Source organism: Lepidochelys kempii, chromosome 3 (assembly GCF_965140265.1).
Source record: "Lepidochelys kempii isolate rLepKem1 chromosome 3, rLepKem1.hap2, whole genome shotgun sequence".
In the NCBI taxonomy this organism is placed as follows: domain Eukaryota; kingdom Metazoa; phylum Chordata; order Testudines; family Cheloniidae; genus Lepidochelys; species Lepidochelys kempii.
This window is the reverse complement of record NC_133258.1, coordinates 30,875,198-31,019,376: the sequence shown is the minus strand read 5'-3', so window position 1 is coordinate 31,019,376 and position 144,179 is coordinate 30,875,198.

Here is a 144,179-nt window from a genome sequence, read left to right as displayed (position 1 = left end):
TCTTCATGTTACTTCAGGCAGTGGTGGCACTGAAAGATGTTACTTTGTTCGAGAATCTAGACTGGAAGAGGGAACAACTTACCTAGGCCTGTGGTCAAAGTCTACCTATCTGTGATATTTCGACTGATCAGCAAGTCAATTACTGGAGAGGTTAGTAAGCTATTGGACAAGAGGGGAGATGTGGGATGTTCGTCCTGCCCAGGAATCTCATGGACCATCTTTTGTTCCTCTGATACGAAAAGTTCTTAAGCAGTGTACAAAAGTTCTCAAGGAGTGTACAAAAATATGGGTGAACATAAACAGAATGCTGAACTAGGATGCAGAAGCTTGCTTACAACTGAGGTGTCTACAGAACACCTACCTCCCCTGTGCTGGGCAGTGAACCAGCAATACCAAGTACCACGAGACTTTTCAAAGTGCTCCGCAGTTAATGTGGCTCCAGGCCACAGGGTGGGATTTATAATCTAGACAGTGCTTTAATGCTAGTGGCAGCATGCAAAAAACAAAACAGCCCCCCCCCCCCCAAAATAAAAACCAAAATAATCTGCGGGCATTGCTTAGCTTATCTCAGCTTTGAACACAACAGCGTGTGCTAGAATAAGTCAGTAGTTGCAAGGTTACATTCCCCCCCACCACCCCCATGATTGGAATCCATCTCGGATTGTATGTGTCAGGGGAGGAGAGAAAGGGGGCTTGGGAAATGACATGGATTCTGCCCTCCACTGAAGCAAAAGCCACCCCACAGCATCTAATATCCTCCATAACAATAATTAGTGCTCAAACCAGCAAAACCTTCCCCTTAGGTTGTATTTTTCTCCCTAATAGCCACAAAAATGGCAATTGCTTCTTATCCAGCTGCAGCTGTTGCTCTGATGCTGCTTCCTCCCTAGTTCATTCCTGAGGCCCTTCCCTGATCAGGTCCATGTATTCCAGACCAGGGATGTCCTCCAATTCCTCTGTCCATGGCATCTGTTCCAGCTCCTCTGGTCTCTCTGCTGCTGGGATTACCTCTGACCCTGTTGGTCCCTTTGGCCCCATTCCAAAAATAATCCATTCAGCCTCAAAAGCCCGTCCAGCACAACAGCAGGTTCTGTGTTGGGGAGTGTTTGAGCACCCTATCAGGCTCCTCACAGCAGGGGCAAGTTGACGGAGCTTCCGGACTTTTCACTGGCGTCTTTTGCCTTGTGGTACATGATCTTCACATTTTTTATTTCTCTCCTGCATTGAATTACCATTTACCAATTATCTGCTAAACCCCCTCCTCTGCCAGATGTTCTCCTAGGGATTCTGATTTTGAGTACTTTTCCCCAAATCATGGACTTCACTGACCTTACACTAGAGGTCCACCAGAACACTGGTATGAACACCTGGCCAGCTAGGAGCATGCTGGAAAGAGGATCTCCCAGATGGTATCTCTGTTCAAATGTGGCTCGAGTGAGCGGTGCAGAAATGGAGCAGATGTAGAATGTGGGATTTAGATGCTGACCTGGTGTGTTTAAACTGGTAGGTGACTTCTGGTGCAGAAAAAGGGAGTTGGCAGAAAAGCAGGAAAAAGGCTTTGGAGAACTATCAGCACCCAAGTTCTAGGTCCACCCGTAGGTAGGTGCCCATTTTACATTAAAACAACTAATACCCACAGCCAGGCAAGCAAACGAGGTTCAAAGCACATATAAACCCTGGTAAAAGCCTGGGCTAACCTTGCAGTGAAGATATACCCTAAGAGGCAGACAGCAGTTACAAGAAGTAGCCCAAGATGTAGTGGAGGAGGGAAAAGTGAAGTGTGACTGGAATGTTTGAGGCTGGAATGGACACATTTCATTGTTTAAACGCATCAGTGCTGCCACCATGAGGTGGTGTTCTGACATACCTGTATAAAGAGGGGTGGATCTCTGCAATCAAGAGGTGAAGGTCACCCAGTTGCTGGGAGAGGCCTTGGTTGAGAGACAAAAGCTCTTTGTTTGGACAAAAGCTCTTTGTTTGGATTTTGGTTTACAATGGAAGGGGTGGAGTTATTAGTTTGTCAGGAGAGCTAAACTATCCTGCACAGTAAATGGGATTTTACAAGACTGTGATGCATTTTGTACAAAGTATGCTTTGTGAGGTATCATTTGAAAAGTCAGTATTCAGATTGACTTTTCAAATGATACCTCACAAGACATACTTTGTAAAAAAGTATCCTGTTGAAATATGTGTGGCTTTATGTGAAGCTGAGATTCTACTGTATTAATGTTATGAAATATGCTATAATTCTGGGTAACGCCCACAAACTAGTTTTTCAGTGTCAAAGTCACTGGCACCCCCAGACAGGTATGAAAGTCAAGAGGGCCATCACTTACTTAAGCAACCATTCTTCAGCAATGGGAAGGTGTAAACAAGAAATTTATATTTCATCACAAAGATGGTTCCAACCCTTCCGTCCACTAGAGACTACTTGTTGCCTGCACCCGAGTTGGGGGTAATCCTCAATGAAAGGAGGGTGGTATGAGAGAGACAGCGGCCTCCATTCCACCTCTCTTTCTTCCATCTCTCTGCTCATGACATCAACGATCCTCAAAGAACTGAACTAAGGGAAAGTAGACCCAAGCTGGAGGGAGACCCAGCCTGTGAAATTTACAACAGCATATGGTGAGACCAAACCTTTGCTTTAAATTCACTTCACTTGTTAAGTTAGGTATTAGCTTGCATATTACTCTTATTTTCTTTCGTAACCAATCCTGAGGTATGTATTATCACTTAAAATTTTTCTGTAGTTAATAAATTCCATGCATCTGAAGAAGTTGAGGTTTTTACCCACGAAAGTAAATAAATTGTGAAATTCAAATGAAGAACTGTAACAGAAAAGTGCTAATTTCAAAGCAAGTGGTCATTGCGTGTGATGATCAGAGATCAAAGACTAAGTGCATACCTTACTCTGCGTCAAAGGAAAAGCCTACCTGGGTAGTGACCCCCGTCAGCTTGTTTTCTGTGAGAAGAAGCTATAAGTATGGATTCAAGGAAAGAGCCTTCATCCCTGGATTGTTTGTATCTGGTACACTTCCCTGTAAGAGTCCAAGGTGGAAATCCCCAAAGACAATCTGTGTACCTTGAAAAGATTCTTGGGAAACTGGCAATTTATTACATCACTGCCACCATTTGGAATTTCAGACTATATGATGGACCTGTGCATATACTTTACCTGCTTTAACTTCTCAATAACATTTCTTTTTCTTAGCTAATAAATCTTTATTTAGTTTACTATAGAATTGGCTACCAGTGTTGTCTCTGGTGTAAGATCTAGAGTAACCAATTGATCTGGGGCTAAATGACTGGTCACTTGGGATTGGAAGTGTGATATGATCTTTGGTGCGAAGGATCATCTATCACTAAGTCCAGTTTGTCTCGGTGTCAAGATAGATTGGAGCATCTAAGGGGACTCTCTGTGACTCCATGGTATTAAGACTGGTATCATGATCCAGGAGTTCACATTTGGTACTGGTATGGTGAGAACACACCACCAGTTTGGGGTGTCTGCCCTGTTTTCTGACAGTCTGCCCTGAGGTAAGCACTCACAGTTGTGAGCCACTTCAGACAGCATGACACGCTTTTCCTTTGCCTTTACTAATAAAAGCACACGCTAAGATGACCATTATGCCCTGGTTTTACTCTGATAATTCTAATTTTCACATATCATTCCAGGAACTTCATTGGTGAATCATGAAATGTCCAAATTTTGCATTCATCATTCAAAACAGGTTGTATTTTTAAATAACTGCAAAATGCTTGTGCAACAAGAATTCCAAGGATCTTTACGAAGAACTCGCAGGACAATAGAACGAGTGTTCAGCGTGCTGAACAGGTTCAAGGCAGACTGAGCATAGATGCTCTTAAGGCTGTTCTTTTGCTCAAAGTGAATTATCTAATCTAGTTTAGTGATGCATGCTGTTTTATTAAGCCAACCACTAATTTGCACTTTCCTCTGAAGCATTTGATACTGACCACTGTTAGAACACAGGAATTGCTATACTGCATCTGACCAATGATCTTGTTCACTGTCCTCCTGTGTCTATTATGTGTCTACATAGTGCCTAGCATAATGGGCTCTTAGCTCAGATGGGATCTCTAGGCACTACTGTAATACAAATAGTTTATATTCTCTGCTTTCTAAACTCTAATGACTTGGAATTAGAGATCAAAAATGATGTTTTTATTTGGTTTAGCAATGAAAAATCAAGACTAAGGGATAAATGGAAAGGTATATTCAAAAGGAAATATTTTTGGGAAGTTCTGCAGCCTATGTTATACAGGAGATCAGACTACATGATTACAAAGCTCCCTTCTGGCCTTGTAATCTTTGAATGGGTGCACTAGGGTAAGTGAAACGCATATGCACTCTGTTCTGTGTATGCAATTCCTCGTACACACATTTTTTCCATAGCGTTCAAGGCCAGAAGGGACCATTAGATTATCTAGTCTGACCCAAATTGTAAATACAATTTAGACATAGATACTTTGAAATAAAAAAAATTGTGAATCATTTTGAAATTAACCTTTTTAATCTTATACCAAAACAGCTACAATTGCCTGTTACACTGTCTCAGTAATAGAAGAACACAGCTGTTCTGCAGCATCAGAAAGTATTCTCAGAGCAGCTGGGCTACTGATCAAGTGACCAAGAGGACACACTCCCGTAACCCCCAAAGGCAATATTGTCACTTTGTTGTTGGTTTTAAAATCTGAGCCTGTTTTAATGGTAAAATATTTGTAAACATTTTTAGACTTCTGTTTATCCAAACACTTTTCCTGGGCTAATGATGTCAATGCACCACTGAAAACATTCAAAGGCTGCCTCTGAATTGCTGCATTGAAATGCAAATACTTAAACATCTCAAACATGAAATGTGCCCCCCAAATCTAGTAGGCCTCAAATATCCATTGGAATAATAACAGCTGCCCTACCAAGACTGTACCCTAATAGAGAAGGGTTTTGTCCAACAGAGCATCAGAGTAGCATCTATTTCCAGCTCTGCTGCTTTTATATGACCTTGGCATTCATTAAACCTCTCTGTACCTCAGTTTTTCCCTTCATAATATGGGAATAATTATATTTATTTACTCTAGGGGATTGGCACAAGCCTAAAGCAAATGAAATTTATCAAGCACTTACTACAGATCCACAGTGGAAGGACATTATACACGAGCTACCAGGTGGATGCTGTTTTTGTACCATTACAATGCTCATATATTTTTTCTTTTGTGGTGCAATGGTTCAGCATGATATATCACAGTGGCATAAAAATGGCTTCAACAGAACTCTAGTACCACATAGTAGAGTTTTGCATCAAAGGGATCACAAGCTTCAATCCAAGACAAAAACATACTATTGATGCACCACGGTGGAAAGAAAATAAATCTTTTTGACTCACGGATAGTTTACAAGTAAGCATTTGTACCAGTATAATACAACCAACTGATGATTCATGCAAGTGTGTATGCACAATTCCAATGTATATTACTCAGAAAACTTTACTGTGGTATCATCTGTCATCTCTCTCGTAGGTTCCCCCGTGAGCATCTAAGTAAGCCCAGGTAGACGAGAGGAAGACAACCATCCCTGTCTCATGTGACACAAATCCAATACAAAACGCACACCAACCTGAGCCAAAAGTTGGGTGCATAAGTTAATGCTGCAAGTGTACTGACTTGTTCCGTGGGGTTTTTATGTTTTAATTACTTTTTGCCAACAAGCAAATACCATAGCAACTTTGTTATTGCACAACTCTCCACACTTTTTCAATTTATTTCAAAGCAGACTCAAACTGTAGCTTATTTAAACACTTACATATTTAAGCCAATAAAAATAGAAAGGAGGGGAACCAATGGACACAAAGAGGTACCAAAAGCCCCAGTGAATGAGAGGGGTCTCTTCTCTGTTACTCCTGACAAGTAAAATCCAAACCCAGTAACAACTGCAGCAAAATTTGCTCTTATTCAAGTATCTCAAAGAACTTAGCAAATATAAAGTAGGTTTTGCAACACCCATGTCAGGTAGGTGTTATCCCCTTTCCACAGCTGAATAAAAAAGAGTGAAGTCAAGCTATGTGCATTTCTCTGTATGGCACCTTGAAATTTCTAAGGACTTGTATTCACACAAAAATTGTAGCAATTTATTTATACTAGTATTTTTTGCAGAAAATTTTGATTTAAAAAAAAATTACCAAAAATTAAATTACTTTTTTTCATTTTTGATAAAGAAATCAAAGATCAAAAGGTGTTACTAAAAATGACTCCTCTAGTTTTAGGGTTTTAAAAAAATGAAAAAACTTCACTGAAAGTTTGACTGCCCACTCCCCATGATTTTCAGTAAAAAAGTCATTGGTATTTCTCAATAAACTGCACTGGAAATTTATTTTAAGAAATGCCTTTTCCTCATGGGCTTCAGATTGTGGCATCGTCTAAACTGGCAATTCAGTTTTGGTACTTAATCAACATTTTATATTGGAAAAAGGGCAAATGTACAACCTTTGAGAGGAAGGTTCATATTCATAGATTCCAAGGCCAGAAGGGACCATTATGATCATCTAGTCTGACCTCCTGTGTAGCACAGGCCATAGAACTTTCCCCAAAATAATTCCCAGAGCAGATCTTTTAGAAAAACATCCCATCTTGATTTAAAAATTGCTACCGGTGGAGAATCCACCATAGCCCTTGGTAAATTGTTCCAATGGTTAATCACTCTCACAGTTAAGGGTTTATGCCTTATTTCCATTTTCCATTTATCTAGCTTCACCTTCCAGCCATTGGATTGTGTTATACCTTTCTCTGTCAGATTAAAGAGCCCATTATTAAATATTTGTTCCCCAGGTAGATACTTTTATACTGTAATTAAGTCATCCTCTTAAGCTTCTCTTTGTTAACCTCAATAGATTGAGCTCTTTGAGTCTATCACTATAAGGCTTGTTTTCTAATCCTTTAGTAATTCTCATGGCTTTTCTCTGAATCCTCTCCAATTTATCAACAGCCTTCTTGATTTGTGGGCATATGCACAATGTGCCTCAGGTGGCACATGACCAGGATTCATTACCAAATTTGGTCCGCCGGTTGGATCATTAGTTTCCCTGGCCTGGGCACTGATGGGGAGTGTGTCGTGAATGCTGATCCGCGCCTCCAGCTGCACTAATGCAAATAGAGAGGTAAAATAACTTCTCTGCTCCTACTTGAGATTCTCCTGTTTATGCATCCCAGGATCACATTAGTTCTTTTTGCCACAGCATCACACTGGGAGCTCATGTTCAACTGATTATCCACAATGGCCCCCAAATCTTTTTCAGAATCACTGCTTGCCAAGAGACAGTCCCCCACCCAGTAAGTATGGCTTACATTCTTTGTTCCTGGATGTATATATTTACATTTAGCTGTATTAAAAACACATTGTTTGCTTGTGCCCAGTTTACCAAGCGATTCACTTTGCTCTGAATCAGTGATCTATCCTCCTAATTATTTACCATTCCCCTAATTTTTGTGTCATCTGCACACTTTATCAATGATGATTTTGTGTGTTCTTCCAGGTCATTGATAAAGATGTTAAATAGCATAGAGCCAACAACCGATCCATTCAGGACCCCACTGGAAACTACTTGATGATAATTTCACCATTTACAGTTACATTTTGAGACCTATCAGTTAATCAGATTTTAATCCATTTGATGTGTAAATTTTATATTGGTCTAGTTTTTTAAATCAAAATGTCATGCAGTATCAAGTCAAATGCCTTGTAAGTATATACATCAACATTATCTTTTTCAACCAAACTTGTAATAGAGTAAAAAAAAATTTGGACAGGATCTATGTTCCATAAGATCATGTTGACTTGCATTAATTACATTACCCTCCTTTAATTCTTTATTAATTGAGTGCCATATCACCAGCCCAGGATTGATGTCAGACTGACAAGCTTATAATTACCCAGGTCATCTTATTTACCCTTTTTAAAAGTTGGCACAACAATGTTAGCTTTGTTCCAATCTTCTGGAACCTCCCCAGTGCTTCAAGACTTTTTGAAAATCAACATTAATGGTCCAGTGAGGTCCTCAGCCAGTTCTTTTAAAACTCTTGGATGCAAGTGATTAGGACCTGCTGATTTAAAAGTGTTTGACTTCAATAGCTTCTGTTTAACATCCTCCAGAGATACTAGTGGAATGAAAAGAGTGTTGTCATCCTTATGTCTTCCTGTGTATTTAGAAAGTGCTGCCAGGTTTTTGCTCTCGCTGTAATCTAATGCATAGTAATTATATGGCTGTCTCAAACTAATGTTTTAGTCAGTGTTATGGAAGTCTGGAAACCTCTGTTCTATTCCTAGCTTGCTCCCTAAATGAATTTGGAGAAGTCCATTAATTTCTTGAGCCCAGATCCCCATAGGTATTTAGGCATCTAATTCCCACTGAAATCAATGGGCGTTAGTTGCCTAAATACCTTTGAGGGTCTGGACCTCTATACCTCACTTTCCATATCTGTAAAATTACACTATTTACTTTATGGGCTGTTTTATTACATCCATGCTTTGATGTCCTCTGATGGAAAAAGTGACAGCAGTACAATGGATTGTTTTCAGCTCTAGAGTCTTTCTGGTGAAATAGTCCTATTAGCCAGACCTTAAAACTCTTCATATCAAACTGGTACCATACCACTAGGGAAATTAGAAATAGTGGATGGAAGATGCATGTGGTTTAACATTTGCAAGAAGAAGGGGGCTTCTTCTTACAAGAGGTGAGAGTTCTTATGTTGAATTACACAACAGAAAGGTGTGGCGAGACTATAGTGACAGCAGCTGCAGTTAAGCGTGTCCCACAACACTCCACTGGCTTCACAGAGTTCAATGGAATCCCATCAATGGAGTTACACCAGGGAGGAATTCAGCTTTTTCTTTCAGTAACTCAGTGTACACCCAACTATTCCTAATCCAAATTTGACATAGTCCATACTATACTTTCAGATCCCATTTAGTCCTTGCTAATCAATCTCTTGTAGTTCAGCATAATTATACAACTGCTCAGCGGATATTTTGGATTATATTTATTGTCCTTGCAAGATTGCTCAGAAGCTGGATATGAGTCAGCAGTGTGCCCTTGTTGCCAAGAAGGCCAATGGCATTTTGGGATGTATAAGTAGGGGCATAGCCAGCAGATCGAGGGACGTGATCGTTCCCCTCTATTCGACATTGGTGAGGCCTCATCTGGAGTACTGTGTCCAGTTTTGGGCCCCACACTACAAGAAGGATGTGGATAAATTGGAGAGAGTCCAGCGAAGGGCAACAAAAATGATTAGGGGTCCGGAACACATGACTTATGAGGAGAGGCTGAGGGAGCTGGGATTGTTTAGTCTGCAGAAGAGAAGAATGAGGGGGGATTTGATAGCTGCTTTCAACTACCTGAAAGGGGGTTCCAAAGAGGATGGCTCTAGACTGTTCTCAATGGTAGCAGATGACAGAACGAGGAGTAATGGTCTCAAGTTGCAGTGGGGGAGGTTTAGATTGGATATTAGGAAAAACTTTTTCACTATGAGGGTGGTGAAACACTGGAATGCGTTACCTAGGGAGGTGGTAGAATCTCTTTCCTTAGAGGTTTTTAAGGTCAGGCTTAACAAAGCCCTGGCTGGGATGATTTAACTGGGAATTGGTCCTGCTTCGAGCAGGGGGTTGGACTAGATGACCTTCTGGGGTCCCTTCCAACCCTGATATTCTATGATTCTAAAATGTTAGTCTTTTAGTTTTTCCAGTAACTGAATTCCTATTGAAGAAGCTCTTTTCTCTTTCATGTCAATAAGAGTGATTTCTGTTATGTCAGGCATATTATCCTGAACTATTAATTCCCATCATGTTACAAATAAAAACTTAAATTCTATCTGATGGTTAGATAGGAAAAAATAATCCTTTTAAAATCCACCCTGCTCCATTAGACCAATATAGCCAATTTCCCTCATAAAAGGGATGGCAATATTATACTCAGAGGAAAAAAATTACAGTAGCATCCAGGATTTTCACTTGAAGTGGAGATCTGGGTGACTGAAGGAAGAAATTGGATATGATCACTCATGTTTTCCATAAACTAAGAGCAGGATGTTTGCAGGATCAAGGGAAAGAAAAACAAAGCAAATAACAAACACATATAAGATCATCATGTAAGAGAAAGCAGAGCATGGCTCTCACTCTGAGATCCTCCTTCTCAAATCCTCTCACAGCCCTTGCCCTCTGGCAGGCATGCAGACTCCCTGAGCCAAATGTATCCCTGCTGTAACACCATTAAAGCCAAAGGAGTTACACCAGGGTTGAAGTTGGCCCCAAGAGTTTTAAGGAGTAATACACAGAATCATAGCTACATGGCCCTTGACAACTTGGTACAATTTATAAAATTACAAGACAACTGATGCCCCTCAATTTTCCCATTTAGTTGACTGAGTCAGACAGCGTGCATGAGAGGCACAAGCTGGCATTATCATTGTCTTCAAAATTATCTCTGAAGTTTAATGATGCAGAGAACTTGTTAGGGCTCCAGAGGTGGAGAAAACGGAGGTGGAGAACAACAACATGCCGCTGACATCCTACTGTGTTGTTGGGTTAGGGTCACTGGCCACATTCTCTTTTTGCTACCACAGTTGGCATACCTTACAGAGTGCCAGACATTTGCATTTCTGTGCTAGCTGGCAGCTATTTCTCAGAATGGCTCTTGGGATCCAAAACAGCCAAGAGGATGTTTCCAAGCCTAAACAGGACAATTCTTTGAGTCTATTTGCCTTTTCTGATTCAAGACTTGCAATCTTTTTCCTTGCTGTTACTGCATTTCCATAAAGCAGGAAAATGGCAGCTCAGAAGAGAAATGACAAATACAGTCCTGAAACTACTTTTTGTCTTTGCTCAGCTCTTGTTTGTCTCTTTGTTTTGGAGCTACTTATTTCTCACCACTCTCTTTCCTTTTGCAGCATATGAAGCAGCTATAAACTATAGCAGCCAGTGCAGAACTGACTCCAGGGCATACAGGTGCAAACTGGTCCTTTGCACCCCCACTCCTCAACAGTGCCCTGCCCTCCTTTGGGGCAGCTCAGCAGCTGGCCCTAAAGTTCACGGGAAGATCTTTATACAAGGAAGGCTTCCATACCCCCTCAGCAAAGGCTCAACTTCCTCTGACTCACCTCTGAATCAAGGTCTTCCCCATCCGGTGGAAAGATCCTTTGCTGGTGCCAACTGTCATAGCTGCATTGATGGAGCTATGGCAATACACCAGCAGAGGACCTGCCTCATTGTAAACACTTTAAATTACGAGGCATCTTTTTAAGATTGTAACGATTGCTAGGTCTACATAGCTTCAGGGGCATTTATCTTAACTTCTACCTTATCCTGGGCCTGCTCCCACTGAAGTCAATAATAATGCTAATGAGAATTATGGACACACACATCTTAATCTGCTACAGTTGCCATTCTAGCCTCACCCAGAGGAGCTCAGATTACTCAGACAGCAGCTTCTCCCATATTAGAATGTTAAACCATATTGATAGCTACCACAAACAACTGTTTACAGAAGGGAATAGGTTAGATGATACTACATCACATTAGAGTGCAAACAAAGCTGTTGAAAATCAAGTGAAAATTTTGTATTTCTAAAGTAGTAAGTGGGGGGAAAAAACATTTCTGGCTATTTATTGGCTAGAAATCTGTGTACATTGAACTCCACTGCAGATAATTTTAACAACATCTGATTTTTAATAAGGTATTTGGCAACTGGGGATAGCTGTGTAATGACTTCAGTGTGTGAACTGGAAAAGGAGGTAGCTTTGATTCTGCTAAGAGATTAACACTGAAAACAGGATCTGTCTGCCCTACTAAATAAAACCTGAATGCTGAGCAATCCCTGTGACCTTTTTGTGTACTCCATTACCTCGAGCCTTGTTGTCTTGATATTGGTTTTAACAATTATTTGGCTTATTTTACTTATGCTATTAGGAGATCCTTACAAGGGGCTTTTCTCATTTAGGAAAAGTTAGTCTGGTGGCCCAAACAGTTAAATGTATGGTTCAAAATATTTTATTAGTTAATAGTAATAAAAGAAAGGGTAATATCTGAAGAAAGAAACTGTTGTTCATGAAAGAACTATACTAATCTAGATATACTTTCTATTAGAAAGTGTGTGTTTCTATAAATAAAATTATTCTATACGTAAAATAACCTCTCTACTCCTACTTGAGAAATATTATGGATTTGGGGAGAATGGATCAACTAGGGCATTGGAAATAAAACAGTCTTTTATTTCTAGATTGCTAGTTTTTAATTCAGTGCATGTAGTAGGGCCTAAAAGGCACTATTCTCAGATGGTTTTGTGGTAGACTGTGATAAATAAAGGGGGAGGGGAATAGCACCCTTTTATGGACACCCAGCCAGCCAGTTAGCTGTAAAACCCCTGTTAGTAGCTGTTCTCTACTTGCTTTACCTGTAAAGGGTTAAAAAGTCCATAGGTAAAAGGAAGGGATCAAAAGAGCCAATGGGAAGCCTAGAACTTTTTAAAATTGGGAAAAAACTTCCCCTTTGTCTGTCTGTTGTGGTTCTCCGGAGAGTGGGAACAGAGCACTGATGCTGTAAAAAGCTTTGGGCCAGGTATGAAAATCATCAGATCACACCTAGAAACTACTCATTTGAAACCCCAGATATGTAAGTAGATCAGGGAATGTCTAGGAAGACGCGATTAGGTTTATCCCTTTTATTTCTTTATGGCTTGTGGACTCCTCTGTGCTAACCCAGGTGCTTTTGTTTTGCTTGTAACCCTTAAACTGGACCTCAAGAAGCTATCTTGATGCTTAACCCTTGTAATTGTTTTTTTTTTAAACCTAGAAAAAGCCCAAGTTCCAGGTGTCTGTCTGTCTCTTTCTTTCTCTCTCTCTCTCTCTCTCTCTCTCTCAGGATTAGACTTTTGTGTCCCTAAGAGGTTTGTGCATATGTTATTTGATTAGCTGGTGGCAACAGCTGATTTCCTTTGTTTTCTTTCTCCGCTTTTCCCTGGAGCTGGGGTGAAAGGGCTTGAGGATACCCCACAGGAAAGAATTCCCAAGTGCACCTTCCTGGGTTCTCAAAAGTGTTTTTTTGCACTTGGGTGGTGGCAGCATCTACCCATCCAAGGTCAGAGAAAAGCTGTAACCTTGAGAGTTTAATACAAGCTTGGACTGGCCAGTATTAATTTTTAGAATCCTTGTGGGCCCCCAGCTTCTACACTCGAAGTGCCAGAGTGAGGAATCAGCCTTGACATGGACTATGTGGCCCCAGTCCAATTCCCACTGGACAATTCCCAGTGTTTACATTGCAGAAACTGCTAACACAATGGACACAATTCTCACCAGAGAAGCCAAATATTAAATGCGCACTGGAAATTAAACTCATCTCTCCCTCACTGGGGTGGTGCCTACAGGTCAGGACTAAGCATATTGCTTGAGCAGGTTGGAGGCGGCCTGAACTGCTTGTGCTGGAAATGTTTTGTGGCTAAACAAGAGGACATAGCCAGCTCCTAAGCTGGCGTAAATCAGTATAGTGCCACTGATTTCAATAGAGGCATACTGAATTACACCAGCTGAGAATCTGGCTCTTTAACGCCAAGGCAGTCAACCTAGAAATCTTCAGCAAGTACTAAATTCCCACACATAAGATCTCTCTCTCACACACAGACAGAGACAGATTTGGATTCTCATGAAGACACAGATCAAATGCAGGGCGCACAGGTCAAATGCAGGGCCCACAGGGAAAAGTTACCTTTCAAGTTACATACAGTATATCTAATAGTCCAGGGCCAGCTCCTCAGCTGATGTAAATCAACATTGCTCTACTAAAATCAATGGCGCTACACCAATTTACACCAACTTAAGATCCGACCTATATTGTGAGTTCACATCCAATTGTTCAGACACACAGAGGATTCATTCAGATTCACATTATTTTATAAGACTGAAATTAAAGTACAACATGGAAATGATCAGAACATTTTCTATAAGGTGCCAATGAAGGTTAACCTAGGTTATTCCCCCCAGAATTAATTTGGAAGCTTTCTAACGTGATGGCGCTGTCAACAAGGCTACAGTAATAGCTCCGGAAAGCTTTAGATCCTGGCTTTGAGGAAGGCCACCAGCCATTCAGTGGGGAAGTTGTTTTGCAGATCAAACCCACTGTAAAATAACAGTGAACTGCTTTATGAGAAGGAGTTGCAGAGATGGCTGTGAGATGGAGAATTCATGTGAAGACCCTGCTGTGCCAGTCGTTCTAAAAGAAGTTGTTAATCCTACTGTGAAAAAAGCAATTCTAACCCAGGCTCAGGTTTCAGAGCATGTGAGAGTGTCTCACAAGTTCAGGGTATGATTTCCTCTAAAGCAGACAGAAGACATGGGATTTTCCAGACAGGTTCAGGCATTGTAACACTTTCCTCAGGAATGCCTTACAAGTTCTTACAAATAAACTTGAAAGTGGGCTAAGTCACATTCCCAGCCAAAATTAAAAAAAAAAAAAAAATCTGAGCTGAGTTGTTTGTAGGAGAGAGGAGTCTGCTAACACAAGTGAATCTGAATTAAATCTTTTTACATGTACTGACTAGTTGCACTCCCATGGGATTTTCCTGCTGGTTTTCTATTCTTTCCAAGACACCTTGCGATTAGCATCAAAGTCCCAGTGCACATGCATAGAATGGGATGTGTGCACTGGACATGAGGTAAGTGTGCGTTTCAGGTCAGAAATAAATCTCATGGATTACTCTGGCTTTATTTTTTTAAAGTGGGTTTTGCACGCTTGGTTTTGGCAATACCACTGCTGCCAAAGGGGACAGCAGTACCATATTGGACTGCTATCTCTTTCAGCACTAGCTCAATCCCGATCTAGCCTCTTGGCTGGCAATGGCAAAACTCCCATTGACTTCAATGGTGGAGGAGCAGGCCCTAAATAGGTATTGCAAGCAGGTAATGGAAGAACCACCATTCAAGTGGTCTTTCTGCTAGTTCATTATTTCCATGTACATTTACCTCTGAAATCAGGAAGGGCAGAAGAATATTAAGAAAATGTGTGTGTAGCATATATGTATGTATGCATACATGCGTGTTGGTTGACCAAACTTTTCTAACCCTTAAAGAAAGTTTGGATCTGTTTGATTGGTGCAGGTTCTGCTCAGTTTATTGCAATGACAGGTTGTACCCTTATATTAATCACTTTTACAAGACTATGATAAATTTGTACAAAGTATGCCTTGTGAGGTATCATCTGAAGAAACCTCATGATTTACTGAACATTATTGTCCTGGTAAAATGTGTGTAGCAACATTGTATGAAAAGTTAAGATTTTACTGCACAACATTGCCGAGACATGCTCCAAGTTTAGAAAAGCAGCCCAAACCAGTTCTGCAGAGACAAAAGTTTCGCCAGCACCTCAGCCAGGTGTCAACATAATCAAGTGGACTATTATCGGGTTGAGTGGCCATTCTTTGGCAGGAAGAAGGGTGTGAGTGAGAAATGTACATGTTGGCAGACAGACTTGCTGTCACTGAACCCCAACTGGAGATGATTCTCAGAGAGGAGAGAAAGATACAAAATGAGGAACAGTGGACACAAATCACCTCTGTCTCCTCAACTCTATGCATGGCATCCGTGACATTTGAAAGATAAAAGGAGCATCATTGAACTGTGGAAGGGGTCTTAGCTGAAAAGCTTTCAGTCAGTAAGATTGCTGTAAGTGTAACATCAACAGACCCTAGTCATCAGTGGGCAGGATTGAACCTGGGGCCTTTGGAGTTTACTGCATGAGCCTCTACTGCATGAGCTAAAAGTCAACCGGCTGTTAGCTAAGGCTGTAGAGCAGACTCACTTTATCTGTCTCTCTAAATGGTCTCAGTGACAGAACACCACACCCAGGAGGTGTGTGGGTTACATAAGCATATGGTGAGAGGAATCTTTGCTTTGAATTCACTTAGCTTGTTAAGTTAGATATTAGTTTGTGTTTTACCTTTAATTTTTTATAACCAATTTTGACTTTTGCCTCATTACTTCTAACCACTTTAAATCTTTCTGTAGTTAATAAACTTGTTTTATCTAAACTTGTGTGTTTGGACTGGAGTGTTTGGGAGACTCCATTTGAGATAACAGGGTTTGTGCATAGCATTTTCTATTGGTGAAATGATGAACTTTCTATGAGTAAGTATGTACTGCACAGAAGGAAAGGGTTGGGCAGTACCAAACACATTTCTGGGGGACAGGTCTGGCATTGGGAATTTTCCAGTGTCACTCTGTGATATAATTCAGGAGAGGCTGACTGGAAGCAGAGCTATAATTCAGCTGGGGAGTGATTTTGCATGCTGGAGGCTTGTGTAAACAGACCAGGAGTGGTTGTTCTCACAGCAAAGCAGTGTGAAAGGCACCCCAATTGGAGAGTTGAGGGGACATAGCTGTCCAACAGTTCAGATTGTACCCTGGGGAATGTCACAATTGCCTTATCCAATTTGGTTGCTCACCTCTATTAACAATATCTGTGGAATTGAAGATATAAGCATTATTTTCCACCCCTGCTCATGCTACCGGGCCAGGTGAAGCTGATACTCATTTTGGGCTAAATTCTTAAGGCTCTAATTCAACAAAGAAATACCAATGAAATTTCAGTGGAATTTAGGCCTGGTGTACACTTAAAAATTAAATCGACCTACTTACATCACTCAAGACTAAAAAATTTTGTGCCCCGAGTGCTGTGGTTAGGTTGACCTAATCCTGGCATAGACACAGCTAGGTTGATGGAAAAAATATTCTGTTGATTTAGCTACTGCTTCTTGGAGAGGTGGATTACCTGCATCAATGGAAAAACCCCTTCTGTCAGTGTAGGAAGCATCTACACTATGGCACTACAGTGGGGTAGCTGCAGCTATGACACTGTAGCACTTGCAGCATAGACCTAGCTTTAATTACACGCTTAACTTTAAGCACGGGCATAAGGGGTTTGCTGAACCAGGGTCTATGCTCCTCATTCAGTGTTTATTCAGAAGAACTAACACTGAAGTCACTGAGAAAAGACATCAGGATTTGACTCTGTATTTCTCTTCCTCTTAAGTTTGTTTTCTTTGAACAGGACAGTATATACATTTGTCAGAAAAGCCCTTGATTATTGGCTATGACTCATGAGTTCAGCTCCCCTAATTGAATACAGTGTAATTGTTAAAACGATCACTTCAAATTGCATGTTTTAGAAAGTTGTTCTTAGAAACATGTAATCGCAATATTGTGAAGCTATAGCATCAGTACAGGGTTTTGAGTACATGAAGGAGTTCACACTGGAAACTGAAGAGGTCTGTTATTATAGGTAGCTCCTACTGTGTAATCTGGATAGAGTGGGAGAAAAAGAAAACTTCTGCTTGATGTTTCTGAAGCACAGAAAGGATAATTGTTCACATGATCTATATTTATGAAATTAGAGGTGATTGAACTATTCATTACAAGATGCATTCTGCACAAATTTAGCCCCTCTTTGGCTAGTAAATAGTTTGTGAACCAATTCTGATTTTCCTCAAATATATTCATGATTCACATGTATCTGCCAAGCAGATTTTGAGTGAATGAATGAAAATTGTGATTCCACTGGTCCCACATTGTTCACTTCATCTATCTCCAGTGCATGGCTGGTCAACTAAGACAATAGACCTATGTAGATTTACATCAGCTGAGGATCTGGCCCATGGTATTTTTACTGCCAAAAACATTTTAAACAAGAGCATAAAATGATGAACCATATATAAGGATTTCTACTAAAATTAGTGAAAATGATTGCAAATCCAAAAGCTTCACTAATACCATGTAAGACTGAATATTCCTGTTATAATATGGCCCTTAAAAGCAAACTGCACTCAGCACCTTTACTCTCAGATCACAGCACTCAAAACCTTTACTCACAGATTATCCCCCACCCCAAACGATTCCATCAGCTTCATATGAAGCATGTAGTCTACTAAATACAGTGTGTTGGATTAGGGCTTTGTCTACACTAGCACTTTTGCTGCAAAACTTTTGCTAGTGGGGGTTTAACCCCCCTCCCATAAGTTTCACTGACAAAAGCATTGGGGCAGACAGCACCATGTTGGTGCCGACATAGAGCGGCTACACAGGAGAACTTACAGCAACACAGCTGCAGCGGTATAGCTGTGCCGTTGTAAGGTCTATAGTGTAGAAATAGCCTAGAACAAGGACAAGAATAAGAATTTACTTGCATGAGAGGGAACTAGAAATTCCCTCTCTGTGTCTTTCCAAGACAATTGCACTCAGCTTGAATATTCAAACTCTTATCACTTCATCCTGTGGCTCAACTGTTAGGTGTAAATATTTGTAATTCACGCTGTGCTGGTTAGCTACTCAAGTAATTCATGTCCACTAGTATCTGTTCCCTGAATTGTGTCTTATATAATTTAAAAATGTGGAAATTTTACAGCCAAATACACTCTTGGAAATTGATATTTACGTGTAACCTTTGCATTTCATAAGTTTTCACACTGATAAAGCTCAAGCACTCAAATATTCACAGGAAGCCAACAGGAAAGCGTCATGAACACACCAAATCAAAACTTAATTCTGAATTTGCAGAAATCATTCCACTGTTTGTTCAGCTCTAATGAACCCACAGCACATTAAATATACTAAGGGATAAATATCCTTTGCAGGCAATCTGAGTTTGATGCACTATTTAAGTAGCACCAAAACTATTATAAGAACAACCCTGAATCTGCCTTCTCTCAAATTATTACTTTGGGCTCATATTTAATACTATATGGATGTTATTACTGAAGAGCAGAAAAAAGTACCTAGTATTCGTGCCTGCAACCAAAAATCTCTCAGGCCATGGCAACTCTTCCAGAGGAAAGGCCAATTGGGCTGAAATGTCTGTTTCCTGTTTTCCTCTTTACAGTATAAACAAATTACTATAATTATGGAGAAAAGAGCCTGAACCAGAGCCTTGGATCTGAACATTGGGAAAATCTGGATTCAAACTTTGCAGATCAGGTCTATTTCTGATCATTTTTAAGTTCTGAAACTTTGATGACCGCTTGTTGGACTTCCTAGTTCGTTTGACTGGATACAGAACTATAACTACTCCTTTATCTTACTGTATTGTTCAGAACTAAGTGCAGGTCTTAGGCTGTGACTTCATGCTAATGTTCATTTTAAAATGGGAGATTAAAAAACTCAGTTTACGTAACATTTGTGCAGATCCCAAAATTATGCTGTATGTATTGTATAAATAACAAACACACCATTACCATGTCTGTGTAAGTGATGATATATCTCCAGTAAACACCAATTATGCCATCAGGGCGAGCTGGGAGGGGAATCACATAACTGCAGTCAAGTCTAATAGCTGTGTGTGTAATTAAAATCTTTCTGACTTTGGTTGCTAGCTTTCTCTTGTCTCCTCCTCTTAGCATACTTCTCTCTATAGCACTGGGTGCATATAATTAACTCTTAGAGCCCTCAGAAATAACTCAGATACTTGCCTTGAAAATGTCTTAAATATTCCTACTAGTTTTCTATTTGTTTTCTGACAGTCCGTTTGTTTTGTAAAAACTTGATAGAAAAGTAACAGACACTTAGCGGGTTGGCTTCTCTGCAACAAACAGGCTCTTCAGCATCTAGCTATCTGGAGCCTGGATAGGTGCTGTAGATATAGTGAATTCAAACTATTAGGGCATGGAGTAGCTCTTATTTTCTACCAAGAGAGGCTGCAACTGAGGGGGAACTGCAATGCCATTCAGTTTTGTACTATAGCTTTTAAGCCACAATTAATATGATATTCTGTTGGCCTTTTATGCTGAGTAAGAATTAGATTGTAATTATTAAAACACATGAATTAAGGATTAACATTGTTATAATTCTCCTGAGATCCTTGTGGACAAGAGCTGCATGGATATAGCCACCTTAATTCTTCACTCTTTTAATCTGGAGAGGGCCATTTTTGAAATTCAATATTATGGTCAGCGTGGCCCTTTTCCTGTTCTCATAAAAGTCTCATGTTTCTGCATTAATCAAGGTAACGAGCCAAGTGTATATTTGCACCTTCACACAGCCGTAGCTCACGAAAGCTTATGCTCAAATAAATTTGTTAGTCTCTAAGGTGCCACAAGTACTCCTTTTCTTTTTACAGTCAGGGTAGTACAGTTTGTAAAATATTTGCCCCCTGGACTTAATATACACAGAAACAGAAATGCTATATAGGGGGAAAAGGCTGCTGTGGGGCAGTGCAGAGGGAGGGAGAGGGAAAGGTGACTTGAGCCTTGTCTTCCTCAGAGAAAGTGCCATTTGTTCCCGGTACACTGCTTGCAATACTCCTCTCACAGAAATGCTTCAAGCAATTTCTGAGGATGCTAAATATTGCTTGGAGTATTCAAGGCTTATACTCATCAGGACTATATATCAGTCCCAATCATTTCAGCTGGGACTATTATAGTGCCAGTTTGGACGAATACTAATTGCACTAGTTCAACTGCTCCTCCCTCTGCTGTCCCACAGTGCATTGGTGGCCTTTTGAAATCTCCCAGAATGCACTGTGCTAGGATCTATTGGAGAAGTATTGTGATTGAGATGGTTGAAGACAGTGTTACTACATTGTGGGGAAAGCATGCAAGGGTTTTAACATGACCGAGCAGGGTTGGTGGGGCCACACTGAATAAAACTGTTAATTAGAATGAGCTCTTCTGCTGCTAGCAGTAGCCATCTTGCTAAGACAGAGAGGTTGAGGTGAGGCTGGGCAGCACAGAGTGCTTGGTTGGCTCTGTGGAGTTAGAAAGCACTATAGCTCACAGGGTGTAAAAGGAACTATTTTACTTTCAGGAAAGGGTTAATGTAACCAATCCCTTCTCTTGCAGTGGTTCCCAACCTATTTATCATGGTGAGCCGCATCCAATACTACCTCTATGCCCTGAGGATGTCACATAGGCTGCAGCTGATTGGGTTGCAAGTGGCCCACGGGACATGGGTGGAGAACCACTGTGAGTGTAACTTAACTGCCTTCTGCCAAAGAGCCAGTGACTAGACCCTTCTCCCTCCATAGCTTGTCCCACAGATTACTCCAAAGAGCATCTGCTGGGATCTTGATTGCACAAATTAAAGCTCTTTCAGGTGTGGCCAATCTCTAAAATCTGGCAGACTCTCTCCCTTCATTCCAGGAAGATATTTTAACCCCTTCCTGCCCAGTCTTAGGTGGGATATAGTCTTAGCCCATCACAAATGCTATTGTTTACAACAGTACAGGATTGGGGTGGAGCTTTTCCTGTCATTGCTAAGACTGGCTCCAGCCCTGGCCAAACTCACATAACTAGGGAAAAATCATGAGAGTTGGAATCACTGTGTTGAAGTGACACTTAAAAAAAACCACACACGCATAAGTTCTCTTTTTTTTTAAATAGAATAATTTCATGGATTTTAAATAAACCAGCTGTATTGGTATCTTCTAAAATATAATTACATTCCAGTTAACACAACATGCACAGTATCTGGAGGCTGCCTTTTTGACAGGAAGTATATAGCCAGAAGAGGAACTCACTTTGCACACAATACGAACAGCAGAGAAATATTGAGCCTGATTCTCCATTCGTTACTCTCCCCCTTGGATAGTCAGTTAAGCCAGTGCACAGTGGGTGTGAAATGTTACAAAATCAGAATGAGTGTTTTACCCCCTTCCACTTGGTGCTGCTGTAAATTGCCACACAAGGTACAGGGCAATGGAGAATCAGGCCCGGTATATTTCTAAGTGTCGCTTTGCTCTGATAGCAAACGGCCTGTTTTCACCAGTTTCTGGACACTCAGTGGATGCCAACCCTGCAATCTGAGGTGAGATTGCAGCTTGGCTAGACAGACTGGGGCTAACACAGCTACAAATCAGCGTAGAAGCAGCAGTACAGGCTTCAGCAAGGGCTGAACAAGCATAACAGGACCCTGGATATCTAATCTGTGTTGCTAACCCCCATGTCCCAGGGTCTGCTATGCTGGTGGAGATGTGTCTGCTTATGCCACAATCACACTGTGGCTGCAACTGCAAAGCTCCTTAGGCCCTATATACAGCTATTGCTGAGTTAGGGCAGCTACTGAGTGGCCAATCAGCATAGTTGCACTGGTGCTGATCCCAGGTTAGCTGTAAGCAGGGGTGAAAGTGGTAAGAAGCTGGTACTGGCCCGTATGCAGCTGTCAACGGGGGGCAGGGCGAAAGGGGCAGCTGCCTGGGGGCCAGCGATTTAAAAGGGCCCAGGGCTCCCAGCTACACTGCAGCTGATTTGGGGCTGTACAACGCACACTCACCACCAGTGCAGCCCTTTGTGTCAGGGGACAAGGGTGCAGGGGTTTTCATCCCTGGTGCCCCTGCAGGGTGTTCGTCTTTGCATCCCATTCAGCCCTCCATCTGAGAAGCAGCTAGTCCAAACCCTTTCTGGGTCCAGATGTAATCTCAAAGAATCAGTCTAACCTCTGGGCTCCGTGCTCAACCCTTTTCTGGGATTCCACTGCCTTTCCCAAGTGACCTGCCCAACCTAAGCCTTCTGGAGACCCCCAGCAGTTGGCTACTTCAGCCCTTCACAGGAACCAACCTTCCTGTCAGCTCACTCCCCATATCTTTTTCCCTAGATTGAACTCTCAGCCTGTTTATAAAGCAAGGTGACTTATCACGTGATCCTTCTTTATTCCCAGAGAAGTGATTAATTATCACCCAGGTGGACTGAATGTGCCTGATTGGCTTTTAACCCTTTCTCACCTGTGATGGGTGTTCACTCCATCACAGGGGCTATACCCTAGGCCTAAGGCAGTATGGTAAGTACCACAGATAGGCTTCATTGCATGGCCTGGACTGGAAGTCAGTGCAGCTATGTGGCTAAGTTAGGTGTTATTGGGTGGCAGACTCAGATAAACAAAGAGGCCTCCTGCTTTTCCTCTTCACTGCAGGCAGGAAATGATGCAGAATTGACTAAAGGGAAAGTTACTCTGGACTAAGTGACTGCTGATTCCTGTAGAAATATTGAAGGTATTGAAAGATGCATATTGCTCAAAACAAAATTTATCTGTAGGCTTGGTTTAAACTCACTAGCTTTTCACTTTAATTAGAATGAGGGTCAAATTTTCAATAGCCCCTCAGTGACTTAGGTGCCTAAGTTCCATTAACTTTTCCATTGACTAAGTAACTGAGGGGCTTTTGAAAATTTGACCCTTAGTCTTTTTGTTTTGCCCATTTGTTATCGATTTCTCTTTGTACAGAGAAATTTTGTATGATCTTATCTCAATAACAGAGTCCTAATTACAAAAACTTTTGCCTTTATACCCTCTTTATTGTTCCATAGAGATAATGCTTATCTACCTCACAAAGGTGCTGTGAGGATTAGTTAGATTGTCATTGTAAGACACTTTGAGGTTATAAAGCACTATGGCATCTGAGTGCTGAGAATTATTAGTTATACTAATAAAAATAGGATATTAACTTGTCTCTTGAATTAACCGAGGTAAACAGGACATGACTTCTTTAACTACTGTCTTATCTCACCATTTTGCAGGGAATGAAATTGCAATAGTAGTAAAAATCAGTCAGGAAACTTCATCACTCTTAAAGGACACTAGCAATTTCATAGTCAAGGTCATTTGCTGAAATGGACATCAAGGACCTTATTTTGTTGCCAGTTACACCTGTGTAAATCAGGGTGTAACTCCATTGAAGTCCATCGATTCACAGAGGTGTAAGAGCCAGGATCAGTGAGATCAGAATCAGGCCCTGTATCTCAAAGAACACATCCTCTATCCAAACCCACTGAAAACATGGATTAACCGCTCTTATCTAGTCACCTAATAAAAAAAATAATTAATAGAAGTGTAGGCCTGGAAGGGCCCTTCAGAAGTCAAGTCCAGCCCCATGCACTGAGGCAGGACCAGGTAAACCTAGGCCATCCCTACAGGTGTTTGTCCAACCTGTTCTTAAAAACCTCCAGTGAAGGGGATTCCACTACCTCCCTTGGAATCCCGGTTCCAGATCTTAACTACCCTTATAGTTAGAATGTTTTCCTCCTATCTAACCTAAATCACCCTTGCTGCAGATTAAGTCCTTTACTGTCCTACCTGCACTGGACATGGAGAACAATTGATCACCATCCTTTTTACAACAGCCCTTAACACATTTGAAGACTGTTGTCAGGTAACTTCTCATTCTTTTCTCAAGACTAAACATGACCAGGTTTTTTAAAAATCTTTCCTCTCAGCTCAGATTTTCTAAACCTTTTATTATTTTTGTTGCTTTCCTCTGGACTCTCTCCAATTTGTCCACATCTTTTCAAAAGTGTGGAGCCCAGACTTGGACCCGACACTCCAGCTGAGGCCTCACCTGTGCTGAAAAGTGCAGGACAATTACTTCCCGTGTCTTACATACAACACCCCTGTTAATACACCCCGGAATGATTTTAGCCTTTTTCACAGCTGCATCATGTTGTTGACTCATATTCAATTTGTGATCCACTATAACCCCCAGATCCTTCTTGGTAGTGCCAGCACTTCACCACTTATTGCCCCATTTTATAGTTGTACATTTGATTTTTCCTTCCTAAGTGAAGTACTTTGCACAAGACTGTATTGAATTTCATCTTGTTGATTTTAGACCAATTCCCCAATTTGTCAAGATAGTTTTGAATTCTAATCCTATCCCCCAAAGTGCTTGGAACCCTTCCCCCTGCCCCCATTTGATGTCACTGGCAAATTTTATAAGCACGCTCTCCACTCCATTATCCAAACCATTAATGAAAATATCGACTAGTACTGGACCAGGACTGACCACCTGTAGCACCACACTAGATATGCCCTTCTAGTTTGACAGCAGACCATTGATAATTACTCTTTGAGCGCAGTCTTTCAACCAGTTGTGCATCCACCTTATAATAAATTCATCTAGACCACTTTTCCCTAGTTTACTTATGAGAATGTTATGGGGGACTGCATCAAAACCCTTACTAAAAAAAACCAAAAAACAAAGGAAAAACCCCCCAAGAAATAGCATGTCTACTCCTTCCCTGTTCTCCCACCCACTAGACCTGAAACTCTTTTAATAAAAGGAAATTATGTTGGTTTGGCATGATTTGTCCTTGATAAATCCATGCTAGCTATTCTTTATAACCCTATTATCCTCCATTAACCTCTATGTGCTTACAAATGGATTGTTCAATAATTTTTTCCAATATTTTTCTAGGTATCAAAGTTGGGCTGAATGGTCTATAATTTCCCAGGTCCTCTGTTCTTCATTTTAAACATAGGTACAATGTTTTCCCTTCCCCAGTCCTCTGGGACCTCACCCATTCTCCATGAGTTCTTGAAAATAATTGCAAATGGTTCCAAGATTCCTTCAGCTAGTTCCTTAAGTACCCTCGGATGAATTTCATCAGGCCCTCTGACCTGAATACATTGAGCTTATCTAAACATTCTTTAACCTGTTCTTTCCCTATTTGGGCTTGTGTTCTTTTCTCCTTGTTGTTGATATTGACTGTGTTGAGTATCTGGTCACCATTAATCTCCAGTGAACACTGAAGCAAAATAGGCACTGAACACCTCAGCCTCTTGATGTCATCTGTGGTTAGCTCTCCTTCCACACTAAGTATGGGACCTACACTTGCCTTCATTTTTCCTCTTGCTCCTACTATATCTAAAGAACCGTTTTTATTGCCTTTTATGTCTCTTGTTAGGTGTAACTCATTTTGTGCCTTAGCCTTTCTGATTTTGTCCCTACATGCTTGTGCTATTCTTTTGTACTCCTCGTTAGCAATATGTCCATTTTTCCAGTTTTTGTTGGATTCCTTTTTGATTTTCGGACTATTAAAGAGCTCCTGATGAAACCATAGATACTGCTTACTAGATTTCCTGTCTTCGCTTCACATTGGGATAAGTTGCTGTTGTGCCTTTAATATTGTCTCCTTGAGAAACTGCCAGGTCTCCTGAACTCCCTTGTCCCTTAGATTTTCTTCCCAGGGAATCTTACCTACAAGTTGTCTGAGTTTCTTAAAGTCTTTTTTCTTTCAAGTCCGTTGTCCTTATTCTGCTGCTCTCATTCCCTCCTTTCTTTAGGATCATGAAATCATTATTTCACGATCACTTTCACTCAAGTTTCCTTCCACCTTCAGATGAACCACCAATTCCCTGTTGGTCAGAATCAAGTCTAAAATGTCTGTCCTCCTCATTACTTACGCCACTTTCTGAAACAAAAAAAGTTGTCCCCAATACATTCCAAGAACTTACTAGAAATTATGTGTTTTGCTATTACTTTTCTAACAGCTGTCTGGGTAGTTACTATCATACACATAGATGCAATTAAATAGTGCATTTAATATATGCATATTTAAATATCTCTTTTCTCTTCCTAATACAAAATGGTAAGGTAAATCATTCCCATATATTTTTTCCTTTGCCTTAGTGGCTGAAATGCATGGAAGAAGAGTGATGGGTTACTCTGTATGACTCATTCATACAGTGTGTCATTTTGCTGGGGACACTGGGCACTTCAGCATTCCATCCACTTCAGTCCCCAGGGAAGTGGCTGCAGGGAGTCTCAGAATGCAAGTATTAGAATCTTATTTTGCAGAGAACAAAAGCCCATTACATGCTCTTAGTTAAACAGTAAATCAGAGAATAAATTCTGTAAGATGTGTTTCTGTCTCTCTCCCAGTTCCTTCCCCTCTATGGGTCGTGTTCAGACAGTGCAGACACCAAGCTGTAAACAACATTTTTTCAGCAACAGCTGGCTCCATAAGTGGCTATTCTGGCTGCACTGTAGCAGGTTTTATTATGTAATTAGGCTGACCATAAGCTAAGTGCTCATCTGGACTTTCCAAAATTCCTCTGCAGAGGAATTTACACATTAACAAAAAATAAATTAAAAAAAATCAAGAAAACAATCCTTTTGTGAACTGGAGGTGAATCAGATAGGAATACCCCCACCCCCATGGTCCAAATGGCCCCATCATTTGGTTCACAAGTTATTTTTCTCAAGGTTTTATCCTTGGGGACAGATGACACTGAGCTCTACATCTCCTTTTCATCTGACAATTGTCTAGCTTCTCTGCATTCCCACTGATGCGGGTAGCGAGATGGAAGAGAGAAAGCTGGCTGAAGTTCTTCATGGACAATACAGAAGTGATGCTGGGTAGCAGGGCAATTTTCAGGAGGGATAGGCAAACGATGCTTGATGTCACCCTTCACCAACACGGTTCACAGACTAGGGGACGTACATGATTCACTGGAGCTTCTAGATTCCCAGACACTGAGAGTGACTCACAGTGGCCAGGATAACCAGAAGGCTGGAGCCTCTCCTGCAAGTCTTGCCATAGGGACCTGGGTCCTTGATCAGCTCTATACTTGAAAGTTTTATCAGTATAACTATTTGGTTAGGAGTGTGATTATTTTACCATTATAGGTACAACCTTGAGTGTGGACACAGTTTGACTGGTATAAAGGTGCAATGCATCCAGCGTAGCTCTCAACAACCTTCTGGAATGTTTGGCACTCCAACAGTGGAATAAATATGTACAGAACTATACTGGAAAATGCCCAGAGATACATGAAAACGTTTTTGCAAAGCTTGGCTTAATATAAAAGATAAACTCAACAGATCTAATTCATTTCTAAAATTAAAAACCACTCATTTATACTGAATATGCCCATTCACTGGACAGGTAGCACAAGTGTTTTTGTTTGTGAATCTGCACCTTTGTCATCTCAAGACTGGAGTTCTGCACTATGAGATGGAATAGAGCATATCAGTTTATCCTATAGAGGCCTGGTTTGGATCTTTCCTCATGTGAGACAGTAGAAGATGAGTTTGGCTGAGATGCCCAAGCTAACAGCTCTTTGGTTTAAAGATGGTAGCAAGGAAAGCCAGGGATGAAGGGCATTTTCAGTGCGGGGTGAGTTGTCAGTTTACCAGATGTTTCTTGCCCCACATCCTCAATTTAAGGTTGCCAAACTCTGAAATTGGTATACCCTCAAAGGACGCAACACTATGCTGCTGTCCTCCCCCAGGACTTCAGTCCAGTGGACCATCAGCAGAAGCCTGAGCCAACTTCCACTGAAATGAATGTGAGCCAATAGGAGTCGGATCATTGAATGTGACTTCACTGGGAATTGGGTCAGGCCACAGAAACATTTCAGCTGACTGCAACGTCTATGACCACCACTGGGCACATGGGGAGAGCTGGGACTCTAAAATGCATGCATTTTGAAATCTATACTTCTCCACAAACACCAAATTCAGCCCTGGTTTTCACCAGCTTTTTGGCATCAGTCAGGGAGCAGGACTGCTGGTGGCAGAGTATCTGCTGCGGGGGAGGTTGCAGGGGTGTCTGTATCCCCTCACTGCCAGGAAAAGGGGATGCAAGCAGCATCCTGGAAAGTGTTGGTGCTCGTTGGGAAGATGGATAGCCAGAGCTGCTAAGGAATGCAAGGATGCCATTAAATTCACATCCGCTTACTGACAGGCAAGTATTAGAATCTTATTTTGCAGAGAACATGTAACTTGCCTCTTCTTCAATATCATCTCTGAATCGGGCCTTCCAAGTTTAAGTTTGTGTAACTCACATGCCAAGGAGCCAGAAGGGAGGAGCATAGTGGGAAAAGCAATATCAAGAGGGTTTAAGAAGATGTAGATGAAAGCAGGACATTGCCTACTTTACATACACCTTCAAACTCCTCAACGTGTAAATTATTACCACTTACCATTGGTCTCCTCTGCAGCTGGGTGTGTGCTTCCCAGGGCGGGCAGACAAACGTATGCTAGCTCTGCTCAGGCTAGTGTGCTAAAACTAGCCGTGTGGCTGTTGCAGCCTGGGCTAGCTGGCTGAGTAAAAATCCACCCAGACCCCCGGACACGTACTCGGGCACTAGCTCAAGCAGAGCTAGTGTGTCTGTCTACCTGTGCTGGGAAGTACGCTCCCAGCTGCAGTGTAGACACACCCACTCTCTGGGCCTGAGTCTCCTCCCAGTTCCACTAGTGTAAATCTGATGTAACGCCACACAAGCATCTGAGAGCCAAATTTGGTCCTATTGCACCTACTGGCACCCACTTATGTAGCATCTCTGAATCTGGCCTGGTAAATGTACTTGCGAAATACTTGAAGCACAGCAGAACCATGAGAAGGGGGTCAAAGTGACCTTAGCAGAGATCTGTGGAGCAAAGTATTTTTGGAACGTAATAGTGTGCATGTGCTCATATGGGCAATAGGGAGCTGGAGAATGATACTGATAGCAGTGGTTGGCTATGGGACGGAGCAAGACAATCACTCGGTACTTCACTTTTAGCCTGAGAAATGTATCTGGCTAAAATCCAAGCTAACCAATGGGCCAAATTCAGAGGGAGACTACCGGAGTTTAGATTTGTAATACTAATTCTTCCTTCTGGGTCCCCTCAGAGTGCAACTTGCGGTTCTCAATCTGGTGAGAAGTGTGGACCATATTTAAAATACAGGAAGCATTTCATGGACCACCCGCTTTACAACCTTGTGGCAATGACAGTACTTCAGTTATCTCCATAGAAAAGACATATTAGGAAAGTGTATTTTAATGCAATTTAGCTGGAGGAAACAGAGAGAATGAGCTAATACCATGTGACCAGCCAGGTCTCAGCAGACCACCAGCAAGTTCTGCAGAACTGGCAATGATCCAGAGATCACAGTTCAAAAGCTTCTGCTGTAAGTTGTTCTAGTTTAGACTCACACTCATTTACTGATGTGCATCTCACATAGAGTCATTCAATTTGGCAGCTGAGTCAAAAGGAACCTAAACTGTAATTTGCATGCAAAGGGGCCAGAAAAGAGGATTAAGAGTAAAAGAAAATACTAAAAAGTTAGTAAAATGGTGTAGAAATAGAAAATGGTGTAGTAAAATTAAAGCAGATTATATTTATCCTCCATGTATTTTACCCACTGGGCCAGATTCATGTCTCATTTAGTCCAGGATTACAAACGAAAATTGATTAGGAGAACCTGATTTATCTTAGAACCTCCTGAGAGTTGCTTGTCCTGCTCTCCCCCTTCTATTCCCTGCCCCATGGGTAAGTGGCATGTCTGACCATCTGACACCCAGGGCCTGGTTCTCCATTGCCTTGAACGTTCTGTAGCCACTTTCTCCTGTGCAAAGTGGGTGTAAAACCCACTACCAAATCATAATGGTAGTATTCACATTGTTCCTGCACGGGTGCAAGTGACTACACCAGGAGCATCAAACCCCAATTATAGGGCTACCTAGAGCCAGACCCTCAGTTAGTGATTGATTTTAACAGAGCTTTACCGATGTGCACTTGCTGAGGGTCTAGTCCACCCTCATTTAGGGCACTGTGTAATTTGGCCCAGACTCTTCCATAGAAGTTGTACCAGTTCACTACAGGCTGCTCTCAACTGAATTTGACCCATAATGGGCATTACTCACCTCCCACAGTGATTTTATACTGGGATAACCCCATTGACTTCAATGGAGTTACTACTATGAGAGGAGAACCAGGACCCCTGGAGTAACACTGATGTAAAACCAATGTTAGTGAGATAAGAATCCAGCCAGGGGCTCTCACTGCTTCACAATCCCAGAGAGACTCATAGGGAAAAGTCAGTGTATAATTCCCGTACATGCCACAGATGGCTGCATGTGAACTAGGCCATATTATGACATTGAAGAAGCAAAATAAGGTCAGGCTGTATCAGCAGTATTCTGTGGAGTTCTTACTGTTATTTAATAGCATCATAACTAGGGCAACGATTTAATCTCCCTGAGCCCTTGAGTATGGTGCTTAGTTGTCTATGAATAAGGGAAACTAATTTTGAAGGGCGTGCCTGCTTAGAGAGAGAGAGAGAGAGAGAAAGATCTCATATCAGCTCTGACACTGCTGAGTGAGGATGGGCTATCACCAGCAGGAGAGTGAATTTGTGTGGGGGGGTGGAGGGTGAGAAAACCTGGATTTGTGCTGGAAATGGCCCACCTGATGATCACTTTAGATAAGCTATTACCAGCTGGACAATGGGGTGGGAGGAGGTATTTTTTCATATTCTCTGTGTATATATAAAGTCTGCTGCAGTTTCCACGGCATGCATCTGATGAAGTGAGCTGTAGCTCACGAAAGCTCATGCTCAAATAAATTGGTTAGTCTCTAAGGTGCCACAAGTACTCCTTTTCTTTTTAACTTAGAAGCAGCATGTTACGCTGCCATGCAGGAGCCTGCTGCACAGACAGCACGGTTGTCACTGATGGGCTCTAATGAGAGCTGAAGTCAGCATCCCTCACCTGGCCTCTGTAATATGGGAGCCTTTCAAAGCAAGACCACAGGAGGCCGGAGAACCCTCTTCTGACAGCTCCCCTGGAATTCAATCGAGAAGACAAGGGCAAGTTATTTTAATAGACTGAAGAAAACAAAATATCAACAGGCAAGACATGGTACTATAGCTTTGAAGGAGGCCTCCTTCTCCATTGATTTAATAATAGCTTAAGCAAAGCAGATTTCCTGAGTGCCCCATTGGCTCCATTACTGTCTTAAGGGTCAGCAATCTTCTTATTTTTAGACATCTTTATTAAGCCGTGGAAATATTTGCAAAGTACATATGCAAAAGACAGATTCCAGGGATCTTTCTATAACAGTGGGTTTCAATCTTTTGTCATCTGTGGACCCCTAAAAATTTTAAATCGAGGTGCAGACCCCTTTGGAAATCTTCTACAGTCTGTGGACCCCCAGAGCTCTGTGACCACAGGTTGAAAACTACTGTTCTTTAGCATCTAGTTCAGGGTTTGATACACTATCACCATAGTATTTAAAGCTCCTATCTTGCAAGCTTCTCCAGGCCAGTCAGCCCCTTGTAAGTCACTGGGGCTCTGTGAGGTGCAGCGTGCTGCCCCTATGGAGCAGCTTCCAGGACTGGGGCCCATGTAGTGATCAAATAACACTTCAGACAAGACCTCTGCAGCACCTGAGAGTCACTTGCCAGGATTATTGGGACATCTCTCACTTAATCATTGGCCTGCCACTGTGGGGTTGGGGGGCATATCAGGCACTGGTTCACCTCAGTCCCTCCTAGTATTTGCCTATGGCACGTAATAGTCTAGTCTTCTGTGGGCTGTAATACTTTGATCCAATTTCAGTTGTTGGGTTGTGTGTGTGGATGCTGGTGGTCTGTGATATACAGAGAGCCAGACTAGATGATCGGGCGGTCCCTTCATGCCTTGGATTCTATAAAAGGGATGTATCAAGCCCTTTCAAAGGAAAGGCATGAAAAAGGCACCATAGAGGCCTGTTAGGTCAAAGAGAGCAGATATTTCCAACCTAAAAAGGTATTTATCAAAGACAATGCAATTTGGCATATAAATTGAAAAACGCCAAGGAAATTATATTGTTAAAAAACGGTATGTGTGTGGGGGGTGGGGGGGCGGGTGTGTGGAGAGAGAAGAACCATAACATTTTAAGTGGGCAAATATTTCTACTTTATTAAAAATGCCTTTAAAATATAATAGAAATATTTGCTAAACTGAATTACATTATTTATTTAGTGTGCTGAGATAGTGAGCTGGTCAGTATAATAGTAAATATATTTTTACCTAGGCACCTATAAGGCAGTTTCAGGAGGACATAATTTTTCACAAGATTATTTTTTCCTAAAAAAATGCATGTGTCCACGTCTGCATGCACACCCCTATCCACACCCACCTACCTGCCTCCCTATGTTATGCTGAAAGTGCTAATGGCTGCCATGAGGGAGGTCTTGGGTTCAAAAGCAAGCCCAGACCTCATTAAGGCCAACGGTTGTCACACAGCTCTGGCAGAGCTCCCCCAGCTGGGCACTTGCTAGGCTGCTGTGTTTGAGTCCTAACACGCTAGCCCCATGTGCTCTCAGACGTCCCTTGGTCTGAGCAGGCTGCAGCACTCTCTCTCGCCTCGCTCTCTGGCACATTTCCTGGGCATGGGCTCGGTCTCTTGTCCCATTCCCATGAAGGGATCTCACAGCCCAGCTGCTTAGCTCTCCTGGACCAGTGCTGATCCTGCAGTAGCTTGAGCACACCCTTTCCCACAGCTCTAGCCATGTGGGCGCTCTGGATTTACTGTTTAGCTCTTCAGGCACATACAACAGTGGGAGTACATAACAGACACAGGCTTTGAAAGGATTCCAAAACCAGTCACTAGTTACTTTAGAAAGCTCAAGAAACAAACAGAGCTAAACAAAACACTCATCCACTCCTTAAAGGTGCAGTTCATGCTCAATGAAAGGTGCTAGATCAACAACCCTGGAGAATGACGTTTTCTGCTTATCCACGGCATCACAGCGGCAGCAATCTTCTCCACCATGCCCTGCCGGCATACCTCTAGCATCTAGCTTGCTAGGAAGGGATCAGCTAGAGTTATTTGTATGTGTGGCCATTTAAGGCTGAATCCAATACCCATTGAAACCAAGATGCCTACTCATTTCAATAGGCTTGGATCGGCGCCATAATTCTTGATGTCTCGATGAACTATCAACATCAGTGCCAACTGGTGCAACTGTTTTTTATGGCAGACAGTGCCCAAGGAACTAGACCAACATGAGCAATTCATTCTGAATAGTCTATTAAATAGCCATCAGATAGTAGTGACTTTAGTCAGCTACCCTTCCAGGCTGGATTTTCATCTGTGACCTGGAGGTCAGGGGCACTATCTCCTATGCCAGTCCCCTGAGCAATCCAATCCCATAAAACAAAAATCCTTTTTGCTTTCTCATGACCCCTGTCCCCTCCTCCCACCGGGGTTTTGCCCATAGAAATGCTTGGTGAAGAGAAGGCAGATTCATCCTCCACAACTTTTGATCGGATTGAAAAATAATCTCTCTTTAAACTTCATTTTCCTGTTATTACCTGGTTTCCATGGAAACCAGAATGACTTTCCCCTCTTTTCCCTGGGAGGAGATGACATTAACTGCTTACAGATGGTTGTACCAAAATTTAGCAAAACAGCTCCAAAGGCAACTGCCTTTTATCTGGAGAACCTGTAGCTAGTGCCGCTCTTCACTCGAGGTTTGTATTTGGAAAGAGAGCCCTCACTTAGGATCCCATCCTATGTGGTGCTGAGCAACTTGATGAGCTGCTTCAGTGGGAGAGGACAACACTCAGCACTTCACACGGCTGGGTGATTGGAAACCTAGTCACGTCTCAAAGCACACATAAAACCTCCATGGTTAACGAAAATGGAAATGATGCATGTGCTCACGTCACACAGTGGCTTAGTACATGTGATCATGTCCCCCTCTAGTGGCTGACAGATGAACAGCTTGCTACTCCAGAGCTAGTCCTTTAGCTTAAGGGATAAGAACTTGGGCTTTTGATGCTGAAGGCTGTGTGTTCAACACCAGCTGATGATTGCTGTGCTCAGATGTGTGTCATGCAGCTGAGAATGGGCCCTTACTGTGCCATCTACCCTTACAGATTAGGCCTTCTCCCCTACATTGCCAAAGCGGTGAACAAGCACCATTTCAGCAAAAGACCATGTGACAAAACCCCTGGGAACTGTTTGGAAAAGTAGGGATGTAAGAACCTAATTCAGTGGGTTAACTCTTAAGACTGTCCCCTCCATCCCCAAATATCCCACAAATCTGACACGTTTTTACAGCATGGCAAAGATGAAGCAGGTGAGCATACTTAGGATGTCTGCCTACCTGGGGACTAGAGTCCTTTCTCTTATCCACACTTCAGATCTCTATCACAGACTGCACATAAGGCTCAGCTGCAGTCAGTGGAAATTGCGTGCCCTGACTGAGTGCCCTGTGTAAGAGAGAGATCCCCCAATCTGCATAAATAAGAGCTGCCATGCAGCTCACACTTCAACGGTCTACACAGATTTTCTATAAATACTAACTGGGCGTGAGAAGTGAATAGCTACTTTTCAGGTTTGTTTATTTCCAGGCAGGTTTCACTTCACCTCTTTCTAAATAAAACGGAAAAGCCTAGGCCCAGAACTTTCCCCCTGTGTTCTGGGCACCCTCCCTCTCCTCCAGCCCAGCCTTCCTCAAAACTCAGCCCCAAACTATCCCCTAGGGCTCTCCCATGAGTCGGCTCCCTTTGTTTCCTGTGGTTCTGTCTCCTTCTCTCCCTATGGGCTGCTCTGCTGAATTGTCCACTTCCTTGTAAGTCGTCTCCTAGACTAGAGCATGTGTGAACCCCTTATGCTTAACGATCTGTCCCAACTTATATTTAACTCACTTTGGCAATCTTTCCCAGACCTGAAGAAGAGCCCTATGAAACTTGACTCTTGCACCAACAGAAGTTAACCCAATAAGAGAGATTACCTCACCCATCTTGTCACTTCTCATTATGTCAGCCATCTAATTAAGGGCAAGATGACGGTTCTCTATGATGGGGCAAGATGGGTGGATGGAAGGGGTTCAGGGAGGGTCTTCTGCTCTTTGTGCAAGTGTGCGGGGGTAGCCTAGAAGGCAGGTACTTGTGTGAACATGAGGGGGAAGGTTAGTATCACTAATAGTGCCAGACATGTGAAGGGGTGGGGTGGATGGGGACTGGCACTGAAAAGAAAGCACAATGCCCTTCCCAGTAGCAGCCACTCCTCAGTGGGATTCTGTCCATCTGTGTGCAGTGCAGAGAGAATGCCTCCAACCACTGACCCTGGGTCAGTGCCCCTCTGTACCTCCAAATGAAACAGTGCTGCTAAAAGCCATACTAGAAGGTTTAGATTGTAAGCCCTTTATGCAGGGATATTCTCTTCTGTCAAGTATTGTGTTCACAGTTGTACATCATTAACAACACTAATCTGTTCACTGCATGTGTAAAGTGCACTAGGAGGCTCTCATGAAGAAAACTAATAGATGGCAAACGCTAGCACTGATTTACATTACTGAGGCATCATCTTAGCAAATAATTCCCTCATACCAAAGGCATGTTCTTAAGAGGCCAGTCTGGACTAGGGGTGACATGTGCCACACAACACTGTCTGAACCCTTTGAAGTGCGGGGAGGGCGCCATGCTTGTATCTGGCATTGTGGTTGGGATTCCCCGTGCACCCACAGACAGATCTCCATTTCTTCCTGACTAGCTGAGCAGACAGGGATGAAAACAGAGGAAATGATTCATTGTGTCTAATGCTCTTTGTCTACAGGACTCTCTCTGATACAAGACATTCCAATATTGCAAGCCCAGCTGTAAGACTTTGCCACGCCTTTCGAGAACATTCATTCTTTCAGTCCAGAGGTCAGCTTGGCTACATCAGCTACGGAGGATGGGGGAAGGGAAGAAACCTGACTCACTGTTTCCCTTAGAAGCAGGTAATTTTTTGCAAGTGTTCTCATGCACAAAACTCCTTTCAGTATCAGCTGCAGGACATAGAGAGACACACCAGTGCAGAGAGACTCGACTCTTAGTATGTGTTTGGTGACAGCACAGAGTCCATGGAAACATGCCTGAGGATTTTCTCCTCTAGCTTTATGAGCTGCTGAGTTAGCACAGGACCAGAGTGAGAGTTGCCCTTCCAGGGGTGCTGGAACAATTTTTATTGTGGGGGTGCTGACAGCCATTGACCCAGACTGTAAAGCTTGTATATAATGGAAACCAGTTCAATACAGGGAGTGCTGCAGCACCCCTAGTTCCAGCACCTATGTGCCCTTCTGTAGTTTCTTCCTTTTATTGTCTTTATGACTATTCATGTGATAAAAAGATGAAATTAACAATACACATCAGGGACAAAGTAGAACGTCACTACCCTGGCACTGTTTAATTAGCCAGGCAGTGACAGGCTTAAATAGGTAAGCAGCAGAACATGGAATCCAGAAGATATTTTTAACTGCAGTTCCTCCTGTGTACAGCATTCTTCACTTCCTGACCTACACTGTTGTTTAGTGTGGACTGCTACACAGTGGCTATCAAACCCCCCCCCCCCCCCCCCGTGGCTGTGCTTGATTGGTGGGTGAAGCGGTGGGACAAAGTTTGTAGAGGGACTAGGGGGTCTTTTGAGATGAAAGGTGCTACATCTCTCCTTAAATAAAGGCAGGCTTGGCAACATCTACAGTCATTCGAGATAGCACTTGCCTTTTATGTATTATTTCTGCTAAAGTGCCCTGAAAATTGAGACCCAGCATGAAAGCGCTATTTAAGTAAAAGGCTTTATTACAGGCAAAGAAGGAGGACTCTGTATTCCAAGACTGATGCAGCTCCCTAGCACTATTCCTAAATTGTCACTCTCTTCATGGCCCTTAGCGACTCACTGCATAAATAACACCATTTCCATGGAGTGGGAGATGTGAAAGTCCTTCAGAAGAGAAGGGGAGCATGTCTGCCTCCAGAAGATTACCAGCTGAGGGGTATCACAGAATAACGATCATGATAACCAGGCACACAAATTCCCTTGGATTCCTTCGTGAATATAGTGGCTTTGTGATATTGAAACATAAATGGTTTGTTGCTGTAAGGCTAGGATAATGGTTTATGCCATAATAGCACATCAAAACAGCAACTGCTACACAGTCAAATATTTGCTGCTACTTTAGCAAGCATTAATTCTGTAGAAGAGAAATTATATGTTGACTCACATTAGCTGGCTGCAGAAAATTAAATTCAGGCAGTAGCCGCTAAACACAACAATGAAATAAAATGTCAGCCTTTGCAGACAGCCCCCTGTGGAATAGCTGATCAAACTAGTGTGAAAGGTCAGCTCAACATTTCCCTTCTCTCAGGTTTCTCATCATCACATCAGTAAATATCTTTCTGTTTAGATAGTGCCTTTCGTCCTGGAGGATCCCAATGCCCAATACATTCCCAGACCAGAATGCTGTTAAGGCTGTAAAAATGTATCCAGTTGCCTCTGCTAAGATATTTATTACACCTTTAAGCAGTTGACCCTACTGCCATAGCACACCCAGCCCCAGTTCATGGTGCTGGAGGGGGTCCTTTGCATCTCTGCATCTTTTACATCCTAGTCCTCCAGCCAGGTCACCTTTCAGTACAGTCCCTTCTGGGGTAAGATGAGAGTCCAAACAAAACCCTAAAGCCTTGGTGACCACATAGCAGGCCTTCAGACCAGACGTGGGCTCAAGAGTCCTTTCCCAAAGGCTTATCCTGCCCCTAATGAGAGGGGATATTGGGAAACCAGGCTCACCCACTCCTCTAGACTCCAGTCTAGACTTTTTGGAATAAGCAATTAGTGTCTGTTTCTTATGGTCCCTTGCTGGTTTGTTGGGCTGCTCCCTACCTTTGCCTAGGTGCAGGCATGTGTTGTAGAGCTGTGCGCTCCAGTCCTACGTTCATCTCTCCATGCCGCTTTTCCCAGGCTGTTGCTAAGGAGCTTTCTCCAGCTGTCTCAACAACTCAGGAAGCCACCTGAAACCCCTCTCCCTTGTACTCCCTACTCCCAGGGTATAAGCTCCCTACTGCAGCTCTACCCATAGCTCTCCCCCCTTGGCCCTACAGTCCTTCCTTTATCAGAACCACCCACTCCCCAATAGGGCTGACTCCTTAATGAGCTGTCTCTCCTCCAGGTGCCACAGAATAGGCTAATTGGGATCTCAGTTAAACTCCCGGTTAACTCTTTCTTTGCCAGGATGCGGCATAAACTCCATCACAACAATATTGTGGTGCAACACAAAATGAATGCCAGGAAATCCTAAGGGCCAAAGGTTGGTTTGTTTTGCAAACTGAGAGTCTGAAAATTCAGAGTTAAATTTCCACATCCATCTGTACCTTGGGCCTCTGACCCTGCCAGGCCTCATTATAGGCCTTGTCTTTGCTACAAAAAAAGTATGGTTTTAACAAGTTAACATTTGCAAGGTAAAATCCTAACGAAGACAAGGCAGTTTGTAGTTTTCACATGAGTTAGCAGATTGAGATAAAAATTATGGGGAAGGTTTATGAAAAATGGCATGAGATTCCAATATGCAGTGGTGTAGCCATGTTGGTCCCATGATATTAGACAGAAAAGGTGGGTAAGGTAATATCTTTTATCGGACCAACTTTGATTGGTGAGGGAGACACGCTTCTGAGCATACACAGAGCCCGGACCGGAAGACTAGCTCTGTGTAAGCTTGAAAGCTTGTCTCTCTTGCCAACGGCAGTTGGTCTAATAAAAGATATTACCTCACCCTCCTATTCTCATGGGATTCTAATGTCCACAGAGGTTAGGCCGTGGGCCCAAGTATTCTGTAATTCTGCAGCCATGAAATTTGCCACAGAATTGGGCTCCAAAATGTAACTTTTATTTTAAGATAGTATGTTTCCAGCCCTCATGGCTGTGAAGATACATTCGGTTCACATTTTTTGAGGTTAACTAAAGCAATGTGGTCTGAGGCTGCAGACAGCTTGCAAGAATAGCTCTAAGACAAGCAAACTGAGTTCCCCAGCTATAAAACAGGGATGGTAAAACCAGAGGTGGCTTTAGCCTGGGTTCAATTGCACCCACAGAAATAATGAAATCAAGGGTGCAGAAAACAGGCAAACATACACGTCTCCCACCCTGGTGCACAGGGGAGGTCCCAGAGGAGGGAAGGGGTTGGAGAGTGAGGCCTGTCCACACTTATCCTGGGCTGGGGCTCTGGCCCCACAGGGCTGGGCGTGCAGCACAGGAGATGGTGCTGTAGCGGGAGGGCTTGCTCTCCAGCCTCCCCACACTGGGCTGGAGATTGCTACTGCTGGTCGTCCTTGCCCCCTCAGCAGTTTAATACAGTGTACCCTTGACTGGGGAAGCTACCTCCACCCATGCACAGAATACCTCTGTCATCATTTCTCTGTCTTATTTATTTAGATTGTAAACTCTTTGGGTAGGGACTTTTCCCCACTATGTTTGTACAATGTCTAGCACAATGGGCCCTGATCTCACTTAGGGCTTTCAGGTGCTACTCCAAGGCAAATAATAATGTGAACTACCCCATTCATCTCAGTGGGATGATAGTTTTTTAAACCTAAAAAATGACATTTGTGCAGCAGAGACATCCATCTAATTTGTCTACCCCTTAACCCCAAACTCCCTTCCATCCCTCCCAGGTGCCAAAAGCTCCAATTGCCCCCTGTCCAGCTGCAAAACCTCTAGCTTTTCTCAGAAGAAGTGCTGTCAAGATGCAGTCAGTGCTAAAATCTGTGGCATATCAACAACTGAGAATGTGGGGGGCAGCATAAAATACAAGGAATTTAATATCAAAATAAATAAGTCAGGGGCGACTGTCCTGCCTGTATTATTCAGTTTCTTACTTCATTCATTAAAAACCTCCATTTCTTAAGTTTGAATGGAGTTCCATACATACTGCAGAATCTAGGGATCCTGTTTTAAAATTTGGGTCCAGTTTGCTACTGAGTAAATGGTGCCTTGGTTAGCAAGTTCATTTTGTGCAAACCAGCACCTTCAGTGACATGGTACCTCCTAGTACTAGGCTGTGGCATTGGTCCAGTTCTGACTCATAGGCAAGATGGCTGCCTAATGAATTATCCATGCCACTTCCTGGAGTGCCTGAGTTTTCCTTGGAGTTCTCATCCAAACATGGCTGCAGTCCAGTCCTGAGCTGGGGAAAAAAAATCACAGCCTAAGATGGCATGGCTGGATGTAACCTTGTTTTGCGTTTGTGTTGATTTTGCATATCAGTATCATTGCCAATGGGGTTTATAGGGGCACTTCCAATTTCAAAACCATTATTTTCAGGAGTTGGTGACTTGCAGGTAAAATGCACTTTCTAACAATATTTTGTATGTTTAAAATCTACAGAGGAAAGAGTGAATAATTAGGATCTGCAGTTTTTTTTCAGCATGGTGGTGATTTGTGCTGAGTTTTATTCTCAGAGAGAGCTCTGTTCTTTCAGGGCATGGAGGTGGGAAGGGCTGTGAATCAGAGTTTACCTTTCAGCTGTCAGGGTGTTGCCTGTACAACAGTCACCAGCTTATGTTTTTTAAAAAGGAAGCAAGATTTCATTGGACACAAAGATTGTTAGGCAAGAGGGTACTTTCCAGGTTTTCACCTATTTAAATAAGAAACTCACCTGGAAGAATAAACTAGATTTTAAATGGAAGTCTAAATTCATTGAGAGGGAGCTGGCTAGTCTCAGCTAGTATTGGATTTGTTTGATTGAAGTGGAGGGGAAGTGACTGGAACAACCCAGACAATGCCGTCATTCTTCCCAGCTTTGAGTTCTGAAAGGATAGGCACTTTCTGTAACATTGCATTGCAATCCTATGACATCAATTCCACATTACCTGCACTGCAACATATGGATGAAAGAAAAAAAAAACCCACTATGTAAACGCATGGAGGATGGATAGAATTTTACTTCTAATTTCCACTAGATGAGGCATGCCCATTGATTTCAAAAGGACTCTTTATGCCAGTAAATCCTGTTCATGAATTAAGAGATTGCTGGTTTGAGTCCCACATTCTTAACATTGCCCAGTTAAACCAGGCAGTTCTAGGTTTTGTCTCCCTCGTTTTCAGGTGGATTGTTTCCATTTTTAATTTGGCCATTTCCTTTCTTTCTCTCACTGAATTTTAAAAATAGGCTTCAAATGAATATTGGCAGGTTGGCTGCTGGTTTCATTAACATCAGTCTGGCCCCCAATCTACAGCCAGTATGGGACCCTATGAGGATAAAATGAGCAAGTCAGCCAGTCAATCAGATATATACAGATTGTAAAGTTTGATCTGCTATTGAATTCTTCCTAAGATGATTTCATTATTTCTTTAGGGGCTATATATAAAATCTTTTCTTTTTTAATGTATCAAATTTGTTTCCATAAACTCATTTTTTTCACTGCACTGTGCAGCCATGACTATGCTATTTAGATTAGATAGGGCCCAATATGTGCCAGGTACTTTCCAAACTCAGCCGAAGAGCCCTGCTAGCTGCACATGGCATACATTCTAGCATTTTATTTCATTTGAAAGAGGCATCTGTGACTACAGCAATTCAGTATCACACAAAAATAAATCTGATGAGAAATGATGTGTTTAGAATTAGAGTAAAGGATCACCATTGGAACTTCACTAAAAGAAAATTCACAGATGCTAATAATATCAGGCACCCCACCATTAGAAGAGCAAGGTGGATAAGGCAATATCTTTTAGTGGGCCACCTTCTGTTGGTGAAAGAGACACACTTCCGAGCTACACCCAGGGACTTCAGTGATAATTAAGGCTGAAATTTTAAAAGCTGAAAAAGGGTCTTGGGTGCCCAATTCCAAGAATTGAGCATCCAAATACCCTAAGTGCTTTTGAAAATCCCAGTCTAAAGAGCTAATAGTTTCAGTTGAAAACATTCAAATATCTCCATCACTCACTGGTTCAGCATTTTCACGATATCAGCATCACATTCCCTGAGGGTCCAATCCATGGGAGCAAGGACTGCAGACTTGGACTGTATCACACTGAATTATTTCCCAATATATTTTTCAATAGTCCTCCTTCAATAAAGCATGCTGAATACTAGACCAACATTCTAGTTCAGTACACTGAATTTAATGCTGGAACAGAAATACCTGGCAGCTGGATTTGCTTGGTGTCCTATCAGTAACCACTCTGCACAGCTACAAGGGAGACCTGGGATCAGGTGCTGCTCCTGGTTTCCAGGCTATTAGAAGTTAACTGTGTTACATACTATGCTTAGTCTGTGGGCTTCAAGGCTTGATAGCACTCCCCAGTCAAATTTAAGGGTAATCTAGTCCTCCAGCCAGTGGGGTGAGAAGCAGATTTATATTGCTTTGAGCAGGGGGTTGGACTAGATGACCTCCTGAGGTCCCTTCCAACCCTGATATTCTATGATTGACAAACAAACAAACAAAAACCAACCAACCAAACAAACAAAGCTGATGGGGGCATGGCCTGGAGCCTTAAAGTTTAGGGCACCTTGGCTTCTCATATTATTTAACATAATAGTATCCCAGCAAGTATGGGCCATAAAACTGGGGCCCTTAATGTAGGAGGCCTATAAATCTTTGGGGTCAGAGGTATCTATTAAGTGGCAGTCTTCAGGGATTGGCAAGAGCTTGAGGAAACAAAATAAAACCTCTGTACATGAAGAACGATGTACCCACCTTAATGAACAACTTGGAATAAAGAGAAAGCTCAGATGCACCTGGTCACAGGTGCAGCCCTGTGTATAGCAGCAGCTGTGCACCATGGCACCATGAGCTGAAGAACATTTCCTGCCGCCAGGTCACATATTTGTTTTTAAAATCCAAGTCCAATCTTCCAGCCAGGAAAAACAGTGATCCAGAATGATGGTTTGAACTAGGGCAGGTGGGCCTGGGGTGAAGAGAAGTGGCTTTCAGCGCCCTGAGAGTGTGCTGGAATGTAATTTGGGGAAATCATACTCATATCAACCCAGAATGGTAACATTTCCAAGGGTGTTAGCATGCCCCATTGTCCATCATCACATGCATACCACTATCCCTCTACAGATCTGCCTGGGATTTGGCACGTACAGAGTCATGTCTGCAACAATTAAGCAGCATAGAGTTTCTCTTGCAAGTCTTGTTGTTTTGTCTGGAGTAAGGACTAGGCTTAGGGTTGCCAATTTTGGTTGACTGTATTCCTGGAGGTTTCATCACATGACAATCTTCAATTAAAGATTAATCTGTAATTCCTGGAGACTCCAGGACAATTCTGGAGGGTTGGCAACCCTAACTAGGTCATGCCCAGCCTCATGAGGGAGGGAGCACAAAGGGAGGGAAGAAGGGCTGGGTGCAGTTACAGTCTTGGTGCTCCCTGTGTATAAGGATTGCCCCAGGCTAGCACTGGTGGTGGCACTAGGGATGCTAAAGGAGGACAGGAGGGAGGGAAGCAGGGCCATCTATCCACCTGCACTAGCCAGAGATAAGCTAGCATGCAGAAGGAGGACACATGCTTAGGGCCAGCAACCCAGGCAACTGCCTGGAGTGCCAGGCTTGGGGGCGCTGGGCTCAAGGGACTAGTTGTGTTATTAGCGACAAAAGGGAAAATAGAATGTTTGAAGTAACATGTTTCAGGTATTCCATATGTGGATTCATTTTTCACTAACCTCCTACAACGTTCTGGACTTTGTAGAATCTCATGGAACCTTCTCGACTTTCTGAGAGCTACATTTTCCTCAACTCTCCTAGAATGTTGTCAGCCATGCCCTCACGGGGTGAGGGGAGAGTGGCACCAAAGACGCTCCTTGCCTGGGGCGCCATTTGGCCAGCTTGGTGCATGTTCTATCTTTTAGGAGTGTCAGATCTGCTTCCTAACCCCAGGAGAAATTCTGCGTGACTCAGCCAGAAATCCTCCCTGGACACCCCGTGCAGCCTCCCATCCTAATACAAGCTGTTGCTCCAAGCTTGCTAGATTCTTTACATTTGGATAGAGTGGCACAATCCCTATTGACTTTAATAACCTAACTATTAATAGGCAGACTTGAACAGATCGCTCTAGCTTAGCTGCCACTCAGGTCTATTCATATTTTGAGACTGTGGGCTACGTTCTTTTCTCAGTCATATCAGTGCACCCCCTCTGACTTTAATGGAACTGCATTAGTGTAACAGAGAATCTGATTCTTAAAACTCAAAAGGACCTAACAGCTCCTTCCGCACCCCTATCCCCAGATTTGTGTGCAGAGGGTCCCCTCCACATGTAAATTTCAACAATTGTTCCCCTGGCACTATCAGATGCCTGCCATTCATGGCATCACATTATATGCCTGGACTACAAGGATGTGTGCAATAAGGCAACCCCTGCCTGGCATGCCTCCCTCCAACAGCAGGCAACAGCGTGATAAGTATGTCTGCCTCAATTTCCCTTTAGGCCAGCCATAAAAAGAACACAGTCTTTCTTGCTGCCCAATACAAAGTCCCATCTTCAGACCTAATTTATTTGTGGCATCATGCAAAACATTATAGAATCACATTGCAATGAATAGTAACCATCACGCAAGAGTCTTTGATCAGCAATCTTCCTCCATGTTTCGTGGCTTTCACACATCCTTGAGAAGTACGCTACACTACCTCCCATTCAGTCAGCCACATCATCGAACCCTGCTGAATGCGGGCACCCTCTACCCTGGCACCAGTTTCAGCCAAACGTGCTTCGTCTTTCTCCACTCATCTGCTGCACATGTCCCACAAACACAAGTTTTCTTTGTAGTCTCTTGATGATAATGGGTACCACTTGGGTTTGAGCAATTACCTCCTCGTTAGTTATATGTGAGGTATAGCTAATGCGCAGCAGTCACCTGTAGCATTTCAATGTGATGGCAGAAAGCCTCTTCATGGCCTTTTCCCTTAGTGTCCATACCTCACATGCATTTAGGAAAATGCTAGAGACAAGAGACTGCAGCAAAGTTTATTTTGCACTTCATGGTAATACCTTTGCTTCTCTGAATATATATTTAATCACATACACTAGTCTGCAGAACCCACATGGTAAAACCATTTCCCCACTTTCCACAATAAAACATGCCCTTGGCAAGGGGAATGGCTATCAAAGCCAAGTCACCCACTCATCAGGTCACCAGATTTAAGTTCCCAATTCTTCTCTGCCCTTGTTTCAGGGTCTCACTCTCCCAGCCGTTCACCTTGGAGTGACCATTCTTCTACCCAAACATAGTCCAGCCATTCAGCCCTTTTCAGTCTTACAGCACTGGCTCTCCAGCTTAGGGAAATCAACAAGCTAGCCCATTTGCTGTTCTCTCCCCAATTCCTCTTTATTCACAGAGATGGCCTGCAGCACTTTCTCTCCCAAGCAGCTCTCACATAACCCTTTCCTTTCTCTTCTACTCTGTACTGTGAAAAATCTCTTGTCTGTACTCATCCTGATTCTCTTTATATGGCCCAGCTGCCTTCTTTTAAACCCAATTGGGAGGCAGCTGATCAGTCACAGGTGCACTGGACCCTGCTCCCTTTTAAAGGGGAGAGTCACCATGGAGTTTGATCCTGATAGATCTAATTCTGCTTTCAGTTGCACCAGTATAAACCCAATGACCTTGTAGTTACTCCAGATTTATACGTATAAAACTGAAGTCAGAATCTGACCCCTGGTCTTTGTATGCAAAGAACAAAAAGCAATGGAGTATAGTGCGTGACAATTTCTTAAGACATGGCTGGGTTCCCAGACCTGTGGGTATTCACATTGACATTGATGATCATGGGTCAGTTCTAATGAATGGACAGGGAAGTGAACAAGTAGCTGTTAAATGGTGCAACAGCAAAGCAGTAAAATAAAAGATTTGAATCTTTGCCAAAAGAGATGGATAATGGAGATGGATAATGTGGGGGAAAGATTTTACTGGAAGTTTCTGAAAAGGTATTACACAACACAGAGAGTTCAAATAATAAGTTATCTAAAAGTAACTGACAGTCCTTTAAAGATATTGCTACAGTGTGCAATAGGACTTACCATATGTGCACATCAACCCTCTGGGGACACATTCATAGGAGAAGACAGTCTGCACTAAGTTACTGCACTGACCCCTTTACTGTTGCTTTTGCAAATATAATTAATCAATGGATTCCCTTTTCAGCAGAAGTTCAGCATGGTGCAGCAAATAATGCATAGATGTTATGTCAGCAAATTCCCTATTAATCCTGGGCGCTATAGACTGTGCTTAAGTATCATTTGTTCTTGCAGTTAATTAGGTTATAATTAGAAACAGAAAATACTATCATTGGTTAAACAAGCCAGTTCTGTATGGTGGTTTGCAGTTCCCAGTAACTGATGCTGCAGCTAAATTCCCAGGATTATGTAATGACCTGTTCAGATCACAACAGTCCACAAGGGCAGTGTGTATACTAGAGAACTGTGTTATTGCACAATGCCGCAAATCAAGCTGCAACAGTTCAGAGCATTCACATCAGCCATCCTGTTTTGGGTGCTCATAGCGTACTGCATCTACACGAAGCCCACGGCATTCACATCCAGCACTCAATGCAAGCACTGTAGGATTTGTGAAGCATTACAATTGTCCCACAATGCTCACTACAGCTCCTGTGACTAAAGACCCGGTCCCACTCTCATGGGGAACTAAATCAGGCCTCAGGTACACAGTGACTTTGGTACATGGTGTACATTTGCACCTATTCACATTCTCTCCTTTTCACTTTCTTCTGTTGTCTGATTTGGGAGGTTCTGTCCAATACGAGGATCCACACAAGCAGGGGCTGAGGCTACAACCTGCTACACCCTCACACTTATATTGCGTTGGCATGGCAGTCAGCTGCTCCCTCTGCCATAGGCCAGTAGTTTGCTACATTGCGCACAGTCACCGGTGGGTGTCACCACTTGAGGAGATAAGGATTTTATTAACTTCTTCTCTCTGTTTTTAGCTTATGGTTCCCCCTCCCCTGTTATGTCATGGGGTTGTTTTTCAGAGGTGGGAGCTGAACAAATGTTTTCTCTCTCTCTCTCACTCTCACTTGTGCATCCTTCTATGAGCTTTACTAGGCACGGACTGAGCATGGGACCAGAGAGGAAACATCCCTGCAAGCCCCTCCAACCTGGATCAGTGCTCAGGGAGGATGTGGGAGGCAGGTGGGGAATGAGCCCTGTGGAGGAGACAGAGGTAAGTGGCTTTACTTGGGTAGAAGGGACGTGGGAGGGCGGGTAGCTTTGCTGTGTAGCTATTAACCAATGACCTTGTTCTCTATTTCAGAGCTTAGGAGTGTGGGAGATATTGCTGAGGCAATGCCTGGGCTTCTGGGGCACCTCCAGTAGAGTAAGTACAAGGGGTAAGAGCGGGTGTCCATGTTTGTATGTGCACACAGAGTAGGGTTGCCAAGTTTCTGATTGCAGAAAACTGAACACACTTGCCCCGCCCCCTGTCCTGCCCCTTCACCGAGGCCCCACCCCTGCCCTGAAGCCCTACGCCTGCTCACTCCATCCCCCCTCCCTCCATTGCTCATCTCTCCCACCCTCGCTCACTTGCTCATTTTCGCAGGGCTGGTGTGCAGGGGGAGGGGGGAGGGCTCCAGCTGGGGGTGCAGGCTCTGGGGTGGGGCCAGGGATGAGAGTTTTGGGATAGAGGATGGGGCTTTGGGCTGGGGCAGAGGGTTGGGGTGCGGGAGGGAGTGCAGGCTCTGGGAGGGGGCTTAGGCCTGGGGCAGAGGGTTGGGGTGCAGGCTCTGGGCGGTGCTTACCTCAGGTGGCTCCTGGAAGCAGCCGGTATGTCCCTGCAGCACCTAGGTGGAGCAGCAGCCAGGGGACTCTGCGCTGCATACTGCTCCTGCCTGCAGGCTCGGCCCCCACAGCTCCTGTTGACTGCGGTTCCTGGCCAATGGGAGCTGCGGAGCCGGCGCTCGGGGCGGGGGCAGCATGCAGAATCCCCGTGGCCGCCCCTGTGCCTAAGGGCTGCAGGGACATGCCAGCTGCTTTCAGGAGCCACGAAGAGCCGGGGCAGGCAGGAAGCCTGCCTTAACCCTGCTGCGCCACTGACCGGACTTTTAATGGCCCTGTTAGTGGTGCTGACCAGAGCTGCTGGGGTCCCTTTTTGACCAGGCATCCCAGTCAAAAACTGGATGCCTGGCAACCCTAACAAAGAGGTGATAGTAGGACCAGATCATCAACATAGAGCAGGCATTTTATCACTCACGCTCTCTCTATTTTCTTTCCATTGTTGGAATGAACCCAGTAACTAGGCCCCCTGAATCTTCTTCAGTCTCTGCTCTTCCTTATATTTGGCACTATGAGTTTCTTTATGCCTTTCTCTTCCCCTCCCTTGTCCCCCAGTGCATCATCCCCCTGGGCTTTGGGAGCAACTAGGTTTTATTTGGAAAACTGGGGGGCGGAGGAATCAAGAAAGCCCTCCTATCAGCAGAGAGAACCAGCTGTCAGTGGGGCCCCATTGTTTTGAAGGTGGGTTCAGCTTCCTCACAGCTCAGTAGATGTTTAGAAGAGTCCTTCTGTGTATTCAATGTAGGTTACTAACTGACCTAAATTGTATGAAATTGTCCTTAACCTTACACAGCATGGCCTAGATTTTCAGGCAACTGCAAATAATGGATTATAAATTCTGGATAATGCAGATAACATTATTATTTTCCCCCTCATAGGAAGGGTCTTATAGGGGGATCCTCTCCTTTTTTCCCACTTACATATCCCCTACCCTTAAATGCACTGCGCTGTGCCCAATATACTTCCAGACAAGGGAAGCATGACATTAACGTACTCCAGAGGCTAACGTTGTTTCTGAATCAGCTGGGGGACACTAAAGTGAATTGAACGATGCAAGGTTCTCCTTCCTTTCAGGGGGCTGAGTATTATAGAGGAATGACCCCACAACCTCAAGGTAGCTCCTTCCTGTGGTGTGTGGATGTCCCTGAATAAGGTGGGTCCCGAAAGGAGAGGAGATTGAGGATAGGGAAGGGTGAAAATATCCTCCATGGAAATGTAGGTCTCGGGCTGTCCCACAGTGCAAGGTGTACAGGTGGCTGGGACTGGTGGATCCGGTACTTCTCTGACTATGGTGGATGTCAGTTCTTTCCAGGGATGGGTCAGAACCAGCACAGAGTCTAGTCTGGAGCTCTTCAACTGTGCCAGTGGGTGCAGTGATCCCCTTTGGTTTGTGCGTTGGAGCCAAAGCTGCTCCTGACAGATTCATACTCCTTCATGCCATACTCTCATGGTGAAGAGATTTAAACTGGCCTAATTCCTTAGTATCCATGTGCAAGGACTCACCCGGCCTGGATGGAGTTGGGGCGGGTTCCTTTCCTCTGGGAGCAGATTTTGAAGAGGATGTGTCCTTGTGCTTCTGAGAGTGCCCCTTAGTTTCCTGAGAAGCCGTGGGAAGGGATTCTCTGGGCTCAGCAGTTGAGCTCCCGCTTGGAGGGGTGCTGTCCGTCAGCTCAGTCTGGTGTACAAGGGGGGATGGGCTCCCTGGTCTGGATCCAAGTGGGATCTTATGATCTGCTCCATGAGGTGTTTTCTTATTTGGAGCTCATGCCCTCCTGGGTTTGGGGAGGGAAGGAGTGACAGATTCTGCATTTAGTGGAGATGTGAGCCTCACCAAGGCAAAAAAGGCAGCGCTGGAGCTCATCGCTCACTGAGAAGGAGTGGGGACAGGAGATGCAATTCATGAACCCTGGGACTCTGGGCACAGACCTTGTCCATGAGGGGTCTGGACTCCAAGATAGGGAAAAAACTGAGCTAACTATACTAAGTATTAAGACTACCAATACTAACCTACTAAAAATACTAAAAACTATTTACAATATATCTACTTACAGGTTGAGGAAAACAAAGGTAGCTATGGACACAGAGGATTCAGACTCAGGCTATGCAGTGGTAAGAAGGAACTGGAGAGGCTCTGGTCTGCACTGCCCCTTATGCCCTCAGTTCAGAGCATGAGGAAAACAACTGCACCAGCATGGCCCAAAAGACCCTACTTGCTAAAATTCTCTGATCTGAGGCACATGGACTGTACGTGTACCTATATGTGGAATGCATACAGAGACCAGCATTCAGAGAAAAACAATTTCTTAGATGCACTAAATCCAGTGTAGTCCAAAAATACTGGTTAAAGTTAACAAAATCAAGAGTTCACAGGCTAAACCTCTTGTGTCCAATCCTGGATTTGAGAGCGACAAATTAGGCGAGGTAACATGGTTTATTGGACCATCTTCTGTTGATGGAAGGTACAAGGTTTTGAGCTTCACAGAGCTCTTCTTCAAGTCTGGGGAAGGAAGCCAGAGTGTCTGAGCTAACTCCACATTAGAACAGTTTATTAAAGCATAAGGGGTTAATGCATGCTATAGAAGACCACTTAAAATGAAGTGGGCAATTAAGGGTTAGCAGGTAAATTGCTGTAATGAGCCATAAAACCAGTGTCTCTGTTGAGTCTCTGGTTTTTAATGTCTAACAAAGTTATGAGTTTAAGTTCCCAGGCTATTGAAGATGTTGTGCAAGTTTCTTTTGAGAAAAGTGTTCATTCATGGGTGATAGGGTATTTTTGTCTTTTATCATTTTTTGGGTGAGTTTATTTAAGAGCATGGTGATTGTCTGATTTCACCCACATAACTGTAGCTGGGAAATTTCATGTCCTGGATGAGGTATACCATATGCTGTCATAGGCACTTGTAGGATCCATGAATCTGGAAAGATGTGATTGTGGGGGCTATTGATCATCGTAACAATGGAGAGATGTCTGTAGGTTTTGCATCTGTTGTTCTGGCAAGGTGTGGTGCCGCTTTGAATTGGTGTGTCCTCGTCTGTGGATGAGCTTGGAGAGGTTGGGGGGCTGTTTGAAGATCAGAAGAAAGGGTTCGGGAAAGATTTATTTCACATTGATGGGGAACACATCAAATATGGACTGTAATTGTTTGATGATTCTCCATATGACTTCAGTATAGCTGTGTGGTTAGTGGTTTGTTTTTTCTTCCTGTATCAAAGAAGGTTTTCCCAGGATATTTGGGTGGCCCTTTCTGTGATGTGATCTACTTCTCTTGTCCTTGTTTAGTGAAGGCTGTTTTAAGTTTGTTTATCTGTGTATCATGGATTTTCTCTTCTGAGCTAATTCTGTGGTGTTGGAGTTTAGGTCTTCTGTCCAGTGGATTTCATAAATCATGCAGCGTGCATGCAAATTTACAGCTAGGTGAAACAAAAATAAATGTCTCAATGTTAACAGAGAAAACTGCATTACCCATTGTGTCAACTATAAACACTGATCTCAAGTCTTCAGCCTTGAATCATATAAAAATCTACATATAAAATGTAAGAAGTTAGCTGACCTGAAGGCATAGTAGCTGGGCTCTGAATCATCTCTATCTGAGGTAAGGGAGTGCCTTACTAAAACAAACACTCCACAGTGTTGCCAAGTCTAGCAATATTATCATTAGCCTTGTGATATTTGATGTGTTTCTTAAAGTTTCAGTTTCATGTGAATTTGTGAGAGTCTTTCTTTCTTTCTTTTCTTTCTTTCTTTCTTTCTTTCTTTCTTTCTTTCTTTCTTTCTTTCTTTCTTTCTTTCTTTCTTTCTTTCTTTCTTTCTTTCTTTCTTAAAAAGCAAGTCTCTAGCCCTCATGTTTGTGGGGAAAAATATTGAAAACATGATTCTGAGTGAACCTTAACAGCTCAGAAACAAGAAGGAAAGAAAAAGAACCATAACTTTGTGATTTTTAAGTTAACCTCATGGTTTTTAAGCTAAACTCATGATTATCCAGGACTTCAGTCATGAATTTTGAATGCTTGGTGTTGATATGACTGACTCCAGCTGATCTGGGAGAAGGACTCATGAGTTATCAACAATGACTTGTCTACCATGCCTCATTTAGCAGGATAGTGATTACATCTGCTGAGGGGCATAATTCAGGGAGACATGGATGGGAGGGGAATTCTCATCCCTTCACAGGAATGTGTTCTGTAGGTTCCTTTCCAGGGATAAAGGAGAGACAGAACCGGGGGAGGGAATCAAATCAGTATCTTAGATGTCTGTATACTAATGCAAGAAGTACAGGGAATAAGCAGGAAGAACTCAAAATCATAGAATCATAGAATATCAGGGTTGGAAGGGACCTCATGAGGTCATCTAGTCCAACCCCCTGCTCAAAGGAGGACCAATCCCCAACTAAATCATCCCAGCCAGGGCTTTGTCAAGCCTGTCCTTAAAAACTTCTAAGGAAGGAGATTTCACCACTTCCCTCGGTAACGCATTCCAGTGTTTCACCACTCTCCTAGTGAAAAAGTTTTTCCTAATATCCAACCTAAACTTCCCCCACTGCAACTTGAGACCATTACTCCTTGTTCTGTCATCTGCTACCACTGAGAACAGTCTAGAGCCATCCTCTTTGGAACCCCCTTTCAGGTAGTTGAAAGCAGCTATCAAATCCCCCCTCATTCTTCTCTTCCGCAGACTAAACATCCCCAGTTCCCTCAGCCTCTCCTCATAAGTCATCCCCAGTCCCCTAATCATTTTTGTTGCCCTCCGCTGGACTCTTTCCAATTTTTCCACATCCTTCTCTTAGTGTGGGGCCCAAAACTGGACACAGTACTCCAGATGAGGCCTCGCCAATGTTGAATAGAGGGGAACAATCACGTCCCTCGATCTGCTGGCAATGCTCCTACATATACATCCCAAAATGCCATTGGCCTTCTTGGCAACAAGCGCACACTGTTGACTCATATCCAGCTTCTCGTCCACTGTAACCCCTAGTCCTTTTCTGCAGAACTGCTGCCTAGCCATTCGGCCCCTAGTCTGTAGCGGTGCGTGGGATTCTTCAGTCCTATGCACTTGTCCTTGTTGAACCTCATCAGATTTCTTTTGGCCCAATCCTCTAATTTGTCTAGGTCCCTCTGTATCCTATCCCTACCCTCCAGCGTATCTACCTCTCCTCCCAGTTTAGTGTCATCTGCAAACTTGCTGAGGGTGCAATCCACACCATCCTCCAGATCATTTATGAAGATATTGAACAAAACTGGCCTGAGGACCGACACTTGGGGCACTCCACTTGATACCGGCTGCCAACTAGACATGGAGCCATTGATCACTGCTCGTTGAGCCCGACAATCTAGCCAACTTTCTATCCACCTTATAGTCCCTTCATCCAGTCCATACTTCTTTAACTTGCTGGCAAGAATACTGTGGGAGACCATGTCAAAAGCTTTGCTAAAGTCAAGGAACAGCATGTCCACTGCTTTCCCTTCATCCACAGAGCCAGTTATCTCGTCATAGAAGGCAATTAGATTAGTCAGGCATGATTTGCCCTTGGTGAATCCATGCTGACAGTTCCTGATCACTTTCGTCTCCTCTAAGTGCTTCAGAATTGATTCCTTGAGGACCTGCTCTATGATTTTTCCAGGGACTGAGGTGAGGCTGACTGGCCTGTAGTTCCCAGGATCCTCCTTCTTCCCTTTTTTAAAGATGAGCACTACATTAGCCTTTTCCCAGTCATCCGGGACTTCCCCCGATCACCATGAGTTATCAAAGATAATGGCCAATGGCTCTGCAATACGTCCGCCAACTCCTTTAGCACTCTTGGATGCAGCGCATCCGGCCCCATGGACTTGTGCTCGTCCAGCTTTTCTAAATAGTCTTGAATCACTTCTTTCTCCACAGAGGGCTGGTCACCTCCTCCCCATGCTGTGCTGCCCAGTGCAGTAGTCTTGTTTGTGAAGACAGAGGCAAAAAAAGCATTGAGTACATTAGCTTTTTCCACATCCTCTGTCACTAGGTTGCCTCCCTCATTCAGTAAGAGGCCCACACTTCCCTTGACTTTCTTCTTGTTGCTAACATACCTGAAGAAACCCTTCTTGTTACTCTTAACATCTCTGGCTAACTGCAATTCCAGGTGTGATTTGCCTTTCCTGATTTCACTCCTGCATGCCCGAGCAATATTTTTATACTCATCCCTGGTCATTTGTCCAATCTTCCACTTCTTGTAAACTTGTTAGTAGATAAACACAACTATGACGTAGTTGGCATCACAGAGACCTGATGGGATAATACATGTGACTGGAATATTGGTATAGAAGGGTACAGCTTGCTCAGGAAGCACCGGCAGGGAAAAAAGGGAGGAGGTGTTGGCTTATATATTTAACATGTTTGGAAATAGGAGAAAGTCTCTGGGTAAGGATAAAAGGGGTAAAAAACAAGGGTGATGTCATGGTAGGGGGTCGACTACAGACCACCTAACGAGGAAGAAGAGGTGGATGAGGCTTTTTTTAAACAGCTAAGAAAATCGTCCAAAGCACAGGACTTGGTGGTGATGGGGGACTTCAACTACCCAGACATCTGCTGGGAAAATAACATAGCAGGGCACAGATTATCCAACAAGTTCTTGGAATGTATTGGAGACAATTTTTTATTTCAGAAGGTGGAGACAGCTACTAGGGGAGAGGCTGTTCTAGATTTGATTTTGACAAATAAGGAGGAACTGGTTGAGAATTTGAATGCAGAAGGCAGCTTGGGTGAAAGTGATCATGAAATGAAGAGTTCATGATTCTAAGGTATGGTAGGAGGGAGAACAGCAAAATAAAGACAATGGATTTCAAGAATGCAGACTTTAGCAAACTCAGGGAGTTGGTAGGTAAGATCCCATGGGAAGCAAGTCTGAGGGAAAAAACAATAGAAGACAGTTGGCAGTTTTTCAAAGAGACATGGTTAAGAGCACAAGAAGAAACTATCCTACTGTGTAGGAAAGATAGGAAGTATGGCAAAAGACCACCCTAGCTTAACCAGGAGATCTTCAATGATCTACAAATCAGAAAAGAGTGCTACAAAAAGTGGAAACTGGGTCAAATCACAAAGGATAAACATAAACAAATAACACAAGTACGTAGGGACAAAATTAGAAAGGCCAAGGCACAAAACAAGATTAAACTAGCCAGAGACATAAAGGGTAACAAGAAAACATTCTACAAATACATTAGAAGCAAGAGGAAGACTAAGGACAGGGTAGGCCCGTTACTCAATGAGGGGAAAAAATAATAACAGAAAATGTGGAAATGGCAGAGGTGCTTAATGACTTCTTTATTTCAGTTTTCACCAAGAAGGTTAGTGGTGATTGGACGTCTAACGTAGTGAATGCCTGTGAAAATGAGGTAGGAACAGAAGAGGCTAAAATAGGGAAAGAACAAGTTAAAAATTACTTGGACAAATTAGATGTCTTCAAGTCAGCAGGGCCTGATAAAATGCATCCTAGAATGCTCAAGGAGCTGACCGAGGAAATATCTTAGCCATTAGCAATTATCTTTGAGAAGTCATGGAAGACAGGAGAGATTCCAGAAGACTGGAAAAGGCAAATATAATGCCAATCTATAAAAAGAGAAATAAGGACAACCCAGGAAATTACAGACCAGTCAGCTTAACTTCTGTACTCAGAAAGATAATGGACCAAATAATTAAGCAATCAATTTGCAAACATCTAGAAGATAATAAGATGATATGTAACAGTCAGCATGGATTTGCCAAGAACAAATCATGTCAAACCAACCTGTTCGTTTTCTTTGACAGGGTAACGAGTCTTGTGGATAAGGGGGAAATGGTAGACATGGTATATCTTGACTTTCGTAAAGCTTTTGATACTGTCTCACATGACCTTCTAATAAACAAACTATGGAAATGCAGCTCTAAGGTGGATGCAAAACTGGTTGGAAAACTGTTCCCAGAGAGTAATTATCAGTGGTTCACAGTCATGCTGGAAGGGCATAACGAGTGGGGTCCTGCAGGGATCAATTCTGGGTCCGGTTCTGTTCAATATCTTCATCAATGAGCGTACACTTATAAAGTCTGTGGCCGATACCAAGCTGGGGAGGGTTGCAAGTGCTTTGGAGGATAGGATTAACATTCAAAATGATCTGGACAAATTGGAGAAATGGTCTGAAGTAAATAGGATGAAATTCAATAAGAATAAATGCAAAGTACTCCACTTAGGAAGGAGCAATCAGTTGCACACATACAAATTGGGAAATGACTGCCTAGGAAGGAGTATTGTAGAAAGGGTTCTGGGGTGTGTGTGGGGGGGGTGTCATAGTGGACCACAAGCTAAATATTGGTCAACAGGGTAACACTGTTGCAAAAAAAGCGAATATCATTCTGGAATGTATTAGCAGGAGTATTGTAAGTGAGACATGAGAAGTAATTCTTCTGCTCTACTCCGCTCTGATTAGGCCTCAACTGTAGTATTGTGTCCAGTTCTGGGTGCCACATTTCAGGAAGGATGTGGACAAATTGGAGAGAGTCCAGAGAAGAGCAACAAAAATTATTAAAGGTCTTAAAAACATGACCTATGAGGGAAGATTGAAAAAAGTGGGTTTGTTTAGTCTGGAAAGGAGAAGACTGAGAGGGGACATGATAACAGTTTTCAAGTATGTAAAAGGTTGTTACAAGGAGGAAGAAAATTTGTTTTTCTTAACCTCTGAGGATAGCACAAGAAGCAATGGGCTTAAATTGCAGCAAGGGAGGTTTAAGTTGGACATTAGGAAAAAAGTCCTAACTGTCAGGATGGTTAAACACTGGAATAAATTGCCTAGGGAGGTTGTGGAATCTCCATCAGTGGGAATTTTTAAGAGCAAGTTAGACAAACACCTGTCAGGAATGGTCTAGATAATTAGTCCTGCCACGAGTGCAGGGGACTGGACTAGATGACCTCTTGAGGTCCCTTCCAGCTTTATGATTCTGTGATTCCTCCTTAAATAATTAAAACTAAAGGGATTGGCCAGAGAAAAATAACAAATCTGGTAGGGACCATGAGTGAAATTTCATAAGTTCTACAGCCACACTGAATGGGGCCATCAAAGAGATAATAAAATGTTGCAGGAGTGTGGGAACACTATATATCTCTGATCCCTCTTCCCAGTTGTGGCACCTATGGGATTGTGATGTTCTGGTATGTCCATGTACTACTGCCCTTGACTAGTGAGGATGGCGACTTACAACACTGTAGTACCATAAATTTACATGGCATTTGTTAAGGGGCAACCAGAGGTCAGGCAAGACATGACAGGTGCTGTTCTTTCCTGGTGCCCTTGTTGTCAGCCACTCTTGTCTGGCAGTGGTCTGTCCCTTCCGTGACTTAGTCCTCAGGCCAGGTCATGTGTTTTATGTCTGCTCCTTTTGGAGTACAAGGAGTCCAGCAATGGGGTAGCCTTCCAGATTAGGCAAGGGTCTCCATGTCTTCCCTTGGTTGAGGTCTTGACCCTTCATCCCTCAGGACTTTTTATCCCCTAGACTTCCCTTCTCACGTCATCTTCTGCCTTTGGCACCCCCAAGGGATTGGTAGGGGATCCCAGGCTCACTGTCTCCACTATTTTCTATTGTAGGGCCCACTGTAAGCAGCTAAGTCCTACACTACTAAAGTGCTATATTGCTGCCTCTCTGGATTAATTCCTTTCAGTTCCCCTCTTTCCCTGGGGGTAAAGGTATTAAATAACTAGAAATCAAAGATAAAGTTTCTGACTAATCTAATAGCCTTCTATGACGAGATAACTGGCTCTGTGGGTGAAGGGAAAGCAGTAGACATGTTGTTCCTTGACTTTAGCAAAGATTTTGACACGGTCTCCCACAGTATTCTTGCCAGCAAGTTAAAGAAGTATGGGCTGGATGAAGGGACTATAAGGTGGATAGAAAGCTGGCTAGATTATCGGGCTCAACGGGTAGTGATCAATGGCTCCATGTCTAGTTGGCAGCTGGTATCAAGTGGAGTGCCCCAGGGGTCGGTCCTGGGGCCGGTTTTGTTCAATATCTTCATTAATGATCTGGAGGATGGTGTGGATTGCACCCTCAGCAAGTTTGCAGATGACACTAAACTGGGAGGAGTGGTAGATACGCTGGAGGGTAGGGATAGGATACAGAGGGACCTAGACAAATTAGAGGATTGGGCGAAAAGAAATCTGATGAGGTTCAACAAGGACAAGTGCAGAGTCCTGCACTTAGGATGGAAGAATCCAATGCACCGCTACAGATTAGGGACCAAATGGCTAGGCAGCAGTTCTGCAGAAAAGGACCTAGGGGCTACAGTGGACAAGAAGTTGGATATGAGTCAACAGTGTGCCCTTGTTGCCAAGAACATTTTGGGATGTATAAGTAGGGACATTGCCAGCAGATCGAGGGAAGTGATCATTCCCCTCTATTTGACGTTGGTGAGGCCTCATCTGGAGTACTGTGTCCAGTTTTGGGCCCCACACTACAAGAAGGATGTGGAAAAATTGGAAAGAGTTCAGCGGAGGGCAACAAAAATGATTAGGGGACTGGAACACATGACTTATGAGGAGAGGCTGAGAGAACTGGGGATGTTTAGCCTTCAGAAGAAAAGAATGACGGGGGATTTGATAGGTGCTTTCAACTACCCGAAAGGGGGTTCCAAGGAGGATGGATCTAGACTGTTCTCAGTGGTAGCAGATGACAGAACGAGGAGTAATGGTCTCAAGTTGCAGTGGGGGAGATTTAGGTTGGATATTAGGAAAAACTTTTTCAGTATGAGGGTGGTGAAACACTGGAATGCATTACCTAGGGAGGTGGTGGAATCTCCTTCCCTAGAAGTTTTTAAGGTCAGGCTTGACAAAGCCCTGGCTGGGATGATTTAGTTGGGGATCGGTCCTGCTTTGAGCAGGGGGTTGGACTAGATGACCTCCTGAGGTCCCTTCCAATCCTGATATTCTATGATTCTATGACCTTTTGAGAATCTCAAGTCTCTTCCCTCTGGGTTTGGCCACGTCGCTATAGTCAGGTCTCCAGCAGCAGGAGCGCCTTCCCAGGAGCTCAGAGCAGCTCTGCTGTCTGCTACCCTACTAAGCAGGCCTGCTCTCTTTTTGAGCTCCTCCTCCAAGCCATGCATGCTTTGCAGGTATGGTGGGGTGGGGCTTCCTGGGCCCAGAGCTGCTGCTTAGCCCTTTCCTTACTGGTATTGGGTTTGCATACCCCATCACAACATTTTATAAATGTGTAGTGAGACAGAGACACTTACAATCAAAGGTGGACAAGATCAGGACACACACCAGCTTCAGGAAGCCAGCTTCAGTAGAATTACACTAGGATGATTTGTATGGGTGGCCAGTGAACCGGCCATTGTGGGAGGCTAGCCATTGGCCCCTCCCCTTCAGCGTGAGGTCCCGTCCCTCCTGTTCTGCCCCCCCCTCCTCTGCCGCAGGAGCCCAGAGCACCTACACCTCAGCCCCTGGCTCCAGCCCCGGAGCGCTGGGCTGTGTGGTTGCAGCGCCCACAGCCAGCCTGGGCCACGGAAGAACAGGAACTGCAGGAGAGGGCATGGGGGTGGAGCCTGGGCAGGACCATGTGAAGCTGTTTGGGGAGGCACAGCCTCCCCCAGTCTATGATACCTGCCACCCATAATGATTTGGGACTATTTTGTTCTCTCTCTCTTGCTATAGGTCCTATTCTATTTATTTATGCTTAAAACTGAATTTGAGTCTCCTGTTCTTTAGGAAACTTAGTTTTTCAATTTTCTTTTAGTAGTTGATCATATTACTGCAGAATCTATCACAGGCCATGGGACATAATAAAATGGTAGTAGACTTGCTGCTTCTCCCTGGTAATATTTCAGGCTATTGAGTAATGCAGAACCCAAATGAACAATTAAATGTGCACAACGAATTTTAAGTGTCTTTTGTTCTCACTTTTTGCTTTTGGCCAGCCTAGTAGTAATTTTCCTCAGCTCCACACATCTGTTTTCTGACACTTCCCCTCTTCTGCAACCTACACAAACTAAAAACAACAAGGTATCCTTGTGGCACCTTAGAGACTAACACATTTATTTGGGCATAAGCTTTTGTGGGCTATAACCCACTTCATCAGATGCATGGAGTGGAAAATATGGTAGGCAGGTATAAACACACAGCACATGAAAAGATGGGAGTTGCCTTACTGAGTGGGTGGGTCAGTGCTAACGAGGCCAATTCAATTAGGATGGATGTGGCCCATTTCCAACACTTGACAAGAAGGGGTGAATATCAACAGAGGGAAAGTTACTTTTTGTAGTGCTAATGAGGCCAATTCAATCACGGTAAATGTGGCCAATTCTCAACAGTTGACAAGAAGGGGTGAGTATCAACAGAAGGGAAATTATTTTTTGTAGTGACCCAGCTTCTCCCAGCCTTTAGTCAGGCCTAATTTAATGGTGTCAAGTTTGCAAATTAATTCCAGTTTGCAGTTTCTCATTGAAGTTTGGTTTTGAAGTTCTTGTGTTGAAGAATGGCCACTTTAAAGTTATTGAGAGTCCAGGAGATTGAAGTACTCTCCTACTGGTTTTTGAATGTTACAGTTCTTGTTGTCTGATTTGTGTCCATTTATTCGTTTGCGTAGAGACTGTCTGGTTTGTCCAATTTACGTGGCAGAGGGTCATTGCTGGCACATGATGGTATATATCACATATATCACCATCATGTGCCAGCAATGCCCCTCTGCCATGTACATTGGACAAACTTCTAGGTGGGTGCCCAGCTCTGAAGGCAACGCTGCCTCCAGCAGCAGAGCAGAAGTAAGGGTGGCATGGTATGGTATTGCTACCCTTATTTTTGCACGGCTGCTGGTGACGGCACTGCCTTCAGAGCTGGGTGGCCGGAGAGCGGTGGCTGCTGGCTGGGAGCCCAGAGGTGCCGGGGCTATGGACTGACAAGCCTAGAAGTGCCGGGCTCAGCCCCGGCAAGCCCTGGCACAACTCAAGCACTGCTTACTGGATCTTAAGTTCTCGCAATAGCACTGGTTATGGCTATGACTGAGCTAAGACACCACCCATTTTTTGATTAGTGATGGAAATGGAACCGAAAAACAATGTGAGTGGGAGTAAGTGCCACAAAGTCAACAGTGAAAGCTGAGCTTTTACCCTAAACTCGACAGTCGATTTTCTTTTTTATTATGCCGTCACATTTAAACACAAAACCTTTGCGTTTAATATGACAAACTACTGTGTCTGTCTGTAAGGCTGTCAACATCAGATGCCACTTTAAATCAAAGCATAGTGACTTCACCACGGCCTATCCTCCTGGCAGTGTTGCAGGACATGGCAAAATTGAAAATCTGAAGTCTTCATATCACACTTCAAATGTCATTCTCACCACGTCAGTGACTGTATAGGAAAAAGCGACAGCGGCTTCTCTTTCCTGGGTGCCGAGCTTGTGAAGGAGTGCACGCTGGGAATGCTGGAGGAGCTTTTTGCCAGAGATAAAAACAAAGAGGACCTTGTGAACTCTGTGAAACAAGTTCCCCTGTCTGATTCCGTGGCAGTGCGAAGATTGGAGGTAATTTACGAGGATTGTTTGTCAGCATAGCTTTCCGATTTAAAAAATGCCAAATACATGTCTCTTGCAGAGGAAAAATCAAACAGTTTAAGAGACACTGCCTAGCTATTGCTGTCTGTCAGATTTTATGATGGTCAGTTTTTCAGCAAAGACTTTTTGTGCTTAATAGCATTAGAAACCTACACCACAGGAGAAATCATTTTTGAAAAAATAAAAGGCTTTTTTGAAAAAATGGTTTAGAGCTGCAGAAAGTAAATTTGTTTGTTCCAGATGGTGGTCCCTCCATGAAAGGGAAAGAGAAGGGTTCTGCTTCACGTTTGGCAGTGATGTACCCTTCATTAAATACACTTCACTGCATCATTCACCAGACTGTCCTGTGCGATAAGTTTTCTGGGGACAGGAAAAAAACAGTGGGTATAGTGATTTGTGAACTACATACGCTCAACTTCTAGCTTGCAACATTGTCTTTTTAAAGCTCTTTTATAAGACATGTCAGCCAAATATAGTGACCTGTTGCAGCACAATGATGTTTGCGGATTAAGTAGGGGTCACGAGTTAGAGAGGTTTAGTGTGCTTCAGAAAGAAATTATAATAGAATTTCTTTCAAACCACAAGACCAACAAGGCTTGCAAGTTCCTGGAATTTATGAAAGATGTCCCCTCTATGTCACAGGTAGCTTTTCTGTGTGATATTACTGATCACTTGAATTCCCTCCATTTGCAGCTCCAAGGCTGTGCAAGCAGTGTCGAGGATCTGTTTGCCTGTTTCGTGATTGTTTGGAAATTTGAATTGAAATTGAAACATTAATACACACTTTAAAAACATATACAGTGTATGATAAAATACGTGTATCTGAAAAAGTATAATAGATTTGAAAAGTATAAACATAGACTAGCTTCCTTATACAGCTGTTGTTTTTTATGACAATGTCAATGCATTCATTTTGGTGATGTTGGCCAACCTAATAATTTCAAATTATGATTTGTAAGCAAAGTCTAAATGAACTCTTCCTGACAACTAGTGATGGGGTAGGGTCTGGGGGGAAAGGTTTCAGGACCAGATTGTATTTACATTCACACCTAATCTACCTAGGTATCCAGCAAACACAGCTGTGTTGCCCAAGTGATAGATTTTGGCTGGGGTTGGGTTACAAATCACTTGAATGTGGGGCGGGAGGAGGGCGTATAATGAAATGTTGTTATTCTTATTGCAGGAGTAAAGGGTAGTAGAACTGTACTTAGCCTGTGCTGATTGAGGGCATCAAGAGAGGGTGGGGACAGGTGTTTTGCTTGATGGTCTGCCTGAGTCACAAGTACTATTTGACCTGCTCCTCTCCACTGTTCAAAGACAGAGCTGAATAGGCTCCATGGATAGTCTTTTGTTTTGTTAAGTGATCACTAAAGCTGAAATCAGGTCTAAGTGCTTAGACCTGCTGTGGGACAGTGTTTCTGTGGAAGAGATGGCCCAGTCTGCACTAGCAGCAAGGTTCCCACACTGAGAGCTCAGCTGAAATCACTGAGAGCTGGGTGGACCCTCAAGAGACCAACTCGCAGAGGTCACAGTGGCTGGTGGCAGCAGAAGGTGCCAGTGCAGGGCCATTGGCAACAGAGCCATGGAGTGAACAGTGGCACAACGAACAACGGTGGCCAGAGCGAACAGTGAGCAGCTAGAGGAATGAGCAAGGTGCCTTCTTGCCCCCCACCTGGGAGGTGAACTCATGTGAAAGCAGCTCTGAACTCTGAGTCTCCACTGACCAGGGACAGCACCAGTGAGTGTTAATGAGACTGTTAAGAATGCTGGAGACACAACACGGTTCATGCAAACAAACATGGCTGTGGCATCCTACTTTCTATTTAAGCAAGAGATACCACACACTACAAACTGGAGGCCAATGTTAAGTGCATTGTCACTTGTTCATCCTGAAGTTGAACGCTGGTTCTGAACAAGACCAGCAAATGCTCACTATCTTTCTGCAAGAAACTCAACTGACTGGCTAGAAACATGCAGTGCAACAGTGAAAGACTGAACAGTTGAAAAAGTGAAGAACTCTCTCACCACAAAACAAATTTGCATACATGGCTGATGAATGCACCGATGCAAATGGGCATCGAGTATTAAGTCATTGTGTACATTATCTTGATGTCAGTGGTAGGCCAGTAGATGCATTTCTAGATGTTCAAGTTATAGAAGACACATCGGCTGCATCTGTGACAACCCACATCTTAGAAGAGTTAAATGCTTGTCAGTTGGACCCCAAACAGATGGCTGTTGTGCATTTGATGGAGCTGCAAACTTCTCTAGAAGACATGGTGGAGTACAAGCTTTGCTCAGAAAAAAGTGTAACCCTAATCTCTCCTATACACACTGCAGAGGCCATCTACTCCAACTAGTGCTAGTACGAGCTGCAGACTCTTCAAAAGACATTAAAAAAGCTATACTTTAATGTCTTCATTATATTCTTTTTTCAGCAAGAGTCCAAAAAGACTGAATATCTTGGAAAATATAGAAGATACACTGGGACTGAAGTTCAAATTAGTCAACCTGGGAAAACCTTTTGGCTTTCTCATGAGCGATCTTTGGCTGTTGTCTTAAAATTACTCCAGCCATTATTACTGGCTTTGGAAAGTATCTACCAAGATGGGATGGATCTAAGTAGTGAGGCTGGTGGATTACTTTTGCTACTACGTTCAGAGAAGACTATTGCCATTCTCTCTCTCGTAAGTCTACTGTTGAAACCACATTAAACAATGCCATCCAGGCATCTGCTACAACAGTAGTAGATCTTTGTCCAGCAATAGAAGCTACATTTGGATCAATCAGAGAGCTGTCCATTGAAACAGTACTGGAAGAAGCAAAGACTTCAGTCCAGGAGTTGATTAATGAAGGCATTTATATTGAATCCTTAAGTGAAGTGGACAAGAAGTGTTTGTTAAGGCAACTGAAAAAGGACACAGACTTGATTCTTAAAAATCTACAACAGCAACTTCTAGATTCTGCTCGGCCTCTACGTAGCTTTTACAGATGCCTGTCCTATAAAACACCAACAGTTGAGTAGAGTGAGGCACTACCAGCAATGGGGCTGCCATGTGCTCAGGACAGAACAGAGAATTTGAACACAGAGTGGAATATCATACGACGAATGAATGAAGATTTGACTTCAACTTCTTTTTTATCATCGCTAGTGGCTCGACCCAATCTTTGTGCTATGTTTCCTGGGATGAAAAAAGTAGGAATTCATCTCTTGCTACTCCCAGTCACAACAGCTACAGTTGAGCGTTCTTTTGCCTCATTGAATAGAATTTTGTGTTCTGAAAGAAGTCGCCTTCTCCCGGATCATGTGAATGAACTAATGAGCGTATCAACTGAAGGAATGGAAGTACCGGACACATGAGAAGCCACCAAAGATGAACGCATTGCATTCAAGAAGTTCATTAACAGAGTTGTGCGAAATTATAACAAGAAACCAAGAAGGATGAAGATGTTGTGCTTCATAGAAGGCCTGAGTAGCCAACTTTTTTTGTGATGATTTTAAAACATGAGTTAAATCTAATTAAATGGTCATGAAACATTTTTCAGTTTTTACTATGGTGCCATAGAGCAACCTTCACTCTCACGATCTCATCCCTCATTGGCCCTGATCCCCGGCCCTGTAAATTCGAACACCCCCCCTTCATTTCAATTCCTGGGGAAAACACTTCTTCCACTGGCCGTAGAAGCGCTGTGTATGCTATGATGATTCCCTGACTTGACCTCTAAGCTGGGGCTTCCCGGAGGGCTGTGTAAGGCAGTTTATGGTCATCTTATGCAGTTCCTGAACTGGGGGAATTCTCCTCCGGCTAGCTAAGAGGCTTTTACTCTCCCTTTCTGCCACCACAGTGGCATTCAGGGGCCACAATAGGAGGGAGAATACCTCTATCTGATTTAAAAATGAGTACTGCACATTGACAGTGTCTTTTAAAAAATGAATTCAAATTCCTCTTTAATCTAATTGATCCAAAACCCATCAATGGAACTTTACTGATCTACACCTATACCTGAGTTTCCCCACTCCCACTTCTGAATCAGGTGGGATGGCCTAGGACTTCATTTCTCTCTTCCCATCCCTCTAATCTCATTCTTTAATTTCTTATTCTTTTTAGTTCTCTCCTCCATTCCAAAGACAGGCAGAGGAATGGATTTTATTTTTTCTATTAAATGCAGTGGCCAATAATTTAATGGGCTGGCTTTGGAAAGAAGTGGATCTTGCACTGTCTTGATGGCATTCAGGTTTGTGGCCATCTTCATCTCTTGTGGAAGGGAGATCCATAACTGAAGGCCAGCAGGCAAAAATGCCCTGTTACAGATCCTATGTTTGGAGGTGGGGAGCTGCATTTTGGTGGGGGAAGCTACATTTTGCACTAGTAGGAGGGATTTTTAAGTGTCTTTGAATTCATTACCAAGTACAGTAGGTTTCAGTAACTGAGCCTGCATGGATGACTGTGTCTGGGGCTGTCCCTGATAGGATGTGGCCTAATCTGGCCAGCTGTGTGTGGAAAGAGGAATGCTTTAGTTTCTGTGCTTTAAGACACAAGATCCACTGAGTTAAGAACAGCAGAGTCACAGAGGTAACTGAGTCCTGAGTATGACATGATTGGAGCCTCCTACTCATATTCACTGCAAACCAGGTGGAACTTTAACATGAAATACACTTAATCTTTTCTAAACTCAGTTACGTGTTGCTGCAGTCAAATATACGGAGAGAAAAAGGACATTGTAATACAATTTCCTTATTGCCCATGGAAACAACCTGTGTACACTATGAGCTTAACTGTCCTGGTGCAAAGTCCAGTGCTGGTGATGGATGCGCCAGATATTGATGCAGGTGAAGGGTGTGTCACTGTTTTGCATAGATTAGAACATTGCTATGTAATGAGCCCAGCAGGGTAGGACGTTTGTTTAAATGGAGAAGGTTGTTTTGATGTAGCCGCAGATCCTCTGCAAAATAGTTCTGTGAAGGCTATTTCAGTTCAGTAGCTCAACTAGCCTCTGCAGTTCCTTATGGGGCCCTCGTGTGAGGTTCCACAGAGAAGCAGGTCCTCTTGCCATGCCCTTCCTGTTGCCCTGCCTGAGCCTCCATGTGCCCTCTAGCAATGCAGAACCATGGTTACAGAGGCAGCGTCAGGATTTCCCCCAGTCCTGTCTCTCTGCTTTGCACAGCTTCCCTGCCCCCTCTCAGCCCACCCTTACTCAGCACCATCTTGGCTGCAGGCCAATGCAAATACTAAGTGACACTCAGACCCATTGAATGTTGTTCAGTGTTTGCATTGGCCTGCAGCCAAAACACAGTGAGGAAACACCTTCTGCAAGCAGCCTGATCTGAGCCTGTATAGGTGATGTCCACAAAGAGCAGGCAAGTTGTCAGCTCTGAGTCGCCTGACCACAAGATGGGTCATGAAGAACTTTCGCAGGCTGCCATTGCATAGCAGTTGAGCTTTGAGGCTGGGGTTCACCTGACATGCAACTCACTGGGTGCAAACCCCTGCAAGTCAGAACCACTAAAAACTGTCACCAACCCCCACACAGCTGGAAGATAACAAAGCTCCACACAATTCTTACCTCGCTGTAAATCTCTCCAGATCACTGACCAGGGTGAATGTGAGCTGCCTAAGATTGTAAAGGGACATGATCTAACTACAGATCTTACATCTGAAACTATTTCTTACCAGTGTTACAGATAATAACTTATAAATAAATAACTTAATAAATAAATCTATCAGCACCTCTCTCAGCTTGGGTAATGATCCCACTAGACTGGCTGCTTTGACTTTTACTGCAATACCCAACATTTGCTTCTATAATCCTTTCATAGAATAGCAGGGTGGGAAGGGACCTCAGGAGGTCATCTAATCCAACCCCCTACTCAAAGGGGGACCAATCCCCAATTTTTGCCCTAGATCCCTAAATGGCCCCCTCAAGGATTGAACTCACAACCCTGGTTTAGCAGGCTAATGCTCAAACCACTGAGTTATCCATCCCCCACACTGAACTGTCCCTCCCCCCGTAGCTCTTGAAGAGCTTTACAAGAATTATTACTCCCATTTTCTAATCGGTTTCAGTTTTTGGTTTTCAAACTCCTGTCTTGGTTCACAGTGGTTCCAGCCATGAAGGAAACTGATCAAATTATAAAAGTCATGAATTTTTTTTAAAAAACTTGTTTATTTGCTGTTTCATAGGGGTGGTTACAGGCAATATACAGATGTATGTTCAAAGAAAATACACAGGTAGGTATAAAGGTTTTCAGGGTGGCGCAGATAAGAACAAACATAACACTATTGCATAAGTATATGTACTGACTTTATTATACATAGATAAATCCACACGTAATTGTTATAGGTATACAGCAATAGGGCTATGGATATTTGGTTATACTTGAGTAAATATTCAGGTACTATTTATTCAGTATTTAACTAATCAGTATAGGGCCATGTAGTCTTAGCTTGAGTTGGTTTGTTCTTGCTTGTTACATTGGATTCAGTCCTTGTTGTCTTTTATGATACTGTGCTGGCTGCTACATACCAGCTTAGAAGGGTTGCCCTGAACTCTGGAATGCTCCCTGTAAGTGAGCAGGGTTAGGTTTCAGTTAAATCTTGTAGAATTCTGCCTTATAAACCTTTGGGCCGGGAATTTTGTATGTTTTCATACTGTGGACAACATCTTAATATAGGGAGTGTTGTGTAGTCCAGCTTCCTCCCACTTGCGGTAAGACAGAATTTTCTCAGGACTGGCCCCAGCCTGCAGAACAAACTCCCATAAAAATGAAGTACACTCACAAACCCCACCACCTTCGGCTCCCACTGCAAGAAGTACTTTTTTTTTTTTTTTGCTTTGCCTTCTCTACCATAAACACATAGCAACTTGATAATTTGTATTTTAAAAACCTACCAAAAGACTACACCCAACTTCCCCCTGAGAAGATGAGATAGAAAATGCACCACACTTGACAGATGTTAGTGATGTTGCTTAATGTACTACTGGCAGGTGCCCAAACACTACAGTGATTAAGGTGGTATAAGAAGCAATGCAGCATAGAATAGTAAGTGTTTGTCTTTTTTGGGGAAAAAAGTTAATCATATTGGGTAGAATTTTCAAAAGTGCCTAAGTCCCATTTTCAAAACTGTCTTGGGTATTTAGGCTCCTAAATCTCATTGAAAGTCAGTTGGTTGCATAAGCAGTCCCATTGACTTCAGTGTGACTACTTGTGCAAATGACTACTCACCATCAAAAAGAAGGGGTTCACAACCAGGCCCTGTGGGATCTCCATATGGATGACTCCAGGCATAGATCAGTTTGAGAACCTTTGATCTCAGGGATTTAGTGAGCTCTTCCTGTTCCTCTTTTTCTGGTCCTTCCAGGAGAGCAGCTGATCAAATCAGTGAATTTGGCTTCTATCAGGAAATTCTATACTTTGGTGGTGAGATCAGGGTAATGCTCTTGCTCACAGCAAAGGTTTTCGCAAAAAGAACAGGAGTACTTGTGGCACCTTAGAGACTAACAAATTTATTTGAGCATAAGCTTTCGTGAGCTACAGCTCACTTCATCGGATGCATCGGAGCTGTAGCTCACGAAAGCTTATGCTCAAATAAATTTGTTAGTCTCTAAGGTGCCACAAGTACTCCTTTTCTTTTTGCGAATACAGACTAATACGGCTGCTACTCTGAAACCTAGCAAAGGTTTTGGCAGTCGGATAGCTAGCTAGGATCATTTATTTTGCTTTGTTGACAATTTCATTGTACCCTGCGTAGAAAATCTGGAGGAATGCTCTGGAGCACTCTGCTGCTTCCTCATTTGGTATGCGAACAATCTGCTTGTTCTAGTCCCATTGTCAGAATAGTTTGTATGACCAATACTATTATGAATAGTTCCTAAATTAAGTATTACATGTACTAAGATGAAGAGTGAATCATATTACTGTGAACAGTTCATAACACTGTGCACAGTAGTTAATTATAATGATCCCACCCCAGTTTAAGGGCTTGGCATATTTCATAACAATGTAAAATATAATTAACATTTAGTAATCTAAAATAACAGTAGAAAATGAAAAAAAGCAAAATGGTCCATACCAAAGTTGGGCAATAGGTTATTCTATTCAATTCAATTCTGCTATGTTCTAGAGGGTTAGGTCTTTGGGGGTTATATTTCTAAGGGAGGGTCATTGTGGGCGTCAGGGGTTTAAGTGTTTTATTCTCTTGCTTTTACTCCTAAGGGCTACTTCTAGGATCTCCCACGGGAATGCCAGTGATAGCTTTCCATTGCTCTTAGTTTGGAGAATTTCTTGTCTCCATCTCTATGGAATGAGCATTTCTTAAATTTCTTACTGATGCTGAGTTGTACTGCCCATATAACAAGAAGGCTCACTGAGTTGAATGAGACTGTTCGAGTGGTAAAGTTCTACTGAGCAAGGTAAGGGTAGCAAAATCTGGTCCTCGGAATATGTGTCCTAAGATCTAAGCTAGGTTTTTCTTTTCAAACTTTTAATGTAAATGAATGAACAAACAAACAAAGTAATCCCTCAAACTGTTACCCTCCTGAGTCCAGTTTGGCCAGCTAGAGAATCCAGGCCCAGGTCTCTTGCCTCCTCCTCCTATCTCCTCTTGACTGCACCATGCTATTTCCTTGTTATTCATGCATTAAAAAAAGGAATCTAGTTACTGTTCTCATTTTTGTTCTGAATTCTGGGGGGAGAGTGTTGTTCTTTGAGTCACTTGCCACCTTTCCAAGGCTGCTGCTATATTTGATGCAAGTTCTTTTCAATGAGGAACACTTAAAAAACTCAATTTCAGTGCTGACGGTGCAAGTTTCTTCTGGGGCTGTCTGAACAGGCAGCATGCTAAGTGAAGCACCACTGACTTTTTCCCAAGGTAAAATCACTTATTTGCTGGGGTAACAAAGCACAGCACCTGGGTCTGGCAACTGACTTCGTTTTCTGCCTGCATTTACCCTTGCAAACTTCTGTCTGTTTCACCATTACCCTGTTCAGCTCGACCCATGCTGAGGGCCTCACTGGCGACCAGCTGAGAATCAGAGGAGGCACCATAGCAGTACCGTCTATCAGGTAACATAGCTCAAGGTTTGTTTGGTAGAGTTCACCTGGAGATGTCTGCACTTGTAGCTGGAGTTGATCTAACTCTTGGCTGCTTTCCCACCCACAGAGGTTTGTAGCAGATTCTCATTTGGGGTGAGGTATGTTTGCACATGGCAAAAAGGAGCATAACTAATATAAAGTATAATTAAATAGTGGGTAATTGCCATTTTCATTTCCTGCACCCTGCCACAGGCGGTAGTTACATCTTAGTCCATATCAAAATGCTCTTCAGTAGTTTAGCAACAAGGGAACAAAGCTTGTCTGCTACCATATTTATCAAGTCACAGATCAGCAAGATAGCCAGGTATTTGACATTTTAGGACATATTCTGGAAGGATCTCTCCTTGAAAGTGTTCAAGAACAAAAATTTAACAGGAGCTATATGTCATCTTTGTCCCAATTCACTTTGGGCCAGATTGTGAACCCCTTACTCCTCTTGGTGAGCAATTACTCAAATGATCAGTCCCATTGACTTTAATGGCTCTACTTGTGAGAGCAACCACTCACCAGTTGGCATAAGGGGTTCACAACCTGGCCTTTTATGGCCAATATAGAACAGATACTAATAGTCTTATCTACTCCATCAACCAACAGGTGATGATGAAATAGGGCTCTGCACAGCAGCACTGGTCAGATAGACTGCTGATTATTTAAAATAATACTATAGATATACCCTGCGCTTTACAACAGGCTGAACCTGCTAAAGAAAATGGAAGCCTTCCTTGAAGGGATTATATTTTGAAGAAACTATGTTCTAACAACAGAAGCGGGCAGAATACGATGGATAGGAAGTATTTAGGTAAACAGAGTGGCATGTGGTCATTTGAGTTATTTCTGTTATTATTTGTATTGCAGTAGTGCCTCAAGGCCAGGGCTTCACTCTGCTAATCGTTGCACAACACATAAAGCAGAGATGATCCCTGCCCCCAAAGAACTGATGATCTCGTGATTTCCATTCCACTCTTTAAGCTTTTCCACCATATTTTTCCAGCTGAGCAAGAAACATTTTGTAATTCAGTAGAATCATAGAAATGCAGGGCTGGAAGGGACCTCAAGAAGTCATCAAGTCCAGCCCCCCTGTACCAAGGCAGGGCCAAATAAACTCAGACCATAGCTGACAGGTTTGTTTTTAAAAACCTCCAGTCGTGGGATTCCACAACTTCCTTGGAAGCCTATTCCAGAGCTTAATACCCGTATAATTAGAAAGTTTTTCCTAATGTCTAATCTAAATCCCTTTGCTGCAGATTAAGTCGAGTTCTTGTCCTGCTTTCAGGTGATATGGAGAACAACTGATCACTGTTCTCTTTATAACAGCCCTTAACATATTTGAAGACTTATCAGGTTCCTCAGTCTTTTCTCAAGACTAAACGTACCCTGTTTTTTAACCTTGCCTCACAGCTCAAGTTTTCTAAACCTTTTATCAGTTTCATTGCTGTCTTCTGGACTCCATTTTGTCCACATCTTTCCTAAAGTGTGGCACTCAGAATTGGACACAGTACTCCAGCTGAGGCCTCACCAGTGCTGAGTAGAGTGGGACAATTACCTCCACTGTCTTATGTACAACACTCATGTTAATACCCACCCAAATGATATTAGCCTTTTTCGCAACTGCATCACATTGTTGACTCATTCAATTTGTGATCCACTGTAACGCCCAGATCCTTTTCAGCAGTACAGCTGCCTAGCCAGTTAGTCCCCAATTTGTAGTTGTGCATTTGATTTTTCCTTCCTAAGAGAAGTACTTTGCGCTTGTCTTTATGGAATTTCACCTTGGTGATTTTAGACCATTCTCCAATTTGTCAAGATCATTTTGACTTCTAATCCTGTCCTGCAAAGTGTTTGTAACTCTTCTCATCTTGGTTCATCCACAGATTTTAGGAGCATACTCTCACTGGGACTTTCCTCTTACTGTGAAAAGAAAGATGCTGGCCGTTAGGTCTTGTCAACTCCTACTCACTTTGAGCACAACTGCAATAGAAAATTAATGCCCATCCAAAGAGTAAAACTTGTTTTAACTTTAAAAGTTTAGGCTACTATAGAATATAGCAGTCTGGGAGTGGTTATTCATTGATAATAAGAGTTAGAACAAAATAGATATGTCTTGAAAATTTTGCCCATTTGGATTGGTAGTTAATATTTTAATGTATTGGTTTGTGTGTGTGAGTGTTACGCCCTCAACTGACTAAAATTAGTATTGATCAGATTTCGTTCATAGGCCTTCTTATACTTTCAAAAGCTAATGGGGATTCTGCTTTATGTAAATGGAATAGGGCCTTATGCTTTGGAGCAGGAAGACCACAGTGCTATCTTCACTATTACCATGAAGTTCCAAGTGGCCATGGTTTGTAGCACAGTGACAACCATAGAGTTCAAGGAGGCCAAGGATTTATAAAAATGTTAACAAGCAAGAACACCAAATAAGTGTCTTTATCAAGAGGTTCAGAATTGATTTTCTTCATTAACCACAACTTGGGATAACAATTCAAGTGACATTTGATGCTACTCTTTTACAAGGTGTTTTTGCAGCATATGCCCATTGTGGTACTGACCCAATTTAATTCTGCAATTGCTACAGTTTAACATCAAGTTTATTCTGCAAAGGGCCTTGCGGGTATTGATTGTCACTTGTGTTCAATTTTCTGCAGCAGTTTTAAGGAAGTTTTTACTGCAGTCATTTGGAAAGCTTGGGACTGTGCCTGCAAGTTACTGCTGCATTTTCTGGCAGGAATGACTAAAGAGATTGGTACAGAACTGAACATATCTGAGAGGGGAGGCTAGCTGTGCTGACTCTTATGGCACCACATAATGCTGCTGTTGACTGCGCTGGCCTAAATCAGTTAGAAATCAATGGGAGATTTGCCTGAACAAGGGCTACAAAATATGGGCCCTCTCTGTTTGGGTTACCCCTAACAAATGCCTGCAATTTCTCACATTTCTCACAGCAAAGTCATGTTTCTTCTGGGTGTGATCACTGTTCAGATTGCTGGCTTGCTTTTCCTGTCACTGTGGAAAGCTGAGTGATATAAGCAGAATAAAGCATCAGAGGAGCATCTGATTAAAATGATACTGGAGGAATACTGCAAAACATTTCTCTGTGTATTTGCTGGAATTAAAAAGGGACTTAACTTTGGCCAGGCTACCTCCCATTTTGCATGAATGTTTAGAGCAAGTGACCTAATGCTTGCAGAAAGTGGATATGAATTCATGTGTGACTATTCACGTGGGAAAGGGTGTATTTTATATGGGATGGAACACTGCTCCACAGACCATGGAACAGCGTTCCTAAAACCTCTTGTTTGGTTCATATTATTCCTATTGATTTACATTTTTGTTCTGTCTCGAGTAATTGCCTAGATGCAGTTAAACACCAAGTCAATCCACACCACGTCAAAAGAACATGGAACAAAGAAGATCCTCACTATTTGCCTGGGGCAAGGTGGTCTTTTAGGAGCCCTCTTTTTTCCTTAGTGGTGAAAGGCCTAGCAAGAACCATTGGCTGGAAGTTAAAGCCTGACAAATTCAAAAGACAAATAAGGCACTCATATTTAACAGTGAGGGTAGTTATCCATGAGAACAAACTACCAAGGGAAATTATGGATTCTCCCTATCTTGAAGTCTTCAGCTCAAGACTGGATGCCTTTTTGTAAGATATGCTTTAGTCAAACACAAGTTATTGTGCTCAGTAAACAGGTAGCTATGGCCTATGTTATATATGAGATCAGACTACATGATCTAATGTTTCTTTCTGGCTTCAGAAATCTCTGACTGCCCTGTCACTGGCCTCATGCCATTTATATGAGGAAGAGGATGTTAACTCCAGTGGCTCGGATGATTTCAGAGTCAGCTGCTGCAGTATCACAAGAAGCCAGGTCCCAAACCATTTATGGCCTTAAAGATCAAATCACTACCTAAACCTTCTCCTTGAAATCAGCTGGTGCCAATACAGATTCTGGGGCACAAATGCAATGTACTTGCTGCATGAATCAGCAATTAGTATGTAGGCTGCCATGTTTTGCGCTAGCTGTGGTCCCATGTAGAGCGTGGTACAGAAACATAATATTTAAATGAAAAAACATGTTGCTGAGGTTATCTTGGCGCAAGCCCTAAGCATTACCTCTTGCAACACCTCTGCAAGTGTCACCATGTGCTGAGCATCCCAACGGACCCAAAGGCTGCGATGCAGAAATGTGAAGTGACCTGTCACCCTGAGATCACACTAGAAGTGGGCAGCAGAACCAGGAAGAAAAGCCACAATTCCTCAGGCCCAGCTGTAACCGTAAAAGCATCCCTCCTCTGCAGAAAATTATTTTACATCCTATAAATAATTACTGTAAGTGAAATAAAAAGATGGGTCACCTGGGGTTACATTTTCAGAGTGTCACCAGACTCATACGTGCTAAATATACAATTGATTAGATATACATTAGATACATATACATTATACATTAGATAATATACATTAGATAAGTGCCACTTAAAAGGGCAAAACCTCTGTAACGTGCTCAAATGGAAAAGCCAAAATAAGAGGACTGCTCCTGTTCATGTTTTGAAGGGTCTGGTGTTCCAGTTTAGAACTAGATGGGTCTGAGACACGCCCATTTATATTTAATGCCCCTTTACACACCACTTGGACATAATATGACCCTAATGTAAATATGTCCCTAATCTGGTCTGGCAGTTCATAGCTGGCTTTAGTTCCAAAAAAGTTCAAGGAGGGGGTTACTAGCAGCTATTGTTTTGGTTCAGGTTCGTCTTTAACATCAGAGTGATATAGTGTTCTGGATTTCCAGCAGACTAAAAGAACTTGCACCTCTCAGGCAGAGAGACTGATGGGAAATTCTAAATGTGATAATTCCGAGATTCCTAAAGGCCTTTAGAAGGGAAAGAAAAGAAAATATTTTTAAAAGGTAACATTACCTTGGACAAGGAACTAACTTTCTTTGAAGGAAATTACAGAAGAATAAGAAAAAAGAAATATCATTGAGAGTTCTCATCTCTATTAATTGTTTCCACCTAGGGGATTAAGCTGTTAAGACTGAATGTGAATCATATATTTCAGCCTCTGCATACATTTAAGTATTCTTTTGTTCAAGTGGCAGTAAGAGGTTCATCTTGTTGCTCCAATGAGTGGAACTGTAGTCATCCCTGACCTCCCCCCGGCACCACACACACAAGAAAAGTAAGTTGGTCTTGGCATAAGATGTATCACACAGATGTTTCTATGCTTGGATGGTGGCATGGGTGCCGAGGATAAACTGTTCAGACTGATAAAGCAAATATCAGGTCAGACTTGATTAGGCCACAGAAAGAGGGTGGTTTCTATGGTGATGAACAGCAGCAGTTATGGGAGGTATGGTGAGTAGGTGGCAGAGAAAGCCAGTTTAGCTCCATGCAAAAGTGGTTAGTTGCTTTGGTGACTTTTCAGTCTGTGCACTAAAGCGCTTCTTATACAAAATATAAGACGGAGATTGAAGGATCATTGGATACGAGCTATACTTATACGAGCAATAAACATCTATATTGATCAACTATGTTACAATTAACTAGTGGCTGCCAAGACTTCCCATTATTGTTATGCTGCAAACCAGGACCATGAAGAACTTCACATTGGCAGCAGGAATTGAACTGGGGCTTCTCCAAATTCACAGCCCCCCCCCCCCCCCCATGACTGGAGCTAACGGAAAATTTCCATTAATTGTTAGCATTACAGGGCCTAAAGACAGAAAACTGAGCAGTCCTGATTCCATCCAATAGAGGACAGTGGTGCACATACACCCTAGCTAGTTCATTACATTTTAAAAAAGCAGCAAGAAGAGTCAGAGGAATCCACATCTGTATTATAGGCGTGCATAATGAGTCCAGTGCAGATTGACTGCTAGTCTGCGAGCAACATGATATTGCTTTATGTAAAGTCCTTTCAAAAATGCATCTTCACTTTCATACAGTTTTTAATTTGAATAAATTAGTAAAAAAAGAGGGAATAAAGAGAGACCTTAACAAATGATTCTACAAAAAGAACCTCATCTGCAAACAGGTTACTGTGCATATATGAATGACAATCAGGTCTTTTGAAAGTCAAAACGCCTCCACCAACTGGGAGAGTTAAAAAAATGATGATTTTTCCCTAGATTGCTTATTAGAAAGAAAAAGGTGGATATCTGACATAAATCATAGAATCATAGAATCATAGAATATCAGGGTTGGAAGGGACCCCAGAAGGTCATCCAGTCCAACCCCCTGCTCAAAGCAGGACCAATTCCCAGTTAAATCATCCCAGCCAGGGCTTTGTCAAGCCTGACCTTAAAAACCTCTAAGGAAGGAGATTCTACCACCTCCCTAGGTAACTCATTCCAGTGTTTCACCACCCTCTTAGTGAAAAAGTTTTTCCTAATATCCAATCTAAACCTCCCCCACTGCAACTTGAGACCATTACTCCTCGTTCTGTCATCTGCTACCATTGAGAACAGTCTAGAGCCATCCTCTTTGGAACCCCCTTTCAGGTAGTTGAAAGCAGCTATCAAATCCCCCCTCATTCTTCTCTTCTGCAGGCTAAACAATCCCAGCTCCCTCAGCCTCTCCTCATAAGTCATGTGTTCCAGTCCCCTAATCATTTTTGTTGCCCTTCGCTGGACTCTCTCCAATTTATCCACATCCTTCTTGAAGTGTGGGGCCCAAAACTGGACACAGTACTCCAGATGAGGCCTCACCAATGTCGAATAGAGGGGAACGATCACGTCCCTCAATCTGCTCGCTATGCCCCTACTTATACATCCCAAAATGCCATTGGCCTTCTTGGCAACAAGGGCACACTGCTGACTCATATCCAGCTTCTCGTCCACTGTCACCCCTAGGTCCTTTTCCGCAGAACTGCGGCCTAGCCATTCGGTCCCTAGTCTGTAGCTGTGCATTGGGTTCTTCCGTCCTAAGTGCAGGACCCTGCACTTATCCTTATTGAACCTCATCAGATTCCTTTTGGCCCAATCTTCCAATTGGTCTAGGTCCTTCTGTATCCTATCCCTCCCCTCCAGCGTATCTACCACTCCTCCCATGGTGTGCAGTGATGATGATGGTATGCAGTGTAGTTATAGCTGTGTCAGTCCCAAAATATTAGAGATACCGGGGACAAAGGTAATATCTTGGTCCAATAAAAGAAATTACCTCAATCACCTTGTCTCTTTTAATTGATTTTATGCACTCTGGTAACCATGCAGCAAAGTGCACTGTACACGCTGAGGTCTGATACACTGATTATTGAATTATATAATTAAATTGACTGATACTATTTTCATTAAAAGGAATATTACTCCCACAAAACACATTGAACTTGTGTGCTGGCTCTTTCCAATGAGCAGTCCCCAGGCCCATGGACACCGTAGGATTAAGTTCACTAGGCAGACTAATGACAGCAATCAGTAAACAACAACAACAACAACGAAAAGCTTTATCGTGGAAGCTTTCCAAAGGATGTAACTCAGGTGAGATGTTTTCTTCTAAAAATGATTGCTTTTGTCTTTTGTAGTCTGAATCACTCTGTTCCAATACTGTACTAGATATTTTTCATTGAATAGCACATGTGGTTATCAGCAGGGATTCTAGTTTTCTGTGATAAAACCCCCCACAAAATTCTCTGATAAAAAAAACATAAACATCAGTATTTTTCCACAATTAAAATGAAATGCTGAACTTTAGTTTCCTAGCCACAATATATATAGGTATCAGTTGAACACAATGTTTTGTTTATATGTCTACAATTTTTAAGCAAGTTCAACGCCTACCATTGCCATCATTATAATAAAATAAAATGAATAGAATGATCCAGTCACAGTGCATTTCAGAGTAACAGCCGTGTTAGTCTGTATTCGCAAAAAGAAAAGGAGGACTTGTGGCACCTTAGAGACTAAGGTGCCACAAGTCCTCCTTTTCTTTTCACAGTGCATTGTTTCCTTACTGTCATTGATGGCCCTGCTGTTTCAGCTTCTTGTTTTTTGTTTCTTTTCAGTTTATGTTTAGCACTTTCCATGTGTTCTGCCTTTGTTTTTGCAATTGTCTGCCTTTGAACGTAATCTACAGCCTTGCTGCCTTTGGTACAGAATAGCACATCACCATCAATGTGAAATTTGTCCTTGCCAAACTCAGTGATATGGTCTTTAGCGGTGATTTTTAAAGTTTTCGGCCTCTTTTCAGAACTTTAATTACTCTTGTCTGGAGGCTGAAGTGAAATTTGAGATGCATTAAAACACGAACCCCTATACACCATTGAGTAACCTCTATACGCTGGACGCAGTGTATTGGAGTATAGCTAGCTATGTAAATTTAAAGTGCATTTTAAAAATCATCCACAATGTGGGAGGTTGTGTGCATTGAATAAGTGACACTGGTAATTTCAGTAAAAAGGAGTTAATTTATGTTTTTATTTTTTCACAAAATATAAAAATTAAAGATTCTCTATAAAAACATAAATTCCATGTTTTTCCATGTCAAATGGATTTCTAGGATCCCTGGTTATCAGAGACCTCTGATGCAGGCAGTTTGACACTGTGTCAGCTCAGAATTGGCCTATATGACAGGCTGACTCTCTACGGAAGCAGCATTGTAGGGTGGATGGAGCTTAGGGTTGGGAGTCAGGCTGTCCTAAATTCTAATCCTGGCTCTGCCAGAAACCTCCATAAATTTGGGTAGATCAGTTTGCTCCTTCAGTTCAGTTTCTTAGTTAACTACTTCATCGGGTTATTGCAAGGAGTAAGAAGTTAACCTCTGTCAAGTGCTATACAAATGCTAACAATTATTATTTTCCCTAGTTTGTACTGGAGTGAAAAAAAAAAAGAATGTTGCTATTTCCTGGGGTCTGCCCACTTGAAAAAAACAGACAACTCTGTTCATAACGGAGGATTCTTTTTACAAACACTTGTGTCTCTGTGAAATGAAAGGCTATAACCTTAAATATGATGCTATCAAAGAGAATTAGTTAAAACATTTATAAAGCAAACCCCTGCCCAAAAAAGAGACCCCACACTGCAAAAAAATGTGAAATAAAAGATATTGTTTATGCTATTAGAAAGCTTTTGTTCGAGAGAAAAATAAAAGTTAACTTAAAGCTTCTGAATACCCATGCCAGACTCTGTTAGCTTACTCTTTCTCATGAATCAACAATCCACTAATGTTTATGAGTGATTGAGAGGGACTGCATCTCTCCCCTTTATTTTGCCTTTTAGTTTCACAAACACAGCCCCATTTCTCTCTTTCTCTTAGAGGAGGTCTAAGTGGTAGATCATGTGAACTTTTGATGAGCCATCCAGACAGATTGATTTAAAGTATCTCTTCTTTTTAGCATATCATGGAATCATAGAAACATAGGGTTGGAAGGGACATCAAGAGCTCATCTAGACCAGCCCCCTGCATTAAGGACCAGGAAATACCTAGACCATTCCTGACAGATGTTGGTCTAAACATTCTTAAAAACCACCAGTGATAGGGATTCCACAATCTCAGCTTTGCTTTTGAGTTTCAAGACTGAAGTCATTGTAAAATGAAATTTGATCCCACAAAGTGTTGATCAGTACAGGTCTGTGTGGGCCTAATTGTAAAGCCCATATTGAACCTGACTGGCCACACAGCTGACCCAACCTCACCTGAACAGCGCTGTAGTGTAAAAAAAAAAAAAGTAGGTAAAACTAACCTAACCTAAACTCTATCCACCCCAAATAAGAAGTGGATAAAGTCTTATAGTAAATGTCATATTCCCCTCTGTTTACCTCCAACTATAACTCAGCCCAAGAGCATCGACTCGAGTTGTTTTCAGACCTGACTTGAACCCGACACTTCCCCCTGAACCTGTGTCAAGTGCTGTGGCCACTGCCTTGTCCTCAGGGCTTGGCATGGTGGGGGCTTCCTGCTGCCCAGGCCCCATCCCCACAATCCATCTCTGTCTGCCTCCTGCCTGTGGGGCTGGCCTACGTGCCTCTCTGTTGCCACACCCCGCTGCCTTGCTGCATGGCAGAGTGAAAGGTGCTGTGATCTGTTGATACACTCACCCCACAGCACACACAGTGCAGTGAGATGGCAGTGGCCAGCAGGAGCGGGGCATGCAGCTGCCACTGTGCCAACCCCTTAGATAGGAGGAGGTGATCGGCATCTACCTGACCTGAGCCAAAGCCAGCTGGGTTGTTTTCAGACCTCACTCAGCTCAAACCCAACGCTTGCAGCCAGGTCCCGTTGTGTTCAGGTTGTGTTGCATGGCTCTAGTGACCACCCTCAACTTGCATAGACTTCAGATGCTCTGCATCTCACCCAAGTGAGCAGAAGGCGAAGAATGTCATATGCAACTGAAACTGTAGGAAGAATTCTAGGTAGGCAGACTGTAAGTGCCAGAACTGGCATTTGATATGAGCATGACAGTTGACTTAAAAACATATCTACTCTTGTTGGAAGTACCATGAGATCATTAGGTGGCAAGAGCCATCGGTGGCAAGTACTTCGTTCTTCTTCTCATCCAAAGGAAGGCGTCTCCAAGCGCATAATGCTTACTACACCATGCTGGGGTGGAGATAAAGGCAACTTTTAAAAATTAGTTTTACTGATTTATGAAAGCAATTACTCAGTAAAGTGGAAATTAGGGTAACCTTATTCCTGCAGGACACATGGGGATGTGAATTACTAATTGATTCTGAGAATTAGTGCCACCAATTGAAACCCTGATTCAGAATGTTACTAAGCCTGTCCCTAACTAAGCACATAAATAATCCAATGGAAGTGAATGGAACTACTTGCATGCCTAAAGTTAGACATGTAAGTAACTTATTGAATCAGGACCTGAATGATCTTCTCTTCCTGCAGCCTCTAGTTGTTCCTTGAAGAACTCCCAGCCAACTATTGATGTGACTCAACCCTACATAACTGGTGAGATTTAACAGGATAAGAAGATAAAGTGACTTAACTGTCATGACAAGGAGCTTTCTATGAACCATGACAGTTAGGTCACTTTATCTTCTTGTCCTGTTAAATCTCACAAGTTATGTAGGGTTGAGTCACATCAATAGTTGATTGGGAGTTCTTCAAGGAACAATTAGAGGCTGCAGGAAGAGAAGATCATTCAGGTCCTGATTCAACAAGTTACTTACATGTCTAACTTTAAGCATACAAGTAGTTCCATTCACTTCCATTGGATTATTTTTGTGCTTAGTTAAGCACATGATGGATTAAAATGTATGTCTTAATGTATAAGACATTAGATATTCTAATGGAGAAAACTTTCTCGAGATATTAATATTAAACATGCACTATCAGGATGTGGTTTGAATTATTATTCATGGACATAGAATATGTATTTTTTAAGTAGCATTGTCGATTAATGCTAGAAAAATCTAATTTGTAATTTAAATGTAAATCAGAATTGACTCAGAATATAATTAAGCTTCAAACTAATAGGTAGTATCTACTAGCTAGACAAAATTTTGTCTTTCGCCTAAGACTTAAGAATATATTATTCACTTTAAATGACTCCATGTACATCACTTGTAGGAATGTGCTATAAAAATGTAAATAGCACTCTAAAAATTAGATTGCACACTGCTGTATTTTGAATCAACACATTTCTATGAAATTGAACAATTATAGTTCCATCAGAGAGTTAAATGGGATTCTGTCTCAGTTCATACAGACTTCAGGGGCTGCAAATAAGCTAAGGGAATGCCAGAAGGAAACAAAATTAAGGTCACCATAGCAGCACTGCACAGGTCTTCCCTGTGATTTTTGCTAGTAACAGAAATTTACATTAAAAATTCCCATAATTTAAAGGCTATGGACTGTACTTTGAGTCCCATGGATTAAAGAGCTAGGCCCAGACCTGTTCTTTAGTGAGACGCTATAAACAGAGGCATTTTGGAAGGAAAAAAAAGTAGGTTTCCACTAGATTAGGTGAGATATTGGAAGGACAGAATGGAAGACTTGCAAATATATTACTAACGTAGGATCTGTCACTCCATCTGCAGTATGTAGATCCAGCATCCTTAACCCACACAGAGGAATAAGATTGTTCTCTGCTACCCTGGATGACTGAAGTTGCTTCTAAACCCAGATCTCCGAGACATCAAAATGAGCTGTCACAGCCACATGTGCTCAGCAAAGGCTGCTTTTTAAAGTGTAAAACTTATAAAGAGTCCTCGCATATCACATGACTTGAGTGGTCAATGCTAATCATCTTCTACAAAGGAAATACTGAGACATCATAAGCCCAAATTTTGTCTTCAGATACATGGGCCCAACTCTCATTGATAGGCAGAATGGAGCATTATTACTGAATGCTGAAATTAAGATTTTAGTAGTGACATGGGTTCTTCAATGCATAGACACATCAGGGAAGCACTGATTTGGTGACATGGGAGGTGTCAATCATTCTCCTTGAAGTAAGGTTTCTCAGTCCCTTAGAAATGCTCAGCAACTCTCAGGATTGGACCCTTGATGTTTCCTTAATACAAATGATGGGCTGGATTTCAATGGGAAATTGGCTCTTGTACAGAATGCAACATGAGGGCTCTGTATCCCTACACAGTATTCAGAGGTAGAATGATGTATTGAACTATGTAAATGTATAGCAGAGCAAGAGAAAAATCAGGTACAGGCAAGAGAACAAGATATGTTTCAGATGAATTTTAAACAGAGCTGGAGATTTGATATCGTGGCTTCTCCCTTAACTGGGAATTCCCACGCTTCTATTCTTTTGTATAATTGTTTGTCAGTCAAAAGGGCCCTTTCAGTTTAACTTCTAGTGATTATACAGTTTTAGTATTCACTGAGATCTTGACTGAGAGCGGGTCTACACAGGGAAGTTTCACCTGATTAAATTCAATGTGAATTTAAGTGGATTTAGTTAAACCAGTGCAAAAGGCTGTGTAGACACTCCTATTTCATCTTATTTTCGTTTAGTTTATGTTGATTAGGAACAGGTTTAAGCTAAACTGTAAAAAGCCATTCTTTAACTGAAATAAAAGTGTCCAAACAGATTTTTGCGCTATAACTTTGTTGTGTAGACAACTCCTAAGTTCAAATTCCCACTGGCTTCAATAAGTGATTTGCCTAAACAAGGACTTCAGGTGTTGGCCCTATGTTTTATGATTATCCCTCAGAGCTAACCCTGAGGTAACACAAGCTCTTTAGCAGATTGCAATACAACAGTGAAGATTAAAAGTTAATTAAAAAATGCAAGTGTTGCACGGCTGACTAAAGTTTAGGGTTGTCATTTTTTGCAGCCCTACGTTAAAGGGTGACTAAAGATATCTTACATTGTTGGTGCTTGTTTATTCCTGTTCTCAGTTCCATGGGGGAAGGGTTACTGGAACATGAATCAGATTCAACATAAAGCATCCAACTTGGGCTGTGGGACCCTTCTCAGAGTTTGCCTTCTCTTCTCTCCCCATGGTTAGTGAGCCAATAGTATAAAAGTGAAGATCTGCAGAGAGCTCCCTCTGAGCTTTGCTCACTTTCCCCTCCAAAACCTGTTCTTCATTCCTTGCTCTCCTACTTGTGCTTTCCCCTCAGTGTTACTTAGCTTGGAGAAAAGGGAGGAGCAATAGGCTTCAAGAACAAATGTTTCCACTTGTAGGAAACATTTTATACTAGAGCAGAGAACATCCCTCCTCAGACACCATTGCCATAGCACAGGGCCTATCACAGGAGTGAGTTGGGGCTATGTTCTTTATTAAAAGCCTCTTAACATGCTGGAAGCTCATTGGGCCAAAACATCTTTGGGGATAATTGTACTGAAGACTGTGGAGTTAGACTAAGGATGAATTTAGATCACTCATTACTAATTTGTTTAAGGTTTGACCAAAACTGGAGAATTAACAGCAAAATATTTTAGAAGGGCATCCCCACCAATCATATCTTTAAGCAAGATATTAAATCCAGCTGTGTGACTCCAGTAAAGAAAAATATTTTCATCAGGATCATATATTAATATTTTAATCAGATACTTTTGGACAGTGGGCTTGATTAATTCTGTAGTGGGGACATGAGTCGTCTTTTATATAATAATCTCCCAAGAAAAAGAGTAGAAGTTCCAGCACGTGGGATATTTAAAACGGGGCTAGACAGCACTAGAAAATACACTCTTGGGAACAATCCTACACTGGAAAGGAGCCAGACTGGATGATGTACTCGGTCTTTTTCTCTCTAACGTCTATTATGTCTGTGATCTTGATGGTGATTTATTTATTTCATTTTACCACCTCCACTTGAGATGATCAGAAAAAGTGAATCTAATGAAAGTGACTCCCTTAGAGGTTGAGATCCACAATTGAGGAAGAAAGGGATACTAGAATTATTTATATTTTTACTTTATGAATAATTTTGTGGCTATGATAAGTAAAATTACATTCAGGAAAAACACAATTTTTCCCCCAGGGAGTTAAAATGAAAATTAATTGAAGAGTGACAGTAAGAGTAATTGTAGGTTTTAGTAAACTGCATCTTAAAGAACAATGCATTCTTGTACTCCTCTGCCCCCCCCCCCCAATATGGCTCATAGGTTGTAGATCACAAACATCTTCCTGTGTCGTATTTGTGGCTTATAATATGCCAGCAAATTGGAATATTTCAGATTTGTTAACTTGTTTTAGTGTGAATAATAGCTTACTTGTCGGAGCAGGAGTTGCTTCCTCTTTATGGGCTGAATGTTACAGTCCACTTAAGTTTGTGCACTACCTGGTACAGCAAGACAGGAGGAAGAAACAAGCTGAATCTAGCAGAAAGCTTATTGAAAATGCACAGAATACCATCCTCAGCCAAGTAGAAAATTTTACCCCTCTTTAATGGTGTGTGAACTTCCATGCTCTTATTTTTCTTTAATTAGTGAGTAGCTAGCTACCCTGTTTCAGTTTTAATAAATAAAGAGGCATCTATATTACTTGTATAGGCACTGATCCTGCCAGGTGATGAGCACCCCTTATGAGGTTCAAAGCAACCCTCAACTCCTGTTGATGTCTTTAGTGTAGTAGATGGAAATGAAGGGTCCTCAGCAGGATTAAGTCGTCTCTCACAATCCAAATTCTATTCATAATATACTATTTCACCAACAGGTTACGCTACTTACATGCATTCTGATTGCTAATTGTATCCCATTATTTCAGAAAATTCCGGAAAAAGAAAGTACCAATTGCACATTTCTCCTTCCTATGTATTCTGAGCACCTGACTAATCATTTTGTCTGATCAAATGGTCCCATCACCCTGGCTTGTCATCAAAATAAGACTGGTGCTAATGTAGGGGATCAAAATATGACACATTGGAGAAGTGTTAAAAAATAGTTTCTCTAGGGAGGCTTCCCATTCTGAAGCAATCAGTTGGCAAGGGGAAGAGAGCGGGGTGGAGGGAGGGGAAGGGAAGGGAGTCAGGGCGTAAATCAGCCACGATGCAACCAAATAAACATCAGAATCTTAGTTAGTTTTATGTGCTGACAATAGGCTTGCTGCTAAAGGAGACACACAAAAAAACAACCCACACAATCCCTGGAGGAAAAACAATTGCAGTAGACAGGGCACCCTGGAATACTCTGGGGAAGGAATAACAAGTTTTAAAAAAATACAATTTATATTAGTTGCTTGAGTCACTTGCTGATCACACAGAATAAGTGATTCTCTTGGAGGGATCTGAATAAAGGGTGGGTAGAAGAGCTAAACAGTGCAGCGGAAGAACATGGGCCACATTGCCTTTGGTCCTTGTGTGACAGCATGGAGGTGGAGAGGGCCTTGTGATTCTGATTTAATATTGATACTGCAATAGGATTGGCAGCCCATTGTGCCAGACACTGAGCAACTCCATACACAGACAGGTCCCAGCCCAGAGAGCACACAATTTAAGATAAGTTGCATACAACCTCAAGTCCCCTCTCCGCTGCAATACCCAGAGGAAATCAGCCAGTTAATGATGGCCTGGGGTTAATTTGTACTTTGATTATTTACACTTATGAATTTTTTTTTTTTGCAAATAATATTGAATGAGATAGAAACTAACAGACTTACTAAAATATATATTGACATTTGTTTGTATCTAGATGTCTGATAACTCAAGTTGCAGTGGGGGAGGTTTAGATTGGATATTAGGAAAAACTTTTTCACTAAGAGGGTGGTGAAACACTGGAATGCGTTACCTAGGGAGGTGGTAGAATCTCCTTCCTTAGAGGTTTTTAAGGTCAGGCTTGACAAAGCCCTGGCTGGGATGATGTAACTGGGAATTGGTCCTGCTTTGAGCAGGGGGTTGGACTAGATGACCTTCTGGGGTCCCTTCCAACCCTGATATTCTATGATTCTATGAACTCCACAGCTAAGTGTCAGGGCCTTCAGAAGAGCATTTACAAGCAGTAATTATTTGGATGGAGAGTAATCATGTTTGAAAATACACTCAGTTTTCTTTGGGATGTTCCTCTTTTGCTTTTCTCTCCAAAACCCACAATATTAAATAATGGCACACCATTGTGTACTGTACATGGTGTGAAATAATAGCTTCCTTTTAACATCTTCATTTGTCTTAAAATCATTCTACTTTAGACTGGAAGTCTTTCAAAGAAGTCTAATCTCTACTACCTCCAGCCTTCTGATGTCTGTGTCATATAATGCAGGTGCTTCCAGAAGACAGAGTAATATGGTTAGTACACTAGTTTGATACATTTTCACTTTGGTATCAAATAAGGTTTTTCTCATTCCATAATGTTGTTAATCCATCAAGAGTTAATCTCCTTAGATCAGTGTTTCCCAAACTTAGGATGCCGCTTGTTCAGGGAAAGCCCCTGGTGGGCCAGGCCGGTTTGTTTACCTGCCGTGTCCACAGGTTCGGCCAATCGCGGCTTCCCACTGGGAAACACTGCCTTAGATTATGCAGATCACATTGTACAACTGGGAGACACCTTTGAATTAATGAGGATACTCTTTGCTACTTTGGAAAAGTGGTGTTGTAACAGGCATGTGCTACTCATCACTCAGTGACGCCTCCTGGTGGCTCATCTGGGGAATTAGCTCGCCACTATCCACACGCTGTACAGCAGTCGCTCAGCCCATTGCCTCAGTCACTGGCTCTGCAGCCCCTCTCTTGCTGGCAGGAGCTGCCGTGTCTCTGCTTCATGGCTTAGCCCTCCAGCCAAGTCACAATCATCCTCCCCTTCTGGGGTCTCACCAGAGCCTCTCTCAGGCAGCCTCCATATCCACTGTGCTGAGGGTGCCTCTCCCACCATGGCAACCCAGGCCCACCTTCTACATTGGGTTCCAACCCAGGGGCCTCTGAACCAGCTGTTCAGGTCTATTCTCTCAGCCCTCACTGCTCCTTCCCTGGACTACTGCTGCTTACTCTCCTATTACAGGTTTCAGAGTAGCAGCCGTGTTAGTCTGTATTTGCAAAAAGAAAAGGAGTAATTGTGGCACCTTAGAGACTAACCAATTTATTTGAGCATAAGCTTTCGTGAGCTACAGCTCACTTCATCGGATGCATAAAAGTGGAAAATGCAGTGAGGATGTTTTTATATACACAGACCATGAAAAAATGGGTATTTATCACTTCAAAAGATTTTCTCTCCCCCCACCCCACTCTCCTGCTGGTAATAGCTTATCTAAAGTGATCACTCTCCTTACAATGTGTATGATAATCAAGGTGGGCCATTTCCAGCACAAATCCAGGGTTTAACAAGAACGTCTGAGGAATTGGGGGGGGGGGGAAGGGGGTAGGAAAAAACAAGGGGAAATAGGTTACCTTGCATAATGACTTAGCCACTCCCAGTCTCTATTCAAGCCTAAGTTAATTGTATCCAATTTCCAAATGAATTCCAATTTAGCAGTCTCTCGCTGGACTCTGGTTTTGAAGTTTTTCTGTTGTAATATCGCAACTTTCATGTCTGTAATCGTGTGACCAGAGAGATTGAAGTGTTCTCCAACTGGTTTATGAATGTTATAATTCTTGACATCTGATTTGTGTCCATTTATTATCAGGCCCACCTTGATTATCATACACATTGTAAGGAGAGTGATCACTTTAGATAAGCTATTACCAGCAGGAGAGTGGGGTGCGGGGAGAAAACCTTTTGAAGTGATAAACACCCATTTGTTCATGGTCTGTGTGTATAAAAGCATCCTCACTGCATTTTCCACTTTTATGCATCCAATGAAGTGAGCTGTAGCTCATGAAAGCTTATGCTCAAATAAATTGGTTAGTCTCTAAGGTGCCACAAGTACTCCTCTCCTATTACAGGCTCCTACTCTCCCCTCTTGTATAAGGGAGTGAGATTGCAGGCTTCCTCGCTGCAGCCTTCTTCTGTGTTGCCAGCTCCCTGACTTTATGGAAGCCCTGCCTGTTTCTGCCCAGGTGAGCTTCATCCCCAATTAAATCTCATTGAATCCTAGCTACCCTCCAGGAGCAGCCTATGGCTAATTGGCCTCTCTTGCTTTTATTCACCCTTCCAGGGTCTGTGTGGGGGTGAGCTCCTCATCCGAGGTGTAGTTGACTTGAACTTGTAATAAATGCCAAAAAGATAAATGTGGTTGCATCTTGGGAAAGGGACAATAGAGAAAATGTTGAAATGAAGCAGCAGTGAAGTCACAGAACAAGTAGAATCTTCTGTGTACTTAAGAAGCTTGATCAGTGCTGAAAGTTCCACCAAAAATGAGTTTTGAAGGAGATCAGCCTTAGTCACTAGCGCTGCAGAGAAACTGGGAACTAATATACATTAATAATAATCAGCACTTACAGTGCTTTACATCTTCAAAGCGTTGTATAAACTTTAGCTAATTAATCTGTTCAACACTTCTGTGGGCTAAGTATAATTATTCTCATTTCATGGATGAGGAAATGTTAAGCAACTTACCTTAGGCCAGACAGAAAGTCAGTGGTGGAGGAGGATTTAGAACTCAGGAGTTAGTAACTTTCAGTCCCATGCCTTTTATTCCACTAGCCCATTTCTCACAGGCCAGGGATACAAACTTGTATGTGAAACTAATTAAAAGATTTCAGAAATACTCTAAGAAATAAAAAAAAGCTAAAGTAACTTCTCTCAGAAATGTGGCAACAATAAAATACATGACAGAGGATAGCTGCATAAAAGTTTCATTGGCAGTCATTTGGAATGACCTGAATAGCTCATGCTTTGGCCATCTGTGAGTGATGTGGTTATGCCAAACTCATGCCAATGAAACCATGATACTAGCCCATATCCTCACGGAATACTGTATATATGGGAAATAGCAGCATGCCTCAAAGTGTGAATCAGAATCTGAGGTGGTGGTTTGGATCTGGCATTATGGGTTTAGTCTATTATAAAGACAGGCATGAGCTTGGAAGTTCAGATTCAAATCTGAACTTTCCCAAAGTTTGGCGAGAATGTGTTTTGCACCAGGTGCAGATGCATCCCTATACACATATGTACAGAATGTATTGCAACTTCACTTGCAGGAAACAGGCAGTCCTTGCCTCTTCCCCTGTGTAGATTATTTCAGTCTGTCATATCTTTGGCATGTTGTCATGTTTGTGCTTATGTATCAGTGGTCTGGTTTTCAAAGATGCTGAATACCTTGCCTTCAATGGCACTCAGCTCACTTTGAAAATAAAAGCACAAATGTATAAACAAATTAATAATTAGTGGATGAGTCACAAAATTCTCATTCCTTTATGGCAGTGTTAAAGCTGTTCAGTGAAGGGGGGAAAAGTAGCTATTATCTACTGTTAACTACGTAAAATACATCAACCATAGTCACTTCAATCCTGGAGGGAGGCATCAGGGTAACCAAGCCAAGGAAGTGATAAACAGCTATTATAATGTACTAGGCCACAGTTCAGCAGAGTACTTAAGCATGTGCCTAATTTTAAGCATGTCAGCCATATTAACCTCAATGAGACCATTCCTGTGCTTAAAGTTAGGCCTGTGTTTAAATTCCTTGCTGAATCAGAGCCTTATAGAACTTGGCATCAGCAAACTGCCAGATGATTAAATAACCAAGCCCAGTGGAAAAAACCCTTGTAACCTTTTTAGTTACTAATCAACAAACACCTGCTGCATTTTGGGTTTGACTCTGATCCCACACCAATTTTACACTGGTGCAACTATATTGATTTTAATCATGTATTCCTAATCCACAGTGTGAGATCAGAATCAGGCATTTAAAGTGAAGTAATACACTACATGTAAGTGTGTCATGTTCCGTGTTTATTGTCTCTTATTGATTCCTGATCAAATGTATTCAGTTTAAAGCAAGATGGTTGTTCTTATTGCCAGCCCTGCAAACCTAGCATCTGACTAGATGATCACGATGGTGCCTTCTGACCTTGAAGTCTATGAGTCTACGACAGCTTGTGTTTTTCTATTTGTGTGCATTATCACCAGTAATAGAGTTCCTACAATCAGAATAGATACTAGTTTCCTGGTCCAGTCCTATGATGCTGTATGTATAATAAAAGGATACTGAAAACTTTCAGAAAATACTGTACCTATAACATTCCTTCTGTATTAAACATTATACCATGTATCCATCCTTGGTGTAACTCCAGGAAAATCAGTCAATTTGTACCAGGGATAAACTTGACCCAATATCTTGAATAACATCTATCAAATCCTCAGAAGCAGTGAAGGTGATTAGAAAAAAAAAAGGTGAAATATTCTCATTGGACAGTATAAATACTCCCTTTCTGGTTAAAAATATTTCTTTAAGGATACAAAACCCTTCCCAAACATACCGGATCTGGGACAATGACACTTCCTCACCGCAAATACAGTAAGAGGTTTTTGCCAGTAAAGGATATGCTCTGCTTTGCAAAGGAAACTCATGTTGGCAGGTTTCACCATAGAAACCCCAGTCCTGGCTGAAAATAGACAAACACCTACTGTCAAATGTTCTTACCTTGGGAATAACAAAGAAACATACTTTTTTTAAAAAAAGACTGAGTTAAGTCACATGAGAATTGGGCTTCCTGGCCTCCGCTGTTCAAAGTGAAAATAAGAACATAAATGCAGCACCAGCTGCAGCAGAGCAAAAATAAAAACAAGTAAAAAAGATTTAATCTTCCATCAACTTTGTCTCCTATTCTGCCACCCTCTCCTCTTATTAACCAGGCTGCGTATTCAGAGTGCCACAAGGAACACAATCCTCAGCCCTCACCATAGCTTACAGAAATTGTAAATTACAGCTTCCCTTTAAATAGGCTAAAAGCCCTCTAGTGGAATGCACTGCATTCTCTGTTTCAGAAGCCACCAGAACCGTGCCAGAGTACCAGTGTGTATATGTAGCTATGTCTTGCATGTTTTATGTAGTTAGTAAACACAGTTATTTGGACTCCACCAAGTCCATGTTGTTCACTCATATTAAGTTTGTTGTATAAAAAGCAACACTACACGTACCCGCCACAAACCTGGTGCCTAGGATTTCTGGGTAAAGGGATGGTGGTGGGGTGAGAAGGAATGATAGATGCCATCTTATATACCTCCTCTGTATTGGGGTTTGGCCAGTGGACTATCTCAGTGGATCTGATCTGCTTGTATGGAGAGTCCAGAAACCTGGCAGATTTTGCCAAATAGAAATTCTCCTTGCATAAGCCACAAGAAGTGTGGTCAGGGAGAAAGGAAGCATGGCCGAAACTTCTAATCTCAGCTGATGGAATGGTGCCATAGGCAGGTAGGAATAAGTTTGAGCAGCCTGAGGGTGCTTTAAATTATGCAAAGTACGAAACTGTCTCCCAGCTGGCTTCAGTTTTTTTTACAAAATTGGCAAAAAAACCCAACCTTTCCTTCTTCCTGGTCCTGACCTCTTCAGGTCCCATGCCACACATAGCTTGGCCAGATCTGAGAATCAGGCCCAAAGTCTCCTCCTTCACATCCTGCCTTAAAACCTCTTCTTTCACTAAACTTTCCCACATTTATTTATTCAGAGATGATACCGCAGACTGTAGCTTCTTGGGCTTAAACGATTGTTCAAGGTACATGAGTTAGATTAAGGATTCTTTGGAGAAGGAACACTTTTCTGTGGGATCTGTAAAGTGCTTTGTACATTTTCAATTATATTTCAATAGAGAGCCAGATCCTGCTCATCTTATTCATAGCAGGGAGTTATTTAGTTTGAGTTGGTGAGGGAAATAGCTGTGCCCTGAAAATGATTTGCCTTTCTTAAGATATTTTACAGACTTTCAAGTTGTTGCATATCTTTGTGCAAGTGACTCCTTTGACACATCTCTACAATGTCTAAAATGGAGAGACACACAGAAATCCACTATGAATAATCAAATACTCTTGTCATCTCAGCAAAGCTGATGAAAGGCTAGTAGGACCTAAAGGTCAACAAATACTTACTATGAATTCTCCTACCGATCTAAAGTTTTCTGTATTCAGATAATAAATTCAGCCTACATTTTCGTCCCACTATCTCAGTCAGACAGCAGTAATGAGGCACTGGGGGTGACAGACTGTTGAAGGTGGATGGCTATACACAGAATGAAAAATAGCACAGATAAGGCAAGATCAGTCACAGTAACTGAAGAGTGGACATCTTGCTGATAAAAAAGAGTTTACAAAAACAAATGTGCACCACCCTATCTGTAGTGCTTTACCCTTAGTCACTCAGAAGAGCTTTCCTCTACCACTCATGTCACTGAAAAGATTTTCCCCTTGCACAACACCACACCCAATGGTGAACTAAAAGACAGTCTCCCACAAATGTCTTACCCTTCTTGTTTATGGGAGGGGGACAAAGTCTTCTTTTCTTTTTTATATTTGAGATCCATATAACATCTCACTTTCCTGTTTTGCTGGAAGACCACAACAACATCTTGGACTGATCTGATTAGTGAAAGGGCATGAACTGCTGCTCTCCATCCTCCCAGCTGAAGGAGAATGGGATGCTAAGCTCTTGACAGCAGTTAGGAAGAGAGAGAATTGTAGCTCAGCTTATAACCTTTTGCAATATCACCATTCAAGTATGCCAAGGATCATGCCATAGTCTTCTAGGAAAAAACCAAGAGCAAAGTGAGGACCCAATATTCATGATACTTAATTTGAAAAAAAAGATCCCAAACCAACCCAATCCACAACAACAAGAAGCAGAAAATAAAATATTTTGAAAAGTGTTTGAGGGAGCAGTATAGGGTAAGAATGAATATTTTCATCTTGTTTCTTTCTCTTTTCATCTTTAAGTTCTGGATTTGTTAGTGTACTTTTATCTTTTTTTATCTCAGGCAACATCCTTTATACACAATATATGCTGTACTGGCTGCTTTCAGGCCATGTGGATATAACTATAAACTCTACTGATGCGCTAATAACTTTTATGGCATGCCTCAACACAGAACCTTGTATCCAAAATTACCTCAACCGAATTTGGTCCAATATTTGGCCTGGTTTTCAGTGAGGCCTCAAACGACTTCTACTTGTATACTCATGAGCAAGTTTGATCGCAACACACACACACTTGAGTTGTACTTCCTGTGTATTAACACAGGCATGCAGGTGATAGACTATTCCTATGCAATACCCATTGCGCATGACAGAATGTACACAGGTTTTAGTGCATAAATATTGTATACACAGATGTGTGTACTCATGCACACACAAACTGAAGCCATCTTTTAAAACATAGGCCCACTTTGTCTCCTATACGCGCCGAAGCAGGGATTTGACTAGCGAATGGAATGTGCCTCTTGAACTGTTGTCTGAAACAGCCCTGGGTGTCTCTTAGCACTACATACAGTTCCACTGAACTTTTAGATCTAAAATGGAGCCTTATGTCTGATATGCACAAACCTATGGAACATACACAGCAGTGGTGTCTGATACTTAGGGCCCTACCAAATTCATGGCCATGAAAAACACATCACAGACAGTGAAATCTGGTCTTTTGTGTGGTTTTACCCTATACTATACAGCAGGGATCGGCAACCTTTGGCATGTGGACCGTCAGGGAAATCCGCTGGTGGGCTGGGCCGGTTTGTTTACCTGCAGCGTCCGCAGATTCGGCCGATCGCAGCTCCCACTGGCCGCGGTTTGCCGTGCCAGGCCAATGGGGGCTGCGGGAAGCGGCGCAGGCTGAGGGTTGTGCTGGGGGAGACCAGCATTTCCCAAATTGGGGGTTCTGACCCAAAAGGGAGTTGCAGGGGGTCACAAGGTTATTTTAGGAGGGTCATAGTATTGCCACCCTTACTTCTGCGCTGCCTTCAGAGCTGGGTGACGGGAGAGCAGCAACTGGTGGCCAGGTGCCCAGCTCTGAAGGCAGCGCCCCGCTCGCCACAGCACAGAAGTAAGGGTGACAATACCATACCATGCCACCAGTGTTCCCTCTAATTTTTCCCACCCGTGTGTGGAATGAATTTTGTTGTGCACCAATGTGGAGGTGATGTGTCACACATGGTTGGTGCACATAACAAAATTCATGTGGCGGGGGTGGGGTCAAGGGGTTTGGAGTGTGTGGGGGGCTCAGGGCTGGGACAGAGGGTTGGGGTGCGGGGGCGGGGGTTGAGGGCTCCGGCTTGGGGTGCAGGCTCTGGGATGTGGCTGGGGATGAGGAGCTCAGGGCTGGGACAGAGGGTTGGGGTGTGGGGGGGTGGGGATGAGGGCTCTGGGGTGGGGCCCAAGCCGAGAAGTTTGAGGTGCAGGCTGCCCCAGAGCTGCAACAGGGAGAGGACTCCCCCAGCTCTCTCCCTGAAGCAGCACCTGGGCTGGGGGGGGGCGGAGGGGCACCTCTCCCCACCACGGCAGCTTTGGGGCTGCGGCCGCGGCCTCTCACACAGCTGCAGCGTCTCTCACACAGGCGCCTCTCACACTGCTGCGGCAAGTCCAGGCCAGGGCTGGGTTGGGACCGGGGGAAGGGCACGTCTCCCCCAGCCGTGGCAGGCCCATGCCAGGGCTGGGTTGGGGCCGGGGGAAGGAGCACCTCTCCCATGGCCGCTGTAGGTCTGGCCTACCCTGGGTTGGGGCCAGGGGAGGGGCACGTCTCCCCCAGCCACAGCAGGTCCATGCCAGGGCTCAGTTAGGGCTGGGGGAGAGGCGCGTCTGCCCTGGCCACGGCAGGTGTGTGGCTGGGCTGGGTTGGGTCTGTGGCTGGGGGAGAGGAATCTCTCCCTGCTGCAGCTCTGAGCACTTGCGCGGTGCTTAATAGGCTGCTGCGTGGCTTAGAGGGAACTTAGCATGCCACCCTTATTTCTGTGCTGCTGCCTTCAGAGCTGCGCGGCCGGAGAGTGGCAGCTGCTGACTGAGGGCCCAGCTTGCAGGCAGCAGCGCAGAAGGGTGGCAATACCATACCGTGCCATCCTGACTTCTGCGCTGCTGCTGGCGGCGGCTCTGCCTTCAGAGCTGGGCTCCCGGCCAGCAGCCGCTGCTCTCCAGCTGCCCAGCTCTCAAGGCAGCATCGCCACAAGCAGCAGTAAGGATAGCAGTACTGCAACCCCCCTACAATGACCTTGGGACCCCCCCACCTCCTTTTTGGGTCAGGAGCCCTACAAGTACAACACCCTGAAATTCAGATTTAAATATCTGAAATCATGAAATTTACGATTTTTAAAATCCTATGACCGTGAAATTGACACGCCTGGATCCTGAATTTGGTGGGGCCCTACTGATAATCTGTGGCACCCTGCAGTAGAGTGCATTGTGCAATGCCCCTCCCTAGTCCACTGGCCAGCACAGAGGAGAGAAGAAGCAAGTTCTTGCCCTCACCCCACCACTCCCTATCCCGTGGACTGTGGACTAGTGTCACTGCAGACAATAGAGTCCACCAGCTTTTGTGCATTAGGAGTGTAAGAACCAACAAGTGTGTGTGGGATACAAGTGTGTGTGTGTCTATGTGAGAAATGGCTCCTTGTACCCTGTGACAGGGTAAAACAGCCAGGAAAGGGTGATGGGCAACCTGCCTGTCATATGACTCAGCGGGGGATGTAAGGAAAGGATATTCCCCCCTCTTTCTGCAGGCTGTGTGAGGCAAGAGGAAAGCCCCTGTGGGCTGCAGCCTGTGCTGGTCAGGAGAATGGCTTTGTTTTTTGTTATTTGTTAGTTCTGTGTTCTGTACAATAAATTGTTCCTTGAGTCAAGGGCCTGAAATGGACTTGGCATATAATCAGTTATGTTATGCAGCTGTTTTAACTAATAATCCTATCTCCCTCTACAGAAACTAAAACAAGGGCCACAGGAGTCTCAATTATCTGTTACTGGTGCAGTGCAGTGCCTACTACAAAAACTCTGTCTCCCATGCTGAATATTTGAGTCTTGACATGGAAACAAATTAACACTTCTCAGATTCAGACATTGCTTCAGTCTTAGTTTCTGGAGGGGAAAAAGCACAGTTTAGATGCAGCCATTTCATGATATGGTCTTACGGTCACGGTCTGGACAGCATTTATCAAATGAACTATACTTTTTAGCATTATGTTATTATATTTTTCATATTCCTCCACTTTTTTGGTGCTTTCACTCATTAGTCATGTGATCAGTCTGATTACTTGTGTGCTATATAGATAAATAATCATTCATGATGTGATCATGTTATCACTTTACCAATGTGAGCTAGAAACCCAGAGAACTGATATAGACTATTAATTGCAAATAATTAAAATGTTAAATTGATTAGTTCTTACACTGAATTTATTCTTTCAAATTTATAAAGTTTTAGAAAATCTACAATACAAATCCTCCCCCCCCCAAAAAAAATAGACATTTGTCTGTATATGGAGATCATTAATCCCTCATAGCATTGATGTGAAATATGAGACCATGTTGTAAATCTTGGGGTAATGCTTACCTTTTCAATGTCAAATGATATGACCTGCAACTCTCAGTTTAAATTGAGTTACATTTCAAGCACTTTCACATTCATTATACCCAAGTTATATCGTTATGCAATATTTTAAGTTATGGTTTTTAGTTTTGGAAAAGTTTGGTTTTTTGCTTTACTTTTGTGGTTTCACAAAAAATATTTACTTAGGCAAAACTGTCAAGACCCAATCAGATATCTACATTAGTTTGGAGTGTTTTTTGAAGAGTATCAAAAGACAGGAGAGCAGAAGTTCCGCAGTTCTCTTCTGAGCTACTTTGCTCTCCCTTGCTCATTGGCAGGTACACTCAGTCCAGAAACGGAAGGAACTGCAAAGTTTATGCAATAAATCATTCAATATTTGTATCCTCTACATTGTAATGATCAGGATCTGAGTGTCCAAGGTACAGAGGAACAGGAACATTATTAGAATTCCAGAACCTCAGCGGTAGGTAAGTTGCACTATATAGGGTAGTATGGAAATTACAATCATTTCTGGCTACTTTTATAATGAGGCTGAGATATTTTTAAATCCCAGACCCACAAATTCGTTGATATATAATAATTGCTGCCTCGAACGTACAATTTATTGCTTGACTTACTCCTAATGTGAGAAAGACAGAAGATTTGAGTGATGATGTAAAGAATGAGGGAAACAGCTGTATTTTAAAAAATATCATGTGTGCCTCAGTTTACCTGCGTGATATTATTCTGCAGGACTGCCAGGAATTAAATCAGAGGAGACTGGGGTGTGTGTGCGGGGGAGATGGGAACAGGGAATGGGGGTAAGGAAATTGGAATCATGTTTTGCTAAAGAGGGAGATGGGAACAGGGAAATGGAGTAAGGAAATTGGAATCATGTTTTGCTAAGGGCAGGAAAGGGAACAGGGACACAGCTGTAAGGCTCTGTGGTGTCAGAGCTGGGAAGGAGGATACTAAGGAAGGAAACTGGAATCATGCTTGCTGGAAGTTCACCCCAATAAACATCGAATTGTTTGCACCTTTGGACTTCGGGTATTGTTGCTCTCTGTTCATGCGAGAAGGACCAGGGAAGGAAGTGGGTGAAGGAATAAGCTCCCTAACATCTTGGTGCCGGTGACTGACTCAAATGCATTGCATTGGATAGGTGAGTGGCAGCCTGTAAGTCCCCTTCCCCAACAGTCCGTGTAGCTGCTTGGAGGGGGTATCGCGAACTCTCGTGATGGTAGTTGCGGGTTCTGGCAAGCCAGGGTAAAGGATTTTTTGGATAAATGAATAAGGAAGAACCAGGGCCCATACCAGGTGCTGGGGTCAACCTGGGATGAGATTAAAAAGGAAATGGAGGAAGTGTGGGGGGACCCAGAGGGATGGGGGGTGGCTGAGGAGCCCACCCTCCTTGGTATATGGGTAGTTGAAGAAGATCCCTGCCCATGGGGACTGAATGCCTTCCAGGGAAAGGAGGCACTTCAGTCTGCTTTTGAGAGGTTTAAAGTAAGGGCAGCATTATGAAAAGCTGCCAGTAATCTTTCAAGTTTGGTGCTGCTTCAGCAAGGGCTGCTGAAGGGTTGTAAATTAGTTAGGGGTAGTTAAAGATGACGTGGCACAAAAGAGTTTATAGCCAAAAGCAGAGTTAACAGACGACCTTTAGAGACTGGGGCTGGGACTTGGTCCTGGGGGAGTGGAGAGAAAGAAGGGAAAAAAAAAAAAGTTTCAAAGTGCAACCTGCCTTTCCACACTCTTTTGTTTGTCTGAAGTTTTAATGGAGGGTACTTTGGATACTTATGTGAGATGTCAAGAAGGAAGTTTTTGTTTAATGATAAAACCCAGTTATATAAATGTAACTGTATGTGCAACTCTGTGCTGTCACATTGGATGGAAGCTTGGTAATTAAATTTTCCAAGGGGGTCAGGTAGAGTGGCTACTGCCACCACTATGCTTCTGTCCCCAGAAGCCTTTACAGCTGTTCTGAGGGAAAATGGGCCCTTTTCCCACAGAAATGGTCTATGAGGGACTGCTGCCGGCAGAGAGAGAATCTGATCAAAATTATTTGACTATTGGGTAATGTAATCAAAATCACTAAAGGAAGGGTATAAAAATATTGCTCGGGCATGTAGGAATGATATCAGGAGGGCCAAATTGCACCTGGAGCTGCAGCTAGCCAGAGATGTCAAGAGTAACAAGAAGGGTTTCTTCAGGTATGTTGGCAACAAGAAGAAGGCCAAGGAAAGTGTGGGCCCCTTACTGAATGAGGGAGGCAACCTAGTGACAGAGGATGTGGAAAAAGCTAATGTACTCAATGCTTTTTTTGCCTCTGTCTTCACTAACAAGGTCAGCTCCCAGACTGCTGCGCTGGGCATCACAACATGGGGAAGAGATGGCCAGCCCTCTGTGGAGATAGAGGTGGTTAGGGACTATTTAGAAAAGCTGGACGTGCACAAGTCCATGGGGCCGGACGAGTTGCATCCGAGAGTGCTGAAGGAATTGGCAGCTGTGATTGCAGAGCCATTGGCCATTATCTTTGAAAACTCGTGGCGAACGGGGGAAGTCCCGGATGACTGGAAAAAGGCTAATGTAGTGCCAATCTTTAAAAAAGGGAAGAAGGAGGATCCTGGGAACTACAGGCCAGTCAGCCTCACCTCAGTCCCTGGAAAAATCATGGAGCAGGTCCTCAAAGAATCAATCCTGAAGCACTTGCATGAGAGGAAAGTGATCAGGAACAGCCAGCATGGATTCACCAAGGGAAGGTCATGCCTGACTAATCTAATCGCCTTTTATGATAAGATTACTGGTTCTGTGGATGAAGGGAAAGCAGTGGATGTATTGTTTCTTGACTTTAGCAAAGCTTTTGACACTGTCTCCCACAGTATTCTTGTCAGCAAGTTAAGGAAGTATGGGCTGGATGAATGCACTATAAGGTGGGTAGAAAGCTGGCTAGATTGTTGGGCTCAACGGGTAGTGATCAATGGCTCCATGTCTAGTTGGCAGCCGGTGTCAAGTGGAGTGCCCCAGGCATTGGTCCTGGGGCCGGTTTTGTTCAATATCTTCATAAATGATCTGGAGGATGGTGTAGATTGCACTCTCAGCAAATTTGCGGATGATACTAAACTGGGAGGAATGGTAGATACGCTGGAGGGCAGGGATAGGATACAGAAGGACCTAGACAAATTGGAGGATTGGGCCAAAAGAAATCTGATGAGGTTCAATAAGGATAAGTGCAGGGTCCTGCACTTAGGACGGAAGAACCCAATGCACAGCTACAGACTAGGGGCCAAATGGCTAGGCAGCAGTTCTGCGGAAAAGGACCTAGGGGTGACAGTGGATGAGAAGCTGGATATGAGTCAGCAATGTGCCCTTGTTGCTAAGAAGGCCAATGGCATTTTGGGATGTATAAGTAGGGGCATAGCGAGCAGATCGAGGGACGTGATCGTTCCCCTCTATTCGACATAGAGGGGGGAGGGATAGCTCAGTGGTTTGAGCTTTGGCCTGCTAAACCCAGGGTTGTAAGTTCAATCCTTGAGGAGGCCATTTAGGGATATGGGGCAAAAATTGGGGATTGGTCCTGCTTTGAGCAAGGGGGTTGGACTAGATGACCTCCTGAGGTCCCTTCCAACCCTGATATTCTATGATTCTATGACATTGGTGAGGCCTCATCTGGAGTACTGTGTCCAGTTTTGGGCCCCACACTACAAGAAGGATGTGGATAAATTGGAGAGAGTCCAGCGAAGGGCAACAAAAATGATTAGGGGTCTAGAACACATGACTTATGAGGAGAGGCTGAGGGAGCTGGGATTGTTTAGTCTGCAGAAGAGAAGAATGAGGGGGGATTTGATAGCTGCTTTCAACTACCTGAAAGGGGGTTCCAAAGAGGATGGCTCTAGACTGTTCTCAATGGTAGCAGATGACAGAACGAGGAATAATGGTCTCAAGTTGCAGTGGGGGAGGTTTAGATTGGATATTAGGAAAAACTTTTTCACTAGGAGGGTGGTGAAACACTGGAATGCGTTACCTAGGGAGGTGGTAGAATCTCCTTCCTTAGAGGTTTTTAAGGTCAGGCTTGACAAAGCCCTGGCTGAGATGATTTAACTGGGAATTGGTCCTGCTTCGAGCAGGGGGTTGGACTAGATGACCTTCTGGGGTCCCTTCCAACCCTGATATTCTATGATTCTATGATTCTAGAGAGTATGTGCTCTTGTAATATCAATAATACCAGCCCTATTAGCCCCTTCTGGCCCTGAAATGGCAAAGCCACACACCTTTCCTTAAAGAATTCAATAGAAAATAATAGCTTTACTGTAGGTTTTTTGATCCATTTTATAGAATTTAATACAAAATAATATCCTTGATATAATTCTACATGCTCATTTGTTAAAAAAAGCGTATAGAAATGTTAGAATTCTCTATGAAATTCCCTCACTTTTAGATTAATTTCTATACACTCCTAAAGAGATAAATTATATAAGACACTTCCATAAGGGCACATAGGTACTTCCATGAGGTTTAAAGGGATAATTCTGCTTCTGCACCATTCCCACCATTCCTCATGCAACAGCTGCTTTTGCCCTGCATTTGCTCAGTTTTTGGGTCCACTAGGGACACCTCCCATAGGGGATGATCTGAACTTTAGTGCTTACTTAAAGAAATCTTCCAGTGAAGTCCGAGTGTGAAACACATGATTTAGCACTTTGGATTTATGGAACAGAGATGAATATTCATGAGATTTATAGTAGTGTATGTCCAAATAAACATCCCCATTCATTTTCATCATGTTATATGCACACTCAGTTTATTCAAACCCTCACTAAAAGCTGGAAGAAAATACTGGGGTAATTTAATTAATGGGTCTTGTAATCCTGGTGCTAACATTTTCCTCAACATTTATTTGTTTGTTCACATAACTAGGCCATCCCATCCCCACGGTTCTGGCAGCTATACAAAACTTTTTCAGAATGCTTAAATGAAAATGAAGTTGGGCTCAGTGTCACAAAGAGAAGCAGCTTATCTGCTCGGACAAAGAAAAAAGCACCAGAAGCAAGAGAGCTTGTGGGGGAAGTGAGGATTAAATAGTTGATGATGAATTGCCCCAAACCAGGAGACCTTACACCTTGCCTCTCAAGACAGTTACTGGGGTACTCTAGCAGATACAGTCAGAGAGGTAGCTACATATATAGGATCTCTGAACCAAAAAGGCCCAGATAAAGCCACGGGACAGAAAACAAGGATAACCCAGCCAACCTCAGATTTGGAGTAAGATTGAGGCAGACAGAACTGTTAAGGACCACTGTCAAGGATATATAAGGGCATTATATATCATCACCAAAATCCTAAACTGAATCTCTTGGCTGATTGTTGAGTATGGATGGTTCCCATTGTTGGTCTTGGTCACTTCCTCTGGTTGGTGGAATATATTTTGCAAAAATGCTGATGCTAGTTATTACAGAGGTTGCCGATAATTCTTTAGTTAAAGATGATAAGATAATGAATTCTTTTGTGCTCTGATTTTTAAGGGCTGGTAAGAATGTACTAATGTTAAAAAATATGCAGTTAGTCCCTTGTTGTCCAGTAATCCCTTTTCCGAATGTGATGTTTTACTGTGTTGCTTGTCAGAAACATTGTACTGGTGGCTGTCTTTTAAAATTAGATGTTGGGGCAGGATTAGCTATGCACGGAACATCATTTTCATGGGCTCCCTCCTTAAAAAAAATGTACATCAGGGTGGAACCAGCCACCAAAAGGCAATTAAAAGCAATCCTTTGATATGATCATAGAAATATAGGACTGGAAGGGACCTTGATAGGTCATCTAGTCTAGTCACCTGCACTGAGCCAGGACTAAGTATTATCTAGACCATCACTGACAGGTGTTTGTCTAATCCGTTCTCAGAAACTTCCAGTGACGGAGATTCGCCATCCTCCCTAGATAATTTGTTCCAGTGCTTAACTACCCTTATAATTAGAAGTTTTTTCTAATATCCAACCTAAGTCTCCCTTGCTGCAATTTAAACCCATTGCATCTTGTCCTGTCCTCAATGGTTAAGTAGAACAATTTATCAACTTCTTTATAACAACCTTTTATGTACTTGAAAACTGTTATCATGTTCCCCTCTCAGTCTTCTCTTCTCCTGATTAAACAAACCCATTTTTTTTCAATCTTTCCCCATTGTTCATGTTTTCTAGACCTCTAATAATTTGTGTTGCTGTTCTCTGGACTTTCTCCAAATTGTCCACATCTTTCCCAAAGTGTGGTGCTTAGAACTGGACACAATACTCCAGCTGAGGCCTTATTAGTGCTGAGTAGAGAGGAAGAATTACTTCTTGTGTCTTGGTTACAACACTCCTGCAAATAAATTCCAGAATGATGTTTGCTATTTTTCCAAAAGTATTACAGTATTGACTCATATTTTGTTTGCGATCCACTATAACTACCCAGATCCTTTTCTGCAGTAATCCTGTCCTGCAAAGCACTTGGGTTTGGGGTTATTTATGCCCTTAAGTGAGGCTTTTTCCAGACCTTTCACAATTGGTTCCTATCAATAATATCTAACAGTATTTGCCCTATTCTGTTCACTCCCTCTGAAGCCTCTGGCACTGGCTACTGTTGGAAGATAGGATACTGGGCTAGACAGGCCATTGGTTTGACCCAGCATGGCCATTTTTATGTTCTTATGACCTGGGCAATTTATCAAGTGATCCATCCCCATCCCTGGTGGTGCTTCTGGGGGCATCTAATTCAACTGGTATTATTTTTGTTTCTGATTTACATGACACTACACTGGGCTGCCTATGCAGTTCCCCTACTCCTGTAGCACCCCCTCCTGGACACTAACTTAAGACTCCAAATTCTCATCAGTACCGCTCCTTCCTCTTGTTATCACTCCTGGGCTCTGTGGTAGCACATTTATCTATTTCCAGTAAACTGGAACCGGAATAATCTTTTCCAAATCCAGCAGCAGCAGATGCAAAGAAATTCAACAGAAGCAGACTTTTTGTGGCAGTATTGCAAATCCTGAAAAGAGACACATTTAGAATATCTCAATTTTTTGACTAATTTTTCAAAATGTTGCTGTAGGTATGTCTTTTTGGTTCTTACTAATCACTTGAGCATCCAGTTCGCCACTGACAGAAGAAAATTATATATAACATAACAACCACCTGGATGGGTCATCTTCAGGATTGAACCTAGGACCTCTCAGTCTACAACCACCACCCATACTGACTGAGCAAAAGGACGGACTCTGAACTAGAAGCGGTAGACTCATAACTTCTTATGAGGACCAGCCACTAGAAGGGAACAAAGACCCTTACAGTATTAATATGAGTTACATTTACAAGGAATAATTAGGATTTCTTGCACATCCACACTTGGAATTACTTTAAAATCAGAAGTATATGCCATGGGAATAGAGAGGTATTTTAAGGTTGGAATGCAACCTTTAAATGCCCACATTAAGTATAATGCTCCCATAAGCATTTTTATACAGTCTGTTTGGTTGTGCTCACGGATTATAAAATTTGGCTGGCATGTCCTAGTTTCCTGTGTTCCTACCTAGGCTAAAATTCAAGATGTTCCCTGTGACAGGTCAAACGTAGTCCCACTGAAATGTAGTCCCACTGAAACTCTATTTGCCTGAGGGAGATATATATTGCAAAGATAGGCTGGGCTTGATTTTTTTCATAAAAAGAAAATGTACATGGACTGGCAAATCTCTTCTAGTGTTTAGCCCTGTTGGGGCCAAATCTTGTATCTTCTTCAGAGGCTACAGAAATGGGGTAGTTCCACTGTGCAGAGAGAGACAAGGTTTGAAAAACTGGATTCCCAGCTTCTAGGCCACTGCACCCAGCCTGGCAAGGGCTCCCTGCATTTCCCAACTCAGCGGGATTTTGGGGAGGGATTTCTACGTACTTCAACTTGGAGCCACTGACCATTGTCCCCAACCAAATGGGGAGAGGGTGAGGGCTACTTTAGTTTCTGGGCTGTAGTGGCATCCTAGGCATGGTTCCATTCGTGTTCTACAGCCTCTGTGGGAGACTAGCTACTTGGGCTTGGTGCTGGAAACAGGATTTAGCCCCTTAGGACTGTAACCAGCTCTTCCTAAACTATTGAGTCAAACTCCTACAGGAGAAGTAAAGGAAAGTTCACAAAGGGCCCAGTCCTACTCCCACTGAAACAAATGGCATAACTCCCATTGCCTTCAATGGGCGCAGGCGCAGGTCCTGCAATACTGACTTCACTGGGAGTTTTAACTGCATCAGAACTACAGGATTGGGCCCACAATGACTAATGGGACATGGAATGGGCAATTTTAACAGAAATTAATTGTATGAATATTTATGGATTTTTATTGGTATTGAATATGTTAATGTTGATATAAATATTAAAATATATTTTATATAATAGTAAAAAAATACTGGCTCCCTCAGACATTTGACCTAACTACTTCTTGCTTAAATTCATGAGTCAATTTGACCTACCTTCCCTCAACTCTTGTTCCACCAAGATTACTTTTTTCTAGCACTGTTGCATGGGCCACAATATGACATAATGAGTATCAACTAGGGTATGTCTGTATTAAATTAATATCTGACTGGTTCCCATACTTGCATTAAACATGCAAATGAAAACACTTAATAAAACAATTACTTTTTAATGTTCTTAGGCAACGTGTACACATTTAATTAATATGCACATATCAAAGAAGGCTCTAAATGCTGACTTTTGGAAAGATTTGTTAAAGAAGTTATAGAACAAACTGTTCATTTTTTTATTATTTAAATCTAAAGAGAATCAATATAGTAAAAACTTCTGTCAAACATTTGACAAGAAATATTCAAAGCAACTTCATCTTTTCTAAATATATATTTAATGATGCTCATTTACCATTTTAAGCAGCCATTGAAAACATAAGCTTAATATCTTTCATATTTTAAGAGAATTCTATTTGTCACATTTGCCACACTGTGCAAGTGAGCAATTCCCTTGATGTACCACGTCAGTTAACAGCTGTTACCAACACAAAGTGAAGCAGGACAGGATGGCAATTGTGGGGACTTTAGAAAATGGGATAGAAAACAAAACAACATATATAGGGTCTGATACTCATTTACATTTATTCACCGCTTGGTGTTAACTACATTTACACCCATTTTAAGATCCTTTTACACTGCCAAAGCAGAGTGTAAATTAGAATCAGGCCCTCTGAGTTTTTTTGGGGTGGGGGGTGTCTCCTCCATATCCTGCCTCTTTCCTATTCCACCCTCAGAAAGAGGATGACTTCGTTCTGCTCATGCAGGAGGCTCTTAGGGACCATAAACTCCAGATAGGTGGTGTTTGACAACACAATAATATATTCTGAAAGAATGGACAAACGACTGAGAGTGGGGGATTCCTGAACTTTAAATGCAGCTTGGTTGCTGATTTGGCTGTGTCTGTGTGGCCTCAAGCAAGTTACTTAACCTTTCTGTGACTATTTTCCACACTGTAGAACTGGGATAATCATTACCTGTCCCACAGGGATTCTTTGAGTATTAATTAGTTAAGATTTGAGCAGCACTCTGAAAATATAAACACAGTGTAAGAGCTCAGGATAAATGACCCATAGGAATATAGAAGACCTCCATGGGCATATAATACGATGAATTAAAATAAAAGTTAATTCTTTTATGTTTTAATGTAACATAGACTCACAGAAGTTAGAGATAGTGGAAGAGTCTTATGTTATGTAGTCCATCTCCCTGCCAATGCAAGGTTTTTCTATATTGCAGACATAAATATTTTTACATTTACCAGTATTTTTGCCCAGCTTTGTTATAAATGGCTCAAATGGATCTGGATTGTAAAACCATGGGTTATACTGTCAGTATTTCACACAATACATGGTGGTGTCTCTGGTTCAGTAATTTATCTCTAGCCTTGTCTACACTGAGACATCCAGGAAAATCCATCCGGATTAACTAAAAGGTGTGAATTTGAAATGGGTTAATTAAACTGCATTAAACCCCTGCGTGAACACCCTCATTCAGAATTAAAGTAGCCACAGTTCAGTTTAGTTTAATTCACTTCCAAAGGGAATTAAGATAAACCAAATTAAGGCCACTTTAATTCTGGATATCAGCACCCACTCAGGGATTTAATGAGGTTTAGCTAATCCAATGTACAAATTAATTTGGATTAATTTTCCAGAGCATCCCTGTGTAGACAACCCTCTGTGTAAATGAGTGCAGTATCTGGTCTTTTGTCTCAATCTCCATTCTTGCACCCAGTTTCTTCTACCCTTTTAGACAATCTGACCACTGCTGGTGCTAGAACCTTCTCCTGATCGATTCTCTGTAATCTTCCTTTATCTTTCTACTTCATCGCCTCTCCATCTGTTCTCAAAACTCACTTGAATATGTATCTTGACTCCCTTGCCTATGATTGTTTGACTACGTCAGTGCCCACTAAGGAACATTTAGTGGGCCCCAGCAGGGTCCACATCGGGGAGTTACAGTGCACCGGTGTGTTGCACTCTCCAGGTCACACCCCAATAGTTGAGCGTGCAGTCTCATGTAAGCAAGCCCTCAGGCCTGCTCTACTAGTACAACTCTTTTGTACTGGTATAACTATTTTGGCTAGAGGTGTGATTTTATTTTACTGAAATATTGGTACAACCCCTATTGTGACCCAGTTATACCAGTTGTGATGCTGGCAGGCCAGATACCAGCTCCTGCCCAGGCTGCAGGCATTAGCTAAGGACTGACAAACTCATAGCTGGAGACCAGACCAGGGCACCTGTATGTTAGTTTTGCTCAAAATAGAAATTGGTCTTTTACGAATGTATTTTGTGTTTAGACTCTATGAAATGCTTGTATGTTGCTGCATGCATTAATCTCCCATTAATCTCTGCCCTCTGTTATATGGTAATATTTAAGTTGTTTGCTCATCCACCACCCATGAAGAGGAGACCTACAAGTGAACTCATCCCATCATCTTGAACTCCTGGGCAAGGGAATAAAAATCCGAGACAAGAAGAAACTGCATCTTTTGGCTGTTCAAACTCTGAACGGCCAGAGATCCCCAGGGGCAGCCTCCTGGGTCTGCCCTGAAAGACACTTTGAATTGACAGATCACTACAACTCAGTCACCCTTAGGATTTAGATGGTAACTCATTGGTGTCTATATGTTTGCTTGCTTTAACCAGTAAATAACTCTTATTTCTTTTTCCTAGTTAATAAACCTTTAGATAGATAGTTTATTACAGGATTGGCTACAGGCATTGTCTTTGGTGTAATATCTAGGGCACCAATTGATCTGGGGGTAAGTTACTGGTCTCTTGGGACTGGAAGCAACCTGAATGTGGTTTGATTTTCAGTGCAAATGACAATTTATCATTAAATCCAGTTTGTTTCGGTGGCAAGATAGACTGGAGAGTCTAAGCGGACTGTCTGTGACTCCATGGTAAGGCTGCTATAGTGATCCAGGAGTTCACCTTTGTTACTGGATTGGTGAAATCCAGCTGTAGAATACACCACCATTTTGGGGTGTCTGCCCTGTTTTTGACATTATCCTCAGCTAGGCACTCATGGTCGTGAGCCACTCCACACAGTGTTACACCGGTATAAGCATTTTTATAGCTTATTCCCCTTTCCATACAAGAATAAGCCATATCAATATAATTGTATCAACACTAGGGTGATGGTACTGCTATAGTTATACTGGTATAATTAAAGTGATATGACTTACACTTGCCTGCACACTAATCTTCCTCAACTATTATTTTATTTAACCTTCTACTTTGCATGTATATGGGATACAGTTTGTAGGAAAGCTCCAAATGAAGGTGTATCCTAGTCTATTTAGTGCTATTTGTTTTTGTTGGAAGCCATGAAAGGAACATGAGACTCCACACTCAAGACCACTAAAGTTACAATTATTTTCAAAGGGATGGTGCCTCAATCCTTGCATTTGAAATACTTTTATCTATGTACTGTGAAGCCCAGTTGTTTACTGTGATCTCACATAAATACAGAAAACTATTGCTGTAGGTGGGGGCCTTCCCACAAGAATGCTACCAGGTAAATGTTATTGTGCTGATTCACAGCATGAGTAACTTTTTAGTACTATGCAAACAGCTTTTTGGTGATGTAATTCTAGAAGTCAGTTGAACATCCAGAGTACTGTATGTTTATGTAGTCAGTGATTCCTGTTGATAGACTGATGGCAATGACTTCATGGTATAGTGGAGCATCCACAATCAAAATGAAGAAATGCAAATGCAAATACATAGACTTCTTCCCTTGAAGTGTTACTTTTATCTTAACTTACTCTTTTGCAAAGTGAGGTTGAGGTAAAAGTTGAGCATCACTCCCCTTAATGGGATCTCTTTCCCTTACTTGCAATCCATGCAATCTCACAACAAACCAGAAGTCTAGTCCATTGTGGAAGCTGGATATTCAAATGTAGAAATTGATTTTACAAGTGAGTCACTGTGGAAAGAGGATAGACCTGAGCTTTTGGAGTCCAGTCCCCCAAGCTTCCAAGTACCTCCTGAGACATGCAGAGAATCGACTTGAGCTGGAGAATAGCTCTCCACAAGTCATGCGAGTGCTGTGTGTGTAACTCAGGGGTTTACAAAATACTGAAGAGGTCCATTTCATTCCATTATGAGGGTGCTAAGGGAATACATTTATTGGGTAAGGGAAGTTTCATGTAAAGAAGTGTCATTTAAATTTTGAATTTCATTCTTGTGAGATCACATTCAAGGAGTATTCGTAGAGGAATGATAAAAAATGGAAATGTGCCCAGTTATAAAAAGAAGAATACATCGTAGTTGTAACAACAAGGAGAAATGTAAAACTGACAATTTGAGACAGTCAAATCCTCTTAGATAGGACACCTTTGCAGACTGCCTATCATCCTGATTAAGTTGCTGCACAGAATAAGAAAAAAAGCCTTTTAAAAAAAATGAGATTTGTGAGATTTGAAATGAAATAAGATACTATAGTGAGTTCAAACTCAAGAATACAAGCAGTATTAACTCAGCAACAGCGACTGCATTCTATTACTGATGGTTGAAATTTAATCTTAAATGTGGTGTTGGTTATTTATTCAGTTAGGCTGATATCCTGCACTGTGTGCAAAAAGGGGTGAAAAGAAAGGACCTACTAGGCACTACAGTATTGCAATTAATAAGAGATGTGAGGCTCCTGGGTCCCCTCTATTTTGCTGTATTGTCCTTCTTGAGATGCAGAGCCTGGGGTAATGTATGTAGATCTGGAAGGGGGCATGGGATGAAGATCACGTGAAGCCTGAGGATCCAGGAGATGAGCAGGACAAAGCCCTGTGGATTTCAGCCTCCTTTGCACCTCTTCACGCTCAGTCACTGGTAGCATGGCAGGCCCTGGAAAGTAGCCTGTGCTCAGAACCCTTCTGTGGAGTATCAAAGCTGCAGAGGGAAAGTTGCTCACCACAGCAATAACTTGTGATCATACTGCTTTGTAAATGATGGCGCTCTAAGAGGGGAACATAGTGCACAGAGCAAGTGTTCCCTGACTCTGACTAGCACCACAGTGGTGAGCTCAATCAATGAGCCTAGAAGGGCGTGCAGGCACTTTTGTGAAGGAATGCTGGCACACACTGCTCATCCCCTCCCTGCAGCCTCCCAATCCACTTTCCAGGAGACTCCTCCATACTGTGCTGTAGAATGGAGCATATGGTTCTTGGTGCCCAAAGCTTCCACTCTAGTCACTCAGTCAAAACTCTCACTGACAAGCATCATCAGTAAGAGTTATAAGGTTATAAGGGTACTTGTTCGTGTTTCTTTTAAATTGATAATGATACCCAGGTGCTCACAATGAATTCTGTAGAATAACAATTATTGAACCCTTGGAATTCGATAACCCAGGGAGTCTAGAATTTCTCTTTTAGTCTATTTCCGCACTTAATGGTGGTGTGCAGAGTATGAACACTGCACGCCCCCCTTGCTTGGATATAAATAGTAGTGTAGACGGTGAGGCCCTGCTTAGGTGAGTAAAGACATGCCAGAACCTTACGGTACATCTCCTACATGGCTCTCTCCATGCCTACGCAGTGCCTCCCACATCAACACTGCTATTTTTAGTAGTATAGTGTCCCGCTGCTTCCCCCCACCAGAGCCTTTCAGTCATATGTGAACACACACTGCAGTGTGGACGCAGCCTGCTTTTCACTGTACCAGTATGTGTAGCTACGCAGTAGACAAGGCCTTACTAAGCCCTGGTCTACACTAGGACTTTAGGTCAAATTTAGCAACGTTAAATCGATTTAAACCTGCACCCGTCCACACAGTGAAGCCCTTTATTTCGACTTAAAGGGCTCTTAAAATCGATTTCCTTACTCCACCCCTGACAAGTGGATTAGCGCTTAAATCGACGTTCCCAGCTCGAATTTGGGGTACTGTGGACACAATTCGATGGTATTGGCCTCCGGGAGCTATCCCAGAGTGCTCCATTCTGACCGCTCTGGACAGCACTCTCAACTCAGATGCACTGGCCAGGTAGACAGGAAAAGAACCGCGAACTTTTGAATCTCATTTCCTGTTTGGCCAGCGTGGCAAGCTGCAGGTGACCATGCAGAGCTCATCAGCACAGGTGACCATGATGGAGTCCCAGAATCGCAAAAGAGCTCCAGCATGGACCGAACGGGAGGTACGGGATCTGATCGCTGTTTGGGGAGAGGAATCCGTGCTATCAGAACTCCGTTCCAGTTTTCGAAATGCCAAAACCTTTGTGAAAATCTCCCAGGGCATGAAGGACAGAGGCCATAACAGGGACCCGAAGCAGTGCCGCGTGAAACTGAAGGAGCTGAGGCAAGCCTACCAGAAAACCAGAGAGGCGAACAGCCGCTCTGGGTCAGAGCCCCAAACATGCCGCTTCTATGATGAGCTGCATGCCATTTTAGGGGGTTCAGCCACCACTACCCCAGCCGTGTTGTTTGACTCCTTCAATGGAGATGGAGGCAATACGGAAGCAGGTTTTGGGGACGAAGAAGATGATGATGAGGAGGAGGTTGTAGATAGCTCACAGCAAGCAAGTGGAGAAACCGGTTTTCCCGACAGCCAGGAACTGTTTCTCACCCTAGACCTGGAGCCAGTACCCCCCGAACCCACCCAAGGCTGCCTCCTGGACCCAGCAGGCGGAGAAGGGACCTCTGGTGAGTGTACCTTTTAAAATGCTATACATGGTTTAAAAGCAAGCATGTGAAAGGATTACTTTGCCCTGGCATTTGCGGTTCTCCTAGATGTAGTCCTAAAGCCTTTGCAAAAGGTTTCTGGGGAGGGCAGCCTTATTTCGTCCTTCATGGTAGGACACTTTATCACTCCAGGCCAGTAACACATACTCGGGAATCACTGTAGAACAAAGCATTGCAGTGTATGTTTGCTGGCATTCAACCAAAATCCGTTCTTTCTCTCTCTGTGTTATCCTCAGGAGAGTGAGATATAATTCATGGTCACCTGGTTGAAATAGGGTGCTTTTCTTCAGGGACACTCAGTATAGCCCATTCCTGCTGGGCTGTTTGCCTGTGGCTGAACAGAAATGTTCCCCGCTGTTAGCCACAGGGAGGGGGGAAGGTTGAGGGGGTAGTCACGCGGTGGGAGGACGCAAAATGCGACCTTGTAACGAAAGCACATGTGCTATGTATGTAATGTTAACAGCAAGGTTTACCCTGAAAGAGTGTAGCCACTGTTTTATAAAATGTGTCTTTTTAAATACCGCTGTCCCTTTTTTTTTCTCCACCAGCTGCATGTGTTTCAATGATCACAGGATCTTCTCCTTCCCAGAGGCTAGTGAAGCTTAGAAAGAAAAAAAAACGCACTCGCGATGAAATGTTCTCCGAGCTCATGCTGTCCTCCCACACTGACAGAGCACAGACGAATGCGTGGAGGCAAATAATGTCAGAGTGCAGGAAAGCACAAAATGACCGGGAGGAGAGGTGGAGGGCTGAAGAGAGTAAGTGGCGGGCTGAAGACAGGGCTGAAGCTCAAATGTGGCGGCAGCGTGATGAGAGGAGGCAGGATTCAATGCTGAGGCTGCTGCAGGACCAAACCAGAATGCTCCAGTGTATGGTTGAGCTGCAGCAAAGGCAGCTGGAGCACAGACTGCCACTGCTGCCCCTCTGTAACCAACCCCCTCCTCCCCAAGTTCCATAGCCTCCACACCCAGACGCCCAAGAACGCGGTGGGGGGGCCTCCGGCCAACCAGCCACTCCACAACAGAGGATTGCCCAAAAAAAAGAAGGCTGTCATTCAATAAATTTTAAAGTTGTAAACTTTTAAAGTGCTGTGCTTAAAGTGCTGTGTGGCATTTTCCTTCCCTCCTCCACCACCCCTCCTGGGATACCTTGGTAGTCATCTCCCTATTTGTGTGATGAATGAATAACGAATGCATGACTGTGAAGCAGCAATGACTTTATTGCCTCTGCAAGCGGTGATTAAAGGGAGGAGGGGAGGGTGGTTAGCTTACAGGGAAGTAGAGTGAACCAAGGGGCGGGGGGTTTCATCAAGGAGAAACAAACAGAACTTTCACACTGTAGCCTGGCCAGTCATGAAACTGGTTTTCAAAGCTTCTCTGATGCGTACCACGCCCTCCTGAGCTCTTCTAACCGCCCTGGTGTCTGGCTGCGCGTAACCAGCAGCTAGGCGATTTGCCTCAGCCTCCCACCCCGCCATAAACGTCTCCCCCTTACTCTCACAGATATTGTGGAGCACACAGCAAGCAGTAATAACAGTGGGAATATTGGTTTCGCTGAGGTCTAAGCGAGTCAGTAAACTGCGCCAGTGTGCTTTTAAATGTCCAAATGCACATTCTACCACCATTCTGCACTTGTTCAGCCTGTAGTTGAACAGCTCTTGACTACTGTCCAGTCTGCCTGTGTATGGCTTCATGAGCCATGGCATTAAGGGGTAGGCTGGGTCCCCAAGGATACATATAGGCATTTCAACATCCCCAACAGTTATTTTCTGGTCTGGGAAGAAAGTCCCTTCCTGCAGCTTTTGAAACAGACCAGAGTTCCTGAAGATGCGAGCATCATGCACCTTTCCCAGCCATCCCACGTTGATGTTGCTGAAACGTCCCTTGTGATCCACCAGAGCTTGCAGCACTATCGAAAAGTACCCCTTGCGGTTTATGTACTCGCCGGCTTGGTGCTCTGGTGCCAAGATAGGGATATGGGTTCCGTCTATAGCCCCACCACAGTTAGGGAATCCCATTGCAGCAAAGCCATCCACTATGACCTGCACATTTCCCAGGGTCACTACCCTTGATATCAGCAGATCTTTGCTTGCGTGAGCTACTTGCATCACAGCAGCCCCCACAGTAGATTTGCCCACTCCAAATTGATTCCCAACTGACCGGTAGCTGTCTGGCGTTGCAAGCTTCCACAGGGCTATCGCCACTCGCTTCTCAACTGTGAGGGCTGCTCTCATTCTGGTATTCATGCGCTTCAGGGCAGGGGAAAGCAAGTCACAAAGTTCCATGAAAGTGCCCTTACGCATGCGAAAGTTTCGCAGCCACTGGGAATCATCCCAGACCTGCAACACTATGCGGTCCCACCAGTCTGTGCTTGTTTCCCGAGCCCAGAATCGGCGTTCCACAGCATGAACCTGCCCCATTAGCACCATGATGCATGCATTGGCAGGGCCCATGCTTTCAGAGAAATCTGTGTCCATGTCCTGATCACTCACGGGACCGCGCTGACGTCGCCTTCTCACCCGGTATCGCGTTGCCATGTTCTGGTGCTGCATATACTGCTGGATAATGCGTGTGGTGGTTGATGTGCTCCTAATTGCCAAAATGAGCTCAGCGGCCTCCATGCTTGCCTTGGTATGGCGTCCGCACAGAAAAAAGGCGCAGAACGATTGTCTGCCGTTGCTCTGACGGAGGGAGGGGCGACTGACGACACGGCTTACAGGGTTGGCTTCAGGGAGCTAAAATCAACAAAGGGTGTGCCTGTACATCAAGGAGTATTTCAGGCAGGACTGCACGGAGGGTTCCAATAAGAAATGGTGCACCAAAGTTATCGTTGTTATTGGAACAAGGAGGTTAGCCTGGCCTCTGATTGATACATGGCTAGATTAACCTCGCTGCGCCTTCTCTGTGACTGACTGCAGTGTGATCTAGACAGGGGAGGAGGAAAATGAGTACAAAACAAATCTGGTCTATTTCTTGTTCTGACCCACTCCATCTATCCTTTACATCTTTGGCTGGCAGCAGACAAAAAAGGCGCGAAATGATTGTCTGCCCTTGCTTTCACGGGGGGAGGGAGGGTGGGAACGGGGTCCTGACGATATGTACCCAGAACCACCCGCGACAATGTTTTAGCCCCATCAGGCATTGGGATATCAACCCAGAATTCCAATGGGCAGCGGAGACTGCGGGAACTGTGGGATAGCTACCCACAGTGCAACGCTCCGGAAGTCGACGCTTGCCTCGGTACTGTGGAAGCGCTCCGCCGAGTTAATGCACTTAATGCACTTAGAGCATTTTCTGTGGGGACACACACACTCGAATATATAAAACCGATTTCAAAAAAACCAACTTCTATAAATTCGACCTAATTTCGTAGTGTAGACATACCCTTAGATACCACAAAAGGGTATTTAGCCTCTGATTAACCAGAGCAGATAATTGCTAATTTCTTGTTTTATTTCTTTAGCTATCCAGGGATAGTAATGATCTTGACTGGTCTTTTTCCTCTCTACGTGGGTAACATGTTAGTTTGTGAAAAGAGATGTTTGTCATGCACATTTGCATTTATGTTTATGCAACATTTTCTTTCAGCAATTGCAGATGCTTGACAGCAGCCCGTTGCAAAGGCAAAATGATTTTCATGCATTTTAAAAACCAGTACAGTGCAGAGAATAAACATTTTAAGACCGAACTCCCAAACAATTCTGAATTGAGGCTTATGGGATCTACCGGAATTAGAACTATTAATAAAAAAGTAAAATAGGTCAAATGTTGCCCTCCGATGTGTGTACAGAATTCATAAATTCCAGCAACAATCAAAGCAGTTTTCTTTCCTCTTGGTTTTATCTTTTTACACCACACACAGCAGGACTGTATCTCTAACTCAAGCCCTGCATTGTTGCTAGGAAACAAAATGCATTTCAGTAACGCTGCCCAAGTATTTGATTGTGTGGTTGTCTTTCCCTTATTTAGTTAGAGAGTTTACGTAAAACATATCATTTAACTGTGTCTGCAGTAATTAACAGAATCTAGCCATCTGTCTGCGAAAAGTGTGTGTAAATATACAACACATACACATGGTATGGGTTTCGTTATTTCACAGTGGGCTATATAGGGGGTGATTCTCCATTAAGCATAGTGCTCTGACAGGAAATGAAAGCAGAAATGTTGCCTAGGGAATACCCCTTGAAGGAAGGGGCTCCTATTCCAGAGCCCTCAATGTAAGTGGCCCACCAGGGATGAGAAGGAGGTAATGTGACCACAGTGCTGTGGTCTTTAGCTATTCTGCACTCCCAAGTCTTTGCCAGCGTTTCTCAAACTGGGGTCCGCGAGGGTACCCAGGGGGTCCATGGGCCCCACTGATCAACTCCTCCCCCTCCCAGCACCTCCTCCGTGCCAGGGAACAGCTGTTCAGCGGCTTGCAGGAGGTGCTAGGAGGGAGGGGGAGGAGCAGGAACAGAGCGTTCTCGGGAAAGGGGGTGGAATCATGTCCAGGGCTGCCAGCCCCGCTGATTAACTTCTCCCCCTCCCTCCCAGTGCCTCCTGCCACCTGGGCTGAAGCCAAAGCCTGAGCAAAGTAGCTTGGCAGGGGCCACTGTGGCATGGGGCCCCAGGCAGTTGTCCTGCTTGCTACCCCCTAACACCGGCCATGGCTTTTATGTGCAGAAAACCTTGTGGCACAGGTGGGCTGTGGAGTTTTTATAGCATGTTGGGGGGGCCTCAGAAAGAAAAAGGTTGAGAACCCCTGCTCTACTTTATACTGGAGACTCAACAGGCCCCTGAGACAGCCCAGAAAGGGAGGGATGCAATGGTGACTTCATGCCACTCTTGCCTCTTCCTCCTCACAGGCCTGCCTTTTACTCCCTACATTCCTGTACCATGTACAATCAGCCCCAGAGTGACTTGCTAAGGTGGGCAGATCTTGCTTTCAGAAAGAACTTACTGTATATGTAATGATATAAAAGCAATTTTAACAGAGTAAAATTAATTTCTAGTGTGGCTTAAGAGAAGTTGGTGGAGTTTGAAGGATGAATTTAGCTCACGTCTAGAGGCCAAATTCTCATTTCAGTATGCTGGTGTAAATGCAGAGTAATTTCAATAAAGTATAAGATGTTACTCTAGTTTCATGCCACTGTAGCTGAGATGACACTCTGGGGCTAGGACTTTACATGTTCTAACTGAATGATACTGAAATTTTTGCTCTGAATTTTCTTTCCACTATCTAACATTTGGGGCATATCTGTTATCTAAAGTCATAGGGTTTTACTATGTACAGCAAACACGGTCAGCAGCAGTGCAATCATGGTAAATTAGCAGAGAAATTCTGATTGGAAGCCCAGGGAATAAAGGTGAGCTAGTCAGTATATTAAATCACTTGACTAAAAGACAGGTTTCAGAGTAGCAGCCATGTTAGTCTGTATCCGCAAAAAGAACAGGAGTACTTGTGGCACCTTAGAGACTAACAAATTTATTTTAGCATAAGCTTTTGTGAGCTACAGCTCACTTCATCGAATGCATGCCTCCGATGAAGTGAGCTGTAGCTCACGAAAGCTTATGCTCAAATAAATTTGTTAGTCTCTAAGGTGCCACAAGTACTCCTGTTCTTTTTACTAAAAGAGTAATTGTGGGTTTAAAAGAATTCTTGATAATTAGTCCCGAGATTGATATAGTGACAGATAGTACTGGTATTGCAGAAAAGAGAGACAGTTTATTAGCAGCTGTCCTAACTGATAGGACCAAACAGATAAAAATAGAAAGATGGAAATAGAAAGTAAAAGACTGGATTATAAATCAGCATCAGTCCACAATTACTAGACTGAGAAGATGACAAAGAAATTGTTACATGCAGTGTAGCTTTAGCTGTATCGGTCCCAGGATATTAGAGAGACAAGGTGGGTGAGGTAACATCTTTTAGTGGACCAACTTCTGTCCACTAAACTTCTATTGGTCCATTAAAAGATATTACCTCCCCCACCTTGTCTCTTTAAGGGTATGTCTACACTCACCAGGGATCGATGCTGCGGCAATCAATGCACTGGGGGTCGATTTAGTGGGTCTAATGAAGATCTGCTAAGTCCACTGCAGATCGCTCTCGCATCGACTCCGGTACTTCACTGGAATGAGAAGTGTAAGGTCATTGAATGGGAGAGTTTCTCCCATCGACCCACTGTGGTGTAGACACCCCAGTAAGTCAACCTAAACTATGTTGCTGGAGTTGCATAAGTTAGGCTGCCTTATCCCCGTAGTGTAGATCTGGCCTAAGAAAGTGTTAGACGTATAAGATAGCTCCCTGGGAAATAAAGTCATACTGGTCAAAATCCTTCTGGTGCTGAGAAACTCCTTGGGAATAAAGCTTTGAAAAGAGTTCAGATTTTAATTGTGGGATTTTTTTTTAATGAGAGCTATAGCATGTACATTGTATGATTAGGTAATAAACTCAACACACTGATCTCTGATCAGGCCAAGAAATATCAGTTGGGGTGGTTAAATGCTGGAGGAAAATGCTCACTATGCAACCTGTGCTATTCAAGTCCTCCTGTTCCAATGGATTTATAACTATAATTATCTTATTTTAGATTTTATCCAATCAACTTTAAATGAGCATTTACTTTTCTATAGTAAATTAATTGTCTTTTTAAAGTAATTTTTTTGTAAACTTCCACTTTGCACTGTGATATCTAACCCTACTGGATATACAGGCTCAGAGTTAAAATAAAAAGTAGCTATAATGGCTCAAGTTCAGCATTTTCTGGTAAATATTTTTAATGGGGCTTATTAAGGATTTTGTTAAAAGGTCCAGTTGAATAGTAATAAATGATTTACCAATGTTGTAAAAGATCAAAGAAGTTATTTAGAGTGCTTTATTCTCAGAACAACTAAAATCCCGATGTCTTTGGAAGTCTGATTAGCCCTTTATTTTTCGTAGCAGCCAGAACTACTGCATTACATTTTGCAAAAAGGCGATAATTATAAAGAGAGCAGCCGCAACCCCTTTATTAAGGTTGCCTAATATTTTACATGATAAAAGATTTTTGGCAACATTTTCTGAAGAGCTCTAACACCTCAATGGTTTGCAGCAGGATTTTGAAGTTTGTCACAAGGGTAGTCCTGGAACCAGGAAGGTACCTTTTGTTGGCCTTGAGAAAATCTCTTTATATCTGGCCAAGTTATAAACTACTGAGAATCACCATTTCCTTTCTGTATTTCACATGCCAAAATCCCTCACCATTCCATTAGCAGTTCACACCCAGCGTGGAAGCTCTATATGGGAGAGACAAAATGGATTCCCCTCCTGTTTTGCCCCACTCATCAAAATAGGATAGTGTAAAATGTACTGCCCTGGGAACCAGGAAACCATGCATTCTAGACACAGTTCTACTAGCTGATGTTAATAATTCTGTGCCCTTACTAACCCTTATCCAGGGGTGAAAGTAAGTCTAGGGACTTACCGGTACGGGGCTGGGGCAAGCTCTGGCCCCCGGAAGGGGCGGGGCCTCGAGCGGAAGGGACGGGGCTGTGGGAGGTCAGAGCCAGCCCCGGCCCACCCTATACCGGAAAGTGTCTCCTTCCCCCTCCCTGTGGTAACAGCAGCACCCGGGGGCTCTGGCAGCGGTTTAAAGGGCCCTGGGTGGTAGCAGCGGACGGAGCCCTGGGCCCTTTAAATCGTCCCCGGAGCCCCGCCGCCGCTGCTTCCCCAGGGCTCCGGCCACCGCTACCGCCCCGGGCCCTTTAAATCGTCCCCGGAGCCTGCCGGAGCCCTGGAGAAGCCGCGGCGGCGGGGCTCCAGGGATGATTTAAAGGGCCCAGGGCTCGGCCGCCGCTACTGCCCTGGGCCCTTTAAATCGCTGCCCCAGCCCCGCCGCTGCTACTCCAGGGCTCCGGCAGCGGGGCTCTGGCAGCAATTTAAAGGGCCAGGGGCTCCAGCCGCTGCTCTTGCTCTTGCCGGTACGCTGTACCGGGGTGTACTGGCTTACTTTCACCTCTGCCCTTATCATCAATCAAGGCCTCACAGGTTACAGAAGCTGAACGTACAGCCCAGATTTCTAATACAGAACACTGAAGACTTAACCACACTCTCTCTCAAAAGCAGTTGGTCTCATGTTTATCCTTGGTTATGCTGTGTGCAAAATATAGCTACTCCTACATATGTAACGCACCAATTCAGTGTGTTATGCATCCTTCTCTAGTGGCTCATCCATAGATAATACAGCCTGCCTCTGCTGCCCAGTAACAAAAGTAGTTCTTCATCTCAAGTGGTACTGTGCTGAAGATTTACTGTTCAAGATTTAGTGACGATGTGTGATGGTGGAGGGAGAAATATTGCTGCTGCAAACTACTGAATTTGATTTTGCCTTTTTTCTTAACAAATAACCAAACTAGAAACTACCTTAAAAAACTATGTTAAAATATTTAGGTTGCAAATTAGGTACTACAAATTTATGAAAAAATAGATTTAAGGTTGCAGAAGCAACAATTTTTAATTTTATGATCTCATACGATTATTTCCTCAGGACCTCTACTTCACTCAGTGCACAGGATGGATAGTGTTCAGGGAAAAAAATCAGGGGAGCGTAGTGAGCGAGATGGTTGAGCAGGACTGCCACCTCCTTTGCTCTAAAAGTTGGAAGTCTAAAAAATCAGACGCTAGATGTCCCAAGTTGGGGTATAATTACTGAGGTATTCCAAATGAATGGAGATTTTGCTCTTAGTGACCTGATGCCTCAATTCCTTGTCTATAAAATGGTAATAATACTACTCTATTGCACAGAGAAGATAAATAACATTTGTGAGGCTAAGACACTAGGGTACTGAGCACCATATACTCTGTGCATTGAATGAGGCAGGACCCTGCAGAACAAATATTATGAGATCATGTAATTAAAGACTAATCATAAAACATATGCACAATGTGGACAATTTAAGGTTGCACAGGCATTTGCATTCATAACTTTGCACTGTTCATAACTATTTGAATATAGCATTTTTAGATGTAGTACTAGTAGAAATTTAGCAGTACAACTCCTATTGATATTACTGATATCACTGGCCAACTTTCTGTACGCTACTGAGAATCTATCCCACAGAGACAGAATGAAACAGACACTAGTGGATTCTTTAGACACTTATGTCCTGATCAAACAAGGAGCTGAGTACCTTTTACAAAGTACTGAAGTGAATGGGAGTTGAGAACGGTCAGCACAGAATTAGGCCCTCCGGCCATCCAACTGAACTAACAAGGATGAGACAAGAATTACTCAGAATAATAGGGCGAAAGAGGACAGTAAGACTGAGACATTGCACCCCATATTCTTATTATGATAAGATTATGACATAGTTATGTATTTTATGCAGGTTAAGACATGTGAGATGTCATTGGAAAGGTTATGATTTGTTGAATATGATTATCCTATTTGTATAGATGTATCATTTTTGTATCTGAAGTTATGTATTGATTTCACATGTAGCTATTCCTGGGCAATGCCCACTAGGCAAAAGCTGGATGGCTGGCTAGGAAGGGTCCATTCAAGTTAATCATAGAACTGGAAGGGACCTCAAGAGGTCATCTAGTCCAGTCCCCTGCCCTCAAGGCAGGACTAAGTATTATCTAGACCAGTGGTTCTCAAAGCCGGTCCACCGCTTGTTCAGGGAAAGCCCCTGGAGGGCTGGGTCGGTTTGTTTATGTGCTATGTCCGCAGGTTCGGCCGATCGCGGCTCCCACTGGCCGCGGTTTGCCGCTCCAGGCCAATGGGGGCTGCGGGAAGGGTGACCAGCACATCCCTCGGCCTGCGCCACTTTCTGCAGCCCCCATTGGCCTGGACCGGCAAACCACGGCCAGTGGGAGCTGCGATTGGCTGAACCTGCAGACGCGGCACGTAAACAAACCGGCCCGGCCTGCCAGAGGCTTTCCCTGAACAAGAGGCGGACCAGCTTTGAGAACCACTGATCTAGACCATCCCTGACAGGTGTTTGTCCAACCTGCTCTTAAAAATCCCCACTTATGGAAATTCCACAACCTCCCTAGTCAATTTATTCCAGTGCTTAACCACTCTGACAGTTAGGAAGTTTTTCCTAATGTCCAACCTAAACCTTCCTTGCTGCAATTTAAGCCCATTGCTTCTTGTCCTATCCTCAGAGGTTAAAAAGAATCATTTTTCTCCCTCCTCCTTTAACAATCTTTTATGTACTTGAAAACTGTTATGTCCCCTCTCAGTCTTCTCTTCTCCAGACTAAACAAACCCAATTTTTTCAATCTGCCCTCATAGGTCATGTTTTCTAGACCTTTAATAATTTTTGTTGCTCTTCTCTGGACTTTCTCCAATTTGTATAGATGTATAGATGTAATGAGCCATTAGAGAAAACAATAAGCCTTAGGACAGGGGTGGGCAAACTTTTTGGCCAGAGGGCCACATCGGGGTGCGGAACTGTATGGAGGGCTGAGTAGGGAAGGCTATGCCCCCCAAACAGCCTGGCCCCCTCCCACTTCTCGCCCCCTGACTACCCTCCTCAGAACCCACGACCCATCCAACCCCCCGGGGACCCCACCCCCTATCAAACCTCCCCTGCTCCCTGTCCCCTGACTGCCCCTCAACTCCTATCCACACCCCGCCCCCTGACAGGCCCCTCAGGACCCCACCCCCTATCCAAACCCCCCTGCTCCCTGTCCCCGGACTGCCCCGACCCCTATCCACACATGCCTGTTCCCCATCCCCTGACCACCACCCCCGAACCTCTGCCCCATCCAACCGCCCCCTGCTCCCTGTCCTCTGGCTGCCCCCGGAACCCCCTGCCCCTTATCCAACCCCCCAACCACTGCCCCCTAACCATGCCGCTCAGAGCGGCAGGAGCTCGCAGCCCCGCTGCCTGGATGGAGCCAGCTGTGCTGCCCATGCAGCGGTGTGACTGTGGGGGAGAGGGGACAGCACGGGAGGGGCCGGGGGCTAGCCTCCCCAGCCAGGAGCTCAAGGGCCGGGCAGGATGGTCCCACGGGCTGGATGTGGCCTGAGGGTCATAGTTTGCCCAACTCTGCCTTAGGAGAAGCTTATCTCCCACCTGGGGGGCATTCCTGAGGATGCTACAGACTGCCTCCGAATAATGGTTGCTGTGACAATATAGGGCATGTGACCATGTCAGCTGGTACTGGACTCCATTTTGGGATGTCAGTATTTTTCCACTGACTGGCATGGGAACCAAACTTTGAAACAAAGAGTTCCCACCATATGCAAAGCTATCTAAGGCAGGGGGATGACATCATCTTGATTCTTTTACTGACTCCCACACCCAAGAAGATTCCTGGAAACACCTGTGGAACAAAGACTGAACTGGGGGAAGTGCTGGACCCAGGCTAAAGGGATTTTTAGCCTGTGAATAGAACACCTGGAGATTCCAAGCTGTAAGCAAGTGCAGCTTTCCCCTTAAGAATCTGCATCCTGCTTGTATCATCACTTAGGCTGGGTGAGGCTCTGCTATTCATATCTAGTCCATGTAGTATATTAAGCTTAGTTTGCATTTTTTGTTTATTTGCTAGGTAATCTGCTTTGATCTGTTTGCTATCCCTTATAATCACTTAAAAGCTATCTATCTTTTGTAGTTAATAAACTGTTTTTGCTTTATCTAAAACCAGTGTGTGGGAGTCATAACTCAGGGCAGAAAGCTGTCGCATAGTCCTCTCCACATTGAGGGAGGGGGCGAATTTTATGAGCTTATGCTGTACAGTTCCCTGTGCAGCACAAAACAGTATAATTTTGAGTTTATACTCCAGAGGGGTTGCGTGCCTTAGGAACTGGGAGATGCCCTAGCTGAAGCCTTTCCAGTCAGGGACTGGTCAAAAAGCCTGTCTGGACGTAATGCAGCTGGGTGTGTCCCTACCTGTATGTATGCTGGTGAAAGTGCAGGCTGAAGCCTGGAGGGCTTGGCAGCTTGTCACAGCAGTACAGTGTAAGAGAGAGCCCAGGCTGGTGGGTCAGGGGGGCTCAGTGGTACCCCAGTTCCGGGTGACCTCCCAGGGGGAACCCATCACAAATACAGTACACAATTGTAGTAGGCTATCCCTCTCAAGCACCCCTTTGGGGAGAAGCTAGGCACTGTTCCTGCCTCAGAGTCCAGTCCAGGGCACAGCCCTCCAGCTGTGCTCTTCAGGGTGTCTGCCCCTTTGCAGGGTGAATTATGGTAGTCTAAACAAAAGAATTTTTATGCTTCTGCAGCCCACAAAAAGCGGAGTCCTAGGCCTTAGGGAATCCAAAGAGGAAAAAAAAGGAAAAGCCTCCTTTCTGAGAGGACCAGGGCAGCTAAGGTGCTCAAGCTGTTTCCCCAATCTGCAGCCTCTGTTTCCAGGGAGCTCTGAGTTACAGTTGTGCTGTTTCAGGTGTGCCCCTCTGCACTGAGCTAGGATTCTCTCTTTTTAAGGACCTTCCAATCTTCAGGCTTGACAAGCCTTACAAGTGTGCTGGGTTGAGGCTGGTTGTGTCGAAAGAAGTTCTTTAACCTGTTCCTGACTGGGGTGGCAATCTGAAGGCCTCTAGCTGCCTTAACATAATCACTAAAGCATAATGAATACAAATAGCTAATTGCACGGAATGCATCCAAGAGCAGGAGCACTGAAAACCCCAAATAAAATCACCTTCCACATCCCATTGTCTCAAGACACCATACGCAGACAATAAATATATTAGATGCAGACAATATAACATAGGACCCACTATGCTGTTAAATCCTGACATACATATATATGTGGTGAAATGTTATTTCTAACAGGAAACTAGGAATCATAGTCAAAGAATGAAACACAGTACAATTCACTGAATTGTACGTAAAGCTAATCCTGCATATCACATTAAATCAACATAATCGGTGCAGCAATGGAATAAAAATAATTCTTTATTTCTTTGCATAACATGTGTCCAAAATTGTATTCATTACAGAAATCTTATCTAGACAGCGGTATGTGTAATAGAAGAAGATTTTTTTATTCCCAGCAGTTCTAAATAAAAATCCACAAAGCAAACTTGATAAATCCAAATTCTATGTGACCATTTTCTATCGTTATAAAAGAATCTTCACCTTTGTGTTGCACAATTCAACCTGCTGTGATAAATCTCACTAAGGAAACCCTGTTGTGACCCAGATCTTAGATATAAGCTTAAAAAAAACCAGAGAAACCCCACAGTGCTCTCCAAGCAATAAGAAGCTCAAGCAAGACTCATCCCAGACAGCTAACATTCAGGAAATTAAATTCCTTCAGTAAAAGAAAACAAATTCCATTTTTTTAAAATCAAGAAGTTTGTGACAATTTATATCTTTCGCCTGCAGTAACAGGCATGATTTGCAATTTACTTCATCTGAACCAAAAGTGTCTTTACATCCATAATTTTAAAGCTGAGAAGTGCCTGTAATAGATCAAGCACAGCTCCCTGCAGCTACTAGAATAGCAGAGTTTACAAAGCTGCCAGAAAAGAAAACAAATATTAAACTCTATGATGACTTCATATTATTGCTGTTTGGCAAAGAAGGCAGAGCTGGAGACTGACATTTGCCACACAGCACATTTCAAATGCAGACAAATGTGAAAAATAGCTGGGAATGTGTGCAATAACGAATCAATAAATAAACCATTTCAATCCAACAGGAAGCCTGGAGAATGACATCACTGTGACAGAAAGCCTGAGCACTGAGCCCTTTCCATCGATCATGCAGGTTATTTAGGGTGATGCCAACTGTCACAGGGCAAAAGGCAAAATGACAGAGGGAGAAAAGTTGACCAAAGGCTCAGCTTTAAACACAAGAACACCCTCTCCAGGCACGGTTTTATTGTAGGGTTCTGCGTTTATCCAAATTGACACCAATTTAACAAAAGTCCCTAGCTAGACTCTTTCCATGAAGTTTTACAGGCAGTAAACTAAAAAAACAACCACCCCAAAACAAATGTACAAACTATGCATGGCAGCTTTGTATGATTCCCTAGATCTCCCTGTCCTGGCTTCTGATTAGCACAACTCTCCCATCTAGGCCCTAGAAATGTCATTGTGACTGAACATGGCTGTCAACAGGGGCTGACCATAGTTTAGTGGTCCATGTAGATCATGACAGACCATGGTCAACACTGTCAGCTAAACCACCTCAAGTGTTTGAGCATGGCTAACTGACCAGACATGATGCTAAACGTTGTTTGTCCTACCCTCCACTGACTGTTAAGTCACATTCAGCCCTGGGTCAACTAATGTGATTGTTAACAACTGTGTTCAGGAAGTAAAAGTCTGTAGTGTAGATCAAATCTGAGCATAACACCTTTCTTTTATAGCGTTGAATTCATCCCCAGCAGGTAGTGCCTACCTGAGCTGCCTCTGAGCTCTGGCTGGAAATTAATTCTCCATATCCCAAACAATTGGCTGGTTTGGCAGGGCCTCTTCCTAAAGACACCATCGGAACATGCCCTTCAGGGAATGCCAAATGACCTGTATCACTACAGAGGTTTTATTACTATACTTCAAAAATCTAAAAGAAAAATTATAAAATTAGAAGCAGTGGAAACCCCAGATTTATGGAAACTTTGCAGAAAATAAAATACATTTAGAGAAGTGGCTGCTTACAGCTGCGCACTGAAGCAGAAGATACACAAATACAGTCTTTTGCATCTGTGATAATTTATCCTGTATCAAACTCTGCACTGCAAATCAATGATATGTGTAATGGGCCACTGTTGTGAAAGTAATTTTGGGATTTAGCAAAAAGACAAGAGTAAAGCTACAGTAGAGATCTCCACTTATAGTCACATTATATTGATGAATGATTGGGACATTTCCCTGAAGCTCCGATGAGCTCCTGATCTGTTACCATATCAGAAAACAGAAATAAACTAGCCCTCAGAGGCATATCGTTTTGAGTCCATGACCCTGCAAAAGGATGTGTGTGAGGGACCCTTAAGCCCACCCAGCCCCCTTTTGCAGTAATGGGGCTTAAAGCTATATATATCCCCAAGTGGGTTTTTAAAATGTATACATCAGTTTAATGAGGAATTATTTTAATTAAAAACAGTGGGCCAAATTAATCTTTGTTATAAACACTACAAAATCAATGACATTGCACCAGGGATGAATCCAGCCTAATTTTAATCATTTGGACAGGTAATGAGTGACTTATTACCTGTAGCTTTTTGTTTAAAGGCTCAATTAATAAAAATAACATTTAAGCAGCTGTTGCTACTACACATGATTTATCAGCAGACCATCAGTGTGTTTTGAACAATATGAACACAATCTTTTTAAATTATATATTCAAGGCAATACATAGAAGTTTGTAAATATATAAATAATACATGGATGCCTACTAGTTTATTAGACAACATCCAGATGCATAAATTTACTGAAAGTGTGAGCTCTATTTACTAATTTGCATTTAACAAAGTCTCAAAAAATTGGTGTGTTATATAAAAAAGTTGCAGAGTACATTAGTACCTTGTGGGTGTAAAAGAAGGCAAAAGCGTATGTGCGGAAATAAACTGATGTTGTGCTTTCTTCTTTAGATGAGATGCAATTTTTAGTATATTGGGGAATATCATAAGGGATTTCAGTCCTGATGCATCATACTATCATGAAGGGATCCGAGTCTGGGACTGTAACAGGGTGGCTGGTTCTAGCACCCAACAAAGGAATGCAAGACTGTTTTGTTGAGCCACTGTGACAATGTAGAAAGTCACTCCACAAGCCCCAGAGCACAAGGGGTTAACCAGATCTCTGCCTTTCACTTGGGAGATAGAGATGGGGCATGCAGATCAAGATTTTAGGTTCTTGTCTTCACTAGCAAGTTAACGTGAGATATAACTTGAGTGTTCCCATTAACATCCACGCACAAAAACCCATCTTGTGTTGACTGGGGGAATAGATTTTGATTGAACTTCCTTTGAGAGCCACAAGCTATCTATAGACTAGATGCAGGCTAGTGCTGCAACATTACAGCCGAGTGCTGCAAATTTTCCAGTGCCTTCCCACAATTCCCTCAGCCCAAGGCCTTTTCTTGCCATCCACCTATCCTTCTTTCCTGACCAGAAGTCACCTACACCTGCAAATAGGCTGGCTCAGCATTCTCTCCTCTCAGTTGCACATAGCTTCAAGTACCAGCAACTGCACTTACTTTTATTTTATTTTTTAAACTAGCCTCTGGGACCCTACAAGCCCCTTTATACCAACTGGCAAAAGATGCACCCAACACACGTTGTCAGACTATTTAGCCAAATAGTGTCTTGTAAGGCAGTGGTTTTCAAACTGTGGGTCGCGACCCAGTACTGCGTCGCGCAATGTAAGCCACTGGATCGCGGCGGCTCTGATCAGCACCGCCGACCGGGCTGTTAAAAGTCTAGCTAAGGCAGGCTAGTCCCTACCTGTTCCGACACCACGCTGCACCCCGGAAGCAGTCAGCAGCGGGTCCGGCTCCTAGGCGGGTGGCGGGCCGCAGGGCTCCGTGCTGCCTCTGCCTTGAGCACTGGCTCCGCACTCCCATTGGCAGGAGCCAGCCAATGGGATCTGGAGGAGATCGGCGCCTGCGGGCGAAAGCCGCACGGAGCCACTTGCACACCTCTGCTAGGAGCCGGACCTGCTGCTGACCGCTTCCAGGGAGCAGCATGGTCCGCGGTGCCAGGACAGTCAGGAAGCCTGCCTTAGCACCACCGCTGACAGGGAGCTGCCCAACGTAAGCCCGTACCCCAACTCTGTGCCCCAACCCCTTGACCCATCTCTGAGCCCCTCCCAAACCTGGAGCCCCCTCCTGCACCCCAAACCTCTCATTACCCAGAGCCTGCACCCCTACCCCAGAGCCCTGACCCCCTCCCATGCCCCAACCCTCTGCCCCAGCCCAGAGTCCCCCCCCAAGCCCAGAGCCCCCTCCGGCACCCCAAACCCCTCATCCTTGGCTCCACCCCAGAGCCTGCACCCCCTAGCCCAGAGCCCTGACCCCCTCCCGTGCCCTAACCCTCTTCCCAAGCCCTAAGCCCCTTCCACGCCCAAAACCCCTCATCTCCAGCTCTGTTGAGTTGCAGGCATCAACAATTTTCTTCAACTGGGTCGCCAGAAAAAAAGTTTGAAAACCATTGTTGTAAGGTATCACATGATAATAAGTGACACATTGATCATGAATATTGTGCAATTAAAACTACAAATCTGTCACGGATTCCTTGATTTTATGAGACCTCTGTGACTTCCTGTAATTTCCAATCATTCAGACCCGGGCGGTGGGGCTGGGGCTCTGTGCTTCCGCCCTGGGCAGCAGGGCTGCGGCTACTGCGATTTATTGTATACTGCCTGCGTCCTGTCTGTGTCTTTTAATAAAAATACCTGTGCCAAAATCTTAGCCTTACAAGTGATGTATGTACAGGTAGTATAAAAAGTTAGGAAGGCGAGCTGGAAATATGTTCTTAAAATGTTGATAAAGAAGCCTGCCCTAGACAAAGAAATGTGGATTTACCTGTCATCAGCCTAATAGATGAGTGAGAAAACAGCATGTCTTGATTACAAGCAGAGCCAGTGTGAGGCATAAGCAGACTAAACAATTGCTTAGGGCTCTGAGCAGCTCAAGGGGGCCCCCTATTTGCTTATTTTAAGAACTTGCCTGGTTTAGCATTGGGGGGAGGGAATATATTCCTGCTCAGAGCCCCCAGTGGGCTAGCACTGGCTTTGATTACAAGCAAGGAAATGAAAGTACAATTGCTTCTAAGGTAAACAAAGTGATCAAGCCAATCAAGAAAGCAAACTGACTAGAGAACGAAGAAGGTGCTTGGCCTGCACTCCAAAAAAGCAGCAGCAGGGGAGAGGAACCTTTTCTGGGTTCACTTTTCAAAGAATACATTTCAAAACTTTTCTGGACTATAAAAGGGGACTCCTTTGTTTTTCATCACTTAGGGGAGAAAGGACTCAGAAGCCTCTGACTCTGAGCTGTGGATCCTTCTGTCTGAGGATGCTATTAGCTTGATGTAAGTGAAAAAGCAGCTGAGGCAATGATTGCAGCTTGCTAAAGTATTAGGTACTGGAAAGCCTGTTTTATTTTGTTTTTCACGTTACCCATCTCTTCTCTTCTTAGTATCACTTAAATCTATGTTCTTTATTAATGAATTGATAAGAAAACAAGAATAAGTTTATCTCAGTGCTGTTGTACTAAAGTAAGGTGTGCATCCTCAGCTGAACCAATGGACTGGTCAGTATTCTGTCTCTTGGTAATCTCTATGAGTGTCCAGTGACAGGGACTGGACACTGCGGATAGATGTCTCTGGGGAACTTGGATTTGCTGAATGTTACCTGCAAGGGAAGGTTAAGACTGGCAGAGTCTCAAGGGGTTTGCTGGTGAGGTGGACAGACTGCTGTGGTAGGGAGCTGATTCACATTTAAGCTCCAGCAAAGCTCTCTTGCTGAGGTAGAGGAGTAACACAGTGGCTTACAGTTCTAGGTGCCTGTCATAAATATAAAGGGAAGGGTAAACCCCTTTGAAATCCCTCCTGGCCAGGGGAAAGCTCCTCTCACCTGTAAAGGGTTGGGAGGCTAAGGGTAGCCTCGCTGGCACCTGACCGGGGTGACCAATGAGGAGACAAGATACTTTCAAAAGCTGGGAGGAGGGAGAGAAACAAAGGGTCTGTGTCTGTCTGTGGTCGTCTTGGCCGGGGATAGACCAGGAATGGAGTCTTAGAACTTTTAGTAAGTAATCTAGCTAGGTATGTGTTAGATTATGATTTCTTTAAATGGCTGAGAAAAGAATTGTGCTGAATAGAATAACTACTTCTGTCTGTGTATCTTTTTTGTAACTTAAGGTTTTGCCTAGAGGGGTTCTCTATGTTTTTGAATCTAATTACCCTGTAAGATATCTACCATCCTGATTTTACAGGGGGAATTTCTTTATTTCTATTTACTTCTATTTTTTATTAAAAGTCTTCTTGTAAAACACTGAATGCTTTTTCATTGTTCTCAGATCCAAGGGTTTGGGTCTGTGGTCACCTATGCAAATTGGTGAGGCTTTTTATCCAACATTTCCCAGGAAATGGGGGGTGCAAGTGTTGGGAGGATTGTTCATTATTCTTAAGATCCAAGGGTCTGGGTCTGTAGTCACCTAGGCAAATTGGTGAGGCTTTTGACCAAACCTTGTCCAGGAAGTGGGGTGCAAGGTTTTGGGAAGTATTTTGGGGGGAAGGATGCGTCCAAACAGCTCTTCCCCAGTAACCAGTATTAGTTTGGTGGTGGTAGCGGCCAGTCCAAGGTGTAATATTTTGTACCTTGGGGAAGTTTTGACCTAAGCTGGTAAAGATAAGCTTAGGAGGTTTTTCATGCAGGTCCCCACATCTGTACCCTAGAGTTCAGAGTGGGGGAGGAACCGTGACAGTGCCCCAGAGAGCATCACCATCCCCCAAAGAGACATTTTCTCAATCTCAATGCAGAAGTGGCTGCAGTCTAGGGGGAAGAGTGAGTCCTTTCCCCTCCCAGCTTGCTAAGAAGCTAGAAAGATCTCTGGCAACTGGGACCCATTGTTGTGAGTGACTTGTTTTTGTTTGAAATCCTTTGTTTCTGAATCAATAAAAGAAAGCCCTGAACAAAGAGATTGAAACTCTGCCACTGCTGGAAAGTACTGGTGGTTCTGCTGACTGGCCTACAGTCATCTTCAGCTGAAGTGCTGGAACCTTGCATAGTTAGACACACAGTGATGCCTGTTGACAGATTAATCTTGCAAACTCTGGTCAGGATACTGAAGAGGCTGGAGAGTTTCAGGCAGTGTACAGACTGGTCTACAATAGGTGACGCAGCTCTGCCGGGGTACTAGCTGTGGAAGATGTAGTGTAGACAGGACTCAGGCATCACTTTTAGCATTTTGTCAGAACAGGGTCATTCCGTGTCATGATGCCTGAGCCCTTTCTATGCTGCAGCTTCCACCACTATCACCAGTTGAGCTGCACTAGTGATGAATTATACAGCTTATTTTTCTAGTGTACAATGTAGACAAGGCCAAAGTTACTGTATATATTAATGCACCCATGCACATACTTCCTTACTCCTCTTGATCCTCTGGCTGATGTGTAATTAGTCACATTCTGTTTTCTCAAAGGAAAAAGTCTTTCAACTTCTAAAAAACTTTTTAAAAAAGTCACCCACCATCACAAAACCAAAAAACCCAAATAGCTGCTATTTAATAGGACCTAGAAACCACAAGTTACAGGATCATGTCTGGCTCTGAAGCAGCAGCTGGCTAACAAACACTATCCTCAGAGCTCCATACCATGACTGAAGCTGTGGGGCAGAGCAGGATGCTTAGGGCATGATAAGACTATCCTTTTAAAGTTCCATTTCACATTGTGAGTGTGTGTGCACACACAGGCATCTATTTGTTTCTAAGTGAGCCGTATTAATATTTCAAACTGTGCATTTACCTGTTGCTGGAAGGAACTTTGGGTACCATATAAGTACCTCACTATATTACTGTAACTAAACCAAATCTGTGTAAGCAGAACAAAAAGTTCCCAAAGTCTTGCAGTGGTCATATAAGGCCTGTTCCTGAGAGACTTTGAACAACTCTGACTGGTTTCATACGTTCATGGTTTCTGTATATTAAAGTTTTTACGATAGCGTATGGTAACCAAGAAGAACCTTTTGAAGTGATAGTTTTGCAAAGCCAATAATCTTCATACAAAAACAAAACTGACCAACTTGTGGATAAATCAGCGGAGGCCAGGGACCATATGGAGGAACAGAAGACCAGTGGGGGCTATGGAGAGTAGAGGTTCAGGAGGGGATATAGAGGCCGGGGAGAGGAATGGAGAGGGGCAAGAGACTGGGAGGCATAAAGTAAAGGAGTGGTGGCATGGAGCAGTACTCTTCACTCTTGTTTGTGTGCGTAGTATTTTATGCTCTGTGGAAGAGAGGAGAGGCAACAAAAGCAGGGTATAGCAGGGGGTGCAGGAAGAAAGGAAAGGGTGCCACTGGAGAAGGCTTGAGTGTGGCAGGAGATGTGAGCTACTGGGGAAAGGGGAATGGGTGCTGGTGAAGAAATAAATTCTGTATTGAAAGGGAAAAAAGATTTTCCTTTAGCCATTACTGAACATGCTTTAAAATGGAAAAGGAGCTAGATCTGAAAATGTTTTCTCTGTTTCCTTTTCCAAAGCTCTTTTAACATCAAGGGTGTTTTTGTTTGCTTGGCAATGAGGCCCCAGCTGCACACCAGAGCGTCTGCAGTCTCAAGCTAGGCACTCACTGCTGCCCACCTTGAAGAGTGCCAATGAGTCACTGCCAAGCTAATGCAAGGAGGCAGTGCACCCCAAACCACTGCTGCAACTTTCCCTTAGGCCTGCAGGCAGCAGTTCTAAATATATAGCTAGTGTTCTCAAGTATTCTTTCCAACATGGTCTCCAAGAGCAGGTCTATAGGATTAGATAGGTACATAAAGGGTTAAATTACCTTGGCTAACATATATATACGCTTTGCAGTTTGTGGAAAGTGCAGGTGCTTAGCAGATGTGGAAGGGCCTTAAAAGATGGTATCCTTAATTGGAAACACTGGGCTCGGAATGTGGCTGATAAGATAGGAGGGTTATCTTTGAACAAAAAGCCCCAATTATCAGGGATGGTTCTAACCAGTTTTAGCAAAGAAAGGAATCCAAGAGGCAGTGACTACAGTCATATAGGTTCTGATGGATAAGGTATAAAAGGGTAAACTCTTAAGACTGTTTGTTGCTAGAACCTGCCTGTCCAGTTGGAGCCAGCCAACATGGGTTTGAGCATCTTGGAGCTAGTCCTTTTATAAGTACCTGATCAATGCTTATAAACGGCCCACCTTGATTATCATACACATTGTAAGGAGAGTAATCACTTTAGATAAGCTATTACTAAAAGGAGAGTGGGTTTTTTTTTGGGGGGGGGGGGGGGAGGGGTGTTGAGGGTGAGGAGGGGAGAAAACCTGGATTTGTGCTGGAAATGGCCCACCTTGATTATCATACACATTGTAAGGAGAGTGATCACTTTACATAAGCTATTACCAGCAGGAGAGTGGGGTGAAAACCTTTTGTAGTGATAATTTTTTCATGGTTTGTGTGTATAAAAACGTCTTCTGTACTTTCCACAGTATGCATCCAATGAAGTGAGCTGTAGCTCACGAAAGTTTATGCTCAAATAAATTGGTTAGTCTCTAAGGTGCCACAAGTACTCCTTTTCTTATAACTACATGTAACTGTAAGGGTGGGATGATTGCTTAGGCATTTAAGGCACATTTGGAGCATCTGTATAAATATTATTCAGCCCATTGGATTTAATAAAGGAAGTTATGGTTAAATTGGTGTCATGGTGAAATCCTGTATTATATAAACAAACAAACACACACACACACACCACCACCAAGGTCCAGGGAGCAAAACCCTAGAAAAGAAGAAAAGCAGGGGGCTAAATAGGAAGCCACTCAATGTATGGTCAGCTGCCTTAAAAAAAATTCTTAGATTGGAATGCCTGGGAGATTGGAAACTCTATTTCCTTCAATGGTTTTGTCTCTTTGATAGCAGGAGGCCATCATAGAAAGGAGAAGAAAGGCAGAGGAAGAGACTAAAGATAAGAGGAGAAGGAGAAGGAGCAGGAGGGAGGAGAAGAGGGAAACTGAGGAGAAGAGAAGGAGTCAGTTTGATACATATAAATTTGAAATGATGGAGATATTAACATACATTTCCTCCTAGAACACACTTGGGACCATGGATACACTGGACCCCCATTTCTGGCACACTGTGTACATGGGAATGATTGCTAGTTCCTCGTTCCTTAGCGATGGCCTCTGTGCATCTCAGAATTGCAGAAAAGGCTCACAGGGGTTCTATGAAGACACTGACAAGATCTTTCAATCACTCATAAATAATCAGTTACAAGCAAGTAGCACAATTGCTGTTTCAGGTCTTTTATCCCCAGATTAAACACTTAGAAAAAATGTTCTGCATTTGCCAATCTTCATAAAAATACGTTCTACAAGGACATTTGTCTGACAATAAAAGTCAAAGGAAATACTGTTAAGTAAGGATATCAGTCCCTCCTTAAGTCCTGCTTCTACTGTGATACTTACAAAAAATTCCCAATTAATAGCGGGTAATAGAGGGCCAGTGCGGAATGCTGCTACACATTTAAAATAATAAAATCAGTTTACTGTTTACCTATCTCGAACTATTCGTAAATTGTTTATCGTCTTACACTATGCACTTTATGAGGCAAGGATTGCATCATATCATTTGTTGGGAAATCACCTAGCATATTTGGTTGTAAATATAATAACATGGGACACTACATTAACATGGGACACTCCATTCATGCCAATGCGTGTTGTGCAATACACTCCGTCAAGCTCTGCCATGTGCATCTGACTGGAGAATTTACCCCTAAGGACAACTCCCCCAAGCAACTCCCATTAAAATCAATGGAAGCGGGACTCCTACCATGGATAAAAGCAGGATCATATAGACCTGATTTTTTGTAGCAACATTAAGCTTTTTAATTAACATTAAGCTCTTGATTGTTGTGTCCTGGAGATAGATGAGATGAGAGTGCAAGGACGAATATTCAAAGAAAAAAATCTTGTTGGGTAGCCAGCAGACTGATCCTCTTCACCGGTCTCATATTCCAGTATTACTCTACCCAGATTGGAGGAACCATTATTACACAGAAGAAGGTACATTTTCATTTGTAGGGATAATTATGCTGGATGGTGTTTTTTCTTCAATTGCTGTTATATAGCTACTTACAGAGTATTGCACAAACAATAGTGTTTGTGGCCACATTTTAAAAAATGGCTGCCTAGACAGCGCCTATAATATTTGCATGCACTCGCATGGTTTGTGTGCTCAGTGGTGCTTAATGTGTGCAGGACTGTAACAGGTCACAGACCCTGGAAATAAGAGTTCTAAAGAACTAGCCATGTCATCAAGGGGTGTAGGTTTTTAGTATGGCCTGGGGAAAAAACCCTCTGATTGGCTGCTTTCCCCACATGCCCATTCAGAGCTGCTGCAGGAAGCAGGCAGAGCTTTCCCGTGTCCCCTCGGGAACCAACACCATTCTCACAGAAAGGGGGTGGGGGAAAATGGGAAAGAGGGAGCAGAAAGAGCCCTGCTGCTTGGAGCTGTTCTGGTCCCTCCTCCTCCTTCACCGCAGTACCTGACCTGGGAAGGGGGAGTTGGGACCCCTCTGCAGCAATGCCCCAAGCCAGGGAGTGGGTGAAGAACCCCTGGAGCTGCAGGAGGAGCAGAGATGAGGCTGGGTGGGGGAGAACTCATGATGAACTGGTGGGACGGGGGGGGGGGGGGATCAGACTGATCTGAGGGTTGGGGAGCAAAATCAGTTACTGGGCAGGGCCCAGGGAACTGGCAGATGTGGGTGTGATGATAGACCCACCGTCACCACGACAACCACCATTTTTTTCAGACCACTTGAAGCACTAGTGTGTAGACCCCGGCATTTATAACATCATAATCCATATGCTCATTCAATTCAGGCATCTGCAGGCAATTTCCCTTCAGCATGTTGAAATGTGGGATACATGCATGTAATGAGGACACGGTTTTGTGGGCACAATTTAGGCAGCTGCTTCAGCATATTTATACTACTGGGAAGTGAGAACTAGCAATTTATTTGTGAAATTCATAACAGAGAAACCACACAACAGTCTCAAAGCTGCTGAGTGATACACATCAACCAGCCTGTTGTAAGAGAGTTAGCACATGACAGTAAAATATATAGATGAGTGGGGAGAAGCATATGACTAGGCTGGGAAAACAGTGAATTTTCAGAACCTGGGAACAGACAATCTGGGGAAGAAAAGAGGATGGAATATTTAAGACATTACCCCTACAAGTAAACAGTGCTGAGAACACAAACTTGTTCAGGGGTGTGTGAATGGATTGAAAAAACAGCTGTACTCATTTGTGGTTACCTAATGCTGCTTCTGTGCATGATCTTCTCTTTGTTTACTGTTCTAAACTGCTTAAATGGCATGAACTACTCTGGTGATAGGGCATATACTGTTTATGCCTTTGCTTGTGTTTGTTTGCCCTTGTCCTATGTACATGGAAGAGATTTTTTTACCTGACTTTCAGACCCTCTTTATTTTTCTCTCTAGTGATTGGCAAAGATTACTACAGTTAACTGGGATTTAAGAAAAAAAGTCAATGGAATCAATGAAATTATGCTTTCCCCTGCATAAATGGTACTTTTTGAATGAGCATACAGTGCCATACTGGCATGGGACTAAGGAATGACATGTAGATAATAAGAAAAGGAGTACTTGTGGCACCTTAGAGACTAACCAATTTATTTGAGCATAAGCTTTCGTGAGCTACAGCTCACTTCATCAGATGCATTCAGTGGAAAATACAGTGAGGAGATTTATATACACACAGAACATGAAAAAATGGGTGTTATCATACACACTGTAAGGAGAATGATCACTTAAGATGAGCTATTACCAGCAGGAGAGTGGAGGGGGAAGGGGGGAAGAAAACCTTTTGTAGTGATAATCAAGGTGGGTTAACAAGTTAGTTAACAAGAACGTCTGAGGAACAGTGGAGGGTGGTGGTGGGGAATAAACATAGGGAAATAGTTTTACTTTGTGTAATGACCCATCCACTCCCAGTCTCTATTCAAGCCTAAGTTAATTGTATCCAGTTTGCAAATTAATTCCAATTCAGCAGTCTCTCGTTGGAGTCTGTTTTTGAAGTCTTTTTGTTGTAATATTGCGACTTTTAGGTCTGTAATTGAGTGACCAGAGAGATTGAAGTGTTCTTCAACTGGTTTTTGAATGTTATAATTCTTGACATCTGATTTGTGTCCATTTATTCTTTTACGTAGAGACTGTCCAGTTTGACCAATGTACATGGCAGAGGGGCGTTGCTGGCACATGATGGCATTATCACATTGGTAGATGTGCAGGTGAACTAACCTCTGATAGTGTGGCTGATGTGATTAGGCCCTATGATGGGGTCCCCTGAATAGATATGTGGACACAGTTGGCAACGGGCTTTGTTGCAAGTATAGGTTCCTGGGTTAGTGGCTCTGTTGTGTGGTGTGTGGTTGCTGGTGAGTATTTGCTTCAGGTTGGGGCACTGTCTGTAGGCAAGAACTGGCCTGTCTCCCAAAATTTGTGAGAGTGATGGGTCGTCCTTCAGGATAGGTTGTAGATCCCTGATGATGCGTTGGAGAGGTTTTAGTTGGGGGCAGAAGGTGATGGCTAGTGGCGTTCTGTTATTTTCTTTGTTAGGCCTGTCCTGTAGTAGGTGACTTCTGGGTACTCTTCTGGCTCTGTCAATTTGTTTCTTCATTTCAGCAGGTGGGTTTTGTAGTTGTAAGAATGCTTGATGGAGATCTTGTAGGTGTTTGTCTCTGTCTGACGGGTTGGAGCAAATGCGGTTGTATCGTAGAGCTTGGCTGTAGACGATGGATCGTGTGGTGTGGTCTGGGTGAAAGCTAGAGGCATGTAGGTAGGAATAGCGGTCAGTAGGTTTCCGGTATAGGGTGGTGTTTATGTGACCATCGCTTATTAGCACTGTAGTGTCCAGGAAGTGGATCTCTTGTGTGGACTGGTCCAGGCTGAGGTTGATGGTGGGATGGAAATTGTTGAAATCATGGTGGAATTCCTCAAGGGCTTCTTTTCCATGGGTCCAGATGATGAAGATGTCATCAGTATAGCGCAAGTAGAGTAGGGGCATTAGGGGACGAGAGCTGAGGAAGCGTTGTTCTAAGTCAGCCATAAAAATGTTGGCATACTGTGGGGCCATGCGGGTACCCGTAGCAGTGCCGCTGATTTGAAGGTATACATTGTCCCCAAATGTGAAATAGTTATGGGTGAGGACAAAGTCACAAAGTTCAGCCACCAGGTTTGCCGTGACATTATCGGGGATACTGTTCCTGATGGCTTATAGTCCATCTTTGTGTGGAATGTTGGTGTAGAGGGCTTCTACATCCATAGTGGCCATAATTTGGTTGTGTGTATATATCTGTGTGTGTCCTTTCACCACACGTGACTTTCATTGTAGGAAACATTTAGGGCATAGTCATCAATGATAAGATTTTCTGGGTGAAACCCTTGCCGCACTGGAGTCAATAGAAGACATCCCATTGACTTCAATGGAGCCATGATTTCACCCACTGAGTTCAACCAGAGTAGTCTTAGACCCTCAGATGCTCAAGAACTTAGAATGTCTTTTTATAAGCACATACTGGCCCTTTCCTTGAGGCTACAATTGAATGCTCATCAGAGTACACCATGTGCCACAAATTTATATACTATATTTGGTTCAAACATCTTTTCTCTGAAGCAGCTCATGTGAGAAAGAGATCCAAGTAGGATCACTACTGGGGAAGTGGAATTACGGCATCTTCCAGCATCATCTACATTCACAAAAGGTGATCATCTCCAACTGTTCAGAATTATACTGTGCAACCACTGGCACATGAGATGGGAAATGTAACATTTGTTACAGATATGTTTTTCATAGCGCAGAATTGTAAAAGATGAAGCAAGAAACTGGGGGAAATGAGATACCTGGAGCAATAATAAGCTATTACATGCGACACACCAGCAGCATGATTTTATATTGAGCTAAGAGACAACTCCTGGCCTCTTGTTCTGCAAGTGTGGCAATGCAATGGATCCATCTGCAAATGAGGACAATGATACTTGTTTCATGGGTGATGTGAGACTAAATTCAGGGGTGGGAAAGGTATACCTAATCCTGCCTCAGGACAACATGATTATGCTGCATTATCCTGAAGGTTGGTTCAACCTGGTCATCACCCCAATGCATAGATAGGCTCAGGGAGTGATTGTGCCTGTAAGGCACAGTCTGGTTTGGTGATGGTCTGGAGTCAATAATGCAATAAAAAATGCTTGATTTTTTCAGCAGGAAGGCCCTGAAAAATAGGTGGTTAGGATGAAAATAAAAGTAGAAAGTTCATAAGCCTTGAACTTTCTATTATTTCTCTGACATGAACCAGCAGTGAAATGTGATTAAATAAAAGTATTTCTATGTTCTCTATTTCACTGTATTTTAATTTAAAAAAACCCTTTTATTGCTCCCTTCTAAAAATGTCCATGGGCTTCACGGCTTCTAAAAACTAAATTATTTGTCTTCACATTTCTGAAACCTGTTATTAAAACAGGAATAATATGAACTCCTTCTCTTGGTAGGACTTTGGAGTCTAAAGGGTACTGATGAGAAAATTGGGAAGCTATAATAATTGTGAAGTGGGTGGACAGCATAATTCAAGAAAAAGCGTGTCTGTTACTTTGCTTTCTTTTCTGAAAGGCAGCAAGAAAGATGTCCTAATTTTGGATTTACTTATCATCACAGAGCTAGCAGCTAGGAAGTCAGTCTGTCTTCTTTTCATTGCTTTTATCTTTCCAAGGATGCTCCTGGTTTAGAATAAAGTTTGCTCATATACTTTGTAAACCTTAGGCTATGTCTACACAAGCACTTTTGTCAGTAAAGCTTTTGTCAGTCAGGGGTGTGAAAAAAAATACACCCCCCTGATCGACACACGTTTCACTGACAAAAGTGCGAGTGTGGATGCTCTTCTGCCAACATAGCTACTGCCGCTCGTTGGGGGTGGTTTAATTATGCCAGCGGGAGAGCTCTCTCCTGCCAGCATAGAGCAGCTACACGGGAGTACAGCTGCACTTCTATAAGGTCTGTAGAATAGTCATAGTTTAAGTGTGTGTGTGTGTTTGTGTTGCAGGGGGGGGTGGGAGGGGAGGGGGGTGTCACTGTCCTGTGAAAGCTGATTCTATTGCGGTCTCACTGGTGATAGGGCTGAATCATGAAGATCAGATCTGAATCCAAAGCCTGGAGGTGTTCTGATACAGGGTTTTGTTTCAAACCCATTCCTAGTCCCCAGATACTCAGGATAATGATATTAGCTATTGAACCAATTGAAATGAGGTTAAGATGGACCTGCTGCCTAGTGGCACCTTGCAAGCTGCACTCTGGCTGTTTTGTTCCTTCCTTGACTGCTGCTTCATTTTCTGAGCTGGACTCAGTGCTGCAGGATTCATTGCACTGGCTGACTTTGCAATGCAAACTACATTCCAAATCTGACCTAAATGTACCATTTGAAATTATTTCACAGCTGTGCTGACTGATTTTCTGGCTTCTTTACAAGGTAACCTTTTAAAATTACCTTTGGGCTCATCTCTTCCAAGAGGGGCATAGGACAGCTGGAGAAACAATTCCATAGTGAGGAATAGGGGCAAAGGACAGCTGGAGAAACAATTCTGAGGTGTAAGGCACCCTCATAAAGTAATCCTTGCAGTCTTCTCCTTTGGAATTGGATTCTTATCTTCTAAACCTCCCTTTTATTGTGTCAAATGAAATTATATGTTTTTCTACCCTTTTTTTGGTGGATTTGACTCTCATTTATCTGCCTTTTTAAACTAATGTTCAGATCCTGCTCATCGTGCAATGTCTATGTGTAGGTGATAGCCTCTCAGAATCAGAGCTGAATAGATTCCCCAGTACAGTATGAAGGTGCTGTTCTCTCTGAAGTCCCATCATTTGGATATCGTTTTCTTACCTAGTTAAAGCAGTTGTCCCCACTGTCCTTGCTAAATTCTGATTTCTAAGTACATTTTACTTATCTAAATTCTCCTTTTTATTTCAACTGGACACAGTATATCCTTCATTTCCTTGGCACAAGCTGCTGTGTAGTGTTCCTATATTCCAGGCGTGGCCACACTTGTGGCTTGTGAGCTGCATGCAGCTCTTTTAAAGTTACAGTGCAGCTCCTGGAGCCCCCCATACCCTTCCCCCCATTCTCTGCCTACAAAACTGGGCAGGGGGAGCTTGGGGCTTCTGCCCTGCAGGGAGAGGAGTATAAGGACTTTAGCCCTGTGGGTGGGCATCAGGGCAGAAGCTGCACATCCTGGCAGGCGCTGCCCCATGGGGCAGGTTGTGCATGTCTTGCGGCTCTCGAACTTCTGAAGATTATTGTATGAGGCTCGGAGGGTCAGTAAGTTTTGCCACTCCCGCTATAGGCTATTCAGCTGTTGCCACATTCCATCTTACAGGTACTAAATTTCAGAGGTGGTAAGCAATTCTTGTATACAATGAAACCTGTCTGACGTGACCATTCAAGGCACTGACAAAGAGCGGTTGCTTAATGAGGTAGCCTTCTAAGAGTTTTAAAAAACAAAAACAAAAAACCCACTGTACTCAATATGTTGGAAATGCTTTGAGGTAGGCTCTTAAGCCAAATCTCAATAAGTGTGAGCTAGTATTCAGGTTTCACTATATATAGTTCTCGACATATACGTTATTATTGTTTTGTTAGCAGCGATTTAGAATGTGGGATCTTTCTTCAGCAAGTGCGCCTTCTGAAATGAAATTTAATAGAGAACTCTGCTGACATATAGTTAGTTAAGGAAGCTCCTGGAGCTGAAGTTTAGCTTACTGGAAGCTGAGTGTAAATAATCATGCTATAGAGAACAGGCTTGTGTGAGTAAGCAGGCTGATTTCCTGCCGAATTACACTGGGCCCATTTATCTCAACATTGGTGTATATAATGCCTGCACATGGGTGCTTGTGTCAGATTTATACATTGCTTTGCCATGTACCTGTTGATGGCAAAGGGTCACCCCTTAAAAAAAGGCTTTTTAACCAGTATTATATGCAAAGTTCATTTTAAGACATAACAGGACAACCTTGTGTGCTGAAGGTAAAGTAGATTCTGCTTTAAAGGTACTGAAGAAACTGAAATACTCTATTTGCAATGAGGCTATACATCAAACACACAGTCTATTAAGGACTATTGTGGCAGTCAGAATAGCCATGGTTGATGGAGTCATACTAGACATCGTGTAGTGAAGTTCCTAGATCTGGCTCACTCCTACAAATCCAAAAGTCTCAGGAGCGGCGCCGGGGGCAGCACCATTTAAGGTCAGGCTGTGCACCCATTTTCTGCATTGATGCAGCGTTTAAGAGCATAGTGTGCAGGAGTGTTTTTGGCCATTCTGGCAACATGGCAAAGAGCCTGCAATGCCGCTTTTGAGTATAATGAATGACTGAAGAAAGGCCAGATCTCGGTGAGATTGTGACATCTCATACAAAGTCAAATGACTTTATGCTCAAGATTTGGCACTTACAGTGCATATGAAATGCCTCTAGTCCCTCCACATCTGCTTTAAGAGGTTTCTGACCCATCTAGCAATGCAGACAGTACACAGGTTTGATAGATCCTGAACTTTTTCTCAGCGCAAACATGTTTGTGCATGCATAAGTGAGACATTGATTTCATGCAGGAAGCGAGAGACATTTGTTGAAGAATGTTCAGTTTGCTGTGATCATTAGAACTCTGCTTGCAGCCTACGTAGATGAACCTGTCAACATTCCCCACAATACAATACTCAACTCCCACCTACAGTGGGGATTCTGGTGGCCCAGCTCCGAGGTTCTGGACCTTGATGTTTGCTATGAGACATTCAATCCCATAGTGCAGGTGGTATCTTGGAGCCCTGGGAGGGCAGGCCTGAAATTCTCTAACTTCTCCACAAGCAAGA